At 44.2% G+C, this 144,179-nt stretch overlaps 1 protein-coding gene across 2 annotated transcripts; it reads right to left on the bottom strand.

Annotated features, from left to right (window-relative positions):
• Positions 1–29,783: 29,783 nt before the first annotated feature.
• Positions 29,784–138,280, bottom strand: frmd6 (FERM domain containing 6). Of its 2 annotated transcripts, XM_055640399.1 has the most exons (15): positions 138,038–138,280; positions 132,936–133,030; positions 85,000–85,263; positions 84,439–84,529; positions 72,973–73,052; positions 70,594–70,670; positions 69,859–70,045; positions 68,249–68,404; positions 65,682–65,747; positions 57,727–57,795; positions 49,540–49,714; positions 46,864–47,199; positions 41,278–41,409; positions 37,510–37,601; positions 29,784–32,751 (listed from the first exon to the last, which is right to left on the bottom strand). In XM_055640399.1, the coding sequence occupies exons 3-15, from the start codon at positions 85,096–85,098 to the stop codon at positions 32,470–32,472; spliced, it is 1,842 nt and encodes a 613-aa protein (XP_055496374.1). In that variant the 5' UTR covers positions 85,099–85,263; positions 132,936–133,030; positions 138,038–138,280; the 3' UTR covers positions 29,784–32,469. The 2 variants fall into 2 exon arrangements, with proteins under 2 accessions (XP_055496374.1, XP_055496373.1); XM_055640398.1 differs by lacking the exon at positions 132,936–133,030.
• Between the last annotated feature and the right edge of the window lie 5,899 nt (positions 138,281–144,179).

The raw sequence follows: 144,179 nt of genomic DNA, 5'->3' as shown, positions 1-144,179 counted from the left end.
CCTGAAGTCTACAATGAGCTCCTTGGTCTTCTTGGAGTTAAGGGCCAGGTTGTTGTCAGCGCACCATGCTGCTAAGTGCTGGACCTCCTCCTGTAGGCCGACTCATCGTTGTTGCTGATGAGGCCAATCACCGTTGTATCATCTGCATACTTGATGATGGTGTTAGTACCATGTACAGGTGTGCAGTCGTAGGTGAAGAGGGAGTAGAGGAGGGGGCTCAGCACACAGCCCTGTGGAACGCCGGTGTTCAGGGTGAGGGTTGAAGAGGTGTGCTAGTCTAACCTAACAGACTGGGGTCTGTTGGTTAGAAAGTCCAGTATCCAGTTGCAGAGGGAAGGGTCGATGCCCAGGTTACCGAGTTTGGTGATCAGTTTTGATGGTATAATGGTGTTGAATGCTGAGCTGTAATCGATGAACAGCATTCTTACGTAAGTGTCTCTGTTGTCGAGGTGGGAGAGGGCGGAGTGAAGTGCCGTTGAGATGGCATCCTCCGTACTCCTGTTCTTGCGGTAGGCAAACTGATAGGGATCCAGTGTGGGGGGTTGGCAGCCTTTGAGGTGTGCCAGGACCAGCCTCTCGAAGCACTTGGTGATGATGGGGGTAAGTGCAACTGGGCGGAAGTCGTTGAGGCTTGCCGCAGTGGAGTGTTTTGGCACCGGCACGATGGAGGTAGTTTTAAGGCACGTGGGGACAACTGCTTGGGCAAGTGACAGGTTGAAGATGTCAGTCCAGACGTCTGTCAGCTGCACAGCACAGGCCCTGAGCACGCGCCCGGGGATGCCGTCAGGGCCAGCAGCTTTACGTGCATTAGTCCTACTCAGTGCCACGTATACGTCATAGGGGGTGAGTGTGAGGGGTTGGTGATCGGCAGGTAGCACAGCCTTGATGGCTGTCTCTAGATTGCCCCTGTCGACATTGGACAGCATGGGTGAGTTGGATTGAAGGGCCTGTTTCTGTGCTGATAGACTATGGCTGTGAATCTATATGCAAACAAAATTGTGTGTTAAAGCACTAATGTTACACTGTAGCAAGCAAGAATGGCATTGTTTTCTTGCTGGTACTCATGACAATTAAATACTCTTGACTATAGTGTACTCTGTGTGGGAAGGAACAGCAGATGCTGATTTAAACCAGAGATAAACACAAAACATTGGATTAACTCAGCGAGTCAGCTAGCATCCTTGTAGAAAAGGAATATGTGACATTTTGGGTTGAGACCCTTCATCAGACTGAGTCAGGGGAAAGGGAAACAAGAGATATAAACGGTGATAGAGAGAAATACTGTATACAGTAGAACAAATGAATGAAAGATCTGCAAAAAGTAACGATGATGAACTCTGACTGGGTGAAGTGTCACTAACAACAGGTCTCCAGCAAGGATCATGCCCTGCGTGTTTGCTAGGCCATTATTTAGCTGTTAAGGAGCAGTGGCTTCATCCCCTTTCTCACGGTCAACTAATGTAAATACCAACAGCTGTGTCTTTCTCAGAGTTTGATGTAAAAAAGTGATGGTTCTCTGAGTTACACAACACAGCTACAATACCTTATCGTACATAGAGCAGTCTTCAATGATTAACAGTGTCATATGGGGCAGAAAGAAGGCACTGCAGCAACACACCTGCTTCTCTCTTCAGAATACCGTGGGACATACTGAATGCCAGTCGCTCTCCCATCGTACACAAATTATTCTACTGGTGAGGTATAAAACATCTGTCTTTCCTCACCACAGAAAATGTAGAACAATAATGATGGCTAAGGTACAGGGAATAGTTTTGGCAAAAGCAGATAGATTTTCCTCAGAGCCTAGGTTATAGTGACCAACATCTAATTCTCACTGCACATAGGTCATAGGGAGTAATGAAGGCAGAGTTGAACAGCAGGGAAACAGGCCCTTCTGCCATCATGTCCGTGCTGACCAGATTCCTGGGCAGGTCTCGTTTACTTGCATTTGGCCGATATCCCTCGAAACTCTTCCTATCCAAATATCTGTCCAAATCTATTATTATATAAAATGCCGCCCTTCTCGATTCGCTGCTCCTTCCTCTTCCTATCCAAATATTTGTCCAAATATCTTTTAAAACTCATAATTGTTTCCGTTTCTATAGCCTCCTCTGGCAGCTTGATCCAGGAACGGATTATCCTTTGAGTGAAAAAGTTGCCTCTGAGGTCCCTCTTAAATCTCTCCCCTCTCAACTTAAACCTATACTTTTTAGTTTTAGAACCCTCTACCCTGGAAAAAAGACTGTGAGCATTCTCTTTAACCATGCCCCTCATGATCTTGTACAACTTAAGGGCCTGTCCCACAGGCTATTTTTAGGCAACTACAGGCGACTGGGCTGTCACCACATGGTCGCTGGGGTGCCGCCTGTATGGTCTCCTCAGTCTCGCAAAAAGTCGTAACGTTTGTCAGGTCACCGCTGGATTTTGAAATGTTCAAAATAACCCAAAATGTTACCTGTCCACTCCCTCCACAGATACTCCTGACCTGCCGGGTTCTTCCAGTACTTTGTGTCTTGTCAACACCTGAAATGAACAACTGGCAAAGTCAAAGTCCAGCACTGCCAGTAATTGAGATTGTTGGGAATGATATCATCAATTTTGACAGAAATCCTTATTCTATAGTGACCATCTGTCAGGCAAAACAGGAGGGATGTAAACCCAGCAGGTGGCAAATTATAGTGTCAGAGTTCCCAGATCTGGGCGGTGACCGAATATGTCTCAGCATTGCGGTCACCTCTGCATTGAGCCCTGTCTGTGTGGTTCTGCCCTCTCCCCTGACAATGTCAGTCTCAGCTGGATTTCCTGCAGATGAAGGCACAAGACTGAGAAGTTGCAGGGTTTTTTGGCCTCTTTCACCCGGGCCATTCCCAAACAATTGACATTTCTGTTTCTCCTTCATCTGATCTCTTCCTGAACAGTCAGCCTCCCAAGTCCCAACTGGTAGCAGCTCTCTCCCAATGGCCTATGATGTCCTTAGAGAGTCATACAACATGGAAACAGGCCTTTCAGCCCAATTCCTCCATGCTAACTAACTCCTTCTAAACTAGTCCCATTTGCATGTATTTGGCCCATATCCCTCTAAACCTTTCCCATCCATGTACCTGTCCAAATGTCTTTTAAATGGCTTTATTGTACCTGCCTCAACTACTTCCTCTGGCAGCTCATTGGTTGTGCCCACCACCCTCTCTGTGAAAATATTGCCCTTAGGTTCCTATTAAATCTTTTCCCTCTCATCATAAAACATATGCTTGTTATATGTTGATTCTACTATTCCACGAAAAGACTGTGCATTCACCCTATCTATTCGCCTCATGATTTTAAACACCTCTGTAAGATCACCCTTCGTCCTCCTGTGCTTCAGGGAATAAAGTCTTAGCCTGCCCAGGCCCTCCCTATAACTCAGGCGCTCGAGTCAACACAATCGTAAATTGGTTACCAAGCTCACAGAGCTGGGTCTCTGCGCATCCCTCTGTAACTGGTTCCTTGACTTCCTCATTGATGGACCAAAACCAGCACGAATTGGCAGTCACACTTCCTCCTCGATAGCCATCAGGACAGGAGCACCTCAAGGCTGCGTGCTCAGCGGCCTGCTCTACTTACTCTCTACTTATGACTGTGCAGATGGACACGGTGCAAACTCCATTTGCAAATTTGCCGACGACACCACCATTGTTGGACACATTGCCGATAACGATGAGTCAGTGTATAGGAGAGAGATCAATCGACTGACCGAATGGTGCCAGAACAACAACGTCAGTAAAACCAAGAAACTGATTGCTGACTTTGGAAGAGGAAGGTTGAGATTCCACAAACCTGTCTTCATCGATGGGACGGTGGTGGAGAGAGTAAAAAACTTTAAATTCCTGGGTGTGCATATCTCTGAAGATCTGTTCTGGACTCAGCATATTGATGCAATCATAAAGAAAGCTCATCAAATCCTCTACTTCCTTAATGAATACATCCACAGGTGAACAGTAGAGAGCATATTGACTGGTTGCAAAATGGGCTGGTTCGGCAACACGGGTGCTCAGGAGCAAAGAAGATTGCAAACTACATAGACTTGGGGGCATTATTTTTGTGTTTGTTTGTGTCAAAGGGGTAAAGTAAGAGACTATAAAGTGTTTTGTTATCGACAGAGCTTCACAAATGTCTCAATCTTTTATAAAATGGAAATATTCAACTTGGAGAAATCTCATAAACCTCATAAGGCAACAAGCTGTTTTTAATCAAACTACAAAGTGCTGGAGGAACTCAATGGGTCAGGCGGCATCATTGGAGGAAATTGAATCCTTTTCCATTCAGGTCAGGATCATTCGTCAGACATTGGGGCTGAATTAGGGTAGAGTAGGGTAGGGTAAATAGGACAAAGTCTGAAGAAGATAGACACAAAAACCTGGAGTGACTCGGCAGGGCAGGCAGCATCTCTGGAGAGAAGGAATGGATGACATTTCTGGTCGAGACCCTTCTTCAAACTGGTTAGGGATAAGGGAAATGAGAGATATAGGCAATGATGTAGAGAGATAATGAACAATGAATGAAAGATATGCAAAAAAGTTACGATGATAAAGGAAACAAACATTGTTAGCTGTTTGTTGGGTGAAAATGAGAAGCTAGTGCGACTTGGGTGAGGGAGGCATAGAGAGAGAGGGAATGCCGATGCTACCTGATGTTAGAGAAATCAATATTCATACCACTGGGCTGTAAGCTGCCCAAGCAAAATATGAGATGCTGTTCCTCCAATGCCTGAAGAAGGGTCCTGTCCTGAAGCTCCATCTGTCCATTCCTTCCACAGATGCTGAATGACCTCTTGTATTCCTCCAACATTTTGTGTTTTGTTCAAGATTCCAGCGTTTGCTGCCTCTTTTTTTTATCACTGCTCGATACCAATCTTTTTAAAAATGTTACTATCTCTACATTTCTCACTTTTCTTCCACCACACCAGAGACGTGGCTTCCCTGCCAAAGTGTTAGAAATTGCATTGTTTTGGCACCTAGCCAGTACTAAGAGATTTAATTATATACAAATGCTGGCAAATCCATTTTGCATTATATAATAAAGAACTGTCCATAAGCTTGGTGAATTCTAATGTTTGTCAAATAATTTATTCCCTTTGCAGCTGAAAAGTTCAATGTTGCCTCAGGGTTTTATCATCCGATAAATCAGCCTAAAGAATGTTATTCAACTCAAAATCATGTTTTTCGTTTTGAACAGGTATTGGTGTCACAGGGAGCATGTAAAATTGAGCTTATGTTCTCCAATCTCAGTCATTTGCTTTAACCCTGCTGTCAGAAACATAACTGCAATCTATCTTGGGCACATCTCCAACAACTCTCACCATAGCACCCGAGAAAGCATTCTATCAGGATGCATCACAACTTGATGCGGTAACATTGCTGCCCAAAACCGCAAGAAATTGTAGGAAAAAAAAAGACACAAAGTGCTGAAGTAACTCAACGGTTCATGCAGCCTCTCTGGCAAACATGGATACATGACAATAAACAATAGACAGTAGGTGAAGCAGTAGGCCATTCGGCCCTTCGAGCCAGCACCGCCATTCATTGTGATCATGGCTGATCATCCACAATCAGTACCCCGTTCCTGCCTTCTCCCCATATCCCTTGACTCCGCTATCTTTAAGAGCTCTATCTATCTCCCTCTTGAAAGCATTCGGAGAAATGGCCTCCATTGCCTTCTGAAGCAGCGAATTCAACAGTTTCACAACTCTCTGGGCGAAAAAGGTTTCCCTCATCTCCGTTCTAAATGGCCTACCCCTTATTCTTAAACTGTGGCCCCTGGTTCTGGACTCCCCCAACATTGGGAACATGTTTCCTGCCTCTAGCGTGTCCAATCCCTTAATAATCTTATATGTTTCAATAAGATGCCCTCTCATCCTAAATTCCAGTGTATACAAGCCCAGTCGCTCCATTAGGTCGGGAAATTGCAGGGAGTTGTTTATGTGGCCCAGTCCATCACATACCAGACCAGACATCCTACCATTGACTCCATTTATGCTTCACTCTGCCTCGAAAAAGCAGCCATCATAATAAAAGATGGTCCCATCCTGGTCATTCCTTCTTCTCCCTACTCCTGTCGGGCAGAAGGTACAAAAGCTGGAAAGAAGGTACAAAAGCTGCTATTACCAATCTACTAAATGGTTCTCTCATAAGCTAGAATCTTCCAACCTACCTCCTTGTTTACGTTTGTACTTTTTTTTATCTGTAACTATAACATTGCAATGTTGTAATACTATATTCTACATTCTGGCATGTTTCTCTTTGCACCTCACGTATATGATTTGACTGGTTAGCACATAAACACAAGCTATTCACTGTAATTCGGTGCATGTGACAATAATAAACCGATACCAATAAATCAAATTTCTTCTCTTCTATTTAAAAACATCATTGTAACTTCTCTGAAACAAAAAAAAAATTCAGTATTGAATTATGTAACTGTTCAGATGCCAGTGGATAATGTCCTTACTAAGAATGTTGGCCGTTGGGAATGTTGAAATTCTGGGACTCTAACTAAGTAGCATTGTAGTAACTCAGCAGGTTAGGCAGCATCTCTGGAGCGCATTCTTCAGTCTGAAGAAGGGTCCCGATCCAAAATGTCGCCATGTGTTCCAGAGATAATGCCTGAGCCGTTGAGTTACTCCAGCACTTTGTGTTTTTTGTTTGTAAACCAACATCTGCAGTTATTTGTGTCTACATAATTTTCACACCTGGTTTCCTTTTCTTCCGTTAACATCCCATGAATAACTCATGCAACAGGGAATCAGGCTGCTATCATAGCTGCCTCCACCACCAACCCTGGCAACATGATCTAGGCAACCACCACCATCTGTGTAAAAAAACCTGCCCCACACATCTCCTTTAAACTTTATCCCTCTCACCTTAAAGCTATGCTCTCTCATCTTTGACATTTCCACCTTGGGAAAAACGTTCTGACTGTCTACCCTATCTATGCCCTCATAATTTTATTTAATTCTATCAGATCACCCCTCAACCTCCGATGTTCCTGAGAAAACAAACCGAGTCTGTCCACACTCTCCCAATCCAGGTAGGATTCTGGTAAATCTCCTCCGCACTCTCTCCAAAGCCTCTGATAGGACCACCCAGTAACACATAACATGTGGCCTAACCATAGTCCAATTCTATGGCTCATGGCTTCATTGTCTTCCTAACCTGACATTATTTGTCCTCTCAGGCGATCCACTCTTTTAGGATTGTCCCAAACTGTACATCACCATGTCTAGTTGTTGCACTGAAGCTCATTTTCCAATTACATGCCATTATCTACAGTTGTTTTCTGGGATCTGAGCATCAGTGGTGAGGGCAGGAGGCAGGACGCATCCCTCAATGCCCTTCAGAGAGTGGTGGGGAGGCTGACTTCTTGAACTGCTGTGCCTCTTCTGGTGAAGGCCGAGTGTTCCAGGGGTCAGGTTTAGTAACGATGAATGGTTGGCGATACATTTCCAGAACAAGGTGGAAGACAACATGGACAGGAATTTGCAGGTGGTGGTTTATCCAGTCAGTTATAGTCATGGAGTCAGAGAGCTTAACGGCCGTAGATCTTAGTGTAGGTTTCAAGGGTTATGGGGAGAAGGCAAGAGAATGGGGTTCGGAGGAAGAGATAGATCAGCCATGATTGAATGGCAGAGTAGACGATGGGCCAAATGGCCTAATTCTGCTGCTATCACTTATGACGTTATGATTTTCCATGGACTGAATCTTTGATTGCACTACAGGCTTTGGTTTTGCACAGTTAAGGTTACCTGACATTACAGTTATTAGTTTATTATACTTATTTAAGCTGCAGGAATAGGAATTTAATTGTTCAGTTGCCGGTACATGCTGTACGACTAGCTTCGATGTTAGCATGGATGGGTTGGGCCGAAGGGCCCGTTTTCATGGTGTATGACTCAATGATTCTATGTTTGACTCCTTGATTCTTGACTATTGATATCACTTGCATGACGTCAGCAATCTCTACGCGAATCAGTTTTAGTTTCCGGTAATTTATAAAGATAGCTTACAGTATTTATAATGCAATTCTATTTATAATTGAGTTGCAAATTATTTGAAAAAAATTCCTGGAAACAACAAGTATGTTTTCTTCAATTTAAACTAATCCACTCACTCAGCAAACATTTCCTTCCACTTCAAACAAACATGCAAATCTTTTGGCATTCTGACGTGAAGGGAATGAGCGACTCACAGGCAGGCAGAGCTAACCAGTTGAAACTTGTTGGGAAACAAACTATGACTTCTGTAGCAACCTGGGAAAGAATTCATCGAACAAAGTCACCTGATCCTTGCCCCATAATGAATCAGGCAGGAATAAACTGTGTCCATCTCCCCTTCTGCCCTTATCCCTCCAGCTTTACATTTCACTCATCTTCTCTCATTATCTGACACCTTTTTGTCACCTTCTCATCTCCAGTCTTTGTCACTATTTCCATTGTCATTCTGTCATCCCCCTCCCCCCCGCCCCTCCACTCGCATCCAACTATGACTTGCCAGGCTTAACCCACCCCACTCCTCTTTTCTTCCCCCTCCTCTATTCTGTCTGAAGAAGGGTCTCGATCTGAAAAGTCATCTGTCGATTTCCTCCACAGATGCTGCCTGACCCACTGAGTTCCTCCAGCTCTTTGCTTTTTGCTTTAGAAAATGATGACATCTCATTCAGGTGAAACAAATTTCTCAGCGCTCAACAGGGTACATATGAGGATGGCGTTCCCCATGAGGTGTCCTGAAACAGGAATCTTAGGCTTAAAATAAGGGGACAGCAATTTAGACTGTTTACTTACATCCAGACGAATCTCTTCAGTTGTACAAGACTTTGGTGAGGCTGACCTTGGAGTATTGTGCTCAGTTTAGGCCAACCTGCCATTAAGCTGGAAAGACTGCAGAGAAAAATTATAAGGATATTGCCAGGACATGAGGGCCTGAGCTATAGGGAGAGGTTGGGCAGCCTAGGACTTTATTTCTTGGAGCATAGGATGCTGAGGAGTGATCTTATAGAGGTGTATAAAATCATGAGAGTAATATATAAGGTGAATGCATTGAGTCCATATAACCATATAACAATTACAGCACGGAAACAGGCCATCTCGACCCTTCTAGTCCGTGCCGATCTTCCCATATACCTGCGCTCAGACCATAACCCTATTCCCTTCCCATCCATATAACTATCCAATTTATTTTTAAATGATAAAAAGAACCTGCCTCCACCACCTTCACTGGAAGCTCATTCCACACAGCTACCACTCTCTGAGTAACAAGGTTCCCCCTCATGTTACCCCTAAACTTCAGTCCCTTAATTCTCATGTCATGTCCCCTTTGTCCTACACCCTTAGTAGGGGAACCGAGAACTAGTGGTCATAGGTTTAAGGTGAGAGGAGATAGATTTAATAGGAAGCTGAGGGGCAATTTGTTCACACAGGTGGTCATATGGGATGAGCTGCAAGAGGAAGTAGTTCAGTCAGGTAGCCTTGGAGTCTTTTTCCAAGGGTAGGGGAATGAAGAATGAGATGGCAGAAGATTATGATGAGAGGGGAAAGATTTAATAGGAACCTGAGGGACAACATTTTTTTAGACAGAGGGTGGTGGGTATAGGTATTGGAAGAAACACTTTATTGTCACATGTGACTAGGCACAGTGAGATTTTTTGCTTGCAAGGTATACAGATAGCAGTCACCTACAGCACTGACAAAGTTACAAAGCACACCGGCTCCCCCCCCCCCCCCCCCCCCCCCCCCCCCCCTCACCAACAACAGCTCCCCCACGCCGGGTACCCATTGTCCTTTGCCCCTCCCCACTCCATATTTTCCATTGTTCCTCCTCTCCCCCTCACGGCGGTCCCCCACGCCAGTTCCTCCATTGTTCTCCCCCCTCCTCCCTCCCGGCGGTCCCTCTACGCTCTCATCGACCATCGATAGCGGGTCGACCCGCTAGGCATCGCTGAATCTGCGAGGCTTCACCACCGCCGAGGCCCCATCATCGTGAGGCTTCATATATGGAACAAGTTGCCGGGGGAAGTAATTGAGACAAGTACAATAGCAACAGTTAAAAGACATACGTAGAGGTATATGGATAGTAAAAGCTAAGGAGAATATGGTCCAAATTTGGGCAAATTGGGACTAGCTTAGATGGGGCATTTTGGTTAGTTGGTATGAAGAAGTTCGGCTGAAGGGCCTGTGTCCAGGCAGTTTGACTATGATTCTGGAATTCTCTATTTAAGAGGACAGTGGAGGTTCAGTGACTGAGTGCATTGAAGTCAGAGATAATTGGTTCATGGAAATCGTGCTTTTGTAAAAGATCAGCAGTGATCTCACTGTACAATAAACCAGGTGCTTGGCAACAAATGGCTCACTCCTACTTCCTGTTTTTATGGTTTCATCAGTAAAAACTTCAGATGATGTAAATTTGCTGGAGATGCTCATCATGTCTGGCAGCACATGTGGCGAGAGAGACAGTGATTACTTTTTGAATCATGATGTTTCCTCAGAATGAGGAAATATCGGAATTTGATTGATGCAAAAGTCCTAGATCCTAACAGCGTGGAAACAGGCCCTTCGGCCCAACTTGCCCACACCAGCCAGCTGCAGAGCAATTTCCAGAGAAACTTGCAGGTATCTGAACCCTTGCACCTTCTGAACCCTGCTTGCAGTGAGAACTGTTCCAACCACTCAATATTTAAACATCCATCATAGAGGAACAGTTCTACCTTGTTCATGATGACCAAGTTTGTATATTGGGCATATTGGGCAAGTCCCATTTGCCTGCATTTGGACCATAGCCCTCCAAATCCTTCCTATCCATATATCTGTCCAAATGTCTTTTAAAAATTGTATCCACTACTAGTTTCCTCTGGCAGTTCATTTCATATACGGACTACCCTCTGAGTGGAAAAAGTTGCCCCTGAGGTCCCACTTAAATCTCCCCCCTCTCACCTTAAGCCTATGTCTTCATATTTTATCCTCTACCCTGCAAAAAAGCCAAACTCAAGCACTATGGATAGAGCAATGGGGAAGATACAGAGTGCAGATTACAATTCTCAACATTACAGCACATCAGTTCCCGAGTTGGACAAAGTCCAATGCCCTCTATGAGCAGAGGTGAATTGGACAGTACCCTGGCTTATGGATGGACCATTCAGAAACCGGATAACAGAGGGGAAGAAGCTGTTCCCGTGTCTGGTGGTGGGTGCTTTCTGTACCTTCTGCCCAACAGGAGAGGGGAGAAGAAGGAACGTCTGAGGTGGGAAAGGTCATTGATGATGTTGGCAGCATGAAGTGTTGATGGAGTCATATACAACTTGGATATTGTGTACAGTAATTGGACTAACAGAAAGCAAACATTTCAAATAATGCATTTGGCAGCGCTGTTAAGAAACACATCTGCCTCACATTTTGGGAGAGGTGTACTTGCCATCTCCAGGGTTACCTTGCACTCGTTCTGCAAACGTGTTTTTGACATAGCACAATGAAATAATGTGTAGGAAAGGTATTTGACATGCCCGCGGCTTATTTTAGGCATGTTTTGGCATGTTCTTGTTAAGTCCTTTCTGTTGGTCAAAGGAGCATTACACCTGCTTAAAAAAAAAATGTTTTCAACATTTCCTTATGTATTTTGGGAAGGTAAACTGTCAGAAGATCACGTTTGTCAAATGGCTGCAATATTCAGCACCATTTATTGTCTTGAATTGTACATTAAGATGGGACACAGGGAACTGCAGATGCTGGAATCTTGTGCAGAATACTAAGTGCTGGGTTCTGAAGAACAGTCCCAACTCAAAACCTTGCTTATCCATGTCTTCCACAAATGCTGCCCGATCCATTGATTTACTCTAGCATTTTATATTCTACACTTAAATAAAGTTTGCAAAACTCCTCTCTGTTACAATTACGCAGTTCTGAAGAAGTTATACATCGAAAAGATTTGTCATCTCAGCAAGCACCTCAACCTGCCAGTAAACTGTCAACATCCTGAATGACTGGAGGCATGTTCTGGCTCATTGGAAGTACACACAATTTTTAAGTATACATGATTGCAGACAACCCGTCCACAGTGTACAGATAAAAGATACAGCATTTAGGGCAAGATAAAGTCCACTTAAAGATAGTTTAGTGAGGTAAATGGGAGGTCAGGACCGCATTGTAGCTGGTGAAAGGATGGTTTAGTTAGTTGTCTGATAACAGCTGGGATGAATCTGTCCCTGAATTGGGAGATATGCGTTTTCAAACTTCTGTACCTCTTGCCTGATGGGAGGGAGAGGGTAGAAGAAGGAGTGACCACAGTGAGACTGGTCCTTGATTATGCTGGCGACCTTGCCGAGGCAGCGTGGTGTAAATGGAGTCAATGGAAGAGGTTGGTTTGCGTTGAGACCGGGGCTGTGTCCACAATTGTCTGCAATTTCATGTGGTCTTCGACGGAGTTGTTCCCAAACCATGTTGTGATGCATTGTGATAAAATGCATTCTACAGCGTATCTGTTGAGGTTGGTGAGAGTTGTGGGGACATGCCGAACTTCCTAAGCCTTCCAAGGACGTTAAGGCGTTAGTGTGCTTTCTTGGCCATTGCTTCAATGGGGCTGGTCCAAGACAAATTGCTGGTGACATTTACTCCGAAGAGCTTGAAGATTTTAACCATTTCTACTTTGGTGCCATCAATGTATACTTGGATGTGTCCTGCTCTGCTCTGCTCTGGCACCTGCCCAAACAGCGAATGCCCCAGCAATCTCACAACCTCAGAGATCTAACCTATTTTGTTCAAGCCATTTCCACCGATCGCCATTGCAACCATTCCTGAGCCATTGCCCCCATCTCACCCATGAGTAATTCTGTGAGATCTGAAATTCCATGGCTTTGTGTCATTTCTAACATTACATTCAGTTTTGGACGTGATATGTGATTCAATACAAATATTCCACTCTTTCCACCTGCATACTTTATTTTGAAAGGCCCTTCAGGGGGTGATAATCATGGTGCTAACTCTCACAAATATGCAAAGTTGGAAGTTCTTAGTTTTAATTCTCTAGAGATACAGCACAAAATATAGGAAACAGGCCTTTTGGCACACTGAGTCCACGTCAACAATTGATCACCTGTTCATACTAGTTCTATGTTATCTCACTTTCTCATCTCCTCCCCCTATGCACACTTTACAGAGTCCAATTAACCGACAAACCTACATGTCTCTGGGATGTGGGAGGAAACTGGAACACCTGGGAGAAAGAATCTAAGAAGTAAAGTAATGACTGGATCTGTTCAACTTGTTCCACACAATCCGTAAAGGATTGGATCACAAATCTGCAGGTAGCGGATAATATTTGGACTCTCTGTGCAGGGAACACTTGCAGCCTCCCCTTACCTGGGTCACTCCAGCAAGATATGTCCACCCTTGGGCTAAGTGCCCTTCTTGCCACCTGTCCTCTCACTATCACCCGGTTACAATGCAGCTCTTGAATCAGGGAGTTGTAAAACATTTCAGAAAGATCTCATCTCCGGGAACAACTATCTGTGACAGATAACAGGCGGCACAAAGCTGAACAGAACACTGATTCAGGGCATTGAGGGAAAGGCATCTGTTAATAATAATGTGCCATTGTTCACAATCAGGTCAATGTTACCTGCTGTTCAATGAAACTATGTTAACATTTCTCCTTTCATTTTAACTCTGCATGAAATTGATTAATGCCGCCTAAAGACTGGAATATGCTTTTATTTTGTTCCAAAGTCCAATTTGGCTCCGAAAACAGTGACAATCAAACCGCCAGAAGTCTTATTTCCACTCACCTGTTCCTGTCCAACACTGAGTACCTGTGCTCCAGAGGCCAAGTCTGACTTTTAAGCCTCGTTAAAGATCGGAACGTATTGTTCTCAGTCCACAGAGCTCCATATAATCAGATGCCTCAGTGAAATTCCATATGAAGAAGAGTTTCAGACCCTCTCATTAGATTTTAGACTTTAGAGATACAGCGTGGAAACAGGTCCTTCAGCCTACCGAATCCGTACCAGCTAACGATCACCCCTTTTGAAGTAGGGTTTCGGCCCGAAACGTTGCCGGCCCCGGCCCGAAACGTTGCCTATCTCCTTCGCTCCATAGATGCTGCTGCACCCGCTGAGTTTCTCCAGCATTTTTGTGTACCCCTTATACTAGCACTGTCTCACACACTAGGGGCAATTTGTGATTTTGCTGCTGCCGATTAACCTACAATCCTGTACGTCTTTGGAGTGTGGGAGGAAACCAGGGCACCAGGAGAAAACCAATGCGGTCACAAGGAAAACGTACAAACTCCGTGCAGACTACACTCGTAGTCAGGATCGACCCGGGTCTGTGGCACTGTAAGGCAGCAACTCTACCTCTGTGCCACCCCCTCAGATACCTTGTGTTTGTAGTAGTGAAGATATTCTTGGAGTCTATTGAATATTAACATATTCAGTGCAGTAACATCAATGTTTTTAAGCTAATAACTGGTACATTTACAGTTCCCTGCTGGTCTAAAGTCCAGTTAAGAATGTTTAATAGTCATATGTGTCAGCAATACAGCAATGAGGTTTTTACTTGCTGCAGCTTAACGGGCCCATCAACACAATAACACACAAATATATAATCATCAATAATGCAATAAATTAACAACCATAATATTAGGTAACCATAATAGTACTAAACCAAAGTCCATAGTGCAACCGTACATATAGTACATAGAATATCATAGTTGCTGAGGTTAGAGCTGTGCAGCGTTCAAGAGTCCAATGGTTGCCGGGAAGAAGCTGGTGGTCATGTTTTTCAGGCTCCCGTACCTACTTCCAAATGGTAGGAGCAAGATGAGAGCATGGCCAGGATAATGTGGGTCTTTGATGATATTGAGGCAGCACCTCCTGTAGATCCCTTCGATGGTGGGGTGGTCAGTACCTGTGATGGACCAGATAGTGTCTACCACTCTATGTAATCTCCTTCATTCCTGGGTGTTCGAGAAAACTGAACCAAGCCATAATGCAGCCAGTCAGCACGCTCTCAATCGTACACCTGCAGAAGTTTGATAAAGTATTCATCAACATACGGAATCCCTTCCATCTTTCAAGGAAGGAGAGGCGTTGATGAGCTTTCCTTGTGACTGCAACAGTATACTGGGCCCAGGATAGATCTTCAGAGAGAGGCACACCCGGGAAATTGAAGCAGTTGATTCTCTCCACTGTTGTTCTGTTGATGGCAGGTTTGTGGATCTTTTGTCTCCTGATGTCAACAACCAGCTCTGTGATTTTGCTAATTTAAGAGCAATATTATTGTTCTGGCACTGCTCAGTCAGATTATCAATCTCCCTCCTGTGCTCTGACTCAACATTACCCCTTATTTGTCCAACAAGGTTGGTACAACAAGTTGCTGACAGGATCGCCATGGAAATCACAGTACTGTGGAGTGAGAAAGGAAGTCACATTACTGTGGAGTGAGAGAGAGGGACAGAGACTCCAAGGAGAAACTGGTCCTAATCATAGAATGGTTTAGCGTGTCATGAACCCTCAAAGGCCTCACTTACATACGCTGAACCCCAAATAAGGGCAAGGGAATGACCGTGGACTCAACTCAAGAGTAGGGAGAAATGGATGTGATAAGAACAAAGGGGAAAAAAATGGTGGCATTGTTCTGTACTTGATGTGGTAACAAGGAGAGCATGGGGGGAGAGCAGAGGCTAGCTTTATATGAAATTATTTTATGCCTGGATGTCCAAATGGCAAACTAGCTCAGAGGTACAGACTGAAGAAGGGTTTTGGCCTGAAACATTGCCTATTTCCTTTGCTCCATAGATGCTGCTGCACCCGCTGGGTTTCTCCAGCATTTTTGTGTACCTTCGATTTTCCAGCATCTGCAGTTCCTTCTTAAACAACTAGCTCAGAGGCCCTGGCACCTTCACAACACACAATGGTGGATTTACAGAGACTTACAATTCAACCCCAGGATATGTATCTGTAATGCTGATTTTACAGCAAAATATTCCCACACACGAATTTACGCAGGCATTCACTGTGGGCCAAAGGGGCCTGTTCCTGTGATGTACTACTTTCCTCCTACTGCTGAAAAACTGCTGTTTATTTATGCAGTTCCCCGCGATGTAAGGCTACACTTCTGTAAATGCTTTTCATTGTGTGTCCTTAGATTTGGGCCCATCGACGAGATGATGCCAGTAGGCAGCACAGAGAATATCAACATTATTGATATTTCACATTCATTTCCTTCCACATGAATGTGTCTGATTATTAAACAGAAAATGCTGTAACTACCTAAGAATTCAAACAGTCTGAGCAAAACACACAGTGCTTGAGGAACACATCGGGTCAGGCAGCATCAATGGAGGGAATGAACAGGTGAAGATTTGGGTCCAGACCCTTCTTCAGACTATTTCAAATTCTAATCGTTTTATGAGTACTGTTTACTGTTAAGCTATTACAACAAAAATGTAATCCAAATTAAAGCAGGCAACGATGAAAATATACAATAAAGCAGATGGTGTCTGAGACGAAAAAGACAATGGCTTTACCAAACATCTCCGCACAGTTCGCATTAAGCAACCTGATCTCCCGGTGGCTCAGCACTCCCATTCCGAATCTGACCTTTCTGTCCTGGGCCTCCCCCATGGCCAGAGTTAGTTCAACTGCAAATTGGAGGAGCGGCACCTCATATTTCAAGCAGCAACTCTACCGCTGCGCCACTGTGCCGCCCAAATCATCGGGACCATTCTGATAACAGGTAATGAACTTGAAATGCAAGGCCTGGTGTTTTTATCACCACTGCTGAGTTTTCTTATGATTCAAGAGTCAAGAGTGTTTTATTGTCATATGTTCCAGATCCCCTATATTTAAGAGGGAGTTAGATGTGGCCCTTGTGGCCAAGGGGATCAGAGGGTATGGAGAGAAGGCAGGTACGGGGTACTGAGTTGGATGATCAGCCATGATCATATTGAATGGCGGTGCAGGCTCGAAGGGCCGAATGGCCTACTCCTGCACCTAATTTCTATGTTTCTATGTTTCTAGATCGAACAATGAAATTCTTACTTGCTGCAGCACAACAGATTATGTAAACATAGTACACTGTGAACAATATGATAAACAAGAGTGAAAAATGTTCAATGTGTATATATACACATACTCACAAATAAACGCACACATATATGTATATATATACATGTGTACTTGTGAGTATGTGTATATATATACACTGAACTTTTTTCACTTGTTTATCATATTGTTTACAGTGTACTATGTATATATATATATTATTGCACTACTTTGGTTTGTTTTTTGAGTATGGGTGTATGTATATGCTCAAATAACAAACAGTAGTAGTGCAATAATAATAATAATAATAATAATAATAATAATAATAATAATAATAATAATAATAATAATAATAGGTCATTGTAGGTCAGAGCTTATCTGAGGTTGTAGGGTTTAATAGCCTGATGGCTGTTGGAAAGAAGCTGTTCCTGAACCTGGACATTACAGTTTTCAGGCTCCTGTACCTTGTTCCCGATGGCAGGGTGAAATAAGTGTGTGACCAGGATTGTGTGGGTCTCTGATGATGCTGGCTGTCTTTTTGAGGCAGCGGCTCCGATAAATCCCTTTGATAACCCTATAACTGTAACGCTACAATGCTGTAACATTATATTCTGCACTCTGGTATTTTTCTCTTTGTATTTCATGTTGTACTCATGTATCGCTTGATTATACTCATGGGCAGTATGATTTGACAAGATAGCACACAGACATAGCTTTTCATTGTATCTCAGTACATGTGACAATAATAAACCAATACCAATGCCCTTGTGACAGTGATGAGTGAATCTCTAGCTAAGAATATCTCTGTACCTTCTTTCATTACTTCTCATAGATATTGCAAATCTAACTACAAACAAAGGTACACACTGGACTTTATCTCCGGAACTAATGCACTACAATGCTGAGAACTATATTCTGCACTGTATCTTCTCCTTTGCTCTATCTGTTGTACATCAGTTTAAATGAATTGTATCTATGAATAGTATATCTGATCTCTATGGACAGCATGCATAAAGGGGCTGTCCCACTTGGGCGACCTAATCCGTGATTTCTGGCGAGTTTGCTCTCTACTCATACTTGCAGCATGGTCGACACGAGGTTGTAGGAGGTCTTTGTAACTCTCCTTCATGCTTGAGAGTAGTCCCCGTGTACTCGAGGCCTCAGCTAGGTCGCGCCGTTTTTTCAAGATGTTGAAAAATGCCCGCGAGTAAAAAAAGATCGCCATGGAAAAAATCGATACTTCTTTTACTGGTAGGTTTAGTCGTGGTAGGTCGACATGTTAGTCATAGGTAATCGAGGGTAGTCAAAAGTAGTTGAAGGTAATCGTAGATAGTCTTCATCATAGTCAAAAGGAGGTCGAAGGAGGTCGTCTACACTCTCCACTATTCGGTGTCCAATTTTCCCGAAGTTAGTCATAGCTAGTCGAAGCTGGTCTTCAACATAGTCGAAGGAGGTTGAAGGAAGGTAGAAGCAGTCTTGTACATAGTCGACGGAGGTCTTCAACATGACATTTTTTCAAACTCTCCTAAACTCACCAATTAGGTCGCCCAAGTGGGACAGCCCCTTTACAAAGGTTTTCACTGTCGCTCAGTACACGTGACGACAATAAACCTAAATCTTACTCTGACCGAGGCAGCAATATCAGGCACTATGGACTGAAATTCCCAGCATGTCTGCCAGATCCCATGGAGAAACTAAATTAATTCTGCAGGTCAGTGAAGTCATTAATGAGTTGGATTATTTATAGAAATACGCCATCAAGTAAACAATGTTAGCCTTAGCTTTGATCCACCTTTTTGGCACATGGCAACATCAAATGCATTGTTTAAAATCGATACAAAACCAAGCTAACGCTGTAAAACCTGTGTCTGGTTTATGTTGATGTTTTATTATCCAAATCAGGATAATGAGGTGTGGGGGAAACAATCTCTCATTAGTAAGATTGCTGCTGCACTGGTATCTGAGCCTGTGAAAATCTGCCTCTGTGTGTTATCCACCAAACAGAGCTCAAACCTGCATACATAATTAATTTATTGGGGACAGCTAAACAAGTTGTTTTAAATTTTAGAGCCACGAGAAACAGCAGATGCTGTAATCTTGAGCAACAACAGTGTTGCAGGATAGATACAGATTCGGGTCAAGCAGCATCTGTGGAGGGAAAGGACAGGTCAGGACCTTTCTTCAGACTGCTAGTGTGGGGAGGGGGGGAAAAGTGACGTAGGGGAGGGGCAATGTCTGGCAAGTGACATGTGGATACGTATGAGGGGGGTGATTGGCAGATGGGTGGTGTAATTGACAAAGACTAGAGGTGAAAAAAAGAAAGCAAAAGGATGTCAGATAAGGAAAGAAGAGGAGGAATAAAAAGCTGGAGGGAGGGATCTAGAAGGAAGTAAACTGGGGAACGAAAGTGGTTCGGGATAGGTAAAGGTAAACACTAAATGCTGCAGTAACTCAGGGGAACAGGCAGCATCTCCGGAAAGAGGAATGTGTGATGTTCAGGAGAAGGGTCTCGATTCAACAGCATTTTGTGTCTATCCTCACAACCAAGATAGTTAACAAAATGGATGTGCACTGGAGTGGATAGGGGTACAGATGGAGAGGGGGAAATGTATTTAAAATGTTAACGATACCTACATTTCTGACAAACATGAATGCAGATATGCAGGTATATGGGTGAAAGGGGAAAGGGCGGTAAGGGAACAGGGCGATAAAAGGGGAATGTGAGACTCAGGGATGGGAAATGTGTGTACGGAAAAGGAGGAAGAAAGATTGACGGAAGGGGGGAACTGGCAGGAGAAGTGGGTGCATACCGGGATCGGGAGGGGTAGGTGTTGAAAGGGGGGGGGGGGGGGGGGGGGGGGGGTTGGAGGGGTATTACTTGAACTTGGAGAATTGAACGTTCATACCGTTAAGTTGTGAGCTACCCAAGCAGAATATGAGATGCTGTTCTTCCAGTTTGTGTGTGGCCTCACTCTGGCAATGGAGGAAGTCAAGGACAGAAAGATCAGTGTGGGAATGGAAAGGGGAGTTGAAATGGTTCACAACGAACAGATCCAGTAGGCCTTGGTGGACCGAGCATGTGTTCTGCAAAATGGTTGCTTAGCTGACGCTCGGTAAATTATTTTAATTTTTACTCTGGAATAGTAGTGAAGCCAAAAACATTGTTTAGTTTATAACCTTCCAGGTATTTGGCAAGAGATAAAGGATACATGTTGAAATTATCTGGCAAGGCATTAAATCCCCTCACTCTATTATATTACATGAACACAAGTCTTATGCTGTTTCACCTGCATTTTGTACGGTGAACTTAATTCCACACACCTGGAACATATTGTAAAACATCTGCTTGTAAACCTGCTGTAGTCTGGCCTTTGCATTTGATGATGTAGTTCAGTTGTTTCACTGAGAGTTCACAAGCAGAATGTTTTTTTAAAGTTATGCTCCCACAAAGCTGAAAGGATGGCAGTGGACATAAACGGTCTGCAATCTCACCTCCCGCTGTCTTGGAATGCGTCCCAAAGTCCAGTGATCAGCTTGGAAAGTGGGAAAGGGCAACCATGCCGCACGGAAGCTGAGAGGCGGCTTCTGCAGGCGACAGATTGCCGTTTTCGGTGGCCACAAGCCGTGTTGTTGGAAGAGGCGGCCATGGGAGGCCATACAGTAGGATTGTTACAAAATTTTGAGATTTAAAAATTAAGCCTGTAATTTATCCCATCAGATAAAGCATAAAATAAACCTGACAACTCAAATAAATAAATTAACAAATTAAAAGATAGAGGACAAGCCTTGTCACAATGGCTGTTTTACACATATATACGTACAGAGCGGTCATGGCTGCCACCATGTTTAACATGGCGGCGGTCACAATCCGATCTGTATCTACTGTGGAAGTTTTTAGTCAGATATTTAGCATGAAAATAGTGATCATGGATAGACAATTACATAATACGGATAATGATCATATTGCCAACATCGGGGCCTAATTAACTTATTTCGCATCATCAGATTAAAATAAAATTACACAAAAAATTAGATAAGATGTTAAATAAACGTCCTACATACCTTTTGATTTGTCCTGAACTTGCGATCCGTGATTTTGAAGGCCTTGAATTTGAGCCCCGACTTTCAAATCCAGCGATTCAATAGACCAGCAAGATGTTGAAAAAAAACCCGCGAACGGATGACAGAACGGGATTTCCTCAATGTCATAAGCTTGTTGTACGAGGAAATGCCTCCCTGACAACAATGAAAAACCTGCAGTTTACTCCTCCCCCCAAACAGCCTCTCGAGTCCCGCGCACAACAGTCGGCAGATCTGGAGCGCCACTGATGGCAGGGATTGTACCAACGCTACATACAGCAGCCGGATGAGCGAGTGGATCGAGCACAGCCTGCGGCAGCTACATGGAGCGGCGATGGAAGGAGCCGACGGCATCGCGCTGGGCCAGACCAACTCCTACTTCATCGATCCTGTGCCGTCAGGACACCCGGCCTTAAAGTGAGGAAATAAGAAATTGCATATCTCCTTGGGCCAAGATTGGACTTTTCAGAGACTTGGAAGTTACAAGATGGCGCCAGAACATGGCGACTGTCTGCGTGTTGTTCCAGAAGAGGATCTATTGTACTCGCATACACTATGATTTGACTGGATAACACTCAGAACAAGCTCTTCACTGTGTGTCTCTCTGCGCATGACAAAAAACATACTCACGAACTGGTTGAAGTTTGGGCCTCCATTTACAGGAAGCAAACACCTCACAGCTGTTTGTAATTTAGTTCTTAATAATGCACAGCTGTGCTCAGTGAGGGTGCATTGAGGGGAGTCTTCGTCAAATAAATCTGTCTACATCCAGCCACTGACTCAGTCCTTGCAACCAATGAGTAACATCAGTGATGATCCTGGATTCTGTTTGGTTTCTTCCACATGTCAGTCGGGTTTTGCAGCAGAAGTCCGCATTCAGTAAAGGATGGATGGTTTCAAATCTTGATCATTCAAATGTCGTCTAAGAGAGTTTAGACTCATGGAGTCATAGAATGCTAAACTCATGCAAAACAGAAACAGGCCCCTCAGCCTAACTCGTCCATGCTGACCAAGATGCCCCATCTAAGCTAGTCCCATTTGTCCGCGCTTGACCCATAGCCCTCCAAACCTTTCCATTTTAATATTGTTTTTCCTTACGGTAAACTGCTACATTACAGCTTCACAACTATCGGAGGCTTTACAATCGTGACTTGGGTTCAGCCATCTTTATTCAGGACCCATCTTGTGTACTGCGCCACAGGTGGCGCTATTCCCATAACACCTCCCTTTGTTTACAATATATATCCAGGAACTTTACATGTTCAACATTAAATGAAACTAGCGTCCGTGGTGATGAAGTGCTTTGAGAGGCAGATCATGGCTCAAATCAACTCATACCTCGACAAAAACCTGAACCCACTGCAGTTCGTTTTGAGGCGGCTGAGGCGGCTGAGACAGTGCTCCGGTGGCAGCGGCATGACTCGTGGCTGAGGCGGTGCTCAGGTGGCGGTGGCACAACTCGGGGCTGAGATGGTGCTCCGGTGGCTGAGGCGGCATTCCGGCGGCGACGACCCGAATCCGGGGCTCGGCCGTGGGCCAGTGGACGACATCGTCGGGAGCTCGCAGGTCACAGGTTGGTGACCTGTTTTTACGGAGCTCCCGCGGCAACAGTTGCGTCCGCTGGACTGGGGGGCGGCATCTTCGGCAGCTTCGACCACGCCGGGCCGCAGAGCTTGAACGGCCCGTTCGCGGAGCTCAGTTGAGCCGCGGGACTGAATTACCATCACCCGGTGGGGTAACAACATCGGAGGCCTGGATCGCCTCAGCGCAGAGGGAGAATATGGAGGGAAGAGACAGAGACTTTAGGACTTTTGCCTCCATCACAGTGAGGAGGTGCCTGGTGAACTCACTGTGGTGGATGTTAAATTGTGTTTATTGTGTGTTTGTTATTTATTATTATATGTATGACTGCAGGCTGTTTAGCTGTTATTATTACATTTACACTTACGGAATTTCATTGTTCTTTTGCCGGAATATATGACAATTAAACACTCTTAATATATAAAGAGTTCTGTATCTTTGATGAGTCAGCAAACAGGGAATAATTAATATTGTAAATGTTACCGGGTTATTTACATCCTGCTACTTGGAGCAAAGCTTTGGCTGGTAATTGTTCTGAAACTCCTATTGCAATCTCCCCAGTTGCAACCAAACACATACACTTTACAACACTGCTTTGCAGCAGTTATCAGCTTGGATTTGTAGTACTGATCTTTTTGAAGACTCCCTAAATTCCGTAACTCCTCAAAATTAAAGCAAGCTGCCTTATTTTATAATGTACTTTTCTTTTATTTCCTACAAATAAGCAGAAAAGTGGAACATTCCAGGCATCCTGCTGCTGCAGGGAATTGATCAGCAACTCAAGAGGAACCACATTGAAAATAATTGTCGAACGACCTACAAGGGAGAATAAAAGGCCTGTCCCACTTTCACGACCTCTGCCGAGTTTGCCCTTGATTCATACTCGCAGCATGATCGTTACGAGGTCGTAGGTAGGTCGCAGCAGGCCGCGATGCTAGTCGTAGGTATTCGCGGCATCAAGTAGGTCGGGCATTTTTTCTAGCCTGATGAAAAATGATCACGAGTAAAAAATGTCGTGAATTAGGTTGTGAAAGTGGGGCATGTGCCCATGAAGAGTTGTTCAGGGCAAAAATGCTGTGTCTGGAAGGATGGCAGAAACAGTTTCAGATTCATTCCTCTGCAGCAATCCCCATCATAATCATAGAGCTGTACAGCATGGAAACAGGCCCTTCGGCCCACTTTATCCATGCTGACCAAGTTGGCATACATGGCTAGTCCCATTATCCTGCATTTAGCTCAGCACTGCAAATCCTTCCTATCCATGTATCTGTGCAAATGTCTTTTAAAAGTTGTTGTAATTGTAATCACCCCCCCCCCCACACACACACAATAGGCCTACATCCTCTCGTTTTAGAATCCTCTACCCTGGGAAAAAGACAGTGAGTATTCACCTTATTCACCTCATATTCCGTTTGGGGAGTCTGCATCCTGGGGGCATGAACATCGAATTCTCCCAATTTTGTTAGTCCTTGCTGGCTCCTCCCCTTCCTCAGTCCCCTGCTGTCTCCTCCCATCCCCCAGCCTTCGGGCTCCTCCTCCTTTTTCCTTTCTTGTCCCCGCCCACCCCCGCCCCCGATCAGTCTGAAGAAGGGTTTCGGCCCGAAACGTTGCCTATTTCCTTCGCTCCATAGATGCTGCTGCACCCGCTGAGTTTCTCCAGCTTTTTTGTGTACCTTCACCTTATTTATGCCACTCATGATCTTGTACACCTCGATGAGATCACCTCTCAGTCTCCTACATTCCAAAGAAAGAAGTCCCAGCTTGTACAACCTCTCCTTAATATTTGAAGGCCACAAGCCCAGGTAACATTTCAGTGAAATCTCTTCTCCACCCTTTCTAACTTAAAGACATCCACTCAAATGAAGCAGGGTATTAAGGCAGCATCTCCTTGCTTCTGCAAGATGTTCTAAATTAGCCTCTGTGGTAACTACCCAATCAATACTAGATGATTATAATCCATGAAATATTCCTTCACTAGACAAATTACAATTAAAATTAATTTCTCAAAAATTAAAACTCAGAAGACTGGCGAAGATATTTTCATTATTTGCTGGCATTTGTACCTTGATGGTATTCAATGGACTTCATTTTGGTCCAAAGTAGTTCAGATGCAGGTTGCAAACTGTTCTCTTACTTTTGTTTTTACAGTGTCTAATTTCATAGAAAGGGACATTTACAATTTGTGCTATCATTATAGTAAAGGGCATGCAATGTAGCAAACAATTTCAAAAAGGTTTGTCCAGTGGTCCATAAAGCACAAAATAAATCAGATGGGCAGCACAGTGGCGCAGCAGGTAAGCTGCTGCCTCACAGCGCCGGAGACCTCGGTTCAATCCTGAACTCGGGCGCCGTCTCCATGGAGTTTGCAAGTTCTCCTTATGATCGTACGAGTTTCCTCCAGCTGCTCCAGTTTCCTCCCACATCACAAAGACACGCGGGTTTGTGGGTTAATTGGCCTCTGTTAATTGCCCTGAGTGTAGGGATTGGATGAGAAAGTGGGATAACATAGAACTAGTGTGAATGGGCGACCAATGGTTGGCGTGGACTCTGTGGGCCAAAGGGCCTGTTTCCATGCTGTATTGCTATATAACTAAAACTAGGAACTGCAAGCAATTAATGAGGAAGCAGTGCGATTACCCTGCCCCCCCCGCCCCCCCACTTCTCCCTCCAACCATGAGCATCCCCCCAAAAAATCCTCCGTGTGGAAGTTTCATCAATCACTTTGCAAGAAACTTTAAACTGATGCCCCCACTGGCCATGTAACCCAGTAAGCTTCACTGACCACCTGAGGCAGTGATCTGTCCAACTTGAATTAGTTTCAGATGGTAGTTTCATACCTTTGATTCCCGACTTTACCAGTCATCAGCATGCACAATTTTCAAACATGTCCATTCACTTGTTTTAGCCTTTCTCATGAATCAATTTTGAAATCATTACTTCAGAACATTCCTTATGTGTAGGTTAATCTTGAGGGGCACACATGTACGGACTAGTTCCTCGTTTTTGATAGGCAGATTATGTACGTGCCAGCAACCAGTCAAAAAATGCACACGACGCAAAGAAACAACAAAAGCAGCTATACTAGTTTTCAAACAATGTGTACTTGATAGATTTACTTTAGTTTAGAGGTACAGTGCGGAAACAGGTCTTTCGGCCCACTGAGTCCTCGCTGACCAGCGATACCTGCCGACTACCACTATCCTAAACACACTAGGGACAATTTACAATGATACCAAAATATTAGCCGTTCTAACCTGTACGTCTTTGGAGTGTGGAAGGAAACTGGAGCTTCCTGGAAATAACCTATGCGGTCACAGGGAGAACGTACAAACTCCATACAGACAGTAGCACCCGTCGTCAGGACCAAACCCTGGTCTCTGGCGCTGTAAGGCAGCAACTCTACCGCTGTACCACTGCGTACCGTAGATCTCTGACAAATGTGAAAATATAGGTATTAATGGAACATTCACGATTTTAAAAATAATTTGCTCTGCCAAGTGACAATGATACCAGGGTGTCAAAAGTTTCAATGGACCCATCAGCTCTGGTACAAAGTCTCAATAAACGGCTAAATTTATGTCCTGCTTAAATTATCAGAGTGATGCCAGTCCCAACAGATTTAACTTACAATCCACCTCTCCTGCGCACTTGATTTGAACCTATTCATAACTTTACAATAAGCAATTATACTTGGACTGAACGCTTTTCAGATTCTTGGATTAAGTTTAAAAATGAGGATCACTGCAGATGTAAGCATTAGTTAACAATGATCGTTTAAGCCTACATGTACATCCCTTTCGTTAGTGGTGAATTTCATCCATTTCACCACTAACTTCCATCTGGCACTCAAATACACCTGGACCATTTCCGACATCTCCCCACTGTTTCAAGACCTCACTATCTCCATCGCAGGTGATAGACTACTAACCGACATCTACTATAAACCCACTGACTCCCCTGGCTATCTGGATTACACTTCTTCCCACCCTACTTCCTGTAAGGACTCCATCCCCTACTCCCAATTCCTCCGTCTACGCCGCATCTGCACCCAGGATGAGGTGTTCCAAACCAGGGCATCGTAGATGTCCTCATACTTCAGGGACAGGGGTTCCCCTCTTCTACTATAGATGAGGCTCTCACCAGTGTCTCTTCTATACCCCATAACTCTGTTCTCACTCCCCATCCTCCCACTCGTAACAAGGGCAGAGTCCCCCTTGTCATCAACTTCCACCCTACCACCCGTCACATACAACAAATAATCCTCCGACATTTTTGCCACCTCCAACGGGATACCACCAATGGCCACATCTTTCCATCTCCTCCTCTTTCGGCTTTCCGCAGAGACCCTCCGTAACTCCCTGGTCAATTCGCTTGCAACCGCAGGAAATGCTATACCTGTCGCTTTACCTCCCTCCTTGACTCCATCCAAGGACCCAAGCAGTCTTTCCAGGTGTGACAGAGGTTCACCTGCACCTTCTCCAACCTCATCTATTGCATCCACTGCTCTAGGTGTCAGCTGCTCTACATCGGTGAGACCAAGCGTAGGCTTGGCGATCGCTTCGCCCAACACCTCCGCTCGGTTCACAATGACCAACCTGATCTCCATGTGGCTCAGTACTTCAACTCCCCCTCCCATTCCGAATCCGACCTTTCTGGCCTGGGCCTCCTCCATGGCCAGAGTGAGTCCCACTGCAAATTGGAGGAGCAGCACCTCATATTTCGCTTGGGTAGTTTACACCACAGCGGTATGAACATTGACTTCTCCAATTTTAGGTAGTCCTTGCTTTCTCCTTCTTTCCCCTCCCCTTCCCAGCTCTCCCACAGCCCACTGTCTCCGCCTCTTCCTTTCTTCTTCCCGCCCCTCCACCCCCACATCAGCCTGAAGAAGGGACTTGACCCGAAACGCCGCCTATTTCCATAGATGCTGCCTCACCTGCTGGGTTTCTCCAGCAATTTTGTCTATCTCCCTTTCTTTATTAGTTGTTTCAATAGACAGTAGACAATAGGTGAAGGAGTAGGTCATTCTGCCCTTCGAGCCAGCACTACCATTCACTGTGATCATGGCTGATCATCCACAATCAGTACCCCGTGTCTGCATTCTCCCCATATCCCCTGACTCTGCTATCATTAAGAGCTCTATCTAACTCTCTCTTGAAAGCACCCAGAGAATTGGCCTCCACTGCCTTCTGAGGCAGAGAATTCCACAAGTTCACAACCCTCTGTGTGAAAAGGTTTTTTCCTCACCTTTGTTCTAAATGACTTACCCCTTATTCTTAAACTGTAGCCCCTGGTTCTGGACTCCCACGACATCGGGAACATGTTTCCTTCCTCTAGCGTGTCCAAACCCTTAATAATTTTATATGTTTCAATAAGAATCCCCTTCATCCTTCTAAATTCCAGAGTATACAAGCCCAACCGCTCCATTCTATCAACATATGACAGTCCTGCCATCCCGGGAATTAACCTTGTGAACCTACGCTACACTCCCTCAATAGCAAGAATGTCCTTTCTCAAATTAGAGACCAAAACTGCACACAATACTCCAGGTGTGGTCTCACTTGGGCCATGTACAACTGCAGAATTACCTCTTTGCTCCTATACTCAACTCCTCTTGTTGTGAAGGTCAACATGCCATTTGCTTTCTTCAATGCCTGCTATACCTGCATGCTTACTTTCAGTGACTGATGAACAAGGACCCCCAGGTCTCATTGTACTTCCCCTTTTCCCAACTTGATACCATTCAGATAATAATTTGCCTTCCTGTTTTTGCCACCAATGTGGAAAACCTCACATTTATCCACATTAAACTGCATCTGCCCACTCACCCAATTCACTCTGCATCCTCCTCACAGTTCACACTGCCACCCAGCTTTGAGTCATCTGCAAATTTGCTAATGTTACTTTTAATCCCTTCATCTAAATCATGAATGTTTATTGTAAATAGCTGCAGACCCAGCACCGAGCCTTGGGGTACCACACTAGTCACTGCCTGCCATTCTAAAAGGGACTCGTTAATCCCTACTTTTTGTTTCCTGTCTGTCAACCAATTTTTTATCTATGTCAGTACTCTACCCCCAATACCATGTGGTCTAATTTTGCCCACTAATCTCCTATGTGGGACCTTATCAAATGCTTTCTGAAAGTCCAGGTACACTACATCCACTGGCTCTCGCTTGTCCATTTTCCTAGTTACATCCTCAAAAAATTCAAGAAGATTGGTCAAGCATAATTTCCCCTTCGTAAATCCATTCTGACTCGGACCGATCCTGTTACTGCTATCCAAATGTGGCGCTATTTCATCCTTTATAATTGACTTCAGCATCTTCCCCACCACCATTTGTACATCCTAGAATCCTTTGCATCTATGGGACTCCCTATGCACATGAACCTGCTTGTATATTTACACATGCTGAAGGCAAATGGGTCGATATAGCCCTGCAGAAACACTGCCATTTGATAAATAGCTATTTGTGGAAATGAGGCTATTGTGAACCACACAGATCTCAAGTCTTCCATCAGATAGAATTTCAACACTGTTCTAGCAGTCCAAACTTCTTTAAAATGAAAGACCCTTGTAACTGAAGCCAAGCTCTCCTGTCGTTACCAGTAATAATGTGCGAGAAGAAACAGTACTGTGGAGATTTCAGTTACAGCTTAAACTAACAGTAGTATTCCTTTGGCATTATTTCATTGAAATAACTTGCTTATCATTAGTCAGAGAGCTGTACAGTACAATAACAGGCCCTTCAGCCCACCTTGTCCATGTAGCATACTGTGCTAGCCCCATTTGCCTGCATGGGCCCCATTTCTCTCCAACTCTTCCTACCTACATATCTGTCCAAATATGCATTAAAAGTCACAATTGTATCTCCGCATCTATTGTCATTAAATGTGTAATTCTATTATTTCATGAGCGTAGTCTTATTCTCAGTGTCTATGATGAGTGTCTGTGTTTAACAGGCCATTGTTTACATAAACTCTTCAAGATTCATCAAAACTTCATATTACAAATCAAAAATCACAGGAAATGTTTTAAAAGTATTAGGAGCGTTTTCAAAAAGATATGATGTGAACCATAGAAAATGTTTTATTTTAATTATCAACAGAACAGACACTTTATTGCCAATTCCATAAATGCCCTTGAGAATCTGGCGAGCTGACTTCTTGAGCCATTGCATTTAGTGTCTTGTAGATAGTTCCACAGGAAGGGAAGTTCTAGGACTACATTCCCATGAAAGTGAAGAATCGTGAAGGTGTTCTCCAGCAGAAGAGACGAGTTCCATGGAAGGGAAGCTTGAGTTTAGTGGTGATAGAAGATGTGGTTGGAGAAACCTTGATGAAAAGCAGTGCTTCTTGTAGATTGTGATGGAAGTGAATGGTCAACTTGGTGAGTGGTTCACTATTCAAGTGGGCTTCTTAGTTCTGAATCACATCAAACATCTTGACTGTTGTTGGAACACCACTCATCCACCCAGTGGATTATATTCCCAACACGTCAATCATCGCAGAATGCCCAGTTTCTGATTTGTTCTTGCAGACACAGGATACATTTAAAAAAATCAATTCCCAATAATAACATTTTGTGAATACGACTTAGAATTACTCGATTATTCATTCAAATGACAATATTAGGATATTTCTAATACTACAGAGGGTAAATGAAAGTCCACAAGACTGATAATCTCCTCAAGTTTGTCCTTTTGGTCATAGAGTACAACATGCCTCGATCAACGGTCCGCTTGCTACACATTATCGATTACAAATTGATTGATTGTGGTCACTTTTGTTCAATTACACTTCAAAAATAAGTCAACAACTTTTTTCCTTTGAAGTAACATCATGATTCTCAATCTCTGCCGAAATCCTCAGCACACGTATGAGAAGGGGAAAGAGTAGTCCAGAAATTCCGTATTTAACACGTCTCGAACTGTCAACTCCACAGTTTATAATACTGCTTCCACGCCTGTGAACGATTGTCATAATACTGCTCAAAATTGCACTGCACTTAACAGCTATTCGATTAATATAATTTCTTGTAAAAATATCCATTATATAAAAAATACAGATAAAAACAAGTTTTATATCAAAAAATATTTTAAGAAACTATTCCAGTCGCAAAAAACACAGCTAAATGTTAAAATATGGTAACCATTAATGTATTGGCAAAAGTCGGTCAGATTGAAAAGTCAGCTATTTGGTACCAAGCTCCCTTGCCTCACAAAGCAAACTTGTTCTTATTTCTGCCTCTTTGTAAACACCACTCCGTCTTAATAAAAGTGAAAAGATTTCCTATTCCAATAATCCCCTCGTCAACGATCACACCTGTAGTAGGAGCAAAGCTTGACGGACACTAAGAGCCTCAGAGACTGTTCCATCGCAATCCGTCCCTTCACTTACGCGAGACATTTTTGTCTTGGCATTCTCAACACTGATATTTGAAATGAGCATTTGCCCGACGTACTATTTTGCATCGTATTTACTGTCGAAACCATTGAAACCATGCTCTAGTGAACAGAACGATGGTTAATAAACTAATCTCCATCAGATCAGACACAACAGTATGTGCCGATCTGAAATGCTGCCTGTCCTTATACTCCAGAGATGCTACGTGACCCACTGACTTATTCTAGCACTTTTTTTTATTGAAAACCAGCAACTGCAGTTCCTTGCGTCTAGCCTTGAGAAACATAACATTAGGGATGGGGGTAGATATTCATCCCTCCTTATGTGGACAAAACAGAAGTGGGCGAACTCAATGGAAACAAATCACAAAAAGTACAACATTAAACATTCAGCGCAGGTGAACAAGGACAAACCTCTCTCCTGATGGGCACTGCATGACAAATACAAACAAAAATAATATCTCAATACCACACATTTTGTATTCAAAACTCCTCGATGTGTGAATCGGCTCCTTGGTACACTGAAACTTAGTGAGGCTATCTGGCAATGCACCAGCTTCACTTGTGAATTCACCCTGCTTCTCAACTCCAGACACTATCAATACATCTAACATGCATCTTTATAGTATCTGGAATCGACCAACTAATTGGAGCAAATTTCAACCCAGCCTCTGCTCCCAAATGTACATGTGTTCAGATCAACAAGTCACATGACGTCCCATAGTGACCGTAATTTTCTATTTTATGTCTTATATTATCAACGGTCATGGGGGTACTTGAATAGAGAAGCTCTTCTGATTGTCATTGCATACACATACAACTGACCAGGAAGGAAAGGTACAGGAGCACAAGACTAAGGTTCACAGCACCAAGGTCTTGTTGACATTTTAGTGGAAGGAGTTGATCAACAACAGAAAATGGAGCCTCTAACACACAAGTGTTCAGAAAACTAAAGTTCCACTAAATTATAACATTTGGGACCCTTCCGCTTGGCTGAAAGATGTTCTGTAGAAAGATCTGTTTGTGTAATACTGAACAAGATGGATTTGATCCTCCACAGAGTTCTCACGGGCCTGCTTTAGCTGAACATTCTTCATTGGACTTGCATAAACATACATCTCAGATCCCATTTTTCTTTGGCTTCTTGGCGTCCATTGCTTTGTCAGCTGCTTTTCTCCAGAAACATGGAAGAACTGCAGAATATAAACTGGCTGTTTATTGGAAAGCTGTATTAAAAAGATTGTCAGCTCGACATAAGTGTCAGTCATGGCTTTGGAAGGTCATTGTGAATGCAGTAGGCAGCCGGGCTTACAGTTCATTACACAATGCATTGACTAAAGCTTAATGCTCAAACTACAAATTCAGGAACAGAATCATCAGCCGTGAGGTCCAGAGAGGAATATTTGCTCGTTCGTTTGACGATGAATGTCTCCTTTGTTGAACTGTATTGCTCGGCCAAGCAGCGATTACAACAATCCCCTTCCTCACTCAGGTGACAGCCGAATGTGTAGCTCTGGGCAGTGTCCTGGCCAAGGGTGGCTATCTCCAGAAAGTCCTTCTGGTAAAGACGGATATCATCCAAGCTCTGGCTGTGCCGGTCTGAGGAGGTCTTTGGTTTTCTGCACACAGGCTGTGTATAAATAAAAGGCATAGATGAGTCAACATTTCATTCACACCATGACCATGCTCTCATCTCACTGTTACCATCGGGGGGCAGGTACAGGAAGCTGAAAACTATGACTACCAGGTTCAAGAATACCTTCTTCCCAGTAAATATCTCTTGGCAGTGCACAACACTAACCTCAGCAACAATGATATTCTATAGGCTGTGTTTTTGGTTGCACTACCGACTTTGGTTTTGCACTATTATGTTCACCCGGTATTACTGATTATTAATTTATTGTACTATTCATTATTGTATATTTATTGTGTTAAGCCTGTAAATCTGCAACCAGAAAGAATTTCATTGTTCCATTGCCGGTATATATAACAATAACACACCAGTGGCACAGTGGCGCAGCTGGTAGAGCCGATGCCTCACAGCAGCAGAGACTGGGTTCGAGTATGACCTTGGGTGCTGTCTGTGTGGAGTTTGCACTCTCTCCCTGTGGCGGTGTGGGTAATCTCTGGGTGGTCTGGGTTCCTCCAACATCACTAAGAAGTGCTGTTTTGCAGGGTAATTGGCCTCTGTAAAATTGCCCGCAGTGTTTAGGGAGTTAATGAGAAAGTGGAATGACAGAACTAGCATGAACGGGTGATTGATAGTCAATGTGGATTTGGCGGGCCAATGGGCCTGTTTCCATGCCGTACCTCTAAACTAAGCTAAATTCTTGACTCAAAGGACTGCTGTACCTGAAACAATCTGGTTACACTGAAAGTTGCTATCACCTCACTCTCTGCAAAACAAATGTTGCAAAATACATGAAATGTTGACAGGGAACTCCCGACTGGTGTATGTATCTTAGAATAAATTTGATCTGAAGCATTTAAAATGCGATTCCACAACAAAAGTAAATTTAAAAAATGGCCTTGTCAGGTAAGCTTGAACCCTGGGAACAGATTATTTCAGGTAGATGTTGAGGCTTTCTCTGCCTGCAGCACAAAGCTGTCGTTACACAAGAGGGTATAAGATGTCTGTCGGGGAGGAATGTCTACGCAGAGTAAATCAATGAAGATGGATTACACAGTGGGGTTCAAATCATCTGGTATGAGAACTCTCTGCGTGGCCCCTGAGACTATCTTACATAATACAATGCCTTAACCTTTAAGATCTTCTTTAAATTACTAAACTTGCTCTGTAACCTCTGAGACACTTTACTTTACACTAGACTTTATATATGGCACAGAAACAGGCCGTTCGGCCTACCAAATCCACGCCGACCAGTGATCACCTCGAACACATTAGCATTTTCCTACTAGAGACAATTTACAATCAAAGCCAATTAATCTCGAAACCTGTAGGTCTTTTGAGCATGGGAGGAAACTGGAGCACCCAGAGAAAACCCATGAGTTCTGTGAGAAAACACAAACTCAATACAGACTACCTGTAGTCAGGCTCGAACCTGGGTCTCTGGTGCTGTCAGGCAGCAACTCTGCCGCTCTGCCACTAGGCCGCTCTTCTGCATGCAACACAGATTTATAACACAAAGAAAAATGCAAAATCACATTAATGCAAAAAGATTAAATTGTTTTTTACACAAATGGAATGTTTCCGATAGGGTTCCTTCCGCTGCATTGAATTGAGAACATTAATAGTCCATTAATTGTCTGAAAACAGTGACCAATTTCTGAAATGTTTGCGACCGGTTCCTGGAGGGTTAACGATGCATAAATATCATGGGAGAGCTGAGAATGGGAGGCGATACAATGTGCCTGAAGTCCTAACTCAATTTGACAGACGTAGGTGGAGGGCAGGGATTAAGTTAATTGTTACAGGCAGTAAAACCATAAAGCATTGCAAAATAGAAATCTGAGAATGTTCTTCCTGTTCTGTAGCAGGATTCACTGGAGTTGTGTAAAAGTGGCATTAGTCCGCTGGTGAGATTTGCCTGGAAGATAATTCTGGAGGAGCTCACACACTGCAGAGGTTGCGAAGTAAGCTGCAGTTCTCAGGACCTTGGTTCAGATGGTCACTTTTAGAAAACTAACATAGCTTCCAATATGGTGTCTCTATGATGAAGTCACACAGCATGGAAACAGGCCCTTTGACCCAACATCAACGCCGACCAAGATGGCTCGTCTAAGCTCGTCCTATTTGCCCATGTTTGGACCATACCCCTCCCAACCTTTCCAATCCATGTACTTGTTCAAATATCTTTTAAATGTTATTGTACCAACCTCTTCTACTTCCTATGGAAGCTTGTTCATACCCACTACCCTCGATATGAAAAGGTTGCACCTCGGGTTCCTATCTAATCTTTCCCCTCTCATTTTAAACCCCTAGTTATAGATTTCCCTACCCTGGGTAAAAATACTTTTTGCATTCACCCTATCTATTCCCCTCATGATTCTATACACCTCTGTTACATCACCCCTCAGTCTCCTGCACTCCAAGGAATAAAGTCCTCGCCTCTCCAACCTCTCCCTATAGCTCAGGTCCTCAAGTCCTGGTGACATGCTCGTAAATCTTCTCTGCACTCTTTCCAGTAGCAGGGTGACCAAAACGCGTCAGTGGTACATTTTGCTCTCTCATTACACTGCTGACTTCTATAAAGCAGTGTTTCTTTAGAGCAAAGCTTCGCTCAAAAGCAAAATAAATTCCTGTTCGTGACACAGCTTCCACACTTAAAAGATATTTTGTGTCTTTGACAGGACTTGTCTGCCTTTGTGTGAATCAGAATATTAAAGGATTCTAGATCTGACAGGATCGGTCCCAAAGCAGGAAATTGCTTTGCCTCTCCAGGCCTGACCCCTGCCTCGAGCAACTGAATAAATCACTGCTGGAGACACCAGCTCTGACTCCCACTTTGGCTGAGCTACAACGGAACAAGCAGTGCTCAAAGGAAGCGGGACATTAAAATACATATTTACATAGATTGGAAGGGTTTTCGGGGCTATGGAAAAACTGCAGGCAAATGGGACTGGCTGAGTAACCATTTTTTTCCCCATGGTGAGAGTTGCAAAGTTTAAAGGAGATGCTGAAGGCAAGTATTTTTCACACACAGTGGATGGGAGTGCACGGGATGCGTTGCCAGGGGTGGTGGTAGAGGCAGACACGATAGCGGGATTCAAAAGGTTTTAGACAGGAACATAGATATGCAGGGAATGGAGGGATATGGATTATGTGCAGTTAGATAAGAGTTGGTCTTGGTGTTGTGTTTGGCTCTGACATTGTGAGCTGAATGGCTTGTTCCTGTGCAGTACTGCTCTATGTTGTACTGTGTATAACTTGGTCAGCATAGATAAGATGGCCCAAGGGGCCTGTTTCCATGCTATACAGCACAAGGCTATGTCCTGGAGAAATGAAAACCTTTAGGGTGAAAACAGAACAATTCCACATGCTCATTGTCCATTCCTGAACACAATATTTTCCTTTTATTTCCCCTTCCTGAAAACCCCTTCTACCTATATCACTCCCTTTGGCTTTACATTTCACTCCTCTCCTTATCTGACACAATTTAGTTTCCTTTTCACCTCCAGCCTTTGTCACTTACTCCATCCATCTGACAATCATATCCCACACCTGTATACACCTACCACTTGCCAGGTTTTGTCCCTACCCCAGCTCTTGGTTTCAGCTTTCTTCCCGTGACTCCATCAGTCCAAAGAAGGGTCCCTATCAGAAATGTTATCCATACATTTCCCACCACAGATGCTGCCTGACTTGCTGAGTTCTTCCAGCATTTTGTGTTTCGCTGAAGATTCCAATACCTGCATTTTCTTCTTACCAATTAATCTTCTAACTTTGCTTTTTCAAATATTTCTGTTTACAAACAGAATGCTCATTGCCTACAAAATGTTTCTCTTTAACAAATGAAGAACAGGTTCCCATATCTGGAGACACAAGGAACTGCAGATATCTTAGTTAAAGTGTCATGAAGCTGTGCAACACAGTAACAGGCCCATGTCCATGTCCATGTCCATGCCATGCCAACCAAGCTGACATACCGAGTTAGTCTCATCTTTCCATTGGGACATGGAAAGGACAGGTTTGGAGGGATATGGACCAAGCGCAGGCAGGTGGGACTAGTGTAGCTGGGACATGTTGGCCAGTGTGGGCAAGTTGGGCCAAAGGGCCTTTATCCACACTGTGTCACTCTTTGACTCTATCTGCCTGCACCGGGCCCATAACCCTCTAAAGTATTCCTCTCCATTTATTTGCCAAGTTGCAATTGTATCCACTTAAGGATTCCCTTAGCAGCTCATTCTAGATACAGACTACCTTCTGAGTGAAAACGTTGCCCCCGTAGTCACTCTTAAATCTTATCCTTCTCACCTTAAGCCAATCATTTTAGAATTGTCTACCCTGGGGAAAAGACTGAGCGTTCACTTTCTCCATGCCCCTCACGATCTTGTACACCTCAATAAGGTCACCCCCCATCTTCCTATGCTCCTAAGAAAAAACAAATCATAGCCTCCCCAACCTGTCCCACTAACCCAAGCCAGCAAACCCAGGTAACATCCTGGTGAATGCCCTCTGCACCCTTTTCAACTGAATGACTCAGTCCATTAAAGAAGACATCCCATCAATCACACAGATGATGTTACACACATCTTTCGCAAACTCTGGGCCGGGACACAATTGCATGTTGCAGAAATGTCATTCTGTTATGCATAAAAATGCTCGGGTCGAGGTAGAATTTCCCGCCCATATTGGCTCATGTTGGAAGATATTATTATGAAGCAGACATGCATTGAGAACATGGGCAATTCCTGGCTGCAGACTCACCTGTGGTAACGAATCTATGCTTTGACCATAAAGTCGCACCACTGTTTCTGAAGAACTAGACGTTGAGGAACTCAGCTCACGTACAATTAATCCTGCGCAAATGAAATAGATTTGATTAAAATATTGCATGACCTTCTCCAAACACAAGCTGGGCTGCTGACTGAACCATCATTAAGTTGTCTTTCCATTGTTGCATGAACAATAGATAATAATGAATCAGAGTACAAGAGGGAAGATTAAAAAACAGATTGAAATTGTGCGAGAACAACAATCTTGTTCTCAACGTCAACAAGACCATGGAGCTGATTGTTGACTTCAGAAGAGGAAAGTCAGGGATCCACGAACCAGTCTTCATTGATGGGATGGCGGTGGAGAGAGTCAATAGTTTAAAGTTCCTGGGTTTGCATATCTCTGAGGTGTGGTAGACAAAAATGCTGGAGAAACTCAGCGGGTGAGGCAGCATCTATGGAGCGAAGGAAATAGGCAACGTTTCAGGCCAAAACCTTCTTCCGAACAGAAATGTTGCCTTCGGCCCGAAACTTTGCCTCTTTCCTTCGCTCCATAGATGCTGCCTCACCCGCTGAGTTTCTCCTGCAATTTTGTCTACCATCGATTCTCCAGCATCTCCAGTTCCTTCTTAAACATGTTCTTTTATGAACTGTGTTTTTGTTTACAGTGCAAACTTCATTTTCCACCACTATGTTTACCTAATATTACTGTTTATTAATATATTGTTTTATATCTTAATGTCTTAAACTTAAATCACGTCCCTAATCTGCCATCCGGCAGAAGGTATAGAATTTTGAAAGCATCGCCTCTGGGCAACGAGGCTCAGGAAAGGCTTTCCCCCCGCTGCTATCAGGCTTCTGAACGGTCCCTCCATAAGTCAGGGTATTGTTCAATTCACCTTCATTCAAATTGTGGACATTGGACTTTGCCTCTGAAACTGATGCACTACAATTCTGAGAATTACAGTATATTCTACACTCTGTAACATTCGCTTTGCCCTACTTATTGCACTTGAGTTTGACTTGACGGTATTTATCGTAAGTATGGTACATCTGATCTATTTGGATAGCATGCAAAATAAAGCTTTTCAATATACCTTGGAACTCATACCAATAACAAGCCCAAAACTAAACCTACAGTATGTACCATTTGCCAATTTGGATATCATCACCCTTATGGTCTGCTCTTCAATTTCACCCTGTGCTTCTCATAATCCCTCAGCAGAACCCACTTGCTGCTTGGTTCTTGGTTCTTGGTTCTTGGTTACTTGGTCCTCCAAAATATTCCAACTGGAGGTGGTGAAGGGAGGGATTAAGCCAGAAAGGGTTATTGGGAAGAAAGTGCTACTTTAAATTTAGTTGCATCTGGTTGGGTAACTATAGTTGGGTGGAGATTATTTCATGCTTTAATTGTGCGTGGGAAGAACGAATTGCTGTACACATCTGTCTTTGTAGCTGGGATCACAAATTGGATCGAATGCCCTCGTCTGCTCCTAATTGGTTTGGGGTTGGTGTAGGTCTTGTGATCTATGTCTAGCTGACCATTTAACATTTTGTAAAAACAGGTCAAACGGTGAGCTTCACGTCTGTCTTGGAGCAGGTTCCACCCCAGAGAATTCAGAAGTTTGGTGACACTCGCTTCTCTCTCATAGGTGTTAGTAACAAATCGAGCTGCCTGTCTTTGGACATGTTCGATGGATGAAATGTTTTTATCTGTGTATGGGTCCCAAGCTGCAACTGCGTAGTCCAAATGAGGTCGAATGAGGGTGAAATACGCTTCTCCTTGACAGAAGCTGAACAATGATGAAAGTTGCGCCTCAGGAAGTTTAGGACACCTGTTGCTTTCACTATTGCATGATGAGTCTGACCATTCCAACGCAGATCATTCTGCAATTTGATGCCAAGATACTTGGTTTGTTTGGATTCTTCAAGGGTGACACCAAGTATGCTGTAGGATGTGACGCCTGGATTCCTCTTTCTGGTGACACGCATGGTTTCACATTTGGAAGGGTTGAACTGCATGCCCCATTGTTGTGACCACTCGACCATAGTATCGAGATCCTTTTGGAGAGCATCTTCATCATCAGTTGACTTAATTGGACGGTACAGCAAACAATCATCAGCGAATAGTCTGGTCGTACTTGCGACTTTTTCATGGATGCCATTTATGTAAAGCAAAAATAGGTGTGGGCCAAGTACTGTGCCCTGAGGTGTACCACTCAACACCGGATGCCAATTGGAGCTCTTTCCGTTCACACACACATGCTGAAGACGTTTTGTCAGGAAACTGGAAATCCATCGTTTCGTGTTGGAACGAATACCATAGAAGTCAAGCTTCCGAAGCAGTCTCTGGTGTGGGATGACATCAAATGCTTTAGAAAAGTCCAGCACAACTAAATCCACGATGATGTTACTGTCAAGGTGCTTGGCCAGGTAATTTGTCGTCAGGATAAGCTGAGACTCGCATGATCTATGCCTCCTAAATGCATGTTGGTTGTCGGCCAGAATATTATGTTTGCTCACGTGACGCATCAGATTACTATCAATGATATGCTCCAGCAATTTGCAGCAAGTACTTGTTAGTGAAACAGGACGATAATTTGCTGGGTTGGTGGTTGAACCCTTCTTAAAGAGAGGAGTGATGTTGGCCTTCCTCCAATCCAGCGGAACATCGCCCGAGTCAAGTGATTGTTGAAAAATGAACTGCAAAACTGGAGCCAGTTCTTCGGCTGCGATCTTGAGGGCTTGATTCTGCATCTGATCTGGTCCAATTGCTTTTGTGGTATTAATGTTGAGCAATAACTTCTTGACACCTTCAACCTCAATTTTAATAGCAGGCATATCAGCATATGGGCTGGGCGGAAGGACTGGAAATGATGAAGGCCCCACATCTTCCCGGGTGAAAACGTGTTGAAATTGGTTTGCAAGAGCTTCTGCTTTCACCTGGTTCTCAGTGATCAGACAGTTGTTCACTTTAAGCATCTGGACACCAGTGTTGTCTGTCCGTCTGGATTTCACATATCTCCAAAAAGCCTTGGGTTGCTCTCCCCCAAGAATAGAGGAAACATGTTCCAACCTCTGTTCCCATTTCCTACATGGACTGCAACAACTGGTTCTTCCCATTCCTTCTTCTCGGGGCCCAGAAGACGCCCTTAACCATAGCATCAGGTAGGCAACTCAGTTTTCGGGACTCTTGTTCTAAACTGCAGAGAGCAGTGCCTGTTCCCCATAACTCTGCTATCCCTTGCGATAACTACATTTCTCCTTTATCCTCTCTCCATCTCCCCACTCAAATGGCTCCCCGCACTAAGGACAGTTTATACCTCCTCCTTGCAGATGAACAGTACAGCACAATGCTTTGACCCACAATGTCCATGCCCAACATGATGCCAATTTAAACTAATCTCTGCCGACACATATCCCCTGCATATCATTATGCCATCTAAAAGCTTCTTAAATACCACTATCATATCTGCCTACACCACCATCCTCGGCAGCGTGTTCCAGGCACCCACCACTCTCTGTGTACAAGAACTTGCCCCGCACTTCCACTTTAAACTTCTCCCCTCTCATCTTAAAGCAATGCCCTTTAGTCATAGACAGTTCCACCCTGGAAAATACGTTCTGACTGTTGACCTGATTAATGCCCCTCATAATTTTATATACTTTTATAATTTCCCATACTTCTGTTAGTCCTACACTTGTTCTCCAGTGAGAGTTTCAGCATTAATAAGGTAGCAATTGTCTGGCATCTGCTCACCAGAATGTCCGTTCAGCTGCTGTGACATCAGCATCTCCTCGGTGATGTGAATACACATGTCCGCACTAACGTCAGGAGTCAGCTCGTTCATCTGCACCAGGTCCTTGGGATCATCAACCAGCATTTCTATTTCTAGGGTTAAAAACAAGAAATTTAGTGCCAGCACAATTCCAGTGATCTACTTTGCAGCACGACTATTTCACATGGGATTGGAGAAAGGGTTTGCATTTTCCCAGCCAAAGCTAGTTTGGATGGTGCAGTCTGCTACTAAACAACCAGCCCTTTCCAATCCGGGCAATTCAATTTGAAAATGCCAAACACTGAAATTATATGAAATCAAAATTTATTATTTGGGGCTAGTCATGGAGTCATACAGCACGTCAACAGGCCCTTTGGCCTAACTCGTCCATGCTGACCAAGATGCCCCATCTAAGCTAGTCCCATTTGGCCCATATCCCTCTAAACCTTTCCTACCCACATACCTGTTCAAATATCTTTGAAATGTTGTCATTGTACCTGCCTGAACAAGCAGTTTGTTCCATATACCCACTATCCTCTCAAAAAGGTGGCCTCAGGTTCCGATCAAATCTTTCCCCTCGCACTTTAAACCTGTTCGCTCTAGTTCTTGATTCCCCAACTCTGGGAAAAGACTCAGTATATTCACCTTGATCGCTTCACAATTTTACACATCTTTGTGAGATCACCCCTCAGCTTCTTGCACTCCAAGGAATAAAGCCCTAGGCTGCCCGATCGCTCTCTACAGGCAAGGCCCTCAAGTCCTGGCAACATCGAGGCAACATCCTCGTACGTCTTCTCTGCACTTGTTCTGGTATCATGGCATGCTCGCCGGTTGCAGGATCAGTTTGTTCCACTATTACATTAACTCTGCTGGCTAAGTGGATGTAAAGACGTATCTTAAATTTTACCGTCCCACTTCCTGCGGATGTGTTTCTGACTCCCAGACTAAGAAGAAGCCACACATGGAATTCGAGATCTGTAAATTTAATATAACCTACCCTAATTCGACTCTAACGTTTAAAGAAAGGTCTTGACCCAAAATCAGACACCTATTGCTAACTGCCCACACAGCAAGGAATTAACGTGTTATTTGAAGTTTTATAGACTGGTCAGCATTTTTTTAATATATTGAATTATGTCTGGTGCATTCATACACCATGTAATAATTCTGAATTTCAATCTAACATTTGACCATTTCTTCCAATATCATATGAAAAACCAGCCATTGAAATGCTGCAGAAGTCCCTTCCTGAACAAAGTGTGAGGAGATCCATCCTTGGCCAGAAGCAGTAAAACGCACACAAGGCAGCCACAGATACAGAAGGCAAGATCCATCAGCCAACACCCAGCCACAGCAACAGCATGAGCAACAAAAGATACATCTCTCCTCCTGTCAGGGTGAAGAGAGTAGACCTCAAGCCTGTTCCACCATTTAATACAATCGGGGCTGACCATAAGTCTCCTACTCTGCCAGTTCTCTATCTATCACTTTCCCCTACATCAATTAAATTTTATCTAGCCTCCCTTCAAATACTTGTCATGACCCAGTTTCCACCTTTCATCAGGCCAGAGAATTCCAGAGATTCACCATCCTTAGCAAAAATAAAATTTGGCATATCTGTTTTAAAATGAGTGGCCCATTATCTTGCACTCCCCCCTTGTCTAGTCATAGAAATGATTCTGCATTTGATGTGATAAAGTTAACTTGACATCATGCTTTCAAATGTCTCCAGTCAATAGGAATACAACATCATGGTCTGAAGAAGGGTCCTGACCAGAAATGTTGTCCATCCATTCCCTCCCCAGATGCTGCCTGACCCATTGAGTTCCTCCAGCATTTTGTGTTGGGCAACATAACAGGATGGGCTGAATGAGCGGAGGTTTAACTTTGCTGAGGAGATGAAGAATTGATGGGAATGGCTATGTGAAGGCTGATTGAACCCTGCGGCAGTCTCAGCTAGATGAAATATTGGACGCAAGTGACAGTGAAGCTTAAATCAGAATTTGATTGGAAATGGAGCTCCCAAGGTCAGAACTGGAGGATGAGACCAAGACGGAAAGAGGCAAGAAGAGTCCCTCCACCACCGGCGTGCAGTGGCTGTCGTTAGCACCACCTACAAGTGCACGGTAGTTACTCACCAAGGCTACTCTGAGCATCTCTGGCACCTGGTCTCCGTCACCCAGAGGGACATGGGCTTCAGATGCACGGAGGGTCAACACCACAACCTGTAGGTTCCATCCAAGTCACACATCGTCCCAACTTGGAAATGTGTCGCCAGCCTTCATCGTCTCTGGGCCTGAACCCTATCCGATGGCACCATGGGAGCACCATCACCAGGTCCAGAAGGCACCTCACCACCACGTTGTTACGAACAATTAGGGGTTGGGATTAAATGCTGGCCTTGCCAGTGATGGAGACATCCCACAAAGAACGCACATGTTGAGAGAAGGGTAATTGGCTTGGTATTGAAACAAATCAGTGTTAAAGAGTGAATACAATGATAGGGGTGACCAGATAACTGATAAAGATGGAGACAGTTGCCTTTCCTACCCTTGTCTTTAAAGGTTCTGGTCTCAACAGAGCTCTCGCCAAATGGTGACCAAGTTGTCATCAAGTAGTTTGCTGATGAAAAATCTTCAAACTGAAACTTCGACATTGGTCTGTTTTTGGGCAGTTCTATCTGGTATGTTTAGAGTTTTCCTCTCCTGGTTTTCTCAGAATAAAGTCTGCATTAAAACAAGATATCACTGTGGCTGGTACCTCAATCACTATGAAGGCGACTGCTCCAATTAGGACCGTACAAAGCCAGGTGCGAGCAAAATGGGAAAGGAATGTTAACATTAGGGTGAGTGTGCTGTATTGGAACCATCAAGGGAAGAGATGAGGAGAATAGAGCTGATGGGTGTGGAAGGTCAGGCAACATCACGTATAAACACAAAGGAGTTCAGAATGAACTAAGGGTTGTGGGGAGTGGTGGATCGAAAACTAACTGGAACAAAGGAGTAGTCAAGGGAGCCCGGCCAATTTCCCCCACCCTTGTCCCGAGTCCCATTTTCCTTTAGGGAACCCCTTGGATTGTTCTTAATGTTAAAGATGCTATATAAGTGCAGGTTTATAAAACACATAGTCATAGTCATGTATGTGGACTTTCATAAAACCTTTGACAAAGTCCCACACAAGAGATTAGTGAGCAAAATTAATAACCGTAAGACTGGGTAACCGTAATAGTGCAGATCTGAAGTCCGTAGTGCAACCAGAGGCACAAACCATAGTGTCACTTCCCTTAAACGACCATCCCAGGTCCAACAAAGGAGATTCGTGAGCAAAATTGTGAGCACGTGGTATTGGGGGCAGGGTATTGACATGGATAGAGAACCCTAGTTACTTACAATATATATATTAACGATTTTAGAAGAGGGAATTAAATGTGATATCTCCAAGTTTGCAGATGACACACTTAGCTGGGTGGCAGTGTGAGCTGCGATGAGGATGAAATGACGATGTAGGGTTACCTGGATAGGTTAAGTGGGAGTGGGCAGATGCAGTATAATGTGAATAAATGTTAGGTTATCCACTTTGGTGGAAAGAACAGGAAGGCAGATTATTATCTGAATAGTGTCAGATTAGGAAAAGGGGAGGTACAACGCGACCTGGGTGTGCTTGTACATTAGTCACTGAAAGTAAGCATGCAGGTACAGCAGGCAGTGAAGAAGGCTAATGGCTTGTTGGCCTTCATTGCGAGAGGAGTTGCGTTTAGGAGCAAAGAGGTCCTACTGCAGTTGTACAGGGCCCTGGTGAGACCGCACCTGAAGTATTGTGTGCAATTTTGGTCTCCTAATTTTAGGAAGGACATTATTGCAGCTTGGGTTCACCAGGTTAATTTGCAGGATGGCGGGGCTGATATATGAAAGAACGGGTCGACTGGGCTTGTATTCACTGGAATTCAGAAGGATGAGAGGGCATCTTAAAGAAACATATAAAATTCTTAAAAGGTTGGACAAGCTAGATGCAGGAAAAATGTTTCCGATGTTGGGGGAGTCCAGATCCAGGGGTCACAGTTTAAAAATAAGGGGTAGACCATTTAGCTCTGAGATAAGGAAAAGCTTTCTCACCCAGAGAGTTGTGAATCTGTGGAATTCTCTACCACAGAAGGCAGTGAAGGCCAATTCACTGGATTTTTACAAGAGAGAGTTAGATTTAGCTCTTAGTGTGAAAGGAATCAAGGGATATGGGTGAAAAAGCCAGAACGGGGTACTGATTTTAGATGATCAGCCATGATCATATTGAATGGCGGTACAGGGCCAAATGGCCTACTCCTGCACTTATTTTTCTATGTTTCTAGAGCCATACAGCACGGTAACTGGTCCTTTGACCCATTGTTAGAGAGATTCACGAGAACCCAAGTTGGCATATTGGTCCCTTGGTCCTGCATTTGGCCCATAGCCTTCTTAACTCTTCCTATCCATATATTTGTCCAAATGTATTTTATGAAACTGCAGTCAGATCAGTTTGTATTCCTTTTGATTTGATTCTTGCTCGGGTTCAGAGACGCTGCATTTTAGCCCCCATTACTCCATTGGGGATGAAAATGAAAAAAATCACATAAATAAAGAATCTTTCCTAAATTCATCATCCCATGAGGAAGACATTTCTGAACAGCCATTACTGCTGCAACGTGGAGCAATGCAGTAGACAGGAGCACAATAACGTTCAGCAACGACAGGAAGATGATCAGTGACATCATGGTGAGTGGTCAGGATAAAAGATATAAAGTGCTGAAGTAACTCAGGGGGTCAAGCAGCATCTCCTGAGAAAGTGGATTAGCAGCATTTCATATCGGGACCTTTCAATTCCAGGAAGCTGGCCCGAAACATTGCTTGTTCATGTTCTCCAGAGATACTGTCTGACCTGCTGAGTTTTCTTTTTGTAAACCAGCATCTGCAGTTCCTTGTGTCTCTTTTAAACTTTACTTTGTTTTAAGAACAATTGCTTATACAACACATGTATGTTACAAAAGAATTACAAATTTATTCTTTAAAAAGTATACTGTTGCAAAAAAAAATAAAAAATAGTAAACCAAAAATAAATCTCAATGGAAAACATACATCAAGATCAAAGCTATTCAGATGTCAAGATGACCATCCTCCTCCACCATGGTGTTGATGGAGGGCCATACTTAAGGGTGATTCAGGCCAATTATTCCACCCCCGCTTTCTCAGAGAACATTTCTGCTGAGTGGTGTCACTCAACAAAGTGACTGGTCCCACGGTCTGTTCAGAGTGTAATGAAGCAAAAGCCATTGTCCTTGCTCCTTTGGAGATATGTAGAACAGAACATGTCACACCATTCTTGACAAATAAAGAGTCGTGCAAAAGGCAAATTCTATCTCTTCCATTCTCAAAGCGAGATTTGGCTGGCATGCAAGAGAAAAGCCATTGTGTTTGCTGCCTTTGACTAGTTAGTCGCTTCTGTTTGTGCAGCGGTGACTGTGTTAGGGTTTATGGCAGTGATAACAGGGACATGAAGCGGATGCAATGGTGGCTGGCAGCACTATGCAGTTGCATTACCGTCATCCTGCGAGTCGTCCTCCATCCGGTCCTTCCCTCCGCTCTCCACGCCCGAGGTATGGGAGCTGCCGTGGCTTGTCGTTGAGCTGCAGGACTTGAGCTTCCGGTGCAGGATGTGGGCGCTGAAGCTGTCCTCCGGCCCCAGGTCCCGGTGCTTGGCGTCCGCCTCAATGCCAGAGGTGTGGGAGCTGCCGTGGCTGGCTGTGGAGTGCCTGGAGAGTCGTTTGTGCTTCATGCTGCCCGCGCTGCTGCCACTGGCTCGTGATCGCTTGTCCAGATGCTCAATGTCCATCTCCATGGTGTCACTGATGTATGATTCCCTGTACTGCTTCTTTTCTGCAAGAGAATAATTACATTCAATTCTCCAATGTAAAGTACTTTCCTTTCCCTGGTCCCCCACATCAGTGCATGCATATTTCTCCCAACACAAATTTGCAGGAATGGTGGATGCAGCCCAGACCATCACACAAACCAACCTCCCTTCCATAGACTCATCTGCACTTCACACTGCCTCGGCAAGGCCGCCAGCATAATCAAGGGCGTCTCGCTCAGGTCACTCCTTCTTCTTTCCTCTGCCATTGGGCAAGAGGTACATAGGTGTGAAAGATTTAGGGACAGTTTCTTCCGAGCTGTTCTCAGGCAACTAAACAGTCCTGTCACCAACTAGAGTGCTGACATGACCTACCATTTAATTCATTGGACACCCTTGGACTATCTTTAATCAGGATTTACTGGACTTTATATGGCACGGAACGTTGTAACCTTTACCCTGTGTCTGTACACTGTGGATGACTTTGTTGTAATCATGTATAGTCTTTTCATTGACTGGATAGCACGCAACCAATAGCTTTTCGCTGTACCTTGATTCATGTGACAATAATAAACTAAGCGAAACACCATCTCCCACCACCCCACTCATGATGCCTGACCGTCTCAGTTCCTCCTGCACTGTGTGTCTTTATAGGTAAACCAGCATCTGCAGTTCCTTGTGTCTATGCCAGTCACACTGTTCATCCCCCCTCCCCCCGTACATTCATCCCCCATCCCAGTGCCCTACATTTCCTTGTATAACTCTCCCTCTGGCATGACATTTCACTACCTCACTTCACTCCCTGTCTGACACCCTTTTGTCTCCAGCCTTTGTCACCCACTCCACCCATCTGCCAAGCACCCCCTATCATCTGTACCCATCTATCACTTGCCAGGCTTTGTCTGGCCCCACCTCTCTTTTCCAGCTTTCTTCTCCCTACTTCAACAGTCTTAAGAAGGTTCCTGACCCAAAACATCAAGTGTGAATTCCCTCCACAGATGCTGCCTGACCCACTGAGTTCCACCGTAACTGGCTCAATAATAATATCTTGTTTAGGGTGACATAGTGGCACAACTGGTTGAGTTGCTGCCTCAGAGCGCAGGAAACCTGGGTTCGATCCTGACCTCGGGTGCTGCCTGTATGGAGTTTGCATGTTCTCCCTGTGACCTCATGGATTTCCACCAGATGCTCTGGTTTCTTTCCACATGCCAAAGACATGGAGATTTGTAGGTTAATTGCCCTCTGTAAATTGCTCTAGTGTGTAGGGAGTGGATGAGAAAGGGGGATAATATAGAACTAGCGTGTTGGTGAATTGGTGAACAATGATCGGCGAGGATTTGGTGTGCCGAAGAGTCCATGTAACACTGCGTCACTGAATAAAGTAAAATTAAATGCACCAACATATATTACCAGAAATTATATGCAAAATGTCTGTTATCTATCTAAAAAGAGTGTTAAAATAATCTTAAACAGTAAATTAAACAATCAATCAAATCAGAGCAAATGGAGAGTTAATATCCATTCAAGGTCTTCTTGTGCTGTGCTTTTCTGAAAAACCATCATAAATTATCCTAAAAGCCAATGGAATTTTTTTTTACTTAGCTGGAGGTCAGTCAAAGGAACTTTAAGCGCACGCTCAGATAAAACAATTCAACTCATTGTCACAGCTCTGTGTGAGCACATCAACTCTGGGACTATTATGGCCTTCAAATAAAAACATTACTGAAGGCTTTACAAATTTCCAAAGGATAATGCAATAGATGAAATTAATAATGCTCAAACAGTCTTACAGCATGGAAACTGGCCAATTCTTCCATGCTGACCAAGATGACCTATTTCCTCTGGAGGGATTTAGATTTCCCTCTAAATCTTTCCTATCCACGTACCTGTTTAAATATTGTTATTGAACTTGCATCAACTATCTCCTCTGGAACCTCGTTCCATTTACCCACCACCCTCTGTGTGGAAAGTGTGGCTCCTCAGGCTCCTATTAAATCTTTTCCCCTTTACTTTAAACCCATGTCCTCTGGTTCTTGATACCCTTATTCTTACGTAAAAGACGGCACATTTACCCTATCTATTCCATTCATGATCTTATACACCTCTGTAAGATCACCCCTCATCCTCCTGCGCTCCATGGAATAAAGTTCTAGCCTGACCAACATCTCCCTTTAGGTCAGATTCCTATTAAATCTTTCCACTTTCACCTTAAACTTTGCTATCTGGTTTGTGAATGCCCTCCCCTGGGAAAGCGATTCTGCGCAATCACTGTACCTTTTCCCCCCTATTGATTTTATACGCATCTACAAGATTACCCCTCAGCCCCGCCCGCTCAAAGGAATAAAGTATTCCGGTTTTAGCATTACCTTCATTCTCTTCCAGTTTCCTGACCTGTCGTAGGACAGGTTGCAGGTTCATGTAGAGGCGATGGCTGTTACTGAGGAGCTGAAGCAGGTGCCTGGAGCGCGTGGGGCATCCCGTGTAGTAAATGAGTTTTCTGGCTGAAGGCAAGCCGTCCGGCAAGATCTCAAACTTCTTCCCCTGGAAACAAACCTGGGCAGTTAGCATGGAGCAAATAAACTCTGTCCAACTTGACACAGAGGGCAGACTCAAAATGCTGGAGATGCTAACTCAAAATGCTAACTCAGCGAGATAGGCAACATCGCTGGTGAGGAGAAATGGGTGACATTTCAAATCGAGGCCCTTACTGAAGAAGGGTCTCGACCCGAAACATCACCCATTCCTTCTCTCCAGAGATGCTGCCTGTCGAGCTGAGTTACTCCAGCATTTTGTGCCTTACCTTTGTTTTAAGCCACCATCTGCAGTTCCTACCTACACATTTAAACAGAGGTCGACAGATTAAATGTCTTTTGTGAAGAATTATAAACCAATTTAATAATGCAACTTTAAGGTAGTTTAAGGGCTTTCCCGAGGGTCCATCACAGGTACTGACCCTTGACCGTCAAAAAGAACTATAGGAAGCCAATGTCACACACCCACACCACCCTGCCCACACTCTCATCTCACTACTACCATCGGGAAGAAGGTGCAGGAGACTGATAACCATGACCATCAGGTTCAGGAACCACTTCTCTACAACAACTTGAACACTACACAACACTCATCTCAGCAACTATGATCTTCTACAGACTGTGTCTTTGGATGCACTACAGACTTTGGTTTTGCACTATTGTGGTTATCTTGTATTACGGTTAATAATTCATTGTATTACTGACTATTATATATTGTCTGGCTGTTAATGCATTAACGGGCCTGTTAAGCTGCAATGCATAAGAATCTCAATGTTCTGTTGCCGATACACACGATAAACACTCTTGAATCATAAATAAAACCACACTTCTAGAGCCAGAAGGAAACATCACATTACGTTACCCAGACCCATTACATTATGTTACCCAGACCCATTACATTACGTTACCCAGACCCATTACATTATGTTACCCAGACCCATTACATTAGCCAGACCCATTACATTATGTTACCCAGACCAATTACATTATGTTACCCAGACCCTTTACATTAGCCAGACCCATTACATTACATTACCCAGACCCATTACATTATGTTACCCAGACCCATTACATTACCCAGACCCATTACATTATGTTACCCAGACCCATTACATTATGTTACCCAGACCCATTACATTAGCCAGACCCATTACATTATGTTACCCAGACCCATTACATTACGTTATCCAGACCCATTACATTATTACGTTACCCAGACCCATTACATTATGTTACCCAGACCCATTACATTATGTTACCCAGACCCATTACATTATGTTACCCAGACCCATTACATTATGTTACCCAGACCCATTACATTATGTTGTTTAAGAGGGAACTGCAGATGCTGGAGAATCGAAGGTTACACAAAAAAGCTGGAGAAACTCAGCGGGTGCAGCAGCATCTATGGAGCGAAGGAAATAGGCAACGTTTCGGGCCGAAACCCTTCTTCAGACTGATCGGGGGCGGGGGTGGGTGGGGACAAGAAAGGGAAAAGGAGGAGTAGCCAGAAGGCTGGGGGATGGGAGGAGACAGCAGGGGGGCTGAGGAAGGGGAGGAGACAGCAAGGACTAACAAAATTGGGAGAATTCGATGTTCATGCCCCCGGGGTGCAGACTCCCCCAGGGCGCCGAACACCTCCGCTCGGTCCGCAATAACCAAGCTGACCTCCCGGTGGCTCAGCACTTCAACTCCCCCTCCCACTCCACCTCCGACCTCTCTGTCCTGGGTCTCCTCCATGGCCACAGCGAGCAGCACCGGAAATTGGAGGAACAGCACCTCATATTCCGTTTGGGGAGTCTGCACCCCGGGGGCATGAACATCGAATTCTCCCAATTTTGTTAGTCCTTGCTGTCTCCTCCCCTTCCTCAGCCCCCCTGCTGTCTCCTCCCATCCCCCAGCCTTCTGGCTACTCCTCCTTTTCCCTTTCTTGTCCCCACCCACCCCCGCCCCCGATCAGTCTGAAGAAGGGTTTCGGCCCGAAACTTTGCCTATTTCCTTCGCTCCATAGATGCTGCTGCACCCGCTGAGTTTCCCATTACATTATGTTACCCAGACCCATTACATTATGTTACCCAGACCCATTACATTATGTTACCCAGACCCATTACATTATGTTACCCAGACCCATTACATTATGTTACCCAGACCCATTACATTATGTTACCCAGACCCATTACATTACCCAGACCCATTGCATTATGTTACCCAGACCTACTACATTATGTGCGCGTGGTGTCTATGAATAAAAATGAAAGTAGATGACTAAAATATTTCAAATTCAGATCAGAAAGGCCGACTGGGGCAGCGGGAAGTCATATGGATCCATAGTTCCAGGTTCAACCCTGACCTCTATCTGTGTGGACTCTACACGTTCTGCCAATTACAGTGAAGATTTCTTATGGGCATTGTGGCTCCCTCCCTCATTCCAAAGATGTGTTGGTGGGTTAATTGACTGTTGTGTATTGCACCTGGAGGGGAGGTGTGGCAAACAAATTGGGGGAAGTTGAAGGGCATTTAAAGACAATCAAAGGTCAAGTCAAAGGAATTTAATTTTTGTATGTACCAATAACCGAACAATAAAATTCTTACTGGCTGCAGCTTAACAGGCCTTAACACACAGATAAATATACAATGATCAAATATACAATAATTAATAACTGTAATGTAAGGTAACCTTAATAGAACAAAACTGTATGTTCATAGTGCAACCAAAGACATAGTCCACAGAAGATCATAGTTGCTGAGGTTAGTGCAGTGCAGTGTTTGAGCCTGCTGGTTGCCGGGAAGAAACTGTTCTTGAACCTGGACATCACAGATTTCAGACTCCTGTATCTTCTTCCTGATGGTAGGAGTGAAATGAGACTTCCACTCTCGGTATTCTCCTTGGTTCCTGAGTGTTTGAGTCGCCACAACAAGCCATGATGCACCCAGTCAGTATGCTCTCTACAATACACTTGTAAAAGTTTGATAACAGTATTCATCGACATACTGAATCAATTCAATTGTTTAAGGAAGACAAGGCAATGATAGGCTTTCCGTGAGAGAATAAGCCCTGTGTAAAAAAGTGGCGGGATGGTAATGTACTATGAGCTAACATAAATGCAGTGGGTCATTTGGTCTCTTACTTGTTGCAAGACAATATGAAACCAGCTGTTTCTGTGTTATTTCAGCAGACAACTTTTTGATTTATAGATCTTTTCCTGTCAACTCATCTGCTCCACTGCATTTTGGTTGATGACACAAAGGCGTTCTTTCAATAACTCTGGGGATGAGTGCATCACCAGCATTTATTACCCATCACTAACCGGGTGATAAGACACTCTCTGAAACTGCTGTGGCCAGTTTGGTGAAGGTTCCTCTGCAAGACTGTAATATATAAACTTCCAGGATTTAGATCTGGGGCAGTAAAGGAAAGGTGCATTTCCAAGATGGAATGTTCCGTCTCTGAGGAACCCTGTTGATGAGGATCTACTGTACTCATGTATAATATGATTTGACTGGATAGCACACAGGATGAACTTTTCACTGTACAGTAAACCTCATTGTAACAGACCATGGGGAAGGAGGAGATAATGTAATGGATAATCGTGTCCGTTATAGCAGATTGACCGCTATAACCGAGTAAGGGATTACTGAGTAATAGAGTATCATTGTATAAGTAATAGAAGCAAAGAACTCCAGCTGTTGGTTAATACACAAAAAGACACAAATTGGCCTGGAAGTGTCGGGGAGGCGGGGCAACCTGGGAGTGGTCTGGAAGGCAGTGCAGCCCAGGGATGGTATTGGCAGCCCGGCTTGGCACTGGACGTGAGTAGGTCCTTCCTCTATTACTAAAATCCATTATAAAGAGGTCGGTGATAACAAGGGTTTACTGTATCGCTGATCAGGTGACAATAAAATAAACTAGTATTTGGTTTCTGATCGATGTTGTTGATCAAGGATGTGGATGGTGAAGTCTTTTGACAATGTCAAGAGGGTTATTCAATTCCCCTGTCATTTTCGGACACTGGTGTAGCAGGAATTATCTGTCCATGCCTGGACAGTCCAGACCGTGCTACACACAAATTACTGTTGTATTACTGACGGAGATGCAAGTAGAATAGAGCTGAGAGCAGTCATCAACACGCAACCCCACTACCAATTGTATGGTCGTGGAAAATCATTGATGAGGGGGTTAAGATAGTTTCACTGAGGAACTGCTGCCACAACCGTAAAGGTTTACCTTCTGGTGTGTACAATTCTGGCAAGGGGATGGTTTGGTCTCAGATCTCCTCGGACCCCCTGTCTTACTCTGTTCCATCAGTATCTCGTTGAACCAAGTGCCGCCTTGAAAACACTGGCAGCCAACCACATCTCATGATTGTAACTTAGCAAAGCTTCGATCCAAAGGTCGAATAAGAGCTGGAGCAGATTGGCTACAGGTGGAAGTTTACTTGAATTTACAATGGGTGGAGTTTTGGTCATGCTGCTATAGGAAAGATGCCATTCAGCTGGAAAGAGTGCAGAAAGGATTTGAGGAGGATGTTGCCAGGAATCAAGGGCCTGAGCAATTGGGACGGCTAGTGCAGGAGACCGAGGGGTGGTCTTACAGAGGTGTATACAATTATGAGGGGAATAGATAGAGTGAATGCACAGTGTTGATTTCCTGTGGTATGGGAATCAAGAACTAGAGGCCATTGTTATAAGGTGAGAGGGGAAAGATTTATAGGAACCAGTGGGCAACTTTTTCTACACAGATGGTAGTGGGTATATGGATCAAGATACCAGAATAAAAAACTGAGCCAGGTACAATGGCAACATTAATAGCAACATGTAAATAGCAACAAGTACATGGATAGGAAAGGTTGAGAGGGATATGGGCCATATATGGGCAAATGGGACCAGCTTAGATGGGGCATCTTAGTCGGCATGGACGAGTGAGGCCAAAAGGCCAGTTTCCGTCCTCTATGATCCTTGGAAACAAAAAATAGCATCCGTGAGCAGTAATTTCTTTTTGATAGCACACCCCGTGCTGAAGGCTGATTAATGGGACCCGAGTTGGCCAGAGTAGATTTATCTTGACTTTTCAGATTCAATTTTTAATTGTCATTGTCAGTGTACAGTACAGAGACAACGAAATGCATTTGGCATCTCCCTGGAAGAGCGACATAGCGACATTTTGAGATTAGGTCTCATTTTGGAAATGTGTGGAATACTTGCAACGCTGCAACTGAATGGAAACATGTTGGCAAGAGCACTGGCTGGTTTTCGAACAAATCTTTAGTGTGTAACATCTTCAATGCAAGGTGAATTATTTTTGCAGTCTGTGGGAATGAAAACTTGGCAGTGTAGCTAAGCAGATGTGTGGAGATGAACACCAATTTTCTGAAATCACCGTGTCATGCAGGTATTGGAACGGTCATGGTTGTGCTTTTCTTGGCAGCCTTGTGGTGATGATGACTTCTTCACCAGAGAATTGCTGGCTGGTCAAATTAGGTTGCAACGTGATGTGATGTGTCCCTGTCACTAGGGAGATTATATTGTCGGATGCATATTCCAAACCGCTGTGTTCACAAGCTATCTATTTGCAGCAAGATACATATAATCTGGCATCCTTGAAAATTTGGTGGTGCCAGACTGCCAAATGTCTGGCTTATTAGATTTCTCAGCGACATGGAAGTTGCAAGATGGCACCGGAATGTGGCGACTCTGAGTGCTGTTCCAGAAGAGGATCGATTATACTTGTGTAGTGTATGATTTGACTGGATAGCATGCAGAACAAGCTCTGCACCATATCTAAATCCACGTGACGTTAACCTAAACCAACTAACTACTGCTAATAATACACCAATGTCTTTAAACTGAGAGTAGGATATGGTCCCTGGGTTTATGTAAGTCACGTGGAAACGTGTACTCGAAAGCAACATGGAAACAGCGTCCCGGTGAGTTTAAAAAGGATTGTTTCAACAGGGTCCTTATAAATGGATTTGGGGAAGGATCCAGAGTGTGTTTACAAGGAGTGTAGCTGGGGCCCACTTTTTGCACAATACATCAGCCCAATGTCATTGAGCCCTCGAGTCATAGAGCTGTACAGAACGGAAACAGGCCCTTCAGCCCACCTTGTCCGTGCCGATCAAGTTAACATTCTGGGCTAGTCGCAATTGCTTGTATTCGACCCTCAAAAATCCTTCCTATCGATATATCTATCCAATTATTTTTAAAATATTTATTTGTATCCACCTCTGTAGCTTCCTCGAGTGGCTCATTACAGAAACGGACTACCCTTTGAGTGAAAAAAATTGCCCTTGAGGTCCCTGATAAAACTCTCCCCTCAGGCATATGCCCTCTAGTTTTAGAATCCTCTGTCCTCAGTTAAAGGAAACAGACTGAGCATTCACAATACCCATGTCCACTAAGATCTTGTACACCTAAATAAGGTCATCCCTACGCTCTAAAGGAAAATGTCCCATTTATCCAATCTATCCCTACAACTCAAGTCTGCAAACCAAAGCAACAACCTTAAAAATCTCTACTACACTTTTTCCAACTTAATAACATCATTGATTTCAAGTCTACCACTTCACCTAGATTTTGCAAATTTATACACATGCAAAAACTTATTCAAATATCTTATGCACAATAAAGCTATATTTCAATGGTGCATTGGTGAATGGGATGTACAAGAATTATGTCAGAAAGTACGTGCTGTTTGGTAGATGGAGTGTGTTTGCAGAAGTGAGAGGTAGAGGGGAGAGGGAGGAACATAATTTGAAAAGCCTCTCAATGGTGTGGTTTATACAGGAAAAGGCAATTGTACTGAAGAAAGTTATGGCTAAACTAAGAGCTCCATTATATGTACTTATCTCTGCAATAATCTAATACCATGGCGCTAAAAGAGCAGGAATTTTTTTTAACGTGTTTATGAACTCTTATGATTGCTGCTATCTTATCCTAGAAACTGGATAAGTAGCAAAAAGCCATCCACCCTTCTGGCAAGGATTGCTACTCTGTTAATATTATATTGTGAACATCGCCAGTTTATCAATGTGTATTTTTGGAGAACTTGTATTTTGCCTCTTCACATATAGACAAAAATAGTATATATCATAAAATAGCAAATATTAAGAAATATAGAGAATACATTTTACATGAATCACTTTTCAGCCACCGCGGGTGATGAAGTCAGAGTACAAGAGAGACTTCTAGTTGAGTGGCGTCACAATAACACTCTTTTGCTCAATATCAACAAGACAACGGAACTTATCATTGACCAGAAAGGAGAAATCAGGAGACAACATGTTTGTTTTGATTGGTGGGTCATTGGCAGAGAGAATTAGTAGCTTCAAATTCCTGGCCATTAACATCTCTGATGACTTGTTCTGGGAAGAAGGCGTGCCACCGCCTCTATGTTCTTCGAAGTTTAAAGAGATTTGGCATGTATCCGAATGTGCTCACAGTCTTCTACAGAGGCACTGTGAAAAGTATCCTGATTGGTTGCACCATGGCCTGGGCCAGTAATTGCAACAAACAGGAATGCAAGAGACAGCAGAGAGTGGTAGACTCAGCCCAGTCCGTCATGGGCACAGCCTTCCCCTCCATCAAATGTATCTATACAAGGCGCTGCCTCAAGAAGGGAGCATGTATCCCCAAGAATCCCCACCATCCAGGCCATGCCCTCTTCTTGCTGCTACCATCGGGCAGGAGGTAGAGGCCTAGTTCCATGCCATCAGGTTCAGGAAAAGCCACTTTCCTCTATCAGGTTCTTGAACCAAACTGCACAATTCCAATCCAATCTCGACAACATCAAGAACCACCTCTTGCAATACCATGGACTTGTGTTCTATACCATGGACACAGTCATCTTTTATCTTTTAGAACATTGTGCATAATTAATGTATGGTTTGTTTTTGTGGGCTTTCTGAACCCCTTCCTTCCCAGATTTCCGCAGAGACAGTCAAACATTATTGCAAGGAAATACTGTAGATTCCCTTGAAGAAGAAAATGGGAAGAATAGATGGGCTATAAAATTTTCTGACTTACCACAAACACAAGCTTGCCAACGTTAGTCCAAGGAAAATCATACAACAACTGTTTCGACTCGCCCACAACCTGGAAAAAATGACATGGTGTGAGAAATGCAGCCAGTCTGTGTCCTGATCCTACTATTTTGGCACTGAGGAGAAAAGAGTAAGGAAGGAGTGTTAGAGTCAAAGCTTTACAGCACAGAAGCAGGCCCTTCAACTCACCCTGTTCATGCTGAACAAGTTGGCACACTCGGCTAAACCCATTTGCCAGCATTTGGCCGATAGCCCTCTAAACCCTTCCTGACCAGATATCTGTTTAAATGCCTTAAAATTCACAAATGTATCTGCTTCTACAGCTTTCTCTGGCAGCTCATTCCAGATACAGGCAATCCTCTGAGTGAAAAGTTTGGCCTCGAGGTCCCTCTTAAAGTTTTCCCCTCTCACCTTAAGTCTATGCCCTATAGTTGTAAAATTCTTTACGCTGGGGGAAAAAAGATTGTGAGTGTTCACTTTATCCATGCCACACATGATCTTGTACTCAATGGGGTCGCCTTTCAAACTCCCACGCTCCAAGAAAAAAGTCCCAGCCTATCCAACCTCACCCTATTTTTCAGGCCTGCAAGCCCAGGTAACATCCTGGTGAATCTCTTCTGCACCCTTTCCAATTTAATGGCATCCCAATGACAGAACTGCACATGGTATACCATTGTGTATAGCTGCATTAAGATGCTATATCACTGGCCACATACAAACTGCAGGAACAGCATCTCATATTCTGCTTGAAGGTAGACAAAAATGCTGGAGAAACTCAGCGGGTGAGGCAGCACCTATGGAGCGAAGGAATAGGTGACGTTTCGGGTCGAGACACTTCTTCAGACTGATGAGGAGGTGAGGGTGGGGGGGACGAAAAAAGGAAGGGGAGGAGACAGTAGACTGTGGGAGAGCTGGGAAGGGGAGGGGAAGGAGGGTGAAAGCAAGGACTACCTTGGACATCATTGGACAAAGTCAGCATGGATTTATGGAGGGTAAATCATGTCTGACGAATCTTATAGAATTTTTCGAGGATGTAACTAGTAGAGTGAATAAGGGAGAACCAGTGGATGTGTTATATCTGGACTTTCAGAAGGCTTTCGACAAGGTCCCAAATAAGAGATTAGTATACAAACTTAAAGCACACGGTATTGGGGGTTCAGTATTGATGTGGATAGAGAACTGGTTGGCAGACAGGAAGCAAAGAGTAGGAGTAAACGGGTCCTTTTCACAATGGCAGGCAGTGACTAGTGGGGTACCGCAAGGCTCAGTGCTGGGACCCCAGCTATTTACAATATATATTAATGATTTGGACGAGGGAATTGAATGCAACATCACCAAGTTTGCGGATGACACGAAGCTGGGGGGCAGTGTTAGCTGTGAGGAGGATGCTAGGAGGCTGCAAGGTGACTTGGATAGGCTGGGTGAGTGGGCAAATGCATGGCAGATGCAGTATAATGTGGATAAATGTGAGGTTATCCACTGGTGGCAAAAACAGGAAAGTAGATTATTATCTGAATGGTGGCCGATTAGGAAAGGGGGAGATGCAACGAGACCTGGGTGTCATGGTACACCAGTCATTAAAAGTAGGCATACAGGTGCAGCAGGCAGTGAAGAAGGTGAATGGTATGTTAGCATTCATAGCAAAAGGATTTGAGTATAGGAGCAGGGAGGTTCTACTGCAGTTGTACAGGGTCTTGGTGAGACCACACCTGGAGTATTGCGTACAGTTTTTGGTCTCCTAATCTGAGGAAAGACATTCTTGCCATAGAGGGAGTACAGAGAAGGTTCACCAGACTGATTCCTGGGATGTCAGGACTTTCATATGAAGAAAGACTGGATAGACTCGGTTTGTACTCGCTAGAATTTAGAAGATTGAGGGGGGATCTTATAGAAGCTTACAAAATTCTTAAGGGGTTGGACAGGCTAGATGCAGGAAGATTGTTCCCGATGTTGGGGAAGTCCAGAACAAGGGGTCACAGCTTAAGGATAAGGGGGAAATCTTTTAGGACCGAGACGAGGAAAACTTTTTTCACACAGAGTGGTGAATCTCTGGAATTCTCTGCCGCAGAAGGTAGTTGAGGCCAGTTCATTGGCTATATTTAAGAGGGAATTAGATGTGGCCCTTGTGACTAAAGGGATCAGGGGGTATGTAGAGAAGGCAGGTACAGGATACCGAGTTGGATGAGCAGCCATGATCATATTGAATGGCGGTGCAGGCTCGAAGGGCCGAATGGCCTACTCCTGCACCTATTTTCTATGTTTCTACCTGAAATTGGAGAAGTCAATGTTCATACCGCTGGGGTGTAAACTACCCAAGCGAAATATGAGGTGCTGCTCCTCCAATTTGCAGTGGGACTCACTCTGGCCATGGAGGAGGCCCAGGCCAGAAAGGTCAGATTTGGTATGGGAGGGGTAGTTGAAGTGCTGGGCCACCGGGAGATCAGGTTGGCTAGTGCGAATCGAGCGGAGGTGTTGGGCGAAGCGATCGCCAAACCTACGCTTGGTCTCACCGACGTAGACCAATATTCTGCTTGTGTAGCTTACAACCTAATGGTATGAACGTTGAATTTTCCAATTTTAGCTAACTTACCTACAAACAACCTCCCCCCCTTATTCATTGATGAATTAATTTATTCCTTCCCCCTTTCTTCCCTGTGCCCAACTTGGATTCACACCCATTCACACCTCTCATCCAGCTTTCTTCCCCTCCACTCCCCACCCACTACAATCATTTACTAGATTTACTAGAATGTTGCCTGGGTTTCAACAACTAAGTTACAGAGATAGGTTAAATAAGTTAGGTCTTTATTCTCTGGAGCGCAGAAGGTTAAGGGGGGGGACCTGATAGAGGTCTTTAAAATGATGAGAGGGATAGACAGAGTTGATGTGGACAAGCTTTTCCCTTTGAGAATAGGGAAGATTCAAACAAGAGGACATGACTTCAGAATTAAGGGACAGAAGTTTAGGGGTAATATGAGGGGGAACTTCTTTACGCAGAGAGTGGTGGCGGTGTGGAATGAGCTCCCAGTGGAAGTGGTGGAGGCAGGTTCATTGGTATCATTTAAAAATAAATTGGATAGGCATATGGATGAGAAGGGAATGGAGGGTTATGGTACGAGTGCAGGCAGGTGGGACTAAGGGGAAAAAAAATTTGTTCAGCACGGACTTGTAGGGCCGAGATGGCCTGTTTCCGTGCTGTAATTGTTATATGGTTATATGGTTAATCAGTTTGAAGAAGGATTCTGACCCGAAGCGTCAATAATCCATGCTCTCCAGAGATACCGCCTAACCTGCTGACATACTCCAGCACTTTGTAGCGTTTTAACAAAATCAAAGACTTGTCATTCCTTTTTCTCCCTCCTGCCATCCAGCATAAGGTACTGAGAAGAAGCACACCACCACTCAGAAACAGCTTTTCCCCCTGTTTTCAGGCTTTTGAATGGTTCTTCCACAAGCTAGCATTGTCCAATTCACTACCCCATTAAGGACATTGAAGTTTGTGTCTATGAAACTGATGCACTCTGTATCTTCCCCCTTTGCTCTATCTATTGTATTTGAGCTTGACTTGATTGTATTTACAGTGGCTTGCAAAAGTATTCATATCCCTTGAACTTTTCCACATCTTGTCACGTTACAACCACAAACGTAAATGTATTTTATTGGTATTTTATGTGATAGACCAACACAAAGTGGCGCATAATTGTGAAGTGGAAGGAAAATGATACATGGTTTTCAAATTATTTTACAAATAAAAAACTGAAAAGTGTGGCGTGCAAAAGTATTCAGCCCCCTTTACTCTGATACCCCTAAATAAAATCCAGTGCAACCAATTGCCTTCAGAAGTCACCTAATTAGTAAATAGAGTCCAATTGTGTGTAATCTAATCTCAGTATAAACACAGCTGTTCTGTGAAGGCCTCAGAGGTTTGTTAGAGAACATTAGTGAACAAACAGCATCATGAAGCCCAAGGAACACACCATACAGGTCAGGGATAAAGTTGTGGAGAAGTTTAAAGCAGGGTTAGGTTATAAAAAAATATCCCAAGCTTTGAACATCTCACGGAGCACTGTTCAATTTATCATCCGAAAATGGAAAGAGTATGGCACAACTGCAAACCTACCAAGACATGGCCGTCCACCTAAACTGACAGGCCGGGCAAGGAGAGCATTGATCAGAGAAGCAGCCAAGGTGGAGCTGCAGAGATCCACAGCTCAGGTGGGAGAATCTGTCCACAGGACAACTATTAGTCGTGCACTCCACAAATCGGGCCTTTGTGGAAGAGTGGCAAGAAGAAAGCCATTGTTGAAAAAAAGCCATAAGAAGTCCCGTTTACAGTTCGCCACAAGCCATGTGGGGGACACAGCAAACATGTGGAGGAAGGTGCTCTGGACAGATGAGACCAAAATTGAAGTTTTTGGCCTAAATGCAAAACGCTATGTATGGCGGAAAACTAACACTGCACATCACCCTGAACACACCATCCCCACTGTGAAACATGGTGGTGGCAGCATCATGCTGTGGGGATGCTTTTCTTCAGCAGGGACAGGGAAGCTGGTCAGAGTTGATGGGAAGATGGATGGAGCCAAATACAGGGCAATCTTGGAAGAAAACTTGTTAGAGTCTGCAAAAGACTTGAGACTGGGGCGGAGGTTCACCTTCCAGCAGGACAACGACCCTAAACATAGAGCCAGAGCTACAATGGAATGGTTTAGGTCAAAGCATATTCATGTGTTAGAATGGCCCAGTCAAAGTCCAGACCTAAATCCAATTGAGAATCTCTGGCAAGACTTGAAAATTGCTGTTCACAGACGCTCTCCATCCAATCTGACTGAGCTTGAGCTATTTTGCAAAGAAGAATGGGCAAAAATGTCAGTCTCTGGATGTGCAAAGCTGGTAGAGACATACCCCAAAAGACTTGCAGCTGTAATTGCAGCGAAAGGTGGTTCTACAAAGTATTGACTCAGGGGGGGCTGAATACTTTTGCACGCCACACTTTTCAATTTTTTATTTGTAAAAAAACTTGAAAACCATGTATCATTTTCCTTCCACTTCACAATTATGCACCACTTTGTGTTGGTCTATCACATACAATCCCAATAAAATACATTTACGTTTGTGGTTGTAACGTGACAAAATGTGGAAAAGTTCAAGGGGTATGAAAACTTTTGCAAGCCACTGTATGTATGGAAGTCTGATCTGTTTACAAAACAAAGCTTTTCACTGTACCTCAGTACACGTGACAATAATAAAGCTCAACCCAACTTTTGTACTTAAAGTTGGAATACCATGATGCAGCTGTACAAGTGAATAATTGAGAGAATCAATATCGCTTTTTGTGCAAAACCATTTCCCTAGCCCATATTGTTTCAATGAATATCAAAGTGAAACTCAAAGCCTGAGTTCTGTAAAGTCCATGAGAGTAAAGCACAAACAGCTGAACATTGTTTCTGGTTAAAGTCGATGGCTCAGTAAAAATGGGGCATTTTAGACCAATTCTATTTTTGGATTTGGTACGGAACTACTGCGGAACTAAACATTACAGTGATTACAGTGCAATTATGCTGCACATTAGTCCTCTCCGGCCTTCTGTGAATCACACAAGGCAGAACTTAAAACAACACAAAACTAACTTTGTCTTCTACAAGCAAAGTTGCTAATTTTGTGAACAACCAATATAAATGTAGGGATTTTAAAGAAGGAGGATTCCATTCGAGTCAGATAAACTGTGCCATCAGCCATCTGCAGTGCATTGAGAATCAGAGCCGAGTGGTTTCGTGGAATGGGTGTGTGTTTAAGTTCTTTAATGAACCATGTTCTCCAGACCAGAAGAAATTCCTTTGCACTGATTCTCTGCAGACGAGGAGTTTCCCTTTCCTGACACTGGCATAATCTCCACCCCTGCGGCAGACACAGGAAAGCAATTCCAATGAAGTTCAACTGAAATTGTTACCTTTAAGTAAAACAACAGCATTGTGATATGAAAAAATAGGGCAAAAGAACTTAAAGAAGTAAAAGCAAAAAGCGCAAAGTACTGGCGGAACTCAGCGGGTTACGCAGCAACTGTGGAGTGAATGGACACGGAACTTTTGGGTTTTAGTTTAGAAATATGGCCTGAATACAGGCCCTAAATTCCACCGAGTCCACACTGATCATCAATCACCTATTCACACTAGTCGTGTATAGCCCACTTTCTCATCCACTCCCTGCACATTAGGGGCAATTTACAGAGGCCAATTAACCTATGAAACCCAGATGTGTTTGGGATGTGGGAGGAAACTGGAGCACTGGGAGGAAACCCATGCGGTCACGGGGAGAATGTGTAAACTCCACACAGACAACATCATAGGTCCGTACTGAACCCGGGTCCCTGGCACTGTGAGTCTTCAGACTCTGGCAAGGAGTCCTCGCTCTCCCTTCTCTTGTCAACAACACCCCCCATCCGACTGGACCCCGCAACCCAGACCTTCGACCCTCTCTCTACCCCTTCATCTCCAACTGCCAACATGATCCTGACCTGAAACGTTGTCTGCCCATTCCTTCCACAGTTGCTGCCTGACCCACTGAGTTCCTCCAGCACTATGAGTTACCATACACTTTAAACCTACCAAGACCCACATCAGCGATGCATGCCTCAGAGTTGTAGCCCATATGTCCCTCTAAATCCTTCCTATCCACATGCGTGTCCATAACTGACTTTTCAAAGTGTAATTGTATCCACTTCTATGGCGTCCTCTGACAGCTTATTCCAGATACGGACTATCCTCAGTGAAAAAATTGCCCCCGAGGTCCCTCTTAAATCTCTCCCCTGTCACCGTAAGACTATTCCCCCTATTTTCAGAGTCCTCTACCCTGCGGAAAAGACTGTGAGCGTTCAATTTATCCATGCCCCTCATGATCTTGTACACCTCAATAAGTTCACCTACGCATCCTACACTATAAAGAAAAAAGTCCCAGTCTATACAACCTCTGACTATGTCAGGTCCACAAATGTATCTTCTTCTCTAGCTATCTCTGGCATCTCATTCCAGATACAGGCAATTCTCTGAGTGAAAAGGTTGTCCTGAGGCCCCTCTTAAATCTTTCCCCTCTCACCTTAAGTCAATGCCCTATAGTTTTAGAATCCTTTACTCTGGGGGGTGGGGGGAGATTGCGAGTGTTCACTTTATCCATGCCACTCATTATCTTGTACACCACAATGAGGTCACCTTTCAGCCTCCTACGCTCCAAGAAAAAAGTCCCAGCCAAACCAACCTCACCCTATTACTCAGGCCTGCAAGCCTATGTAACATTCAGGTGAATCTTTTCTGCACCCTTTCCAACTATCCTTCGGACAGCTGGGCGACCAGAACTACATATAACCACACACTGTGCAATTCAATCTTTATCCTCAGGAATAATCAGCCCTTAAGGGCCTGTCCCACAAGCATGCGACTGCATGCGGCAAGCGCGACCAAACCGGAAGCGGGGGCCGCACGGAGGTCGAGTGATCCCCGTACAGGGCCTGTCCCACAAGCATGCGACTGCATGCGGCAAGTGCGACCAAACCAGAAGTGGGGGCCGCGCGGAGGTCGAGTGATCCCGTACGAGTTGATGTGAAGTTCGAGCGAAGCCCGCGGGAAGTTCGCGCGTGATGTATGGCGTCAAGCCGTTGCCGCGTGGAATTTTTGGACAGTGTCAATTTTTCGGAGCCCCGCTGGATGTCGGGACCAGCTCCGCACATACGGCTCCGGTGATCGAGGTGGGACCGGCCTCACGAGGCCATACGGCTCAAGCGACCACGTTAGGTCACGCTTGCCGCATGCAGTCACATGCTCGTGGAACAGGCCCTTAACAAAATAGTGCATGGCAAAGCTATTGACCTGTTTTGGCATTTGAGTTCCTGTTTACCGACACAGAAATTCAAGACCTCATTTGCACTTGAACTGTTTTGCATCTTACCTGAAATATCTGAAGTCCTTGAAGGGTTAAACCCAGCATCAGTGAGGCATCAATCTCTCTCTTATCCTGAAGAGAATAAAGTAAAATCAGACGACATTCCTGTGCAGCAAACATTGTTGTAATTCCTTCTCACAGCACAAAATGATTAAAATTCAATCTCCTCAGCCAATATTTCCAAATAAGCTTTCACTTCTGCTGCACCAGAGTCGTAGAGCATGGAAACAGACCCTTCGGCCCAACTCGTTGATGTTGACCATGATGCCCCATCCCATTTGCCTGCGTTCTGCCCTCTTGTATTATCATCATCATCATCGTTGAAAACATCAACGGGCACGGTGCAATACAATGCTATGTACGACAGTGATCGCAACCTCTACTGAAGTGTGGATGGCCATTGGCTCGCTCACAGCTCATCCACCCTTTGACAGGTCTTGTTTTTGGTTCTGCTCACCAGGCAAACCAGGTGGGAAGAGCGTTTAGTCGCCGACTATCCAACCATGGAGCAGGTAGCACGGGATTACCTAGCACCCGTGGCGGGGGGAACTCTCCCCCGACCTGACCATATTATGGTTATTGATGTGTTATTGATTATTATATATTTATCCATGTGTTTTGCATTAACATACATGTTAAGCTACAGCAAGTAACAATTTCATTGTTCCGTTGCCAGCACATAAGACAATTAAATACTCTTGACTAGACCCTTCTAATTTGGCAGGCAAGGCTTACGTGCAGGTACAGATTAATAAGAGTTTACATGTAAAAGAATGGGCTGCTCAAAAGGCGGCTTTATCACAGTGTACTCTTTACTCTTCTGTGTTAAACAATAACAGGGAAGCAGAGTTATTTTATTGCAACCCAGCAAAATGTAACATAACAATCAAGTCTATTTTTGTTTATATGTTACCGCACCTCTAATGATTTGTGAAGGCAGATCAACCAAGCCTAATGCTGATCTTGCTGTGACCGACTCTTAGGTTTGGGTGGCCTCTACTGTTGCTAAATAAAACTAGAAAACAGATACTGAAGCCATGGATGTGACCTATGGAGCATATGACTAAATATTATCACTTGCAGTAAATGCTGTTCCCTCCATGAGTTTTTACCTTATAGATGGAATCTCAACCTACTAATCCCCATCCCTGGTAGAAAAAATGCTGAAGAAACTCAGCGGGTGAGGCAGCATCTATGGCCCGAAGGAAATAGGCGACCTTTCAGGTCGAGACCCTTCTTCTGACTGATGTAGAGGTGGGGGGGCGGGAGGAAAAAAGGAAGAGGCAGAGACAGTGGGCTGTGGTAGAGCTGGGAAGGGGAGGGGAAAGAAGTAGAAAACAGGGATTACCTGAAGTTGGAGAAGTCAATGTTCATACCGCTGGGGTGTAAACGACCCAAGCGAAATATGAGGTGCTGCTCCTCCAATTTACGGTGGGCCTCACTCTGGCCATGGAGGGGGCCCAGGACAGAAAGGTTGAATCCGGAATGAGAGGGGGAGTTGAAGAGCTAAGCCACCGGGAGATCAGGTTGGTTATTGTGAACTGAGCGGAGGTGCTGAGCCACCGGGAGATCAGGTTGGTTATTGCGAACTGAGCGGAGGTGTTGGGCGAAGTGAACGCCAAGCCTACGCTTCGTCTCACCGATGTAGAGCATCTGCAGTTCCTTCTTAAACAATCCCCATCGCTTATTATACAGTCACAAACCACAATTTACAGTCACAGAGCTGTACAACACGGAAACAGGCCCTTCAACCTACCTTGTTCATGCCAACATAATTGGCATACAGGGCTGATCCCATTTGGCTGCATTGGTCCATAACCCTCCAAACCTTTCTGATCCATATATCTGTCCAAACGTCCTGTAATTGTATCCACTTCAATTGCTTCCTCTGGCTGCTCGTTCCAGACATGGACTACGCTCAGAGCGGAAAAAGTTGCCTCCCATGTGATTCTTAAATCTCTCCCATTTCACCTTAGACCTGCGCCCTCTGAACCCTTCCTATCCATATATTGGTTAAAAAATATATATATATAACTGGAGTTCCACTAGTTCTTTCATCTCTAACATAAGATGCGTTGCTTCATCATTTAACAGGACTGTTACTTGCCCAAACTGTGGTTGGCAACACTGGTGGGACTGCAGGCAGCCATTCCACTGGCCTGGTCACAGATAACCTTCCCAAGTTGGGAAAAAAGTCAGACGAAAAGAAAATGGATAATTCTTTCAGGTTGTCAGCACTGTCAATAAACATTCAGAGTATCCTGTTCAACTGAAGCTGCAAGTTATGCTGCCAGAGGAAGTAGTTGAGACTTCTGGATAGGTACATGGATAGGAAAGGTTTAGAGGGATATGGGACAAACCCATGCAAATGGAATTAGCACAGATGGGGCCGCTTGGTCGGCCTGGATGAGAATGGGGTTAAGAGGGAAAAATAGATCAGCCATGATTGAAAGATGGAGTAGATTGAATGGCCAAATGGCCTAATTCTGCTCCTTTGTCACAGTCTTATGGACAAACTGGACCAAAGGGCCCGTTTACATTCTCTATGACTCTGTATACATTCTGCTCCTTACCTTATACAGTCTGTAATAATGAACAGCTACATCCTCCAACTGGACAGCCTCTTTGACGTATTTGAGATGTGCTTCTGTGGCTGTAAGTGCATACTGGTCCTTGTGCATATTTGGAATGTGTTTCAAAATGTACTCCTTGCCCCGCTTAGTAACCACCTACAGGTGTAAATTTTAGATCCAGCATCAGTTTGCATCTTATTATTTGATCTTTGATACTCCACAATCCACAAATCACACTGATCCCAAAACAACATTACACAAGTAAACTTTACAAGCATAAGATCATAAGGTCATAAGTGATAGGAGAAGAATTAGGCCATTCGGCCCACCAAGTCTTCTCTGCCATTGAATCATGGCTGATCTATCTCTCCCTCCCTGCCTTCTCCCCATAACCTCTGATACATGTGTTAATCAAGAATCTATCTATCTATCTCTGCCTCAAAAATATCCATTGAATTGACCTCCATAGCCTTCTGTGGCAAAGAATTCCACAGATTCACCACCCTGTGATGAAAGAAATTCCTCCTCATTTCCTTCCTAAAGGAGCATCCTTTAATTCTCCCACTAGTGGCAACATCCTCTCCACATCTACTGTATCCAAGCCTTTCACTATTCGGTGTGTTTCAATGAGGTCCCCTTCATTCTTCTAAACTCCAGCGAGTGCAGGCCCAGTGCCATTAAATGCTCATCATATGTTAACCGACTCATTCCTGGGATCATTCTTGTAAATCTCTTCTGGACCCTCTCCAGAGCCAGCACATCCTTCCTCAGATATGGCGGCCGAAATTGCTCACACTATAAATCCGGCATCCCTGTTTTTGTATTCTAGCCCTCTTGAAATAAATGCTGGCATTGTGTTTGCTCCTACTCCAAAGTGTAAACAGTGGAATTTAGCCCATTTAGAACATGAAACACTACAGCACGAATAGACCCTTCAGCCCACAATGGCTGTGCCAAGACCAACACTAACCTGCCGGTACATAATACCTACACCTCCATTCTATGCATATCCATGTGATTATGTATAAATCTCTTAATGGCAACTTTCATATTTGCCTTCACCACCACACTTGGCAGCATGTTCCAGAAACTTAACACCCTCTGTGTAAGAAGCTTCCCCACACATCATGTTTAAACTTTTCCCCTCTTAACTTAGTATTTGATAAAGGAGAAAAAGGTTCTGACTGTCAATGCCTCCCATAATTTTATATATTTCTATCGTGTCCACTCAACCTCTAGCATCCCAGAAAAAATAATCAGTTAGTCCCTGGAGCTAACAACCCCTAATCCAGGCATCATTCTGTTAAACCTCCTCTGCACCCTTTCCAAAGACTCCACATCTTTTGGGTATTAGGCAACCAGAACTGCATGCAATACACTTCTGTAATGTTCAAGCAAATACTCTTTGTATAACCATGTTCAGTTACAAACTGATGTTAAACCCGCATCAGCTTTCAGTGGAATTTTAAATAGAACTTAAATGCTTCAAAAAAATTGAAGCATCTTAGTTTGCAGATTCTTCAGCTCTTGTGAGTTTACACCACACCGAATCACTGAAGTTCTAGGTTCCATGTTCATATAAAGAGATAAAGGTTTTAGGTAGTTCTTACCCAAGGGGGGAAGTAAGCTTCAGGCTCAAAGTATTTCCCATAATGCTTGTGGCGTTTGTAGTTTCCTAGGTCCGCTTGCAAGGCATAGGCAGCAAGGAGAAAGTATGCCTCTTCACGAAGCATGCACTGGGACTGGAGGACCTGTTTCCGGAGATGCCAGTAATAATAGTATCTCGCTGTTTTGTCGCTGAAAGGGAGATAGAAGAGATTAGAATCAATGACAACTGGATACATTTTTTATCCAAAAATAATGTAAATACCACTATCGTATCTGCCTCAACCACCACCTCCAGCAGCGTTTTGTAGGCACCCACCATCCTTTGTGTAAAAAAACTTGCTCAGCACATCTCCTTTAAACTTTTCCCCTCTCACCTTAAAAGTATGCCCTCTAGTATTTGATGAAATGGTAAAATATTTAATTACTGAATATTGATAGATACTAAAATTTGTATTGTAAAATTGTAAACTCATTTACAACTGTCCAGTGCTGTCTTTTGTAGACACAACAGTGCTGTTACACATACTGTATAACAGCTCATGCAACATTGCTGGCTGCTGTACATCAATCTAGCTTTAATGTTTTAGAGTGCTATGTACATGCACAAAAGCGATCATAGCCATGATTGAATGGTGGCGTAGACGTGATGAGCCAAATGGTCCAATTCCGCTCCTGGATCTTAACTTATTCAATTCGAGCTAATGCTCATACAATTCTTCAGTCACATTAGGTCTCACCCAATCAATCTGCCATTCTCCACGTAGTACTGAACCCTGAAGTGAATGATCATTGGTGGTCCAAACTGGTCAATGCCCTGCAGGAAGGACAGAAAGGAGAATGAAGGACAGGAATCCAAGGAGATTTTCAGTTTCACATCCGCCTATATTCTTATACACGAAGCAAGAAGAGTTCATCATTTCCATTACCAAAATATTATTTCCACATTATGCTAACAAGTAAATCTTCACATCTAAAAAATAGGTAATTGGAATTTGATCAATTATGTCAACTGCACAGAGTGTAAATCAGCAGGTAATTTGCTGTCATTTTCAACTGCATCTGCAACTGATTTTCAGATCACAAGGTCAGGGACATAGAAACATAGAAAATAGGTACAGGAGGAGGCCATTCGGCCCTTCGAAGGTGAAAGGGGAAAGATTTAAAAGTAACCCGAGGGTGGTCTTTTGCACATAGAGGATTGTATGTATATGAAATAAACAGCCAGATGTAATTAAGGAAGGTCCAATAATCATCTACATATTACTAAAACTCTCATCTTGTTTGTTTGTTTGTATGAGTGCGTGTGCGTGAGATCACGAAACCCGGCCAAAATGGTACACGATAGCACTACAATTTTGGGCCCACCTTACTCACCATTGTCCTGTAATGTAAATGAAACAGGGTTTATTCGGATTGATGGTATATTTTACAAGTTATTGACATTTTAAACTTTACAAAAATCACGTTTCAAACCACTTTTCCACTTTCCCTGCTCGTCAGCCACGTACAACACCACAATGGGATCCCGAATCTCATTTACATTTAAAAAAATTGCGATTTTCAAAACGTAATCAAATTATTCCGTTTACATTCACAATGACGTCACAATAGGATCCCGAATCTCATTTACATAAAAAATGTGAGTGGTGGAATATTGCGTTGGGGTAACGGGGCCCAACGGGTCCCATTTGGTCTTGTACCATTTAAAAGACACTTTATGAATTGCATGCAATGAAAGCAAGAATGCAGACAAATTAGCATTTGTATTTCGCAACAGCTTTGTACTTTTTCACCACAATATGTCCGATGTAACTAAGGTGTCTCCACATGTCCTCTCCTTGGATCACATGAAACTGTACATCTTCATGGATCATCTTCATACATTGTACTACATTGATGTATGAGTAATATGCAAACATGTTATCTCTGTACAGTAGACTGGCTAATGGAAGACAGTCCTATTACAGCAGAGAGATGGGCAGAGCGACAGAGGGGCCATTCGCTTAGCTGATCCCAATACAATTCTTCATAACCATCTACACCGTCTTTGAACCACACCTGCTTTGGTGTGGCAGAGAGTCATAGACTCGTGCAGCATGGAAACAGGCCCTTCAGCCCAACTGGCCCTAACCGACTAACATGTCCCATCTACACTTGTTCCACCTGCCTGCGTTTGGACCATATCCCTCTAAACCTGTCCTAATAAAACCTGTCTAATTGTTTCTTAAACATTGAGATAGTCCCTGCCTCAACTACCTCCTTTAGTAGCTCGTTCCATACAATTACCACCGTTTGTGTGAAAAAGTTACCCCTATTCCTATTAAATTTTACCTCCTTCACCCTAAACCAATGTCCTTTGGTTCTCAATTCTGCCACTCTTGGCAAGATGCTGTGTGTCTCCCCGATCTATTCCTCTCATGATTTTAAACACGTCTATAAGATCACCCCTCGTCGACCTGCATTCCAAGCAATAGAGTCCCAGCCTGCTCAACCTCTCCCTATAGCTCAGACCCTCGTCCTGGCAAGATCCTAAGGTCATGTCATAAGGGATAGTCGTATGAGGCAATTTGGCCCATCAAGTCTACGCCATTCAATCATGGCTGATCGATCTCTCCCTCCTAACCCCATTCTCCTGCCTTCGCCTCATAACCTCTGACACCTGTACTAATCAAGAATCTATCTATCTATTTCTGCCTTTAAAATATCCACTGACTTGGTCTCCACAGTTTTCTGTGGCAAAGAATTCCATAGATTCACCACCCTTTGACTTAAGAAATTTCTCCTCATCTCCTTCCTACAGGAATGTCCTTTTATTCTGAGGCTATGACCTCTCGTCCTAGTCCTCGTAAATCTTCTCTGTGCCCTAGATAACATTAATGCAATGTGACAATTTTAGTGTCAGGTGATATTCACAAGTCACTCAAGCCTTCCTTTCCCTTGTATCCCTCATTGGCAATCACCTCCAACTCTGTGAGTTTTGCTGGGTCTATCCAGCCACCTATAATTCCATATGAAATGTTCTCTGTTGAGTGTGTACCAATAGACACATGGCCAAGGTGAGAAGAAGTCTGGACTGTACTGAACCACAGGTAAAACTCCAGCACAGACACACTCACCTTGCTCACTTCCTTTTTCCATTCCTTTGGGCAATATTTATAAAGTTTCTGCATCAGCTCCATGTAGACATGTTCATTGTCTGTGTCAGGGAGAGGAAATAAAGAAACATTAGCCCCAATCATGGAAGGTCAATTTTTAAACGTTGTTTATACGGTTGCTCTAAGAGTGAGGCTTCATTGCATTTTAATTCCAATTTTAGATTCAGAATTCACAGAGATGACATTTACTTTTTGTAAAATGACGAACACATTTCAGAATTTAATATCACAATGATAATTCAGCCCCTCCATCTATTGCAGCACTTACTAAACACATTCATGGGAAGATCTCAAGTCTAACCACTTTCTTCAGCTATTGAGGATTTTTCAAAGAAATGTCCTATTCATGAGATTCCACCACAGCACTACTACAAAACCTCACTAGGAATATGAAATATGATTAGACATTCCTCAAAATCTAATCATTTATAGGTTGCTTAATGTGGTGCTGAAAGCATCAGCAGATCAGGCATCATCTGCAGAATGTGAAACAGAGAGAATCATGAGTTAGAAGAAGGGTTCTGACCCAAAACGTCACATCCATTCCCTACACAGATGCTGCCTGACCCGCTGAGCAAAGCAATTTGTTTTTTGCTCAGGAAACTGTGGGCTGCAGTGTCTTGTGTCTCCAGAGATAAACTACAAATGCACTATAGAAAGTATACCATCAGGTTGCTTCACAGCTTGGTTTGGAAATAGCTCTGCCAAAACCAGAATTACAGTCGTAGATGTAGCCCAGTTCACCACATGTACCAGACTCCCCTCCATTAACCCCATTTACATTTCACACTGCCTTGATAAAGAGGACAACATAATCAAAGTCTTGTCCCACCCAGCCATTCTTCCTTCTGCTGGCAGAAGTTACAGAAGCTTGAAACCATGCACCACCAGACTCGGGAACATCCTCTTCCTCTGTGTTATCAGGTTTCTGAACAGTCCTTCCATGAGCTAGGGTATCGTCCGATTCATCTCTCCTCCATTGTGATCATTGGACGTTGTCTATGGAACTGATGCACTATGATGCTGAAAACCACATGCTGCACTTTGTATCATCACCGTTGCTCTATCTATTGTATCTATTGTACTTGAGTTTGAGCATGCAAAATAAAGCTTTTCACTGTACCATGGTTTGCGTGATAATAATAAACCTAAACCTATAGTTTCATGTCGCAGATCCTGAAGAGAGCGCCAAATGAATGCCAGGAATTTCAGAGGTCAAGGACTTGGCCATTGAAGATCTGGATCAGCAGAAAAACACAATGATTTTGGACGATTAAGGGACTGGAATTGAAGGCATGCAGATATTTTGGAGATTATCCGGCCGGATTTCCAGCATTTGCCGTTGTGCCGATTTTCATTTACTCCAGAAGGAGAGCAGTCAGCCAATTTGGCTTTCAGTGCAAGCAGTTGAGGCTTTCGATGGAGGGGGGGGGGGGGGGGGACAATAAGCAGGTGGTTTTCTCGATACTCCAGAGTAATATCAATTCGAAAATAGGCACAAACTGCTGGGGTAACTCAGCGGGACATGCAGCATCTCTGGAGATAAGTTATGGGTAACGTTTGGGGTCAAGACCCTTCCTCAGACATCCAATTCTCCAATCTGTGCACTGTACCACAGGTTGGGATGCATGTTCATCCTCAGCTCAGTACTGAGGATCAATCTGTAGGGTGGACTCTATTTGGCCAGCAGATGAAGAAAAGTCTCATGACCTGGGAAAGAGACACGTTTTTTCCCCCCATACGCACATCAATCGAAATAAACATCTATGAGTAAATTCAAAGTTAGTTAATTATAATGTTGGACTCTACAAAGACGGTATTGATGTACACACTCCCACACAACAGCTGCAGATAAATTGCCATACAAAGAACTCTCAGATCCAGAAGACGCCAGAAGAATTCACATAGCTCAGAACTTAATCTTAGATATCCAAAAGATAATTAATTTCATGGCGAGTTCAATTTGAATTGTGGTGATGCTAAAATTGCTGGCACCGTGCGCTTCTTTCATTGTTACACAAAGGAAGGTCAGAGTGTAAACACCATTTGCATCAATCAAATCTGGTCAACCCCCAGCTCCTCACAGACACCACTCCACCATCCATAGGGTTTACAGGAGGCTGTCTCAGTAAGGCAGCCAATATCAAAGACCCACACCACCCTGGGCATGCTCTCATCTCCCTACTGCCATCAGGAAGGTGGTACCTCCAGGTTCAATAATAGCTTCTTCTCAGCAACCATCAGGCTCTTGAACACTACACAACACTAACTGCAAGTATGATCTTTGGTTTTGCATTATTATGGTCAACTAGTATTACTCATTTTTCCATAAAAGCCTTATTTCCTTTATGTAATTTGCCCAATTTAGCTTGTATCCTCATCGGATGCAACATGCAAGATATTTGTTATTATTTGCCGACAGGTTTCAAAATGGAAAGCCACTGTAAACATCAACCATCCCATTATCAGAGTCTTTGGGGTGTGTAATTGTTTTACTGGCACCACTTTGTTTGGTAATACAAAGCATCGAACCGAGGCACTCAGTGAGGCTGTTCATGTGAAACTGCCAAACCATAGTGCAGACTGTCCAGTCTCAAATCAATTCTCAACATGGACTCAATCTTTTTCCTTAGCCTTCAACTTGCTGAGTTTTATAAACAAGTTTGCTGTGGCTGTGAACTCCCCAGTATGTTTCCAGTAAATCTACAGTTATTAAGTTCCTGAGCAATAAGTGTGGGGAATGAAAATGGATGATGCTCCATTCTCACTTTTTAGAACGCTTCACATTTTAACAGGATTTTGGTGAAAGCATAGTCTTGTCCCCAGGGGTGGGGAATCAAGAAGTAGATGGCATAGGTTTAAGGTGAGAGGGGAAAGATTTAATAGGAACCCAAGGGGGATCTTTTTTCCACAGAAGGTGATAGCACTACCGAATGAGTTGCCAGAGGAAGTAATTGAAGCAGGTGCAGTAACATAATTTAAAAGACACTTCAACTAGTACACAGTTAGGAAAGGTTTAGAGAGGGATGGGCCAAATGCATGCGAGATTAGATAAACTATCTTGGCCGGCATGGATGATTTGGGCCGAAAGGCCTTTTTCTGTGCTGTAAGACTCTGTGCCTCTAATGGCTTTTTATTTAAAAATCACACTAAGGTTTTGCAATATTTGTTTTTAATTGATGCAACGTTCTGCTGTTTTAATATAAACTCTTTCCTCTTCTTCAAGTTTCTCGTAGCACCCCACTGTCTCACCCAGAAGATAGGTTCATAAGTTATGGGAGAAAATTAGGCCAATCAGCCGATCAAGTTGACTCCACCATTCATTCATCTACCTTTCCCTCTTAACCTCATTCTCCTGCCTTCTCCCTATAACCCCAGGTCAAGGTGATCAAGAGAAACTCAGCACATCCAAAGCAGCTGTGCATGTGATTTACACGAAGAATGACTTGACTTTGACCTGTCCTTCACTCTGCCTCAGCCGCCATCCTCAAACTGGGAACCACAAGGTTAGTTTCATTGGGAAAGCTAGTGCTTTGCTAACTGAATGATAGCAGAGGCTACAATGTAAAATACAATACAATACAATACAATACAATACCTTTATTTGTCATTTGAACCTCACATGAGGTTAAAACGAAATTTAGCATGCAGTAAATACATGCAGTTCTACAGTTTTTTCTGCGCAATCATAAGTTTAGATTTATTCTAGTTTTCAATTAGCTAGAGGCTTGGAAATGGAAAAAGCTTCCACACTCAGTTTCAGAGAAAGCAGAGAGGTTCTCCTGCAATCCAGGCAACCTATACCCCTCAGCAACATCGAAACATCTTGACTTCAGGAAGGGAAAGCTGGGGATCCACAAACTTATTTTCCTCCACGAGTAATATCTGCACGTGCATATCTACAAAGATTTGTCCTGGGCTTTGCACATCGATGCAATCACCAAAACTACATCAACATCTCGACTTCCTTGGAAGATGAGATTTGGTTGACGAATACAGGTACCAGAACATAGACTGCTGTATCATGGCCTGGTTCGACAACTCGAATGCCGAGGAACAAAGGAGACTACAGGGAATAGTAGACACTGCCCAGTTCATCACAGATATTGTCCTCACCACTATCGAAGGATCTACAGGAAGCACTATCTCAACATGAAACCCAATATTAAAATCCCACACGACTATGGTCACACTCTCATCTCACTGCTACTTCAGCTTGGGAAGGTTGTACAAGAGGCTGAAAATTGTAATTCCAGATTCAAGAACAGCTTCAATCCAGATCAGGCTCTTGAAGACTGCATAACACTAACCTCTGCCACTATGATCTTCTATGGACTGTGTCTTCGGTTGCACTACAGAGTTCGATTTTGTTATCAACTGGTTACGTAGTATTATTAATTAATTTATTGTATTATTGATTATTACATATTATCTGTGTTATTGCATTTATCGGGCCTTTTAAGCTGCAGTAAATAAATATGTCATTATTCCATTGCCAGTATATATGACAATTAAACACTCTTGAGATGTTGTCTGACTGGGACTGGGACCGAGAAACTAACGATGAACGTGTTGAGTTTGAAGAAGATACAAAGGAAGACAAAGAAAGACTTGTCCACGATACAGTATGGGCATATGAATGGTAAGAGAGTTGGAAATAAGATGGCAAAACCAGAACCAGGAGCACTTGGGAAACTAACATTGGTTGAGTATTGCAAGAGCAGGGCAAGATTGCAATCAGATGGCGAGGAGAATAAAATTCATGGGAGAGAATGCATCCCCCCGAGGGACATGATGCTTGTAGAGCGGACCCAGTGATCTTGAATCCTGATTATTCTGCAAATGGGAGTTCATTCATAGATATGGGTTATGAGCAGACACAGGACATTAGTTTAATTATGATCAGCATGGACATTGTGGGCCAAATCGTTTTATCCTGTACTGCACTGTTCTATGGTGAGACTACCCTGACTCCATCCTGGGAGTGGAGTTGGAGTCATTGGAGGTGGTCTTGGAGGGGAGGATGCTCCTCAAACTGTGGAGCATCTTGGACAATACAGCTCACCATGATTCACTGGTCAACCTGAGGAGCACCTTCAGCAAACGACTGGTTCCACCAAGATGCAGCACAGAATGGCTCAGGAGATCCTTCTTCCCTATGGCGATCAAACTGTACAACTGTTCCCCCTTCTGTCGTGGGGTAGCCTGACTCCCCTCCCCCCCCCCCCAAAAAATCTTTGCACAACCCCAATCCTGATCTTTCCACTCGTCACTTTAATTTCATGCATCTTGCTGTGTTTTGTGACTGTTGGCAGACCAATTTCCCTCCTGGGATAAATAAAGTTCTATCAATAGACAATAGACAAGAGGTGCAGGAGTAGGCCATTCGGCCCTTCAAGCCAGCACCGCCATTCAATGTGATCATGGCTGATCATCCCCAATCAGTACCCCATATCTGCCTTCTCCCCATATCCCCTGACTCCGCAATTTCTAAAAGCCCTATCTAGCTCTCTCTTGAAAGCCTCCAGAGAACCCGCCTCAGAGAATTCCACAGACCCACCACTCTCTGTGAGAAAAAGTGTTTCCTCGTCTCCGTTCTAAATGGCTACTCCTTATTCTGAAACTGTGGTCCCTGGTTCTGATCTCCCCCAACATCAGGAACATGTTTCCTGCCTCTAGCATGTCCAAACCCTTAACAATCTTATATGTTTCAATGAGATCACCCTCTCCACGATTCACTGGTCTTGTGTCGTATTGTATCGTATTGTATCGTACCGCCAACCCCATTGATGAATGATCTTAATCATCCACCCCAGCAGATGGTGAGATGCTCTTTCCCCTCCTCACCCTGATGCCCTGCCCAGACCCTCAAGTATCCAGTGCTTAACCTGATGGGTGTTCCAAGCCTCCCCCCCACCGTCCCATGAGCCAGCCTGGTTCTTCTGCTCATTCCTCGGTGTGCGTTAGGTAATCAGGCCGGTTTATCACACTCAGTGCTCTGGGCAGAGCGGATAGATTTAACGCACGACTGCTTCTTCATCCAGTGTGTGAAAGAAATTACAAATGACAGTGTTCTGCCTGATGGGGCATTCACAAATGAAAGAACAAGTATGTAATACCAAATGAACGGGAAATAAAGATTCTGGCATGCCTGGGAAAAGCAAACCATGGAGTTACAGAGTCATACAGCATGGAAACAGGCCCAACTTGTTCATAGCAACTAAAGTGCCCCCATCTGAGCTGGCCCCATCTGCCCGTGTTTGGCCAATATCTCTCTACACCTTTCCAAAAGCATTTAAATTGATCTGGGAACAGAAATACCCATCCGTATAGTAACATCCGTACAGTAACATCCGTAGAAAAAAACCACAATGTGCTGGAGTAAATCAGTGGATCAGGCAGCATCTCTGGTGGACATGAATAGGCGATGTTCCAGATCAGGGCCCTTCTTCAGACTGATTGTCATAATAGGGAGAAAGCTGGTGGCAAGACAACGCTCAGCAAGTGGTAGGTGGATGCAGGTGAGGGGGGAGTTTGATTGAAAGTTGGTTGGACCAAAGCCAGAGATGAAAAGACAAAAGGCACTGAGATAAGAGAAGAGACGCAAAATGTGAAGTAGAGGAAGGGATATAGGTGGAGGAGGAAGGGGCAAGATGGGTGGGATTGTGGAAGGTGCCCATCAAGGTGGGGCACAGGGGGAAAATAAGAGAATTTAATGTTCCTGCAAGTGAGTAGAAACCAATAATCATGGTGTGGTTATCTAATTAAGACATATTGGTGTGAATGCTTTCCGAGTCCCTGAAGGCATCAGCTTCATTGATCCATCAACGTTCAAGAGACTGATGGCTGTTGTGAAGAAGGAGCAAGTTGCTTTTGAGTATTACTGTTTCGACTTCCCTTCAAACTGAACTTTCTGACATTTTAGTTTCTCCTAATATTTTGAATCCTCAACATGGGAGTCATTTATCTTTGACATTTGGTGTGGAAACTGATGGGTGATCTGAATGCGGCCTTACTAAAACTGTGCTGACAAATTTGAAAAGTTTAAATATTCTCAATATTTTGAAAATTAATAAATGTCCAGTTTTCCAAACAACACGAGCTTACGAGAGTCTGGTTTCTCCCACTCATTTTACTTCCTTTCAAAACATTATTGACTTAATTTGAAATGGACATATTTTGTTTGCCTGTATAAATTTCAATGCAACTCAGCGTAATTCATTCTAACTGTTTATGATTTCAGAGAGACCACATCAATGCATTTTTTCCTCCGGATTGTGTTTGGATAATTGGGGTAGAGAATGCAAAAAATAAACTTGGCACACTCCAAATATCCCAAAGGTTTAGAATCCTTTTGGAATCAAAGAAACATATGAGGTTTAATCATGAGTTCAAAATGATGTGTTTCAATACTTAATCAGAGTTGGTGGGAAATTGCTAAGCATGTTTACACAAATTTACTAATCTGATTTTCCACCGATCGATTGCGCGAATGATATAAAAGCTACATTCCTCGCGTGGTATTGTTTATTCACGGTTTCTTTGTGGAAACCCTGTCCACCGTATATTTGAAGCCTTACTTCATAAACCTGTTTACCCAGGCAGAGCCAAAGAAGAAAGTCAGCTTGGAGATTCCCCAGACTCCCCACAAAGCCAGCCTAATTATCTTCCATTTAGATCAATGGAAGGAGTTATTGGTCTTAATTACTATACGCACCTGACTTTTCTCAACTCATTGCCAAAAAAACAGTGCTCTGATGGGCAAAAATAAGGTTGCCGTGCACGGCTGCATAAAAATTGACAAATTCACGACGACATTCTTTATAAACTTTCTTATGTGTTGGAAGCATCCGATTAGGGTGCATCACAACTTAATTCGGCAACAGTTCTGCCCCAAACCACAAGAAATTGCAGAGAGTTATGGCTGTAGCTCAGTTCACCAAACAGGCCAGACTCCCCATTGTGGACGCTACCTACACTTCATACTGCTTCGGGAAACAAGCCAACATAGTCAAGGACTACTCCCACCTTGGCCAATCGATGAGGCGGAAGATATAAATGCCTGAAGCATGAACCAACATCTTCCCATAAGGATAGGGTTCAGTGTCGATCTTCCAATCTACCACATTGGACATTTTTCTGTGACTGTAATGCTACAATGCTCTAAGATGGCGCATCTTGGCTAGCATGGACAGGTTGGGCCAAAGGGCCCGTTTCCATGTTGTATGACTCTATAACACTAGATTTTGCACTCTGATATTTTTCTCTTTGCATAACTTTTGGACATGTAAGTAAGTAAGTAAAATTTATTTATATAGCACGTTTAAATCAACTCGCGTTGAGACCAAAGTGCTTTACATAGAAAAAAAAAATTAAGCTTCCGTACATCCATAGAAAAATTAAAATTAAGAAAAATGACACAACATATTGTATACTTCAACACAAACGTCCCCCCACAACAGAATAAAACATTTCCACTGTGGGGAAAGGCATCAGAAAGTTCAGTCCTCTCCCTCTGTGATCACCCGAGGTCGGGTCCTATTTGTGGCCTCCGCAGCCAGTCCGATGTTTTCCGGCCCTCTTGCCAGAAAGCTGGAATGCCGGCATCGGGTGAACACTCCTCGGCGGCTTGGAAATGTCTGGAGCGGCCGCTTCCTCCCCGGAGATCGCGGCTCCCGAAGTCTTCAGACCACGCTGGTTGGAGCTCCGACTCTGGTGATCTCGAATCCCAGGCGCCGCGGTGTTTAAATCCAGCGCCGGCCGCGACTGGACGCTCCGCAGCCACAGCTCCTCGGATGTTGGTCGGCGGTCTGGAGCTTACCGCACGGCGACCCGGTAAGGCATCACCCACTCGTGTTGGTGTCCCAGCACTGCACCGCCGCCGAAGCTGTAGTCCCGGCCAATCCCGACAGGAAACGCTGCACCAGTCTGATGGTAGGCCGCGAGGAATGGGCGAAGTAGCTCGCAGGGAAACCTCCTCTCCGACAAGGTAGGGACCAGGAAAAGTTTCCCCCTTCCCCTCCCCCCACCCACCACATAAAAGAAGACCTCCAACAAACATTTTGAAGTAACAGGACTAAAAATAAAAATAAAAAAGGGTGAAAGGGCGGACTGAAGGCGGAGCAGCCATACACAACGGCGCCCCACTCCTGCAGTGTATGGCTTGTTGTGCTCAAATGCAAAATGATTTGATTGATAGCATACAAACAATGCTTGTCACCGTATCTCAGTACACATGACAATAATAAACCAACCAAGCAATGAAATATTGTTCGAAAAAAATCAAAAGGAATCCAACTAAATTGTAATTTCCCTATGTTAAAGTTCTTGCAAGTTAGATTTAAGATTTCTGTGAAGCAACATAAACATAATCTTTCTTATTTAACATTGCAGCCAATATTGAGAGAATCCTGATGATGCACACACTTATTGTGGACAGGACAGTATCCCACTAAGGGATGTAAAATGTAAAGTAATGAGAAAGGATTTTTTTTCAAAAAATCAAAATTCTCAACTGCATTTCTCCATTTTCTCAAATGCAATTTTCTTTATACAAGTTCCAAATATAGCCAAGTGAAGGATCTAAGGGTCTAAGCTCTGCAAGGCTGTGCAGTACAGAGCCGAGCTGTCACTCTCTCTAATATTTTCCGTGTTCAGGGTGTGAGCTGCACAAACACTGCCTTCTTGAGGATTCCAACACACAACTCTCAGCATTAAGTCCAAACTCTACCAAATGTTGGAATAATTTCAAAGCAGAGAAATAAGTAAGATAATTTGTCTTATTTAGTCCTGGGATGGTAGTTTAAAGGAAGTGACACTATGGATTGTGCCTCTGATTGCGCTACAGACTTCAGTTCTGCACTATTATGGTTACCTAGTCTTACAGTTATTAATTTATTGTATATGACATATTATCTGTTTGTTATTGTGTTCATGGGCATGTAAAGCTGCAGCAAGTAAGAATTGAAGGTACACAAAAAAATGCTGGAGAAACTCAGCGGGTGCAGCAGCATCTATGGAGCAAAGGAAATAGGTAACGTTTCGGGTCGAAACCCTTCTTCAGACTGATAGGGGGTGGCGGGGAGAAGGAAGGAAAAAGGAGGAGGAGGAGCCCGAGGGCTGGGGGATGGGAGGAGACAGCCCGAGGGCTGAGGAAGGAGAGGAGACAGCAAGGACTAACAAAATTGGGAGAATTCAATGTTCATGCCCGCAGGATGCAGGCTCCCCAAGCGGAATATGAGGTGCTGTTCCTCCAGTTTCCGGTGTTGCTCACTCAGGCAATGGAGGAGACCCAGGCCAGAGAGGTCGGATTGGGAATGGGAGAGGGAGTTGAAGTGCTGAGCCACCGGGAGGTCAGGTAGGTTCTTGCAGACCGAGCGGAGGTGTTCGGCGAAACAATCGCCCAACCTCCGCTTAGTCTCACCGATGTAGATCAGCTGACATCTAGTAAGTAAGAATTGTCTTGTTCCATTATCGGTACATATCTATCTATCTATTAATATATAAAACTCAAATCCGTCCGCCTGCAGTATTGCCAGATCCTTTCCTGCCTTTTGATTCGTTGACGGCTGCTCCTTCCTATCAGCTTCCAACACACTTCGAAACAAAGTTGCAAGACAGGAACACTGATCTTTTCACTGCTGCAGCAGGCAGGGGAGGAGCCATTGGATTTTTTTTTAAAGATGCAGGGCAGTGCTGGAATCTTACTTTTGAGAACGGCTTCAGTTCCATTGGAGGAGACGGGTGCATGGTGGAATATTGGGTTGGGGGATCACACCATTGGGGGAGCAGACCCAACGGGTCTGCGTTTGGTCTAGTACATATATAAAAGTCTGTGGCTGTCGCCTGCCGTCCGGCTGCCAGCTGCCTTTCTTCCTTTTGATTCGCTGCTCCTTCCTGTCAGCTTCCAACACACTTCGAAACAAAGTTGCAAGACAGGAACACTGAACTTTTCACTGCTGCAGCAGGCAGGGGAGGTGCAATTGAGGGAGGCAGGGGAGTGCTGGAAACTTACATTTGTCAACGGCTTCAGTTCCATTGGAGGAGACGGGTGCATGGTGGAATATTGGGTTGGGGGAATCACACCATTGGGGGAGCAGACCCAACGGGTTTGCACTTGGTCTAGTGACAATTAAAACTCTTGATTTTTGGCATTGCTTCCTAGTTGATTTGTTCTTTAGTACCTGACAATTTACAATGGCTAAAACTGTTACTCAGTAATTACACCACTTCCAACAGAATAAAAGACAAACGCTCAGGCCTGGTAAAATAGCATAAAAGCATTAATCATATATATTTAAAAAATAATAACATGAATATGGATTAATATGCAGCACCGAACATACTTCCAAAAAGGTATTTTTGTTGTGAATGGCGTTTAATCTCATTGTTGGCGACACCAAAAGATATGTTTCAACTCTCACTTACTTTGTATGACACTGAGGCCAAAAAGATGACAGTCCTTAAGCCTTAGAAGGTCACAGACTTGAATGAATAATTCTTGGCACAAGGCTCTAACCTGCAAAAGAAAAACACAAGATATTGAAGTGATTTAGTAAAGGCATTAAGATTCAATGAAGTCCCAGGAATTGAAACACTGGTGTGTTCAGGCATTTTGTTGGATGAAGTTGCGAACACATCACCACCTTTCCCATGTCACTGCGTTTAACTGCAAATTCACTCTCAGCCATCAGAGCCAATATTGTGGCAATTGTAACAAAGATTGTCAATAGATTAAGATTTGGTCCATCAATTTTTAATTGATTTCAGGTGACAGAAAAGATGCATTAAAATACATTCTATAGTTTAAATGTTTTTGAGTTATATAACCATAAAGCACGGAACAGGCCATTCAGCCCATCTTGTCCATACTAACCAAGATACCCCAACTAAGCTAGTCGCATTTGGCTACTGTAGCCGACATTCCTCTAAACCTTTCCTGTCCATGTACCCGTCCAAATGTAGTTAGGAAACAGGAACTCAACGTACATTGACAATAATGTTAAGAGCCTCGTCGTTGGGAAGGAAGACACAAACGCTCCGTCGGTCTTGCATTACTTTGTTGTTCTGGAAGTTGAACTTGCTCATCACGCCAAGCAGGCCCTCAGATGGTTTGCCCAGTTGCCCGGGGGTTCCTTCCCATTACAAGTCACACCAGTAAACAACGTCCAAGGATGGTGGTAAACAAATCCTCATCATCATACGCTCACGGGGGGAAGGGCAGCTCTGGACGTGTCATAACACTCACGGCAGCTGGGTGGGAGAAAGAAAGTTCGACGTTAGCATCAAAGAGAAGTCAGTCAGCCTCTACACTGTAATTAGAATACCTCTCGGGCAAGCTTAGACACAGCTGTTGACTTAATGCAAAGTTCACAGTTGGAGGCTCCTATTCATTCTTTTAAGCCTCGTCATAGAATAGTTACACGGGAGCAATTAAAACACGTCTGCTTTAACAAACCGATCAGCTTCTTGAAAGTTTATATCAGCAATGGATGTAAACCAGTCTGATTCGGAAGAAGGCTACGTTAAGATCCTGCTTAAAGAATGGGTTTGGGGTGGAGGGGATACAAAAGCAAATGATTCTCCCGGTTGGATACTTGAATCCCCCGGGGATCTGATGCTTGACAGAATGTCACTACTGACTTCAGAATAAGTGCCTTAAACTGCAAATAAAAAAACTTAGTGGCACGGAACTTAAGATCTGACAAGTGAAGTTTAAAAGGAGTTATGAAACTCCACCTTCCTGCACTAAACACAAAGTGCTGGAGGAACTCAACGGGTCAGGCAACATCTGTGGAGGAAATAGAAAGATAATGTTTCACGTCCCTTCAGATTGATGCATCGGGAGAGAGAAAGCTGGATAAGAAAGGTGGGGGTGGAGCTAAGCCTGGCAAGTGATAGGTGATTACAGGTATTGGGGGGGGGGGGGGGGGGGGGGGGGGGGGGGGGGGGGGGGTGTGGGATTGGCAGATGGATGTAGTAAGTGACAAAGGCTAGTGGTGAAAAGGAGTCGAAGAGGTATTAGATAAGGAGAGAAGAGTGAAATGTAAAGCCAGAGGAAGGAGAAAAGGGAGACAAAAGAGAAATGAAGTTCTTGGAGATGGGACCGTGGGGAGATGAGTGTATGAAGAAGGGGAATGGATCAGGGTGACTGGGGTGGTTGGAGGCATGCATGCACACCACGGATGGGGTGGTCTCTGTGGAAAACAGAAAGGGGGGGGGGGGGGGGGGGGGCTCAACACCTCCCTGGGTGGGGATGGGAAAGAGAGGTGGGGGAAGGGAGGTATTACTTGAAATGTGAGAATAGGAGGTGCTGTTCCTCCAGTTTGTGCATGGCCTATAGGGGAGGTCCAAGACAGAAAGGTCAGTATGAGAATTGGAAGGAGAGTTAAAACAGGAGATCTAGCAGGCACACATAAAATGCTGGAGAAACTCAGCGGGTTAGGCAGCGTCTATGGAGAGCAAAAATTGGCGGCGTTTCGGGTCGTGCCCATCTTCAGATCTAGCAGGCCTTGACGGACCTAGTGCATGTATTTGGCAAAATTGTCACCTCGTCTACGCTAAGTCTCGCCAATGACAAGACGGCCATGCGGAGAGAACAGCATGCAATGAATGAGGTTAGACGAGGCACATGTGAACCTCTGTCTTACTTGGAAGGGCTGCTGGGGTCCCTGGATAGATGTGAGAGGGGAGGTATAGAGACAGGTGTTGCGGTTGCAGGGGAAGGTATCTGGGGAGATCTAGTTAGGGTGGGAAGGAGTGAGTGAACCAACGAGTTGCAGAGGCAGTGGTCTCGGTGGAAAACAGAAAGGGGTTGGGATGGGAAGGGACACATTGAAGTTGGCGTAAATCTCAGAGAATCGTGACTTGGACATGGAGGCTAGTGGGGTGAAAGGCAAGGACCAGGGGAACTCCATCCTTCTGCCATCTGGGGGGAGGGGGAATGAGACCCGAAGTACGGGACTCAGAGGAGAAGTGGGTGAGTGGCACATCTATGACAGCAGGGCGGGAAAACCACATTTACTGAAGAAAGAGGTCATCTCAGATGTCCTGTAGTGCAATTCTTTTTCTGTGTAAATCATGCCTATAAAGCATTCAGTGCCCGTGTTTTTCTGTTTAAACGCACCCATATGGAAATTGGACGAGGACCTCCTATCACAATTCATCCTAAACGCAACATAATTTCCCCCTTGCATCTGCCACATATAATCAGAGAGTAATTCAGCACAGAAGCAGGCCCATCGGCCCAACTCGTTCACGCCCACCAAGATGCCCCATCTCAGCTAAATGTGTTAATATTCCCATTGTACATTATCCCATTATCAGATGACATAAATTGAATGAAAAAAGTCACAACCCTCATAAATAGCTCAAAATGAAATGATTAGATAATGCCCAAAATAGTGAACTTTGTGATCCCCAATATCTTTGTTTTTGATGGAAAACAAGTTTATTTCAAACAATTGGTGCCAGTTTCCCCTCTGTAAAGATTGGGATTTCTGTAGATGTGGTTCACAGACCATGCAATCTGAGACTCGGTGATGCAGGATGCAATGACCCTCTGACTCAGACACCCAGCAGACAACAGAGCAGTGAGATTATTACTTGTGTAGCTTATTGTGTATCACAATAGCATACAGCTAAATATATAATAACCATTAATACAATAAATTGAACATCAGTAATACCAAGGAACCATAATAGTGTAAAACCGGTCAAGAATGTTTAATTGTCATATATACCGAAATGGAACAATGACATTCTTACTTGCCGCGGTACAACAGGTTTGTAAACACAGTACCCTATATATAGCATAAAAAAACAAGCAAATAATAACTAAATGAAAAAAAAAAAATACAATAAAACTAAGGCCGAAATCTCTAGTGCAACTAAGACAGTTCGTAGTTCAAAGTTTAGTTAAGGTGTTCAATTGACTGATGGAAGAAACGGTTCCTGAACCTGGATGTTACAGTTTTTAGACTCCTATACCTTCTTCCTGATGGCAGGAGTGCAATGAGAGCATTATCAGGGTGGTGTGGTTTCTCGATGATGCCGGCTGCCTTTTTGAGGCAGCACCTCCCACAAATCCCTTTGATAGTGGGGAGGTCAGTGCACGATGGATCAGGTAGCATCCACCACTTTTTGTAATCTCCTTCATTTCTAGGCTTCGAGTTGCCGAACCAGGCCATGATGCAACCAGTCAACGTTTTCTACTCTACACCTATAGAAGTTCAAGAGAGTATTCGTCGACACTGAATTTCCTCAATCTTCTCAGGAAGTAAATGCTTTTTTTTATGATTGCATCAATGTGCTGGGCTCAGTACAGATCTTCAGATCTGCACACCCAGGAACTTGAAGTTGTTGACTCTCTCCACCACCGACCCATCGACAAAGGCAGGTTTGTGGAATCTCCGCCCTTCTCTTCTGAAGTCAACAATCAGCTCCTTGGTTTTGCGGATGTTGAGTGTTAGGTTGTTGTCAATCGGACGACTGAATTACCTCCTAAACTCTGACTAATCATTAACTGTAATCCATCCAACAACAGTGAAATCATCGGCGAATTTAAAGGTGGTGATAAAAAATGTGTTCAGCTACACCATCATAGGTATAGAATGAGTTGAACAGGGGACTGCTCACACAGTGTTTAAGAAGGAACTGCAGATGCTGGAGAATCGAAGGTACACAAAAAAGCTGGAGAAACTCAGCGGGTGCAGCAGCATCTATGGAGCGAAGGAAATAGGCAACGTTTCGGGCCGAAACCCTTCTTCAGACTGATCGGGGGCGGGGACAAGAAAGGAAAAAGGAGGAGGAGCCCGAAGGCTGGGGGATGGGAGGAGACAGCAGGGGGACTGAGGAAGGGGAGGAGACAGCAAGGACTAACAAAATTGGGAGAATTCGATGTTCATGCCCCAGGATGCAGACTGCTCACACAGCCTTGAGGATGGACCTATGCTGATGGTTATCAAGGAGGAAGTGTTGCTGATAATTCGTACCGATTGTGCTCCGTTAATGAGGATGTTGAGGATCCAGTCCACAGTGCAACCAAAGACACAGTCCATAGAATGCTAGCATATATTTTGAGAGGACTAGAATACAAAAACATGATGTAATGCTGAGGATCACTTAGGCACTGGTCAGACCATATTTTGAGTATTGTGAGCAATTTTGGGCCCCATATTAGAGGAAGGATGTGCAGGCTCTGGAGTGGGTCCAGAGGAGATTACGAGGATGATCCCAAGAATGAGAGGGTTAACATATGACGAGCGTTTGACAGCACTGGGCCTCTACTCGCTGGAGTTTAGGAGGATGAGGGGTAACCTCATTGAAACTTACTGAATAGTGAAAGGCATGGATAGAGTGGATGTGGATAGGATGTTTCCACTAGTGGGAGAGTCTAGGACCAGAGGTCATAGTCTCAGAATTAAAGGACGTTGCTTTAGGAAGGATTTCTTTAGTCAGAGCATGGTGAATCTGTGAAATTCATTGCCACAGAAGGTTGTGGAGGCCGTCTATGGATATTTTTATAGAAACATAGAAAATAGGTGCAGGAGGAGGCCATTCGGCCCTTCAAGCCAGTACCGCCATTCATTGCGATCATGGCTGATCATCCCCAATCAATAACCCGTGCCTGCCTTCTCCCCATATCCCTTGATTCCACTAGCCCCTAGAGCTCTATCTAACTCTCGTTAAGGTAAAGATAGATAGATTCTTGATTAGTACGGGTGTCAAGGGTTATGGGGAGAAGGCAGGAGCATGGGGTTTAGAGGGAAAGATAGATCAGCCATGATAGAATGGCGGAGATGACACGATGGGCCGAATGGCCTTATTCTGCCCCTATCACTTATGAAGATCATAGTTGCTCAGGTTAGTGATATGTCGTGTTCAGGGGGCTGATGATTATTTGGAAGAACTGTTCTTGAACCCAGCGGTCATAATTTTCACACTCATGTCCCTTTGTCCCGGGGGCAGCAGCAAGGTGAGGAAGTGGACAGCGTAGGTTATTAATGATACTGGCTGCCTTTATGAGAAAGCGCTTTCGGTAGATCCCTTCACTTGTGGGGAGGTCAGTACCTGTGATGGAACAGGCAGTGTCTACCACTCAATGTCATCTCCTTCATTCCTGGGTGCTTGAGTTGCTGAACCACGCCAGATGCAACCAGTTAGCATGCTAATTATCATATAACAGTAAAAACTCGATAAGAGTATTCAACGACAATTGTTATCATGGTTGCTCCCCTCTAACAGCAAGAAACCCTGCCCTGTGTAACCTGCACTATGGACTTTGGATTTGCACTAATATGGGGAACTAGTATTGATTATATAATAATAGTGTGTTATACTGTTTACAGGCCTGTTAATTTTCTGCAAGTAAGAACTTCATTGTTTCGTTGCCGGTATGCTCGACAATTGACCCTCTTGCTCTTAAAACACATTTTATAATGTTATTTTTATAATATTCCTTTGACTTCCAACAAACCATTGGCATGATATACTTTACTCAATTAATGCACCAGATTCTGGGCGAGGACATTCCTGGGACAGAAAGTCAGCACAATGCCCACTGCAACAGAGGAACAGCTGTCCCTCCAGGCTGCCTCCCAGCACAGTACCAAATAAAGTTCATTTCTCACAATCTATTGATTCCATGTCCAAAACTCAACAATGAAACTTGATTATAGAAATAGAACTCAGTTTCATTTTTCACTACAGTGCACACAGTACAGCAGTCAAGCATGAGGACCTTTGCCAGATTTTCCAGTTGCTTTTGTATTTATTCATCTATATCCAACTACTGAAATGAATTCTGCAATTAACGTCTAACAAAGTTTGAAGTTAACTTTGAGAGTTGAGGGCATGATAAACTCTGCACAGGTCATTATATTATTTTTAACATGTCAATATTTTGAAATTGAGTTAGTCATGTAGCATGGGAACAGGCCTATGGTCCACCTTTACCGAGTTTCCCCCATCTAAGCTAGTCCCACCTGCCAGCATTTGGTCACTTTCCCTTAAAAATGTTTCTGTCCATGAACTTATCCATATGTTTTTAAGAAGGAATTGCAGATACTGGAAAATCGAAGATACACAAAAATGCTGGAGAAACTCAACGGGTGCAGCAGCATCTATGGAGCGAAGGAGATAGGCAACGTTTCGGGCCGAAACCCTTCTTCAGACTTATCCATATGTCTTTTAAATGTTGTTTTTGTACCTGCCTCAATCACCTAACCTTGTTCTGTTGACCCACCACAGGCTGTGTTCATAAATAGCCCCACTGGTTCCTATTAAATGTTTCGCCTCCCACTTTATGGTTATGCCCTTTAGTTCTTGATACCCCAACTTTAAGTTCAAGTTCAAGTTCACATTTGTTGTCACATGCACCAATTGGTACAGTGAAATTTGAGTTACCATACAGCCATACGAATAAAAAGAACACAATACACAATTGAATTTAACATAAACATCCACCACAGCGGAATCAACGTTTCTCACTGTGATGGAAGGCAATAAAGTTCAGTCGCTCTTCCTCTGTGTTCACCTGTGGTCGGGGCCTAGAATCCACTGCAGTCGCCGCTACGGTCGGTACGATGTACAGGCCCTCTCGCCGGGATGATCGAAACTCCGGCGTCGGAACGGATCGGAACACATTCTGCGGCTTGGAGTTTCCAAATCGGCTGCTTCTTACCGGAGATCACGGCTTCCGAAGTCCACAGGCCGAGCTGGATGGAGCTCCAACATTGGCGACCCTCAGCAAAAGACCAGGCCTCCGCGATGTTAAAGTCAGCGCTGCGCCTGCGGCTAGAAGCTCCGCAGATCACAGCTCCACGGTGGTAAAGTCAGCAGGCCCAACACTCCGGAGCTCCAACACTGGCGACCCCCGACAAGGGATCGCCCCGCTCCGCGATGGTAATTCCGCGCTGCGCCTGCTGCTGAACTCGGGTCTCTGGCGCTGTTAGGCAGCAACTCTACCGCTGTGCAGCTCCCTGCAAGACTACCCATAAGTCTACTTTGCTCCAACGAATAAAGCCCTAGCCTGACCAACCCCTCTACAGCTTAGGCTTGCTTGAGTCTTTCCTGCTTTCTGGCATCTATCCTATAGCAGGGCGAGAATTACACACAAAAATAACAAAACCAGTAAACTGACTGAGATGTTGCTAACAGTTTATTCCAAATATACTATTTACACATTAGCTGAGAAGGAAATGTGTATGCTTTCGAAGGCTGCAGTAGGAGACTTTTAACACATTAATATCATCAGTGAGATAGATGTATGCTCCTAACCTGAAGAGCCATTGCAACAATATAACCCATCACAAAATGTTCCGCCAAAGTTTCCCTTGAAAATAATGTCACATATTGTGCAATCACAAACACAACTTACTCACTTGTATGTTTGAAGAAATCTCCAAATTCTCGTGTGCCTGAAGAAAAAAAAATCTCTCCAATGCCAAGTTCAGTGATGCTTGAAATGATTGCAAACCCTTTCTTTCCTTTGTTGTTTCTTTTCCCAAAATGTAATCATCTGCATGTTTCTGTCAGCACCCATAACCTCTGCTGACTCATAGACTGCAACTGACTCACACTGAACCGTAGGATTTGATAGACCACAATCCCATTTCATGGTTCAGAAAGACAAATGATAACAGCACTCGCTCTACCAGTTCTGACAAACTCAGGGAGAGACTACAACTTGCACAATATTTGCTTAAAACAGGGATCGGTTTACCTTAATAGTCGACAAAAACCTCACACCTGTTTATATATCATATATCAATTCCTCATCGACTCACGGGACTCAAAGATTCCAGACATATGATTTAAATCTCACTCCGATGGATAAATGAACAAATATGCAGAAAATGGTTGAAGATGTTGCCAGATCTCGAGGGCCTGAGTTACAGGAAGAGGTTGGACAGGCTCGGACTTTATTCCTTGGAGCACAGGAGGCTTAGGGGTGAACTTACAAAGGTGTATTGAAACATGAGGGGAATAGATAGGGCAGAAACCTAGAAAAATAGGTGCAGTAGTAGACCATTCAGCCCTTTGACCCAACACTGCCATTCAATATGATCATGGCTGATCATTTAAAATCAGTACCTTGATTCCTTTAGACCAAGAGCTAAATCTAACTCTCTCTTGAAAACATCCAGTGAATTGGATCCAGTGAACATCCACTGCCTTCTGTGGCAGAGAATTCCACAGATTGACAACTCTCTGGGTGAAGAAACTTTTCCTCATCTCAGTCCTAAATGGCCTACCCCTGATTCTTAAACTGTGACCCCTAGTTCTGGACACCCCCAACATCGGGAACATTTTGCCTGCATCTAGCCTGCCCAATCCTTTAAGAATTTTATATGTTTCTATAAGATCCCCTCTTATCCTAAATTCCAGTGAATACAAGCCCAGTCGAATTTAGAAGATTGAGAGGGGATCTTATAGAAACTTACAAAATTCTTAAGGGGTTGGACAAGCTAGATGCAGGAAGATTGTTGCCGATGTTAGGGAGGTCCAGGACAAGGGGTCACAGCTTGATTCTTAAAACTGAAGAACTTTTTTCCCCTGGTGAATCTCTGGACACTCCCCACACATCGTTGAACAGTTCATTGGCTATATTTGGATCTAGCCTGTCCAATCCTTTATGGAGAGAAGGCATATGTTTCTATAAGATCCCCTCTGAATGGCAGTGCAGGCTAATTCCGAATGGTGACCTATACTATGTTTCTATGTTTCGACCCATTCTTTCATCATACGTCAGTTCCACCATCCCAGGAATTAACCTGGTGAACCTACGCTACACTCCCTCAACAGCAATAACGCCCACCAAAATTGCACACAATACTCGAGGTGCGATCTTACCAGGGCCCTGTACAACTGCAGCAGGACCTCCTTGCTTCTAAACTCAAATCCTGTCGCAATGAAGGCCAACATGCCATTAGCTTTCTTCACTGCCTGCTGTACCTGCATGCTTACTTTCAGTGACTGATGTACAAGCACACCCAGGTCTTGTTGCACCTCCCCTTTTCCTAACCTGACACTATTCAGATAATAATCTGCCTTCCTGTTCTTGCCACCAAAGTGGATAACCTCACATCTATCCACATTATATTGCATCTGCCATGCATCTGCCCACTCACCCAACCTATCCAAGTCACCCTGCAGCCCCACAGCATCCTCATCACAGCTCACACTGCCACTAAGCTTTGTGTCATCTACAAATTTGGAGATATCACATTTAATTCACTCGTCTAAATCGTTAATATTGTAAATAACTGTGGTCCCAGCGTTGAACCTTGCGGCACCCCACTAGTCACTGCCTGCCATTCTGAAAAGGACCTGGTAAATGCTCAGAGTCTTTTCCCCCAGGGTAGAGGAATCAATAATGAGTGGACATAAGTTTAAGGTTAGAGGGGAAAGACTTAATAGTAACAGGAGGAGGTTAACCTTTTGCACACAGACAGTGGTGGATATATGGAACAAGCTGCCGGGAGGGGGGGGTAGGTGAGGCAAGTCCAATAACAACATTTAAAAGATATTTGGACTGGTACATGGATAGGAAAGTTTTAGTGGGATAGAAACATAGAAACATAGAAAATAGGTGCAGGAGTAGGCCATTCGCCCTTCGAGCCTGCACCGCCATTCAATATGATCATGTCTGATCATCCAACTCAGTATCCCGTACCTGCCTTCTCTCCATACCCCCTGACCCCCTTAGCCACAAGGGCACATCGAACTCCCTCTTAAATATAGCCAATGAACTGGCCTCAACTACCTTCTGTGGCAGAGAATTCCAGAGATTCACCACTCTCTGTGAAAAATGTTTTTCTCATTTTCTCAACCAGGATATAGACTAACATGGATAAATGAGACAAGCTTAGATGGGGCATGTTGTTGGCTAGAAACAGTTGGACCGAATGGGGTGCAGGTTAAGATATGCCAAGAAGTGTTTTGGTGGGCATATTTTACTTCGGGTGGAGATGAGCGACAACATAGGAGTAGAAGGGGATAAAAGTCCTAATGTGACACAGATCTTGTTAAGGGTTGCAGCAGCAGATGAATGGTGGAAACGCAATGATGAGAATGTGGAAGTGGGTAGGATGTGGAATGGATGTGTGGTCAGAAATGCAATTCATAATGAATCTCAGCTCAACACTGATTAATAAGAGAGGTCTGGCTGTGAAGACGTTATCATAACCACACAACCAGGCAAACCACATTGTTAAAACGTCTGGTGCACAATACTTCATTGAACTGACTATCATCAAATACTGTAAATTAATGTAGACAGAAGGAACTGCAGTTGCTGGTTTACAAAAAAAAAGATACAAAGTGGTGGAGCACCTCAAAGGGTCAAATAACTTTTCTGGAACACATGGATAAATGATGTTTAGGGGATAAACCGATGTTGGGGAAGTCCAGAACCAGGGGTCACAGTTTAAGGATAAGGGGGAAGTCTTTTAGGACCGAGATGAGAATGATTTTTCACACAGAGAGTGGTGAATCTGTGGAATTCTCTGCCACAGAAGGTAGTTGAGGCCAGTTCATTGGCTATATTTAAGAAGGGGTTAGATGTGGCCCTTGTGGCTAAAGGGATCAGGGGGTTATGGAGAGAAGGCAGGTACAGGATACTGAGATGGATCATCAGCCATGATCATATTGAATGGCGGTGCAGGCTCAAAGGGCCGAATGGCCTACTCCTGCACCTATTTTCTATGTTTCTATAAAAGTTGTGAGATGAGAAGACAAGGATAGAAGACCTGCGAATTGTGAAGCAAGAGAAATGAATACAGGTGGAAGGGGTGAGAAAGGAATGGGTATGAGTCAACAAAATGTGTAGGAAGGAACTGCAGATGCTGGTTTAAACCGAAGATAGACACAAAATGCTGGAGTAACTCACTGGGACAGGCAGCATCTCTGGAGAAGAATGGGCAACGTTTTGGGTCGAGTCTAAAGAAGGGTCTTGACCCAAAACATCACCCATTCCTTTTCTCCAGAGATGCTGCCTGTCCAGCTGAGTTACTCCAACATTTTGTGTCCATCTTAGTTAAGGTGGGGCACAGGGAAGAAAGGTCAAACAGGGAGCAGGTGAATGGGGCTGATTGTTTATTGGTTAATTACCCCCAAATTGATGAATGTTATGCTCATACAGCTAGATTGTAAGGTACCCAAGCAGAATAGGTGATGCTGTTCTTGCAGTTTGTGCCTTTGCCTCCCTCTGACATTGAAGGAAGCCCAGGACAGAAAGGTCAATACGGGATTAAAAATTATCGCAACAATTAATATTGCAGAAACAATATTAACAAAGGCAGAACTGAGACATTTAAATATTTTAGTCCTTGCAAATATCAATATGATCAGAACATCGAACTGCATTGATTTAATGAAAGTCAACGCCGTTCTATGTCCGAGGCAGCTCATTGTAACGTGATGCAGAAACAATGTAATGCTGGGAATCTGAGACAGCTGATGTTAACAGACAGCTCTGCTTCCATCTCCCGTTGTGTCTGACGGGTCTTGGTATTACGGTCTGCTGCTGGGGAGTTACGTCACGTGATGACAGGAGAGAGTTATTTTTATACAACCTATACTTAACAGGGTAGAAAATGTGAGAGAATTATTTTTATGGTTCCCTGAATGCAAGAGTTATTTTTAAATCCCGTGCCAGGCAATGTGCAGAACTATGCCCCATCTCAAATTCAGTAAGAATCTAGTATCAATGTTAGATCATCTCTATATTTATCGCTCAACTTCATGGATGGTACAACTGAATTAAAATGCCTTTCATTGTTTCTATATATATATATCAAAGTGTGATAACATTATTATATTTATCACCCGCTTTCCTATATATTGCAGTTGAATTGAAATGCTTTTGGCTTGCAAAGATTAGGATAGACAGTCATAACCTTTTTCCCCCAGGGTAGAAATATCAAGAGCTAGAGTACGTTGCTTTAAGGTGAGAGAGGCAAAATTTAAAAGGAGATATGCTCAAGTTTTTTAAATAAACACAGAGAGTGATGGGTGCCTGGAATGCGCAGGCAGGGATGGTGGTGGAGGCAGGTACGGTGGCGTTTAAGAAGGTTTCAGATATGCAGATGCAGGGTGTAGAGGGATATGGGTCATATGCGTGCAGAGGAGATTGGTTTAACTTGTCATCATGTTCGGCACGGGCATTGTGGGCTGAGGTGCCTGTTCCTGTGCTGTATTGTTCTATATTCTAATTCACATTTCCATTAAAACCACCGGGTGGCGCCAGCAATGGCTGTCTCACCAACAGTCTGTCTGTCCCTCCCTTCTTCGTTGTTTTAATAGTATGTGGATTACTGGTCTTAATGACTACAGGCCTGTGGCACTGGCCTCTGTAATCATGAATACAATTAAAAGATTTGAGCTGGCCCACCTGAAAACCCCCTGCTGGACCCCTCCAATAGATCAGTGGATGACACAGTCAAACTAGGCCTGCACTTCATCCTCCAGCACCTGGGCCGCCAAGGGACTCATGCAAGGATTTTGTTTGTGGATTTTAGCTCAGCATTCAATACCATTGTGCCAGAGCTACTACACTCCAAACTCTCCAAGTTGACTGTGCCTAAACCCCTCAGTCAGCAGACTTCTTGACAGACAGGAAGCAGCGTGTGAGGCTGGGAAAGCACATCTCGAACCCGCTGATCCTCAGCATAAGGGCACCGCAAGGCTGTGCACTCTCTCCTCTCCTTTACTCTCTCTACACCAATGACTGCACCTCCACAGACTCCTTTGTCAAGCTTCTCAAGTTTGCGGACGACACAGCCCTGATTGAACTGATCCAGGATGGGGAGGAATCTGCCTACAGACAGGAAGTGACAGCTGGCGCCCTGGTGCCGTTGCAACAACCTGGAGCTCAATGCTCTTAAGACAGTGGAATTGATTATAGACTTTAGGAGAGCTCCCCCTCCCCTCACCTCACTCACCATCAACAACACCAGTTACATCTGTGGAGTAATTTAAGTTCCTCGGAACTATCATCTCCAGGGACCTTGAATGGGGCGTGCCACCATCGACTCCACAGTCAAAAAGGCCCAACAGAGGATGCACTCCCTGCGGCAGCTGAGAAAACACAATCTGCCACAGGCTATGATGGTGCAGTTTTATACTGCCATCGTAGAGTCTGTCCTCACCTTCTCCATCATGGTCTGATTTGGCTCAGCCACCAAGCATGACATCCAGAGGCTGCAGCACATCGTTCTATCAGCCAAGAAGGTTATTGGCTGCAACCTTCCCCCCATCGACGAACTGTACACTGCGAGAGCCAGGAAGCGAGCGGGTAAGATCATCTCTGACCCCTCTCACCCTGGCCACAAACTCTTTGAAGTACTTCCCTCTTGAAGGCGACTCTGGACTGTCAAAGCCACCACAGCTAGACATAAAAACAGCCTTTTTCCCCACAAGCAGTACTCAACAGCTAAAAGTCTGTAGCCTCCTTTTGCTCTGGTATTTTATTTAATTCTTCTCATATTTAAATTATAATGTTTTATTTTTAATTGTGGAGTTCGCGGTCTCTGGTTAGAGACCGACCTCAGGAGCGCCAAGCCACAGGAGCTTCGATCACCCCAACGTGGGAGCTTCAATCACCCTGGCACGGGAGGTTCAACTGCCCCGACCGCGGGAGAATAAAGAGGAAGAAGATTAGACTTTATTGCCTTCCATCACAGTGAGGAATGTGGGGATTCCACTGTGGTGGATGATGATGTTAACTTATGTAGTTGTGTGTCTTGTTTTTTTTTTAGTATGGCTGTATGGTAATTCGCATATCGCTGTACCTTAATTGGTACACATGACACTAAAAGACCTTTGAAACCTTTGAAATTACAAAAAATAATATTTTACATTCTAAAGCATAATGAAAATTCCTGAATTGTCTGGTCTAAGCTTTTTCTCTTTGGATACCTCACTAATAGTGCTCAGTATTCACTGCACAACTCTTAGCCAAGGGCATGCTGCATGCACCTTTTAACATTCTTCCCGAAATACTTTGCCCATTTTATTTAATTTGACATGGCCATTCTTGTACCTGGCACAAAAATATAAATGGGATGTGGATAATGAAAAAGAAGTTAAGATTATGCATCCATGATAGTACCTAATTGCACTTAAGAGACAGGTTTTAGAGTGTTTAAATGTCAGATGTACCAGCAACAGGATAATGAAATTCTTACTTGCTGCAGCTTTACATCTACATTGAAATAATAACCCACACATATTTATATGATAATTAACAATGCGATAAATTAATAACCAGTAATACTATGTGACCATAATACTGCAAAAACATCTCCACAGTGCAACCAAAGACGTAGTGCATAGAAGATCATAGTTGCTGAGGTTAGTGTTGTGCAGTGATCAAGAGCCTGGTTTAAGAGGTTGCAGATTGAGAGGGGATTTGAAGGATTTTTTATATCCGGGAAGGGGATTGGAACCTGAAATGCGCTGCCTGAGGCAGTGGTAGAGATAACACAGGGACTGGAAATGCCAGGGCACACAAAGCAACAGGCCGGGCGTTGGGATGTGGCATGTGTTTTGATAGGAACCTAATGGCCAACAGTAATGAAATACCCATTCGTTGTGTAACATTATAACTCAACAAAAAGCAAACAGCATTACGTCCATAATTTATTAGTTCTACAACTCACCGTTTAACACATGTAGAAACATTTCATTCTTACATTACTTTCCAGCAAACCTGGAAAAATTGATAGGTTGCAATACTCTGCTGGTGAGAAAGCTATACAGCCATACAGCACAGACACGGGCCCTTTGGCCAACCTTGCCCAGGCCGATGAAGTTGGCATACTGGGCTTGTCCCATTTGCCTCCATTTGCCCCATAGCCTTCTAAACTCTTTTTACACATATAACTGAATAAATGTATTTTTAAAGTCATTATTGTATCTGCATATACAGCTTCTTCAGGCAGTTAATTCCAGATACAGACTACCATGGGTGAAAAAGTTGCCTCCAAGATTCCCTCTTAAATCTCTCCCCTCTCACCTTAATCCTATTCTCCCTAGTTCAAGAATCCTCTACCCTGGGAAAAAAGATTTCCCCCCACAGCATCTCAATAAGATCACCCCTGAGCTTCCTAGTCGCAAAATAAAAATACCCCAGCCCATCTAATCCCTCCCTATAACTCTTCCACAAGCCCAGGTAACATGTGGTTGAGACCTTTCTTCAGACTGAGAGTTAGGGGAGAGGGAAACTAGAGGTATGAAACTAGAGGGCTGATTTGTTCAGAACAAATCAGAGCCAGCACCAAGGAAAGATGGAGACCACAATGGTCCATTGTTGGCTGTGGAAGTGGTGATTACAAAGAGATATATGGATGCAAACAGAGGAACTAGGAGGATGACTGGGGTGGGAGAGAGGCGGATAGTGAGGGAATGTAATATCTGGGTGCATCTCTTCTACGTTTTCAACTTAGACATCCATCCTAGAGCTAGGGGACCAGAACTGCACACAAGTGCAGTCTCACCACAACTGGTGCAGCTGCATTGCGATGGTGGGTGATCTCAAATCAACCAAAGTTGTTATAGAAAGTTGCTTCAAATACAAACAAGAGAACAGCATGCATGACAGTATCCATAAACAAATCGTAGATTAACATGACATCAAAACATTCCTGGTGAGTTAATGTGCTATTTGCTCTTTTCAGCTGGTAACATGCTTGTTGTAGATTTCTCAATTCTATTTTAATTTAGAGTCATACAGTTGTACCGCATGGAAACAAGCCCTTCTGCTGATCAAGATGTCTCATCTAAGCTAGTCCAATTCGCCTGCGTTTGGCCCATATCCCTCTAACCTTTTCCTATCCACGCACCTGTCCAAATGTCTTTTGAAGGGTGTTATTGTACCTACCTCAACTGCTTCCTCTGGCAGCTTGTTCCATATGCTCACCATTCTCTGAGTGAAAAAGTTGCCCCTCAGGTTCCTACTAAATCTTGCCCTTCTCGCCTTAAACCTGTGCCCTCTGGTTCTTGATTCCCCTAGCCTGTATATAATCTCTGCATTCATCCTGTCTATTCCCCTCAATTTTGTACACATTGGTAAGATTACCCCTCAGCCTCCTGTGCTCCAAAATAAACTCCATGCCTGTTCAACATCCCCTGATAATTCATGCCCTTGAGTCCTGGCAAAATTCTCTTAAATCTTCTCTGCAATCTTTCCAGCACAATGGCATATTTCCCCGTGGTTGTTAAATGTCATGCCAACAGTTTTTCATCAGAAGATCGATTGAAGCCATAAGTCCAATGCTCTTATTTGGTAGATCAATGTCAATGGTCGTTTTATAACTACCAAATTCTGGGGTAACTCAGCGGGTCAGACAGCATCTCTGGAGAAAAGGAATTGGTGATGTTTGGGGTCCAGAACTATCTTCAGGCTGAGAGTCAGGGAGAGAGGAAAACTAGAGGTATAAAGGTTCTGAACACAGTGGAGCCCCATGGAGAAAACCCAACATGGTCACAGGGAGAATGTACAAACTACGTACAGACAGCACCCATAGTCAGGATCAAACCTGGGTCTCTGGCACTGTAAGGCTGCGCCACTAGGCCACCATAGAGGCCCAATATGGGCCAAAGGACCTGTTCTTGTGGTAGTCAATAAACATCTCACTTATATTGCATTAGTATATCTCTGGCACACATTCCTCGACGGCCAGCATCAATGGTTGATCTTGACCCCTTTGCATGTGAGAACAGTCTATCTTCGTTTTAAGCATCTGCAGTTCCTTCCTGGCCGAACCCGATTAACAATGAATTAAATAACTAGAAGAGTATCTACGGGAACAGGCTAGAAAGCTACCAATTTCAGTCCAGATTTACCACAGGCATGAATGGGAGGAACTCCGCGGGCCAGGCAGAATTTACGGAGGGAAATGGACAGACGACCCATTCTTCAGGCTGCCTTATGTCTCCCCCACCCAACTCCCACCCACAACAACCAGTTTTAGAATGACACACAATGTTAATCTCAACATCTTTGCAGCTGGTGAAAGAAGCCTTTGCTTTTCCTTTCAATTGCAAATGGATCACATCAGACGGATGAGTGGGAACGGTGTTTCAATGCCATTGAAAAGCCTGCAAACTCTTGGAAAATAAATGGAAAGTGAAGAAGTGTCCATTTCCCTCCTGCTGTTCATCCATTACTTTGAGAGAGAGGGAGGGAGAGAGAGAGAAGAGCGTGGTCTCTACTGGGAAATCGAAATGTCATTCACCTTCAGTATGGCTCTCACGGTCCTCATTCCCTTCACATATTGAGAGAAGGTGCATCAATTAAATTATCTTCAGCCCTGAAAAAAACGACAGAGTGTGTGACAACAAAGTAACATCCCCTCTGAATCTTTCACCAGGAAACGGGTTCAGACAGGGATACTGTGGGCCTTTAAACATAAGCAGTGTGGTACTGGTGTAGCCATTACAAAGGGAAACAGAAAGCTACCAATTTCTTAGTCGTAAAGCAGGGGCAAGGGGTGGTGAAAGAGCCTTTGCTTTTCCTTTTTCCATGCTATATGTTTCAATATGACTGCAAACTCTTGGGGAAAGTGGTGCTGTTGTTACTTTGAAGGCGTGGTCTCTACTTCGAAATGTCATTCCCTTCACGGCTCTCCCTCACCCTTCAATTAAACCCTCGACATGCCCCCTCTGAATCTTTTACCAGGAAAGGTTCAGAGGGATATGGGCCAAACATAAGCAGGTGGGACTGGTGTAGATGGGGCATCTTAGTCAGCAGGGGCAAGGGGTTGAAGAGCCTGTTTCCATGCTATATGATTCTATGACTGGGGCTCAGTGGGTTTGGCAGATCTTCCCCTGGCAGGGAGTAAGAACTTATTAATGAGGCATATCGTGCTATTGTAGACACAAGATAGTGTATGGACTAGGGATGATCGGGTGAACGTAACTTAGGCAGAATATACGGAATTGTTTCGTGCAGACGTAATGAAGTTGCGAGATTGGTGTAACTGCAACCGCGCGTTGAGGGGACGGGACCCGTTGGGTCCCACTTGGTCTGCTACATAACTAAAACTCTGATCTTGTCCTCTTCCGGTTTTGCGGGGTTTTTCTATTTGCGCAAAAACGGTATGGGATAGCACTACGATTTTTCGCCAGATTACTCACCGTTCTCCTGTGCTGTGAATGCAAGTGTTGTTCCAATCGGTGATATATTGTAAAAGTTATCGAGCTTTAAAAATCTTATAAAACGCGCGTGCGCAGATTCCTTCAGTCAGCAGCACTCAGATTGATCTCTTCTCCTGTCAGTCAATGCCACGGCCGGGATGGTGACGCACCTTCCTGCTCCACCGGCAGTGGCCTGTCCCACCTCACTCACAAATTCCTCTTTCTCCTCCTCACAGTAACTTGTCTATTGTCTCCCCCACCACTGGCGGCAGCCGCAGGGGGGTACAGTGGACGCCCTGGTCCCGTCTCTCTCTCCCTCATTACTCACCCCTCTCCCCCGCCTGCCATCCCACTGAGTTGGGGAGGGGTGAGTAACTCAGGGGAAAATCCTGGGGAGGTGAGGAGGGAGTGTGGAGGATTGAGGGGGAGGAAGAGGTAGGAAGGGAGAGTGGGAAAGTGGGAGAGGTGAGGAGAGTGGGGGAGGAGGGGGAATAGAGGGAGAGGAGGAGGGGTGGAGGAGGTAGGGAGTGGGGAACAGAGGGAGAGGAGGGCAATGGTGAAGGTCAGGAGGGAAGGTGGATGGGAATAGGGGGTGAGGAGTGGGGGATAGAGGGATAGGAGGGGGGTATGGAGGGGAGAGGAGTTATGAAGGGAGGGAGAGACTGAGGATAGGGGAAAGGAGAGGGAGGAAGAGGTGAGGGAGGGATTGGGGCAGGGGAAGCCACTTTTTTTAAAGTTATGTAAACATGGATATTTCTGTTCATAGTGACTGAATAACTTGTCATTTTATCACGGGTCAACCCTGCTTCAGTCAGACCTTCTGCAGAGATCAATTACCCCATCAACTGGCCAAAGTCTGACAAACTGGAAACTGTAGAAGGAAAGAGGAAACACTTTATTGAAGCCTGTGTAGTATTTCACATAAGGCACCCGGAATTAGTCACAGTTAATTGATATCAGCACGCAAAGGAAACTGCAACAGGTTACAGCACCACACATATATATAGTGCCCTCCATAATGTTTGGGACAAAGACCCATCATTTATTTATTTGCCTCTGTACTCCACAATTTGAGATTTGTAATTTTAAAAAAAAATCACATGTGGTTAAAGTGCATATTGTCAGATTTTAATAAAGGCCATTTTTATACATTTTGGTTTGACAATGTAGAAGTTACAACAGCGTTTATACATAGCCCCCAATTTCAGGGCACCATAATGCTTGGAACACATGGCTTCACAGGCGTTTGTAATTGCTCAGATGTGTTTGATTGCCTCCTTAATGCAGGTATAAGAGAGCGCTCAGCACCTAGTCTTTCCTCCAGTCTTTCCATTACCTTTGGGAACTTTTATTGCTGTTTATCAACATGAGGACCAAAGTTGTGCCAATGAAAGTCAAAGGCATTAAGAGAGAGAAACAAGAATAAAACTGTTAAAGACATCAGCCAAACCTTAGGCTTACCAAAATCAACTGTTTGGAACATCATTAAGAAGAAAACGAGCACTGGTGAGCTTACAAATCGCAAAGGGACTGGCAGGCCAAGGACGACCTCCACAGCCAATGACAGAACAATTCTTTCTATAATAAAGAAAAACCCCCAATCACCTGTCCAACAGATTAGAAACATTCTTCAGGAGTCAGGTGTGGATTTGTCAATGACCACTGTCTGCAGAAGACTTCATGAACAGAAATAGAGAGGCTACACTGCAAGATGCAAATCACTGGTTAGCCGCAAAATTAGGTTGACCGGGTTACAGTTTGCCAAGAAGTACTTAAAAGAGCAACCATAGTTCTGGAAAAAGGTCTTGAGGACAGATGAGACGAAGATTAACTTACATTAGAGTGATGGCAAGTGTAAAGTATGGAGGAGAGAAGCAAGACCCAAAGCATTCCACATCATATGTGAAACACGGTTGGGGCCTGGGCATGTATGGTTGCTGAAGATACTGGCTCACTTATCTTCATTGTTAATACAAATGCTGATCGTAGTGTATTCTGAAGTGTATAGACAAATAATGAATTCTGAAGTGTATAGACAAATCCTATCTGCTGAAGTTCAAACAAATGCCTCAATACTCATTGGCCGATAGTTCATTCTACAGCAAGACAATGATCCCAAACACTGCTAAAGCAACAAAGGAGTTTTTCAAAGCTGAAAAATGGTCAATTCTTGAGTGGCCAAGTCAATCACCCGATCTGAACCCAATTGAGCATGCCTTTTATATGCCGAAGAAAAAACTGAAGGAGACTTGCCCCCAAAACAAGCATAAGCTGAAGATGGCTGCAAGACAGGCCTGGCAGAGCATCACCAGAGAAACCACCCAGCAACTGGTGATGTCCATGAATCGCAGACTTCAAGCAGTCATTGCATGCAAAGGATATGCAACAAAATACTAAACATGACTACTGTCATTTACATGACATGGCTGTATCCCAAACATTATGGTGCCCTGAAATGGCATTGGTATAAACACTGCTGTAATTTTTACATAGTGAAACCAAAATGTATACACAAAGCCTTTATTAAAATCACTTTAACCACATTCATTTTTGACTCTGGAACTGTTAAAGGGACCCAGCCCAGATTACCTCAGGGCAATAAGGCAAATGATGGGTCTTTGTCCCAAACATAATGGGGGGCACTGTAGGTTTGTGTAGGAACAGCAAATGCTGGTTTAAACCGTAGACACAAAATGCTGGAGTAATTCAGTGGGACAGACAGCATCTCTGGAGAGAAACAGCATCTCTGGAGAGAAGGAATGGGTGACATTTCGGGTTGAGACCCTTCTTCAGATTGAAAGCCTTGGGAAAGGGAAACAAGAGATATAGATGATGATGTGAAGAGATATAGAACAAATGAATGATACAACAAAGTAACAATGATTTTACAACAATCTTATATAGGGGTTTCACTGACCAAACTGTGTCTCGATTCCTGATTTGCATCAAGACAACAGTTACTCTCACTAGATCTCATTATAAAAGATATTATGCGCACACAATAGGAGATGTCTTTCTAAAGGAAATATATTCACCCTGTATAGTCAAGAGTGTTTAACTGTCATATCTACCGGCAATGGAACAATGAAATTCCTACTTAACAGGCCCATTAATGCTATAACACACAGATAAATATACAACAGTCAATAGCATAATAAATTAATGATCATAATACCAGGTAATTCATGCATATCAAGTACCTTGAAAAAAACAATCAGATAAGTTGAAGAATACCAATTGCACTTGTAATTTAGTATATTCTGTTCATGTAACCATACACATGATACATTTGGAGAACTTCAAATCTATAATTAGATATTAGCTTGGAATAATGCGCCTTTCACCTATGCCGGGCAAACACCGACAGTCCAATTATACCAGGAATATTGGAACTGTGCAGAAGGATAGTTTGACAATACATCAGTACATCCAGTGAGAAGCATCCAGTTCTAACAATAACTTGCATCACCACTGGAGGAAGTGTCTGAAAAGGTGATCTCAGGAGATGGCCAACAGATGCATCTGCCAAACCACCCGCTGATCCCCATCTCCTGACCATTGGTCTGGATGCTGGTAAGACATCAGGGTATTGGAGTAGCAGAGGTAGCAGCAGCAGGGACACTCGAAGCTGGGTTAAAGGCTTGGAATACTCTGGATTAGATGAAGAGAATGGGAAGAGTTTAGGATAGACTTTATGGGTAGGGTACTTCCCCTCAATTAAGGACAGTGTGTTGTAACTGGTTGGGCGTCCAATTGCTCACCCTCCACAACAGTATTGTGAATATTTGGCTATTTATATATTTCTCCTTGAAATCCATTGTTAAATCTCAATGTCAATGCCCATGAACGAAGGAGATTACAGAGAGCAATAGAAATCGACTGGTCTGTCACAGCTACTGACCTTCCCACCGTTAAAAGGATCTGAGCGGCAGCCAATATCATCCAAAGACCCACACCACCTTGGCCACACTCTCTTCTCGCTACTACCGTTGGGAAGGTGGTACAGAAGCCCGAAAACCATGACCCCCAGGTTCAAGAACAGCTTCTTCCCACCAACTTTACAGTTCATGAACACTACACAACGTTAACCTCAGCAACTAGGATCTTTTAACGACTGCTTTTTGGTTGCACTATAGTCGGTAGCTTTACATTATTATGTTTACCCAGTGTTACCGTTATTCATTTATGGTATTTTTGATTATCATATGTTTATCTGTGTTATTGCAATTACAGCCCTGTAAACCTGCTGCAAGCCTTGGCAGCACGGTGGCGCAGTGGTAGAGTTGCTGCCTTACAGTGCTTACAGCTCTGGAGACCCGGGTTCGATCACGACTACGGGTGCTCGTTTGTATGGAGTTTATACGTTCTCCCTATGACCTGCATAGGTTTTCTCCAAGATCTTCGGTTTCCTCCCACCAAAAACGTACAGGTTTGTACGTTAATTGGCTTGTTTAAAGTGTAAATTGTCCCTTGTTCTTGGTTTCTTGGTCTTACAAAATATTCCAAATGGAATTTAAACAATTAAATCCCTAGTTTGTGCAGGATGGTGTTAATGTGTGGGGATCGCTGGACGGCGCAGACCCGGTGGGCTGAAGGGCCTGTTCCCGCACTGCATCACTTAAACTAAGCTAAACTAATAATGTTGTTGTTCTTTTGCTGGTACATGTGACAATTCAACACTCTTCACTTTTGACTCTGGAACTGTTAAAGGGACCCGGCCCAGATTACCTCAGGGCAATAAGGTTGTGGATTCAAACTACACTCCACAAACTAAAGACCAAGATCTGAAATGGCATGTCAGTTCAAAACTGAGGGAGCCTCACATCGTTGAGAGTGCTGCCTTTCCAAAACTCTATCTGTCCTTTCAGCTAGATGCAAAATATCCCATTAGAAAGTAAGGGGTGGAGCAAGCCAACATTAATCAACATACTAGAACCACTGAATAAAACACAAAGTGCTGGGGCAACTGTAGATCAGGCAGCATCTGTGGAGAACATGGACAGGCAACATTTTGCGTTGGTACCCTTCTTAAGGAGAAGGAAGGAGTAAGGAGGAGGAAAGGGAGGCAAGGGCAGTAGAAAGCCTAGCATGTACTTGGTGGATACAGGTGAGGGAGGGAGGTGATCATGAGATGGGTGGCGTGAGTGACAGAGACTAGAGGTGAAAAGGAGACAAAAAGGTGACAAAAACTGATCAGACAAGGAGAGAAGAGTGAAATGTAAAGCAGATGGAAGGGAGGGATAGGGGTGGCAGGTGAAAGAGGGTGAAAAAGGTAAAATGTGGAACTTAGAAATTGGTCGGGGAGGGGAGATGGAAAAAATGTGTACACCAGGGTGGAGTGGGCAGTGTTCATACCGTTTTTACTAAAACCATAGATGTTGTGGTAGCATGCTGTAGATTGATTTCATGATTTATTTTCTACCCAATAACTGCAACCAAGTCTTCCCTTGGTACGGAGGCTTTTTTTGAAAGATTTTAAACTAAAATGATCCTTTTTCCTCCTGAAATATTTATTTCATTCCATTGTCAACTCATTGGTATTCAAGCAATGAATAAAAAGCGGGGGAGTGCAATAAATGATTTCATTCTCTTCAAATGAATGATTAACAAAAGTATTCATTTGAGGAACATACCGTAAGCATTTAGAAATTATGCTAATTTCACATGGTTTAAATCAGCATTTGAGTGGGATCTGATTGGTTATACTGCTTCTTTCAAAAGTCAGCTAGTTATTTTGGATTTAAAAAACCCAATTTACTACAATCAGTGAAATAGAACATAGAACTGCAACGCACAGGAACAGTCCTTTTGACTCACGCTGCCAAGCTGAAAATTATGCCAAGATAAATTAATATAATCAGCCTGCACGCAATTCATATCCCTCCATTCCCATCCTATCCATGTGCCTATCCAAAAATGTCTTAAACACCACTATGGTATCTGTCTCCACCATCATCCCTGGCAGTACAACCCAGCACCTGACACACTGTGTGAAAAAAAAAACTTCCACCCGCACATCATCTTTAAATTTTGTCCCACTCACCTTAAAGCTATACCCTCTAATCTTTACCCTCTAATTTCTACTCTGGAAAAAGGTTCTGATTATCTACTATCTATACCTCTCATAAGTTTAGATACTTCCGATGGAAGTCTCCCCTCAACATTCAGGAGAAAACAATACATGTCTGTCCAGCCTCTCCTTGTAACCAATGCCCACCAATTCAATCGCAGTACTTTTCATTTCAAACATCCAGGTACAATGATAGGGGGGCTGATGCAGAAGCTGCGTTAGTTTGGAAGACATCTTTAGTAAACCAGTCCTCTTACAATCTGTTTTCTGGGCAGGGTCAGTTTAATTTAGTTTAGTTTATTGTCACGTTTACCGAGGTACAGTGAAAAGGTTTTGTTGCCTGCTATTCTGTCAGCGGAAAGACAATACGTGATTACAATCGAGCCGTTTACAGTTTATAGATAGATACATGATAAGGGAATAACGTTTAGTGCAAGGTAAAGCCAATAAAGTCCAATCAAAGACAGTCCAAGGGTCACCAATGAAGTAAATAGTTGTTGAGGACTACTCCCACAGATACTAATTCAGGACTCTCTCAGCTTCTTGATGCTTCAGAAACAGGTGAAATTACTATGGGGAACAAGGAAATGGCAGAAGAGTTGAACAGGTGCTTTCACAAGGAAGACACAAACAATCTCCCAGATGTACTAGAGGACAGAGGATCTAAGGAGACAGAGGAAATGAAAGAAATTTGCATTAGGTATGTATTGGGTAGACTGATAGGACAGAAGGCTGATAAATCCCCAGGGCCTGATGATCTACATCCCAGGGTACTCAAGGAGATGGCTCTAGAAATAGTGGACGCATTGGTGATCATTTTCCAATGTTCTATAGGTTCTGGATCAGTTCCTGTGGATTGGAGGGTAGTTAATGTTATCCCACTTTTCAAGAAAAGAGCGAGAGAGAAAACGAGGAATTATGGACCAGTTAGCCTGACATTGGTGGTGGGAAAGATGCTGGAGTCAATTATTAAAGATGTAATAATGGTGCATTTGGATAGCAGTAAAAGGATTGGTCCAAGTCAGCATGGATTTATGAAGGGGAAATCCTGCTTGACTAATCTTCTGGATTTTTTTGAGGATGTGACAAGTAAAATGGATGAAGGGGAGCCAGTGGATGTAGTGTATCTAGACTTTCAGAAAGCCTTTGATAAGATTCCACACAGATTAGTGGGCAAAATTACAGCACATGGTATTAGGGGTAGGGTATTGACATGGATAGAGAATTGGTTGGCAGACAGGAAACAAAGAGTAGGAATAAACGGGTTCCTGTCAGAAAGGCAGGCAGTGGCGAGTGAAGTGCCGCAAGGCTCGGTGCTGGGGCCGCAACTATTTACAATATATATTAATGATTTAGATGATGGATTTAAAAGTAACACTGGCAAATTTGCAGATGACACAAGCTGGGTGGCAGTATGAACTGCGAAGAGGATGCTAGGAGGTTGTAGGGCGACTTGGACAGGTTGAGTGAGTGGGTAGATGCATGGCAGATGCAGTATAATGTAGATAAATGTGAGGTTATCCACTTTGGCGGCAAGAACAAGGAGGCAGATTATTGTCTCAATGGTGTTAGATTAGGAAAAATGGAAGTGCAACGAGACCTTGGTGTCATTGTACACCAGTCACTGTAAATAAACATGCAGGTACAGCAGACAGTGAAGAAAGCCAATGACATGTTGGCCTTCATAACGAGAGGATTTGAGTATAGGAATTTAGGTCCTGCAGTTGTACAGGGCCCTGGTGAGACCACATCTGGACTATTATGGGCAGTTTTGGTCCCCTAATTTGAGGAAGAACATCCTTGCTATTGAAGCAGTGCAGTGTAGGTTCACGAGGTTAATCCCCGGAATGGTGGGACTGTCATATGAGGAAAGATTGGAAAGACTGGGCTTGTATTTTCTGGAATTTAGGATGAGAGGGAACCTTATAGAAGAGTATAAAATTATAAAAAGGACTGGACAAGCTAGATGCAGGAAAAAAATTCCCAATGTTGAGGGTCCAAAACCAAGGGCCACAGTCTTAAAATAAAGGTGAGGCCATTTAAAACAGAGATGAGAAAACACTTTTTCACCCAGTGTGTTGTGAATTTGTGGAATTCTCTGCCACAGAAGGCAGTAGAGGCCAATTCACTGGATGAAATTAAAAGAGAGTTAGATAGAGGTCGGGGTTACCGGAATCAAGGCATATGGGGAGAAGGCAGTCACGGGTTAGCCATGATCAGCCATGATTACAGTGAATGGTGGTGCTGGCTCGAAAGGCTAAATGACCTCCCCCTGCACCGTTTTGATATGTTATGTTATCATCGTTATGATACATGTGCTTTTTGGGATGCTCAGTGGTGCAGTTGGTGGAGCTGATGCCTCAGAGCACCACCAATCCGGGCTCAATACTGAACTCGAGTTTACACGTTCTCCCTGTGACTGCGTTGGTTGTTCCGGGTTAACCATATAACCATACAACAATTACAGCACAGAAACAGGCCATCTCGGCGCTACAAGTCCGAGCCGAACAACTTTCGGGTTCTCCACTTTCCTCCCACATCCTAAAGACGTTCACCTCTGTAGATTAATTGGCCTCTGTAAATTGTTCCTAGTGTGTAAGGAGTGGATGCAGAGCTCTCGCTTAACTTTCTTTCCCTATTGCCAGCCGGGCAACCTCAGCAGCTTTTTAGGTTGCCAAATGACAGTTTAGGTGGTCATGCAAGATGCGTGCGATAATGTGCTCGGACAAAGTGCGTAGTTACCAGTCGGAATTATACTCAATGAAGCATTCACATATTATTTCTGCTTCAAATAAAGTCACAAACTAAACATATTCACCAATCAAAACATGATATATCCCACAATGACATGCAGCAAAATTATGACAGTATCTCAACTCTTTTTACACATTGCAATTAATGCAATTTATATTAGTTCTTTCCATTTCCAAACAAAAATGTAGTTGGATTATTCAGCATATGATCAACCTGTGTCAATAAATCCTGGACCATGGTAACATACATGCGTATGTATAGTTGTGAATGTTGCTCATTAAATAACCACAGTACTGATACTCCATATTAAGAGCATTGGTTTGCCGTTAAAATGAATTCTGTAATAACGTGTCAACGGCAGCAGTGACAATCGAACACTGCGGTTTTAATGTTTCACGTGTTCACAATTTAATTAATCCATCTTTATGGATTAAAACAAATAATAACATTGGGAATTAAAACACATTTGATTGCATTCCGTTATCAAACATAGTCAATGTTCGCATAGTCAATGAAGGCATTCCCAGGACAATAGGGTCAAGGAGGGGGTTGTGTGTGAATCAGTGCGGGGTGGATAGATGGGGGGGGGGGGGGGGGGGGGGGGGGGGGTTTAGAAGGCAGTCGGTGCAGAATGGATGGATTGAGGCAGATGAATTAGTGCGTGTTGGATGCAGTTGGTAAAATTGTGAGGGGGAGAGCACGGGTGATGTCAGTGATGTTGAATGGGGGGGTTTCAGTATGGGATGGATGGGGGTAGACAAAAGTGCTGGAGAAACTCAGCGGGTGAGGCGGGTGAGGCAGCATCTATGGAGCGAAGGAAATAGGCAACGTTTCGGGTGGAGACCCTTTTTCAGACTGTTCCCCCCATTCTTCTTGAATGTGAGGATCAGTACAGGATGGATGGGGGCGGGTGTGGGAAGATCAGCTCAGGATGAATGGGGGGGGGGGGGGGGGGGGGGGGGGGGGGGGCGTCAGTACAGTGGGGATCGGAGGGTCTGTGCAGGTGAATGGGGGATCACTACGGGATGAATGAGGGGTGCAGGGTAAATGTAGGGTGGGTCAGTATGGGGGATGAATGCATGGATTAGTACAGGATGGATGGGGGATAAGTACAGGATGGATGGAGGAGAAGTGCAGGATGGATGGGAAGGGGGGTAAGTACAGGATGAATTGGGGGACCAGTGTAGGATGGATGGGGAGGGGGGGGGGGGGGGGGGGGGGGGGGTGGCAGGGAGAATCAATGCGAGGTGGATAGGGTGATCAGCGCAGGATGAATAGATTGGGGCGGGGGGGGGGGGGGGGTAGATGGGGAGGGGAGCACACAGGGGGTGTCAGTGAGGACTGAATAGAGGCGGGAATGGGGATCAGTGTGGGATGGAGAGGAGGGGTCACAGGATAGGGGGGGGGGGTGTAGGGAGGGTACAAGAGAGAGGGAGAGAAGGGGGGCGAGGGATGAAGGAAGGAGGGTCAGCGCTCCTCGGACAACATCGCCCCGTTGCCTTGGCCGTTGGGAACTCCTCACCACCGCCTCCCTCCTCCGCCAGCCAACATCAAGGTGCGGGGCAGAGCAGTGCAGCTCGAAGATCCTATAGCTATAGTATCGTTGGTGCAGCTGCTTCAGAAGGGTCGGAGCGAATGACGGGCCCCGAACAGCGGCAGCAACGTCCGCGACACCGGCTTCATCATCTCCTCCTCCCGTACCCTGCCCGCCCTGATAAGGGCCTCAGCTTGCAAATGCGCTAACGGCGCTTTCAAAGCAAACCCTCCCGCACGCCGAGGCCTCCCCCTCCATCCCTCCTCCGGGCCTCGGCGTTTTGTTTTGAAAGCGCCGTTAACGCATTTGCAAGCAGCGGCCGCTATCAGGGCGTGCGGGGGTGGGAGGAGGAGGAGATGGAGCCGTTGTTCGGGGCCCGTCATTCGCTCCGACCCTTCCTCACCCCACACCTAGTATCTTTCCCACGCAATACAGTTGTCACCGCCGACACAAAACGTCGCGTTCCTTTTCTCCAGAGATGCTGACTGACCCGCGGAGTTACTCCAGTTTTTTGTGTTTATCTTCGGCACAAACCAGTATCTGGTTGCCAAGCCGGGCAAAATGACTCGGCGTTTAGGTTGCCCGGCAGCGCTTTGAGTGGTCAGTGGCACCCGGGCAACCACTAATTTCAAGCCCTGGGATGTGTTAGTGAGGTAAAGTAGATCTAGTGTGAGCGGGTGATTGATGGTCAGCCTGGGCTTGGTGGGCCATGGGCCTGTTTCCACTGTGTATCTTTCAACTATTTCTCAACTGCGCACAAGGGTTACAGGTAATAAGCAAGAGCACGTCATTGCCACAATAAAGAACAGTTCAGCTGCTCCCCGTAACACAACTAATCGTCTTCATGCTGACAGGTAAAAGGGCGGTGAGGGACCACCTTGAACCTGTGTATGGCAACTCAAGGGATTGGGCGTGTGTGTGTGTGCAGATGATGCCTTTGTTTCCCCGCTGTGTGAACGGTGTATTCATGGGAAGCTCTGAACACAGCTGGTGGTTAACTGGTGCGTTCATGCACTAAAACTAGGCCTGGATACTCTCAGCGACAAACCGGAGCCACACCGACAGTGTGAAGAGGTAATGACACACTGTGGCCATGGGGCAGTGGTTGTTGACAGCTGCTCTCAGTGTTGGAGAGGATGTGAATGGTGGCTGTTCTCCAGGCCTCAGTGGGAGAAGTGCATCAGAATGAATCACTTCCGGTTGGAGACACATTGGAAACAGCACAGCCCAGCTGCAGCAAGTAGATGACTCAGTTCAGAATCAAAGGCACACCAAATCATCTAGAAACAAGGAACTGCAGTTCCTGGCTCATTTAATAACTCAGCGAGTCACGCAGCATCCCTGGAGAACTTGGATAGGTGATGTTTCAGGTTACGACTCTTCTTCAGACCAGCAACAGGCAGCTTAAGCTCGGATCAGGCCAGGGGGCTACTTAGAAACATAGAAAATAGGTGCAGGAGGAGGCCATTTGGCCCTTCGAGCCAGCACTGCCATTCATTGTGACCATGGCTGATCGTCCTCAATCAATAAACCGTGCCTGCCTTCTCCCCATATCCCTTGACTCCACTTGCCCCTGGAGCTCTATCTAACTCTCTTAAATCCATCCAGTGACTTGGCCTCCGCTGCCCTCTGTGGTAGGGAATTCCACAACTCTCTGGGTAAAAAAGTTTTTTTTCACCTCAGTCTTAAATGGCTTCCCCTTTATTCTAAGACTGTGGCCCCTGGTTCTGGACTCGCCCAACATTGAGAACATTTTTCCTGCATCTAGCTTGTTCAGTCCTTTCATAATTCTATATGTTTCTATAAGATTCCCCCTCATCCTTCTAAACTCCAGTAAACTCCAGTCCAATACAAGCCTAGTCTTTTCAATCTTTCCTCATATGATAGTCCCGCCATCCCAGGGATCAATCTCATGAACCTACGCTGCAATGCCTCAATCACAAGGATGTCTTTCCTCAAATTAGGAACTACTGGGACGTTCCAGACAAGGGCAGAGGATGCTAAAACTAGAGGCCATTGGCTTGGGAAAGGGGTGAGATTTAAGAGAGCTCTCAGGGGCAACTATTTCCACTCAGAGGGTCGTCTGTATCTAGAACGAGCTGCCAGAGGAAGCTGTGGAAGCAGATACAATTAAGACTTAAAGGAAGGTAGACACAAAATGCTGGACTAACTCAGCAGGACAGGCAGCATCTCTGGAGAGAAGGAATGGGTGACGTTTTGTGTCGAGACCCTTCTTCAGACTGATGTCAGGGGAGTGGGCGGGGCAGAGATACAATGTAGTCGGAGACAGTAAGACTGGTGGGAGAACTGGGAAGGGGAGGAGATGGAGAGAGAGGGAAAGCAAGGGCTATTTTTGGCCAAATGCAGGCAAATGGGACCAACCCAATGTGCCAACTTTGTCAGCATTGACAAGGTGGGCCCAAGGGCCTGTTCTTGTGCTATTCAGCTCTATGACTTGGTGTTGTTTGCCCATACATTATTTAAACAGCATTGGTCCTGAAAAAGTAGTAAACACTGCCCAGTCCATCATGGGTTCTGAGCTTCCCACCATCAAAGGGATTTACAGGAGTGGCTTTCTCAAAAAGGCAGCCAGCATCATCAGAGACCCACACTACCCTGGCCACACACTCATTTGATCCCTGCCGTCAGGAAGAAGGTACAGGAGCCTGAAAACTGTAATGTCCAGGTTCAGGAACAGCTTCTCCCCTACAGCCATTCAGCTATTAAACACTACAACCTCAAATAAGCTCTAAACTACGTAGACTATTATTGTTATTATTGCATTATTATTGTATTGTTTACAGTGCACTATGTTTACATATTCTGTTGTTAGAGCACATGGTATTGGGGGTAGGGTGTTGACATGGATAGAAAATTGGTTGGCAGACCGGAAGCAAAGAGCGGACGCAGTGGCGAGTGGAGTGCTGCAAGGCTCGGTGTTGGGGCCGCAACTGTTTACCATATATATTAATGATTTGGAAGAGGGAATTAGGAGCAACACTAGCAAGTTTGCGGATGACACAAAGCTGTGTGGCAGTGTGAACTGTGAAGAGGATGTTAGGAGGTTCCAGGGTGACCTGGACAGGTTGAGTGAGTGGCAGATGCGTGGCAGATGCAGTATAATATAGAGAAATGTGAGGTTATCCACTTTGGTGGCAAAAACAAGGGGGCAGATTATTATCCCAATGGGGTTAGGTTAGGCAAGGGGGAGGTGCAGCGAGACCTGGACGTCCTTGTACACCGGTCACTGAAAGTTGGCTTACAGGTACAGCAGGCAGTGAAGAAAGCTAATGGAATGTTGGCCTTCATAACAAGAGGATATAGGAGTAAAGAGGTTCTTCTGCAGTTGTATAGGGCTCTGGTGAAACCACATCTGGAGTATTGTGTACAGTTTTGGTCTCCTAATTTGAGGAAGGTCATCCTTGTGATTGAGGAAGTGCAGCGTAGGTTCAAGAGATTGATCCCTGGGATGGCGGGACTGTCATAAGGAAAGATTGAAAAGACTAGGCTTGTATTCACTGGAGTTTAGAAGGATGAGGGGGTATCTTATAGAAACATATAAAATGATAAAAGGACTGGACAAGCTAGATGCAGGAAAAATGTTCCCAATGTTGGGCGAGTCCAGAACCAGGGGCCACAGTCTTAGAATAAAGGGGAGGTCATTTAAGACGGAGGTGAGAAAAACCTTTTTCACCCAGAGTTGTGAATTTATGGAATTCCCTGCCACAGAGGGCAGTGGAGGCCAAATCACTGGATGGATTTAAGAGAGAGTTAGATAGAGCTCTAGGGGCTAGTGGAATCAAGGGATATGGGAAGAAGGCAGGCACGGGTTATTGATAGGGGACGATCAGCCATGATCACAATGAATGGCGGTGCTGGCTTGAAGGGTCGAATGGCCTCCTCCTGCACCTATTTTCTATGTTTCTATGCTGCAAGTAAGAATTCCATGGCTCTATTTGGGACATATGACAATAAAACACTCTTGACTCTTCAGACACAGGGGCCTTGGGTTAATTAGTACACAGGCAGCAAACAGAATGAATTTTCTGAAGGTGATAACCTGTGGATGCAATGGAGTTGTTCAGTCGACAGGTTTATAAAGGCACTGATGAGGTTTACAGTGGCAGGTCTGCAGAAACAGGGCATTTCCATTAGAAACCTGGTGCTGAGACAGATAAATAATCTAACACTTACATCGTAAAGTGAAAGGTCAGACCTTGTGCTGTTGCAGGAACAACTGGGGGCCTTGAAATATTAATTCCCCATTACACTTGCAGAAGAGAATTCAAGCTACAGTAGTGGAGTACATGCCCCAATCTTCATCTGTGGCACCAAAGTGGAAATGGTCAAGAACTTCCAGTTCCTTGCCATTAATAATAACAATGAATATCTGTTGTGGACCAATGATGTTGATGAGACAGCCATGAAGGAAGACCAACGCCTCTCCTACTTAAGGAGAGTAAGGAAGCTCAGCATGTCTCCAATGACTCTTACAAACTTCCACAAATGCACTATAGACAGCATACTGTCATGTTGCACCTCAGCTTGGTTTGGGAACATCTGTACCCAAGACTGCAAGACGTTGCAGAGAGTTGTAGATGTAGCCTAGTCCATCGCACCAACCAGACATCTGACTCCATCTACACTTCCCACTGACTCAGGAAATCAAACAATACTATCAAGGAGTGTGGGAAGGAACTGCAGACGCTGGTTTACATTGAAGATAGACACAAAATGCTGCAGTAACTCAGCGGGTCAGGCATCATCTCTGGAGAAAAGGAATAGGTGACATTTTTGGTCTCAATCTGAAACGTCACCTTTTTTTTTCTCCAGAGATGATGCCTGACCCGCTGAGTTATTCCAGCATTTTGCCTCTATCTTCAACACAATCAACGATCTTTTTCACCCTAGTCATTCCCTCTTCTCCCTGATCCCTTCAGGCAGAAGATACAGAAGCTTGAAAGTATGCACCACCAGACTCAGGAACAGCTTCTTCCTCTCTGTTATCAGTTCTTCTGAATGGACCTTCCATAAGCTTGGGTACTGTCCGGTTCACCTCTACCCTATTGTGGACATTGTGCTTTGTCTCTGGAATTATAATGGCGAAAGGTACGGAACAATATTCTGCACGTGCTTCTTCCTTTTTGCTCTACCATGTATACTCGCGTTTGACTTGATTATATTTTTGGATAGTGTTACCCCATTTGATTGGATAGCATGCAAAACAAAGCTTTTAGCTGTGTCTCAGTACACATCACAATAATAAATCTCAACCTATTTAACTACATACGTGCTGTTGGCGGAGGTGGCCGCGGGAGGCCCTACAGCAGCCGGGTGAGCAAGCGGATCAAGTGCAGCCTGCAACAGCTGCAAGGAGCGGCGGTGGAAGGCACCAACTGGGCCAGACCGACTCCACTTCATCTATCCAGTGCCGCCAGGACACTCAGCCTTCAAGTGAGGAAATAAGAAATCGCATATCTTCTTGTACTTCTCAGAGAGTTGGAAGTTACAAGATGGCGACTCTCTGCGAGCTGTTCCAGAAGGGGATCTATTGTAACACATGTACAGTATGATTTGACTGGGTAGCATGCAGCTCTTATAACCATATAACCATATAACAATTACAGCACGGAAACAGGCCATCTCGGTCCTACAAGTCCATGCCGAACAAATTTTTTTTCCCCTTAGTCCCGCCTGCCTGCACTCATACCATAACCCTCCATTCCCTTCTCATCCATATGCCTATCCAATTTATTTTTAAATGATACCAATGAACCTGCCTCCACCACTTCCACTGGGAGCTCATTCCACACCGCTACCACTCTCTGCGGTTCCCCCTCATATTACCCCTAAACTTCTGTTTCTGTCTACAGTGCCTCTTCACTGTATCTCTGTACACGTAACAATGAATAAACATCCCCGTGCCCCTCCCCTTTTGCTGTTGACAGAGGTTTTTACTGAAGGAAGATCCGAGTCGCATCCACCCAAACTCCAACTGACATGTTTGGGCTTTGTAGTCGAGAGGTCTGCTCATGCGGAAGTTGTTATTACTGCATAAAATAAATGAATATGCACAAGAATGTATTTTGCTCCAGTTGTGTACACACTGTCGAGCCAATTACAACTTGGCCAACAGATCAAAAAAAAAAAAATGTTTGCAGACACACACTCCATTGTTTTAGAACGAGAACCTATGAACATGTTAGATTGCCATGTTAAAACTGCACACAAAGATTTGTGTGCAAACTTTGCATCATTTGAACTAAATGAGAGGTTTTGTTTTAAATGACTGGCAACGAGATGAGGGGAACTATTTTTGACTGAGAATTGGAGATGTTAAGTATTATTCTGGCTGTGCTAATCCCCGATGCCTGTTACTTTGCAACACCAAAATAACACACTGCTCTGAAATCACCCTACCATTGCCCAAGTCATGCAGAAATCCCTCTGTGACTGCTGCTTCGAAATAAACTCTTCTGTTCACTGAACTTCAATCCAGCAAAGCGTGAGCTGGATTTAAGCTGGCTGCAATATTGGCAGAGAGATAGAAGCTTGAGAGTTTAAAAAATATAAGTGGAACAGACACACAGCTTCATGTTGCTCCTATGGAGAGATACAAGGCAGTGCCTTCCAATTAAGACATTAAGTGGAGGCTATTTGCCCACAGCATGACAGATCCCACCACAAATACTTGGAAGAAAAGCAGAAGACGTCTGCCTAGTGTCCTATCCAATGTTCAGATCTCGATAAACATTACAAAAACTAATTGGAGGAACAAGAGACTGCAGATACTGGAATCGAGCATAACACAAAGTGCTGGAGGATCTCAACAGGTCAGGTAGCATCTGTGGAGGGAAAGGACTGATGACGTTTTTGGGTAGGGGCCCTTCATCTGGACATGATCAGGATTTTACCACAACAGTGATTGCGGGGACTTGTTGGCTGTTAGTCGGTTGTTGCATTTCCTACATTGCCACAGTTTATAAGTAATTAGCTGTAAAGTGACAAACACAACGTGATGTAGGAACTCAGCAGGTCGGGCAGCATCCGTGGAGGCAGCGGACAGGCAATGTTTTGGGTCGGGAGTCTTATTCAAACTGATGAAACTTTACTGTAAAGGATGTTAGGCCATTTTAGGGTAATGAGAAACCCAATTTAAATTCTGCTTCTTTAAAGTAATGCCCCTGTCCCACTTAGGAAACCTGAACGGAAACCTCTGGAGACTTTGTGCGCCACCCAAGGTTTCCGTGCGGTTCCCGGAGGTTTTTGTCAGTCTCCCTACCTGCTTCCACTACCTGCAACCTCCGGCAACCACCGGCAACCTCCGGGAACCGTATAAAAACCTTGGGTGGGGCGCAAAGTCTCCAGAGGTTTCTGTTCAGGTTTCCTAAGTGGGACAGGGGCATTACAGAATAACTTCCGATCACCATTACCAGAAGCCAAAACTGGCTGCAGCTTCACAGTTTCAGCTGTGTTTACACAAAGCATTTTGCTCAATAGCAAATGTAATCTAGATACTGTACTAGTGCTTATGGTAAAGTAGTCCAATTGTTAAAGTGTTTTCAGGTTATTTTATGTTATTATTTATTATTAAAACATCTTAGAAATAGAACATTGGAATCAGGCTTGGTTCATCATTTATAATGATCATACATGCTCATCTCCTTGGGTGTCATGTTCCTAATTTATCTCCATAATCCCTTTAACGTTAAGAAATGTATTTACTTCCTTGAATATATTTAATGACATGGCCTCCATTAACTAAGGGTGTGGTCGGGATTTTCCCAGCTTACATTTTTCCATTTATATCTGCACTTTTTGTGTAACTAACAGGATAATTAAGTAATCTAGCATGATTCCTCTAAGCACTACCTGGTATATTTGTGTACGGCTTGATTGTACTAATGTATAGTATGATTTGAATGGATAGCACAAAAGCAAACATTTTCACTGCACCTTGGGCCATGCAATAATAACACACCAACACCAGTAGCAAAGAACTGAATTAATTTTGGCCGAGTTATGTATTTCTTGTTTTCTACCTGAATCTTGAACTTAGATGGCACATAGATGGCTGGTAGATCTGCTGCTTCTTAGCACCAGAGATCAGTTCAATCCTGCCTCGGGTCCTGTCCCTGTGGAGTGTGCACGTTTCCTCTGTGACCGTGTGTGTTTCCCCCTGGTGTTTCAGTTTCTTCCCGCATCCCAAAGACATGCAGGCTTGTAGGTTACTTGCCTCTGTAAAATTGCCTTGACTGTGTAGGGTGTGGATGCAGAACTGGGATAACATAGAACTAGTGTGAACAGGAAAGCTCCTGACCAAAAGCATCAACTATTCATGTTCTCCAGTGATGCTATCTGACCCGCTGGCCAGCACTTTGTCTTTTTTTGTAAACCAGCATCAGCAGTTCCTTGTTTCCAGCGTGATCAGGTGATTTGATGGTTGGCATGGACTCAGTGGGCAGAATAGCCTGTTTCCATGCTGTATCTTTCAATCAATCAATTGTGCACATTGACCACGTGGGTTTCCTACGCTTTCCACCCACACTCCAAAGACGTGCAGGTTTTTATGCTAATTGGCATCTGTAAATTGTCCTTAGTGTGCAGGGAGAAGATGCAAAAGCGGAATAACATAGAACTTGCATGAACGGGCAATCGATGGTCGGTGTGGTGTGGACTCAGTGGGCTGAAGGGTGTTTCCAAGCTATAACTTTATCCGTGTACCTGTCCAAATGTCTTTTAAATGCATTTATGATACCTACCTCAACTACTTCCTCTTGCAACTCATTCCATACACACACCAGCCTCTGTGTGAGTATCCCCTCAGGTTCCTATTAAATCTTTCCCCCCTCACCTTAAACTCATGCCATCTGGGTCTCGACTCCCCTACCATGGAAAAGATTCTCAGTGGGATTCACACTACCTATTCCCGTCATTATCTTAGACACGGGAATCTATAAGATTATTCCTCAGCCTCCTGCACTCCACCTCCACAAGTTCTAGCTCAAACTTCTCTGTGTAACTGTGGAAAGTGATGAACTGTACACTGCAAGGGCCAGGAAGCGAGCGGATAAGATCATCTCTTGACCCCTCTCACCCTGGCCACAAACTCTTTGATGTACTTCCCTCTGGGAGGCGACTTCGGACTGTCAAAGCCACCACAGCCAGTCATAAAAATAGCTTTTTTTCCCACAAGCAGTCGTGGAAAAAAAACTCAACAGCCAAAAGTCTGTAGCCTCCTTTTGCTCTGGTATTTTATTTTATTCTTCACATGTTTAAATTATAGTGTTTTATTTTTAATTGTCATGTTGTTATCCTTGCGAGCAAAGCACCAATGCAAATTCCATGTATGTATACATACTTGGCTAATAAAATGTATTCAATTCAATTCAAGAGGAGTTGACTTTTCAGACTGACGACTGTTCATTTGAACCAGTAGGTCACCCCTTGAACGATTTCTCAGACATAACACATCAATATCTCTTGACCTCTGCCAACATCCTCATAAAAAACTTCCCAGCATAATAATTTAAGGAACCAATAACCCGTCCCATCAATGAGATTAAGGTGGGCAGGGGAGAAATCAATAGGAATTAAAAAAAAAGGAAATAACAAGCAAAAAGAGAGAGAACTCCATTGACAATGCAAGTCCGAAGGAACACAAGTTAATTTTCAGTTTTAAAGAAATTGTTTTAATGCCCAACCTCCGTACAGCCGACACATGTGTTTAGGAGACCAGTAGGGTGGATTTTTTTTTGTTTAGTTTAGTTTAGAGATACTGTGCAGAAACAGACCCTTCGGCTCACCGAGTCCACACTGACAAGCGATCCCTGCACATTAACACTATCCTACACACACAAGAGAAAATTTACATTTATACCAAGCCAACTAACCTACAAACCGGTACGTCTTTGGAGTGTGGGAAGAAACCGAAGATCTCTGAAAAATCTCATGCAGGTCACAGGGAGAACGTACAAACTCCGTACAGACAACACCCGTAGTCAGGATTGAACACGGGTCTCTGGCGCTGTAAGGCAGCAAATCTACCGCTGTGCCACCGTGCCATGACGGCTTGGGGGGGGGGGGGGGGGTGCAGGCACCTTCTGCAGTGCGGGAATTCAGTTCATGGTACTACCTGAATGGGCGAGTTTGGTGCCCTGGCATAACGACTGTCTGCCCTTGGTTTTCATTGGGATGTGTTGGCAGGCAGGCACGTTTCCAACTTGCGAACTGTCAGTTGTCAGGAAGGGAACCTTGTTATTTACCCTGCAATGGGGCTGCATACTGAAACCCAGCTAGCCAGTGTCGGAGAGGAGATGACTACCTCTGCAAGGATACTCCTCCTGTTGCAAACCTACTCCACTAAGACAACCAGTGCCACATCCAAACAACCTGTACGCCCTCTCTCCCAGCCCCAATGCATCCCACTGCATGCTGTTGACTGACAATGAAAGTATTCTATCGCTTCTGGGAACATAGAACTGTACAGCACGGGAACAGGCCTTTCTATCTATAGGAAATTCATCAGCTCTCACCAACTTCTATGGATGCGCCATTGAAAGCATTTTATCGGGATGCATCATAATCATACTTTATTTGCCACGTAAGTTTTACAACATACGAGGAATTTGATTTCTCATACAGTCATTCTAATAAAAAGCAACAGAACAATCACAGCATTGTTTGGGAACAGCACCTTACAAGACTATAAGAAATTGCAGAAAATTGTATACGCAGCCCAGACCATCACACAAACCAACCTTCCTTCCATTGACTCCATTTATACCTCACGCTGCCTCGCCAAGGCATGATTAAGGAGGAGTATCACCCCGTCACTCCCTCTTCTTCCCTCTCCCTTCAGGCAAGAGGTACAGAAGTGTGAAAATGCAAACCTTCAGATTCAGGAACAGTTACTCCCAGCTGTTATCAAGTAACTGAACCATCCTATCAACAAATAGAGAGCGATCCCGAATCTACCTCATTGAAGACCCTCAGATTATTTTTAAATCGGACTTTATCTTACACTAAACGTTATTCCCTTTATCATTTATTGGTACAGTGTGGACGGCTCGATGGTAATCATGCATTGTCTTTCTGCTCACTGGTTAGCCTGCAACAAAAGCTTTTCACGGTACCTCGATACACATGATTATAAACTAAACTAATTGTGGGCCTGCTTTTAGCTAGAGGCCAAAGTAACCGCAAAGGATTCTACAATTTCAACGACACTTCCTCTATGCCTCACACCTTCAGTATACCTGTCATTCCACCATTCGCACCAATTCAACTCCCGTTGGATCAGCTACACCCAAATCTCTTAATCTCCTTTCCCAGCTTTTCCATATTACATAGATACATAGAAAATAGGTGCAGGAGTAGGCCATTCGGCCCTTCGAGCCTACACCGCCATTCAATATGATCATGGCTGATCATCCAACTCAGTATCCCGTACCTGCCTTCTCTCCATACCCCCTGATCCCTTTAGCCACAAGGGCCACATCTAACTCCCTCTTAAATATAGCCAATGAACTGGCCTCAATTACCCTTTGTGGCAGAGAGTTCCAGAGATTCACCACTCTCTGTGTGAAAAATGTTTTTCTCATCTCGGTCTTAAAGGATTTCCCCCTTATCCTTAAGTTGTGACCCCTTGTTCTGGACTTCCCCAACATTTGAATTGAATTGAATCCTTTATTTGTCATTCAGACAATTTCGTTGCCTGCAGCCATACATGTAATAATAAACAACACACAATAAACACAAATTAACATCCACCACAGTGAGTTCACCAAGCACCTCCTCACTGTGATAGAGGCAAAAGTCTTAGGGTTACTGTCTCTTCCCTCCTCTTCTCCCTCTGCGCTGAGGCGATACCCCACCGGGCGATGGTAAGTCAGTCCCGCGGTTCAAGCTCCGCGGCCCGGGGGTGGTCGAAGCTGCCGCCCTCCAGTCCAGCGGACGCAGCTGCTGCCACGGGAGCTCCGGAAAACAGGCATCAACCTGTGACCCGCGAGCTCCCGACGATGTCGTCCACTGGCCCGCGGCCGAGCCCCGGATTCAGTTCGCCGCCGCCAGAACGCCGCCTCAACCACCGGAGCACCGTCTCCGCCCTGCACCAGGCTGCCCACACGGGAGTGCCTTCCAGCCGGGAGCCGGCTCGCCCTCACGGGAGTGTCTCAGCCCCGCGCCGTCCGCTCTCACCAGAGCGCCGAGTCGTGCCGCTACCTGAACGCCACCGCAGCTCGGAGAATGGCCGAATACTGCTCCTATCACTTATGACCTTATTATGGTTACCTTTTATTTATTGTATTATTGATTATATTGATAATTGCATTTACAGCAAGTGAGAATTTAATTGTACCGTTCAACAATCTTTACTAATTATATTTTTCAGCCCCATTATTCATTCCTTTTCTTTTCTGATTAGTGGGAATTTGGGCCCTGCCTAACGAAAGAGTGAACCAGGCTAAAATATCTATTATTTTTAATCTGCTGCCCTGTTTTAAACATTGACGAAGCAGCACGATTCCATAACCAACAACAACACTGAGGGAAGGTCGCTTGTAAAACATGTCAAGGAAATTAATAAATGGCACAGAATTAAAGTGAGAATTTAGAATAATCTGGGATTTATCCTTTGCCCTTTCAGCCTTCATTCTGTGGTTTACAATTCAATTTGAACTCCCTCAAATAAATTGTATTCCAATTACTAAATCATTACAGGATCTAAATATGGAGACACAAGGGACTGTAGATGTTGTCATCTTGAGCAAAACACAAAGTGCTGGAGGAACTCAGCCAGTCAGGCAGCATCTGTGGAGGGAATGGACAGACAACTTTTGGGGACAGGATCCTCTTTGGTGTGAACAAGGGTCCCGACTCAGGTCCTGAATATTCCATCTGAGCAAACGCTGAGCCAACTAAAGACAAGTCAAGGCACATATACCCAACAGGAGGTGCGCTGACCCTTTGATTGGTTTCCAAGACTCAATATTCTTGGTGAGTCCCCAATATATTTTACCAAAAACCAGCCCATTAGCTGGGAACAGGCATGATGCCACAGGCCTGATGGGCTTGAGGGAACCGAATGAAGCTGCCACACCTAAACTGCTTCTGATAGTAATCAAAGTACATTCCCCAGTGGGAATGCAGATAGCTCCATGTTCCGCTGAGTAAATTATCCTTCGCGAAAGCTAAGCCGAAGAGCTGGAAAAGGGTCTCAATCCGAAACGTCACCTATTCCTATTCTGCAAAGATGCTGCCAGTCCCACTGAGATACTCCAGCATTTTGTGTGTATCCCCATTGATGACTGGTGCTCGGCTTTCGCCGGCACCGAGGGGGTTAACCGACAGCCACTGGATAAGGCGAGAGGTGCAGATGATGGTCCCTGGCCCGTCGGGGAATGGGTTACTCGGGAGTTGGAGCAGAGTTGAGCTGGAGTTAAGAACTTCTTCTCCGCGCTGGCTGTAAGCCTGGGACTGCCACTGCTCCGGGCCGGTGTCCCGTCAGTCCAGGATTACCCCGGACATCTCCGGCCACCCCCGGACAGGGATGGTCCAGTAGCGATTCAACAGCGCTTGCAGCGCCGGAGACCCGGGTTTGATCCTGACTACGGATGAAACGCAGGTCTGTACGCACGCAGCAGCTCAGCTGCCGAGAATGTCTCCGCCGATCCAGTCTCTCCCCCCATCTCCCACTTGCATCTGCCCCCTCTCTTTCGCTGTTACACCCTGCTCTCGTCACTACCTGGCACCCCGGTTCCTCAGATTAAATATATTTTTACACATAAATTATGAATAAAGATAAGAAAATGTTTCAAAAACAATTAATATTTTCTTATTCCAATAGCAAACACATTAAGGATTAAATGAAAATAATAAATTCTTTAACTTTTTGAATATCTAATAATTGCAGATTAATGAACTGAACTAGAATTGGGACTGTGTAAGTAGTGTGTGAACAGCTGAACAAGAAAGGAAGCTATTGTGTTGACAGAATTCTAGATTAATTCATTGGTAGAATAGTTAATAATTTATACACAGTTTATACAGCCAGTGCTTTGTTCGCTTTTTCTTTATCACTAATGACCTTTGACAAATCTCATGATTCCTTGTGGTTTTCGGAATACCGAACTCACTTATTACAATTCTTAATTTAGTAGAGTATTAATTATTACTGTATATATTTATGTGCATCCCAAATCGCCACCTTCTCGTTTTCACCCCACAGGCAGCTAACAATGACCTGTTTCCTTTATCATTGTTACTTTTTTTCCATATCTTTCATTCATTGTCCTATATCTCTCCATCTTCATTGATATCTCTTGTTTCCCTTTCCCCTCACTAGTCTGAAGAAGGGTCTCGACCTGAAACGCCACCCATTCCTTCTCTGCCTGTCCTGCTGAGTTACTCCAGCTTTTTGTGCCTATCTTCAGTTTAAACCAGCATCTGCAGTTCCTTCCTACATATTTATGTGTGTGTTATTTGTAGTAATAAACTGAACCAAAAAATACTGGCTTGTGAAGCTGCGTTAAGTAAGAATTTCATTGTTGCATTGCCAGTACATCTGACACTTAAACATTGGTGACTTACCATGCGAGCCGGCTATCCGACCTCAGTGACGTTAACCAGTGAGGACACTTTGGTTGCCCTCCTTGTCTTCCAGGTCCAGAGACCCACGTCAGATTCTGATCTTTGGTGCTGACGGGGGAGTTTGCTCATTCTATCTGTGGCTACATGGGATTCCCCCACGATGCCCTGCTTTCCTTCCACATCCCAAAGACATGCTGGTTGGTTGGCTGGCTACTGTCAATTGGCCTAACAGGGATGGGGAGTTGATGGATTAGGAAGAGTTGATAGACACAAAGTGCTGGAGTAACTTTGAGTCCTTTGAGTAACTCAAAAAGTACTTTGAGTAACTCAGCGGGTTAGGAAGCATCTCTGGAGAAAAAGGATGGGTGACATTTCGGGTCGGGACTCATATTCAGATTAGGTATAGTTGATGAGTGTTGCAAGGTGACAAAATAGGATTTGTACAGGTGGGTGCTTGATTGTTGGTGCTGAGACAATGGGCTGAAAGACCCATTTCCATGCTCAAAACATAAAGTGCTGCATGAACTCAATGGGTCAGGCACATCTGTAGATGGAGCAGCAGAGGGCCAACATTTTGGGTCGGGAACATTTCTTCAAACTTCTAGGCTATATGGCTCCATGTCTAGGAATATACTGTCATAATGTCTCAACTGGTCAGTAACGCTAATCATTTCAAACACTCCGCTATCTTTCACACACTCTTGTCACCATGAGTTTATTCCCAACCAATGTTTGTTGACGGTGTGTTTCCTGTTCAAACCAATCACTTGCACACAAAAAATAAGAACATTATGTTAGCTGCTTTAACATTGAACTGCAATAGTTCAAAGATAGCCATTTCATTCCCTTCTGCAAACAAACCAGCCCAAGCAATAACCTGAGCCAGGCAGCAACACCATCTTGAAAATCAATTATAAACAAGACTGACCATCAATAAGCATGTTACATATGAATTGAACCGTGCAGCCATACTGTTTAATGAGAGAATTTGACAACCATATGATGGAATGTACGAAGGACAAAGGAGGCACAGAGACTAGTGGACACTGCCCCGGCTATCACAGATACTGATCTCCTCAACATTGAAGGGATCTACAGGAGGCACTGCCCCAAAAAGACAGCAAATATCAAAGACGCACACCACCCTTGCCATGCTATTATCTTGCTACCACCATCAGGAGGGAGGTACAAGTGCATGAAAACTTAAGATGAATTTCAAATTCAAGAGCAGCTTCGACCAGCAACCATCAAGCTCTTGAACGGTACACAACACCAACCTCAGCAACCAGAATTGGCCGCTGACTGCTTTTTTTTGGTTGCACTACAGACTTTGATTTTTTGTACTAGTATAACTGATTAACAGAGTCTGAAGAAGGGTCTCGACCCGAAACATCACCTATCCATGGTCTCCAGGGGTGCTGCCTGACATGCGGAGTGGCTGCAGCATTTGTGTCCTTCCTTGGTAAACAACATATGCAATTCCTTGTTTCTACATTAATGAATATTAATTTATTCTATTATTGATTATTGCATATTTATCAGTGTGTTATTGCATTAATATAAACTGTACTGCTGCAGCAAGTAAGAATTGTATTGTTCTGCTTCCAGTACAAAGGACCATTAAACACTCTTGCCTCTTGATAGAAATACAATATCGCAGTCAGACAATTGGCTAGATATTTGGAATTGGAAAGATAATTAAGTTGTCATTGGTTGTTGTAACATTTGGGTAGTCCCCTAACTCAAAAGTTACTAAGATTGCCTAAGATTGGTAACACATAATGCGCTGTCCTCAGGGAATTTTAAAATTACTTTTCATTTATGCTTTATTTACATGGCTTATCAAACTAAAGTTTAAACGAATAAACCTTGAGATGCAACTTGATCTTTATTTGTAATTAAATGCTGTGCCTAATCAATGAAGTAGCATTTTATGCTTATTGATTGCCAGAGCAGCAGTCATGTAGAGAAAAATAACTTCTTAGTCTTTGTGTAACTGTTTGCATTCCCCTTGGTATTTAACATCACTGTTCACACTTTCATTCCAGCTGCGTTTGCACACTTGTTTCACGTTGACGGTCTCTCATTTTGGGATTGTCACTGAATCTTTTTACTCTCCGTTACAATCTCCTTTCCTCAGTCCTTTCACTCACATTTGCGCCACCTCTGTAATAGGGTAGATAGGGTGGTGAAAAAGGTTTTTGGTACACTGGCCTTCATTGGTAAGTGAGCCAGGGTGGCCTGATGGGCAGGGGAAAGAGAGGGTGCGGACAGGTGGTATAACTTGGACCTGGGGAATGCTTTGCTCATACCATTGGATTGTATGCTACCCAAGGTGTTGTTTTTATATATGCTCTATATGAGGTGCTGTTCCTCCAGATATAATTCTGAAGTTTTGTCACTGTTGCAGTATTTAAAAAATGGGGCTGCCAAACGACTGTAAATAAATACTCTTGAACACAGTGATAGAATACAGTGTAGATGGAACTTTATGTCAATAAATTCCTATTCAATGCATTACATGAGGGATTCATTTTGTCTCGGAACTCAGGAGACCTCCTCTGGTTTCTGAAAAATTCCATTGGATCTTTCACCTGAGAGAGCTGTAGTTTAACACTACACTGAGATGTCAGTCCACATTACGATATTAATCTCTTGATCGGTGGTCGGACTCACAAATGTACTGGCACAGGGAGACCTGCTCCCACCAAGTTACTGAAAATTGATCAAAACATCAGAGGCATCAACATTGTTCAGTGCACAGTACCCTGTCAATTCTTCAACAAGGACAATCACCTTCAAATCTCCAGTATTCCTCCACACCTTATACATTAGTCACTTTCATACACAGATCCAAATCCCTCTTAAAATGTCAAGTAGTTATTGTATCAGATAAAAGACTCCACATTCGAAACACACGCTATCAGAAATATAGGCTTCAAACTACTCTTCTTCCTCTTCTGCTGATAATCCTCAGCTTTTACCTGTTGTTACAGTTATCAGCTGCTAAAAAGACATTTAGAACATATGTTTTAAAAGCTCTCCAAAATGGAACAGCTCTGCCCAAGACTGCTAGAAATTGCAGAGAGTAATCTTAAACTAAATTAAAACTAAACTAAAAATGAAAGGTGTGGATGTAGCCCAGTCCAGACGGGACTCTCCACCATTGACTCTATCTGCACCATGCAGCCTCGGGCAAACAGCCAACATACTCAAGGACTACTCACGGCCATTGTCTCTTCTCCCCTCCCCTATAAGGCAAAAGATACCAAAAGCCTGAAACCACAAACCAACAGATTCAGGAACAGCTTCCTTCCAGCTGTTATCAGAATACTAAACAATCCTCCCATAAACTGGGCTGGAGTCCTGATCTTCTGACCTACCTCATTGTGGATGCTGGACTTTTACTCTGTATCAGTAACGCTACAATGCTGTAACACGATACCGCAATCTGGGAATTTCCGCTTGCACTACCTGTTCTACTTGTGTACAGCTTGATTGTAAAATATGATTTGACTGGATAACAAGCAAGCAAAAGAGATATGGGGAGAAGGCAGGAACGGGGTATTGAATGTGGATGATCAGCCATGATCAGATCATTATTGAATGGCGGTGCTAGCTCGAAGGGCCGAATGGCCTACTCCTGCACCTATTGTCTATCATAGCTTTTTCTTGTATCTCGGTACACGTGACATAAATAAACCAATATTGATGATATTTTCCAAGATCTCCCTTAAAACACAAAAGGTAGTGTAAATTGCCCCCAAACAGTATAAGATTGAACTGACCTGGTTGCTAATGTTATTCAAAGTTTTACCACTGTATACTATAAATGTATATTGTCCTAGAAACATACAGCACAACACAGGCCTTTAGGTCCACTGAATTCACAACAACCATCAACCTCATTTACAGGCATCCAATATTCTTTTTCCCCCACCTTCTTATCAACGTCCCCCAGATTCTACCACTCACCTACTTAACAGAGACAGGTTACAGTTACCCATTAACCCACCAATCCACAGGTGGGGTGAAACTCAGAATGCCCAGAGGAATCATCACAGGGAGAACACGGCAGCATCTGTAGTCAGGAGTTTCTGGTGTGGTGAGGCAGCAGCTTAACTAGTTGTGCCACTGCACAATTGTTTAAATTTATAAAGTAAGGAAGCCATTGGCAGCCAATCCTTCACATGCCACAAACCCCAAACTTACAGAATTCCCTCTTTATTTCTCACTGACTGCCACCTTTCCATTAAATTACCTGCTTAAAAAGCTAGCTCTCTGCCCCGTTGCTGTGTCAAGGTCATGGCAAAGCTTGTTCCATCATACCCCTGAGAAAGACTTTCAGATTATTATTTGCCTTAGACGTGCTATACAAATACAAGTTGTGGTTAATGGTAATTCAAGGATGAAAGATGAATCTAAACTAGTAAAAATATTCTGCAGTTTATAGACAACCCTTAGAAGTGCCTACATCTTTAGGCATATAATATTTCCAGTAAATATCTGTTAAATAATTTTCTTTGATTCGCTCACAAGAGGTATAATTCAGCAACTTGGTCTAAACAATGTCGAGCAATACCCTGTACTATGATAGTAAAGTGTTCCGCTAACAGCAATTCAATAAATCTGATTCTAATTATACATGAACTGTACACCAATATGAAATTACACATATTTACTAATAATTATACTGGATTAATTATTAATTGATAATGAAAATCACTGATATTGCACATGATATGAAAACATTGGTTATGCAGTTTTTTGTGCAGTTCTGGTCACCCATTACATGAAGGATGTGGAGGCTTTGGAAAAGATGCAGAAGAGGTTTACCTGAATGCTGCCTGGATTAGAAGTTAATGGCTATAAAGGAGAGGTTGGATAGACTTGGATTCTTTTCTCTGGAGCAATGAAGGCTGAGTGGAGACCTGATGGAGATATATAAAATTATGAGAAGTGTAGATATGGTAGACGGTCAGAATTTTTTTCCATGATGGAAATGTTAAAGACATAGCTTTAAACGGTAAGAAGGGCAACACTCTAAGGAGATGTGCAGGGCATGTTTATTAAAAAAAACTTTTTCAGAGGGTGGTGGGCGCGTGGAATGCACTGCCAGGGGTGGTGATGGAGGCAGATACAAGAATGACATTCAAGATGCTTTTAAATAGGCACATGAATATGCAAGGAATGGAGGGATATGAATCACGTGCAGTCAACGGAGATTAGTTTAACTTGGCATCATGTCCAGCACAGACATTGTGGGCTGAAGGGCCTTTTCCTGTGTTGTACTGTTTTTTTGTTCGAATCCTTTCTCAAGAATTGTTAAGCCATTGTTTGCCAGAGCAATCAACAACGTATTAGGTACAACATAAAGTACTGGAGGAACTCAGCGGGTCAGACAGCATCTGTGGAAGGAATGACCAGACGAGGTTCCAGGTTCCAGGTTCCAGGAAGAGGCTGGTGCAGTGGGAAATGGGCCCATGGATCATTTACAGTTCAAAAGCAGCAAACTTTACTGTTTACTTTCAAAAACTCCAGAGGCTTCTTTTAGTTGGAGGGCATAATAGCACCTCTCCCAAACAGACAGTGAGAAAGCACACTGAAGATGTTTTGCATGATTGAACCATTATCAATCAAAATTAGAGATATATAATAACGATATGAAATCAATTTGGAGTCAGAGAGCAGTACAGCATCAAACAGGCCCTTCGGCCCACCTCACCTAGTCCATGCCGACCAAGTTGGCATACTGGGCTAGTCCCATTTAAGTCTAAACCTTTCCTAACCTTTCCTAAAAGTCCACATGCCTTTTAAAAGTCCAAATAACGTTAGCTTCCATAGCTTCCTCTTGTAGCTGACTCCAGATATGGACTAGCCTGGAATAATGTGCAGGAAGGAACTGCAGATGCTGGTTATTACAAAGATAGACAAACTTCTTCAGAAGGTTCCAACCCGAAACGTCACCTAATCCATTTCTCCAGAGATGTTGCCTGACCTGCTGAGTTACTCCAGCATCTCGTCTAATGTTGGGCTTAAACCTAGTGCATCGCTCTAGGCAGCTTTAGTTTGCTCTGTAACAGTCACATTTTAACTGGTCACATAAGCTAAAAATGTACAACTATGTCTAGATTAAGAAACACAAATCCCAATAGGACAGCTGTGAACAATATCATCTGTTTATTGTAGCTGCCCCTCACAGATACAAGGCCCTCGGGGAACCAGAAGCTTAATGAGACTAATTAGATTCTGTTTTGTAAAGTAAACAAAAACAAACTAATTTATCAATGCAAGCAAAAACATTTGACCAGGGCAGGACATTAGCATACGGGAATCCAGCCTCAGTTAAGGCTTTTAGTTTTAACAGTTTCCTCTGTCCATGGAATCATACATCACAAGAGCAGTCCCTTCGGCCCAACACATTCATGCCAACCAAGACGCCCCCTCCAAGCTTGTTCCACGCCTGCATTTGGTTCATATCCCTGTGAACCTTTCCAATCTATGTACCTGTCCAAATGCCTCAACTACTTCCTCAGGCAGTTCCATATACACACTACACTAGAATGCAGGGAACTGCAGATGCCACAAAAAAAGACACAAAGTGCTACAGTAACTTGGCTAGTCAGGCAGCATCTTGGGAGGACATGGATAGTTGATATTTCGGGTTGGGATGTTGGTTTGGGTCCCAACCTGAAATGTCACCTCTCCCCGTCCTCCAGAGATGTTGCCCAACCTACTGAATTCCATCAGCACCGTGTTTTTGTTTTTAACTCACTTTATCAATGTATTTTTATTTAAAACCTTTACTATTACCATGCTGAGTAAGGAATTCCAGAATCAGTGGTCACACTGAACATGTCAGTAACAGATAGACCTCATTCCTGAATAGAATATCAAGGACAGTTCCAATCTTTCCTTTATAGACATATCACTCATGATCAAAATAAACTCAACACTGTCAAGACATTACTGGAACAGTGTTGTGAACACTGCCCAGTCCATCATCGGTTCTGGTCTCCCCACCAACAAAGGGATTTATCAGAGTCGCTGCCTCAAAAAGGCAGCCAGCATCATCAGAGACCCACACAATCCTGGCCACATATTCATTTCACCCCTGCCATCAGGAAGAAGGTACAGGAGCCTGAAAACTGTAGCGTCATGGTTCAGGAACATCTACTTCCCCACAGCCATCAGGGTATTAACCCCTACAACCTCAAATAAGCTCTAAACTTCAATAGACTATGATTGCACTACTATTGGGGGTTTTTTTGAACGTGTGTGTGTGTGTATATATATATTAATGGATATATATATATATGTATGTTAATTGATATGTATTTATGTATGTGTGTGTGTGTATTTGTGTGCGCGCATGTACTTGTGAGTATCTGTATATATACACCAAGTGCAGACCCATTGGGTCTGTTCCCCCAATGCACCCGTTCCCTACCTGTAGCCCCTCGGGAGACCTGGTTCTCCAACTCAAGCTGTTCCCTAATGTAAGATTCCAGCACTCCCTTGCCCTCCTCAGCAATGATCTTTAAAAAAAATTCCACTTGCCCTGCATGTTGCAATAGCAATTTGCCCTTCCCCTGCTAGTTGAGCCATTGTGACATCATCAGTTGAAGCTGGTTGGTTTGAAATTAAAGCTATTTTGATTTTTTTAAGACTTTAATCAGTAATAAGTCGAGAAATAAAGCATAAAATGTTCAGTGAAAGTGATCTCTGCCTCGAGGGGAAAATGTGAACCAGAATATGTAAAAATTTTGTGAAAGTTGGCATTTTTAAAGCTTTAATTGCAAATAGTGTGTCAAATCTGAATCTGAAATATAGGATGAAATCTTCATTGAGGCTGGTCTCTGCTAGCTGAGCCATTGTGACATCATCATTTGAAGGTGGTGGTTTTAATTTCAAAGTCTTTTGAGTTTTTTTAGACTTTTAATCAGTAATGAGTCAAGAATAAGTCGAGAAATAAAGCATGAAATGTTCAGATAGGTGATCCCGGCCACTACAGGAAAAATGTTAATCCGAATATGTAAAAATGTAATCATTACCGCGTAGTGTTTTTGCAAAGAACAAAGTGTTTTTAAAAACAACCACATATACACACATACATATGTACACACATACAAGATCAGACTTTTATGTATAATATATATATGTGTGTGTGTGTGTGACTGTATATATATATTATAAAAATCAAATAGCTTTAATTTCAAACCAACCAGCTTCAACTGATGATGTCACAATGGCTCAACCAGCAGGGGGAGGGCGAATTGCTGGCTCGCCGTGATATATATATATATATATGTATATGTATGTACATATATATATATATATATATATATATATATATACATATATATATATATATATATATATATATATGTGTGTGTATGTATGTATGTATGTATGTGTGTACTTGTGAGTATATACACACACCCTAAACTTTTTTTCTCTCTCATTTATCATATTGTTTACAGTGTACTATGTTTACATATTCAAGGCACTGCAGCAACTAAGAATTCATTGTTCTATCTGGGACACATGACAATAAAACACTTGACTTGAATGTTTTTTTTTTCAAAGAACCAGCTTAGTTTGCCTTTTATTCCCCCGCAATGTTTTACTGTTTCCTAAAAGCAGTGCTAATTCCCTGGAGCACCACAGAGTGAAATTAAAATCAGCTTTAATTAACTGCTACGCTGCAGCAGAGACGGCGTAAAGGGACATTTCCATTGCCCCTGTGTGCATGGCCAGGAACACAGGCAAAGGTACTTGGCTTCAGTCACTTAAAAGGCAAATCAAAAGGTGATTTTGATTTGCCTCAGCACTCCCCCAGCAAACAAGCAAAAGCCTTTGAGCTTTTTGTTCTTGTTGCAATATTCCTACAAATGTCAAATGCGAGATTAATAGGAAAGACCACAACATGTCAGTGACACACACAATGCCCCAAGAGAGGCCTTCAGTGGAACAGTGTATTCAAATCTGTGGACTCGTTCCATTGGCTGCTTCGTCATTTCGCAACAAACCTTGCAACAATGTTACTTTTTACGGGGCCCAATAGGATCATGCAAGGCGATTTAAACATCGCACGGAAATTCAGGGCAAGGTGGGCTGGCTCGCTGTGATCACCGATTCACGTTGAACAAGGGCTCTCCACCCCCAAACATAAGAGCATTGTGTTGCCTTACGAACCACTGACAGAATCGACCAGGCCTCCAGTGGCAGGGTTTATGGTTCCTACAGTGTTTCTGTATAAATAAAAAGGCTTAGTGAGGGACTTGAGAGTTAGAAGTTATCCTGGGCACTGTCCACCCATCTGATCCCAAAAAAATAAATCAACTCACAGAAACCCAAGAAAGGAAATAACTCGCAGTATTGTAACAATTAAACCGCATGCAGTTCTTCGGCAGAAGCCAGCGATCGCACAAACTACGCCCCGCGGCTTTGAAGCGGAGTTAATGTTTGTCTCCAAGATCTTAAATGTTTAAAGAAGAAAGATAGAAAGCAAAAATATTCAGACAACGGAAATCTTACAGACCAAACACATTTACCAGAAATCTTTTAAGGATTGCTCCACTCTGTCCTGTGGGGACTGACGTGGGTTCAGACAAAAAACCACAGGAATGACAGTCTTTCCCGGTGAGAGGGAGTTTGCCTAAAACATTCCACCGGGATTGTACATGGAGGATACAAACATTTGCCACAGATACAGCACAATCAAAGCGAACACCAAAATAGATATCAAGTTTCACAGCGAATTGGGAATCATTCAAAATCGGAGAATCTCTTGGAAGTAACTTTGCGTCCAACTCTACGGGAGCTCAAAAGTGCCTCTATACAGGCTTGCAAGCAGAATTATAGATGTTACTTTCACCACAACGAAGCCCTTCTTATTTTAAAAAAATGTTGAAGTAAAGCCGGCAGTCTCTTACCGCTGAAAGTGCTCCCAAATGCTCAGCAGTCCAAGTGTAATGTCCGCCCAAGACTCGGTAAAGTGGGAAGAGTTGCAGAAGACAAACTTCAGTGCCACATCTGCGCTGCTGCCGGCAGCGGACTGCATGTGCTGCTCTGCTCAGTCCCCATACACACACACATAGGCTGGCTGCGACTGTGTGTGTATGTTTGTTTGTGTGTGTGCGTGTCAGCTCTGGGCAGAAGCTGGCTTTATCCTCGATCCTTCTGCTCTCGGAGTCAGAGTCACCAGCTATTGGGCTGGCTGCGACGTGTGTGTGTGTATGTTTGTTTGTGTGTGTGCGTGTCAGCTCTGGGCAGAAGCTGGCTTTATCCTCGATCCTTCTCTCCCTTAGCCCCTGTCGGAGTCAGAGTCGCACAGAACTGCGGGGCAGCTGGAAGTCATTGGTTCATGCTTTGTGTTGCAATCCCCCTCTCCTGGTTACTGGGATGGTTTGCTCCACTCCCCTGACATGTCAGCTCCTGTCTGCCTCGCTGTGTGTGTGTGTGTGTGTCACTGCTTTCATGTGCACACCAAAGAACATATCCCTCCAACCCGGCCAGAACACTTTACACACAGTCCCAGACTACACACCACCCTGCGCCCATCTCCCCCCTGCTCTGTAACCCAGTGTCTGATCCTTCGCCCAGCATTGAACGAGCAACATTTCACTGGCTTGCAACAAGGAGGTTCTATTGTTCTGGTTTTGTAACTCAACTAACATCTCTCCCAGTGTTCACCATATGCTGAACCCCAGTGGCTCCGTCTGCTCGCATGTTGCATGAGACATATTTGTACATGTTACGCCCTGCGGCTGAAATATGAACACTCCTCTAAGGGATGATCACACGGTCTGGAAGGCGTGCTGTTCCTAACTATGCGCAGCTTGAGGACAATTTTATATAGGCTGGGGGAGGGGACGGAAGTGAGATTGAGATGAGGAGGGATGGAGAAAGATGTGAGGGGTGTGAGATACGTGAGGGGAGGGAGATATGTGGAGGGAGGAAGACATGATGAAGGGGAGGAGATGGGGATGGAGAGGTAAATGGGAAGCGAGAGAGATGGGCAAGGAGGGGGTGGGGAGGGGGTAAGAGAGATATGCAGAGGGAGAGATAGATAGGAGGGAGCGAGATAGATAGGGAGAGATGGAGAGGGACAGAGGTGGGGAGGGGGGAAGGGTGAGGTGGGAGTGAGAGGGAGGGAGGGATGGAGGGAGAGAGAAGAGGTGAGGGAGAGAGAGAGGGAGGGGAGCAGGATGGAGGAGGGAGGAGGATGATGAGGGAGGGAGGGTGAGAAGTAGAGGGAGGGATGGGTAGAGAGGTACATGGAGGGAGAAGGAGGGTGGAAAGGCCGGAGGGGTTAGTGGAGGGAGGGGGTGAGAGGGAGGAAGGGGAGGGGGAGGGGGATGAGGGAAGAGAGAGTGAGGGAAGGTGATGGAAAGGGAGGGAAACGTGGGAAAGGAGACAAACAGCTTTTAGCAAAACATGGTGTGCTGAAGGAAAAATCAGGTCAGGCAGCTTCTGTGGTGGGAATAGACAGACAATGTTTTGGATTGAGACCCTCCTTCAGACTGATGGAGTTGTGGGGGGGGGGGGGGGGGGGGGGGGGATGGGATGGGACAAAACTTGGCTTTGATGAAGTCAATGCTTTCTTGTTCAGTGACCAAAGCCAAGTATATTTTGGCAATAGAAGTGGGGAAACTCACTTTTCTGGTTTTTCAAAGTACAGAATAATTGAAATCTGGAAACACAAGAACTGTACATAGTGGAAACTTGAGCAAAACACAAAGTGTTGGAGGAACTCATCGGGTCAGGCATTTTGAGTTGAGACACTTCTTCAGACTGATGATCAGTCTGAAGCAGTCATACATGGAATAAAATAACAAAAACACACAATAGACACAAATTTAACATCCACCACAGTGAGTTCACCAGACGCCTCCTCACTGTGATGGAAGGCGAAAGTCTTAAAGTGCTTTTCTCTTTCCTCCTTGTTCCCCCTCTGCGTTGAGGCGATCCAGGCTTCCGATGTTGTGACCCCACCAGGTGATGGTAAATAAGTCAGTCCCGCGGCTGAATCCGAGCTCCGCGAACGGGTCGGTTCAAACTCCGCGGCCCGTGGCGGTCGAAGCTGCCGAAGTTGCCGCCCTCCAGTCCAGCGGATGAAGCTGTTGTTGCGGGAGCTCCGGAAAAAAAAAAAAACAAGTCACCAACCTGTGACCTGCGAGCTCCCGACGATGTCGTCCATTGGTCACGCGGCCGAGCCTCCGAGGCTCCGAAGTCGGGTCGCTGGAACGCTGGAACGCCGCCACAACCCCAAAGTCGGGTCGCCACCGCCAGAACCCCACCACATCCCCGAAGTCGGCCAGCCTCGCGTTGGTAAGTCCTGGATGGCTCTGCCTCCGGAGCCTCACAGTCGGTCCCAGTTGGAGACCGCCAGCTCCGCCATTAGGCCTCAGCGCAGACGGAGAGACACTACAAGAAAAAGTCGCATCCCTCCGAAGGAAGAGACCAAAACTTTTATAGTTTCCTCTTGCAGCTTATTCCAAACATGGACCTCCCACTGTGGAAAAGTTGCCTCAGAAATTCCTCTTAAATCTCTCCCCTCTCACCTTAAGCCCATGCCCTCTAGTTTTTGAATCGTCCACCCTGGAGAATAAAAGACCGTGAGCGTTCAATTTTCCCATGCCCATCATGAACTTGTACACTCAATAAGGAAATCCCTCAACCTCTTTTGTTCCAAAGGCTTGGAGGGCCACACAAGGAACAGAAGATGTTGGAATCTTGAGCAAAACATAAAATACTGGAGGTCAGCAGGTCAGGTGGACTGGAGAGTCTGATGAAGGGTCTAAACTTGAAACATCACCTGTCGTAACCCTCCACAGATGCTGCTTGACTTGCTGAGTTACTCAAATATTTAGAGGGAGATACCAAACATGGGGAAAAGGGACGAGCTGAGATGATGCATATGGTCATCATGTGTGTGTTGGGCCACAGGGCATGTGTCTCCATGACTTTAGCTAATTTACCACTATAGAGCACACTGGCTTCCTTTGGCACCATTGTCCAGTTCTCTTTATGTGTGACTGGGAGGAAGGCAGTATGGCTGTGGGCCAGGAGAACTAACCAGCAATGTTCCTGGAGGAGTGCACAACCACACGCTCCATGTCCTGGGCAGGAGATGATTTTTCAATATTTTAACAGTGCTGCTGCTGTTAATGAGACTGTGACTCATGAGCAGACCTGCCCAAGCATCTCACTGTAGGTGGTAGGTTTATCAAAGGAAGTTTCATTTGCTTACTTTGTCCTTGTATATCTTACAAACTCTTGCTTGTCAGACAAGCAAGCGATTCACATAGTTTACAGCAGATATAAGACAAGCTCCTGAGCTGAATGGAGGAACTATATCTCATTTAGTTCCTGGGCATGCAGATCCTCAAAGATCTGTCCTGAGACCAACACATTCAATCACAAGAATCTATTCAATCGCAATGAAAACTCATCAACATCTCTACTTCCTTTGAAGATTGATGAGTTTTTGAATACTCTATCAAACTGCTGCAGGTTGCAGTAGAGAGAACACAGCTGGTTGCTTCATGGGCTGGTTTGGTAACCCAGGAATGAGGGGGACTACAGAGTGACAATAGACAATAGACAAAAAGTGCAGGAGTAGGCCATTCGGCCCTTCGAGCCCAGCACCGTCATTCACTGTGATTATAGCTGGTCATCCACAATCAGTACCCCGTTCCTGCCTCCTCCTCATATCCCTTGACTCTGCTATCTTAAACAGCTCTATCTAACTCTCTCTTGAAAGCATCCACTGAGGCAGCGAATTCCACAGATTCACAACTCTCTGGGTGAAAACGTTTTTCCTCACCTCTGTTCTAAAGACTTACCCCTTATTCTTAAACTATGGAGCCACAGCTCAGGTCATCACAGATATTGACCTCCCCACCATTGAAGGGAAATACAGGAAGCTCTGCCTCAAAAAGGCAGCTAATATCTCAAACACCCACACCGCCCTGCTCACATTCTCATTTCACTCCTTCCATCAGGAAGATGGTGCAAAAGCCTGAAAACCGTGACCTCCAGGTTCAAAAGCAGCTTCTACCCAGCAACCATCAGGCTCTTAAACACTGCTCAACACTAACCTCAGTAACTACGATCTTCTATGGACATTGTCTCCAGTTGCAATGTGGACTTTGGTTTTACACTATTATTGTTAACTAGTATTACTGATTATTAATTTGTTGTATTACTGATTATTATATATTTATTAGTGTGTTGTTGTGTTTGCAGGCCAGTTAAACGGCAGCAAATAAGAATTCCATTGTTCCATTGCCATTACATATGGTAATGAAACTTTCTGGACTCTTGACTCTTGAAGGCCTTTGATGCTTAGTAAGGTTGTGTTGGAATACAGAGTAAGGAGTTGAAAGTGAGTGAATGAATGATACTTTATTGTCACATGTACATAAGTGCAGTAAAATTCTTTGTTGTACATATAGTCCAGTAAAAATCATGCTATAGGTAAGCACAATCATAGATGTACCAAAGTGCAATGATAGGTGTGTAAGAATAGTTGACTTCACCAAGGCAGTGGACAAAAAGTTACGACGTTTCTGCCACCAACTCGTGCCCTTCAATTTTCAAAGTTCTTAATAGTAAAGAGTCTTATCTTGGCCTTAAAGGCCGGATGCCCCGGTGGCACTGGATCGGTGTTGCAGGGTTGACCTAGCCTGGCGATGCTGTCGGTGTTCTCCACCGCTGCTCTGCCTCTCCATGCTGGTGTAGTAGCCATGTCTGATCCGCTCACCCGGCCTCAGCGCCCAATCTACGAGATCCCCGGCTGCTGCAGGGCCTCCAGCGGTCCGCTTTGCCGACGCCTCGACCCGCGGTCGCACCGAACCCTTGCCTCCCGCGGCCATCGCTCAGCCTCCATGCACCAGGTGCCTCCTGCGGCTGATCTCGGAACCCCTAGAGCGCGTCCAAGGTGAGCCCACAGCCCGATCACCAATCCTCTCCTCCGTCCATGGCTTGCAATGGCTTTCCTTAAACAATGTTTCTGAGTATTGTAGCCATTTGTGATATAAATCGGTCAAGAAGACTGGCGAAACACACACCTCTGAAGCAACCAGCATAATGTGGTCAGCAGGTAGGGCAGCAACAGGTACTTTTTGGGAAAGAACAAAGATAACAGTAATTGAAACTGGCAGTGGCATTGGAGAAGGAAGGGTAGGTACAACACCCAATCTAAAGTCTGATACATTTGATTCTGACATAATATTTTACAAATATTGCCTCATTTCATTACAAGTAATTTGTGTTTCAAGAATATGAAGACAGAATCAAGCAAATGAGGAAACAAGATTTTCAGGCTTTGCACAACAGAGAGATCTGGGAGTACAGGTGCTCTAAAAGTGGTGAGTCAGATGGACAGGGTGGTGAGGAAGGCCTTTGGCACACGTGCCTTCATTGGGAGGGGTATTGAGTACCAAAGTTAGCACATTATGTTGCAACTGTACAAATCGTTGGCAAGACCACACTTAAAAACATAGAAACATAGAAACTAGGTGCAGGAGTAGGCCATTCGGCCCTTCGAGCCTGCACCGCCATTCAATATGATCATGGCTGATCATCCAACTCAGTATCCTGTACCCGCCTTCTCTCCATACCCCCTGATCCCTTTAGCCACAAGGGCCACATCTAACTCCCTCTTAAATAGAGCCAATGAACTGGCCTCAACTACCTTCTGCGGCAGAGAATTCCAGAGATTCACCACCCTGTGTGTGAAAAAAGTTTTCCTCATCTCGGTCCTAAAAGATTTCCCCCTTATCCTTAAACTGTGACCCCTTGTTCTGGACTTACTGTACTGTGTGCAATTCTGATGGCCCAGCTATAGGAATAATGTCATTAAGTTGAAAAGGATGCAGGAGAGATTCACGAGGATGTTACCTGGACTTGTAGGCCTGAGTTATTGGAAAAGGTTGGACGGACTGGGACATTTTTCTTTGGAGCCTAGGAGGCTGAGAGGTGACTTTATTGAGGTGTACAACATCATGAGGGGCATGGATAAAATGAACGCTTACTGTCTTTCTGCCAGGGTAGAGGATTCCAAAACTA

The sequence above is a fragment of the Leucoraja erinacea genome, chromosome 9 (assembly GCF_028641065.1).
Source record: "Leucoraja erinacea ecotype New England chromosome 9, Leri_hhj_1, whole genome shotgun sequence".
Lineage (NCBI taxonomy): Eukaryota > Metazoa > Chordata > Chondrichthyes > Rajiformes > Rajidae > Leucoraja > Leucoraja erinaceus.
The sequence above is the reverse complement of the archived record's forward strand: the minus strand, read 5'-3'. Positions and strand labels throughout refer to the sequence as shown.

Excerpts from the sequence above, each read along its gene's own strand:
- frmd6 (XM_055640399.1), bottom strand. The coding sequence starts at position 85,098 with ATGAGCAAGTTCAACTTCCAGAACAACAAAGTAATGCAAGACCGACGG. Across the intron at positions 37,602-41,277 it reads GCAGCTGAACGGACATTCTG|GATTAATTGTACGTGAGCTG; the intron begins GTGAGCAGATGC and ends TCATTTGCGCAG. Across the intron at positions 32,752-37,509 it reads GCATAGATTCGTTACCACAG|CCTGTGTGCAGAAAACCAAA; the intron begins GTGAGTCTGCAG and ends ATTTATACACAG.